The 144,179-nt window shown below is 44.3% G+C and overlaps 1 protein-coding gene across 3 annotated transcripts; it reads right to left on the reverse strand.

Annotated features, from left to right (window-relative positions):
* Positions 1-5,109: 5,109 nt before the first annotated feature.
* LOC137374457 (V-set and transmembrane domain-containing protein 5-like) lies at positions 5,110-120,001 on the reverse strand. Of its 3 annotated transcripts, XM_068040593.1 has the most exons (6): positions 119,882-120,001; positions 110,228-110,572; positions 49,551-49,631; positions 48,075-48,164; positions 35,937-36,012; positions 5,110-6,085 (listed from the first exon to the last, which is right to left on the reverse strand). In XM_068040593.1, coding segments are annotated over exons 1-6 (642 nt in total). In that variant the 5' UTR covers positions 119,931-120,001; the 3' UTR covers positions 5,110-6,084. The 3 variants fall into 3 exon arrangements, with proteins under 3 accessions (XP_067896694.1, XP_067896695.1, XP_067896696.1); XM_068040594.1 differs by lacking the exon at positions 49,551-49,631; XM_068040595.1 differs by lacking the exons at positions 5,110-6,085; positions 35,937-36,012 and having other exon boundaries at positions 48,075-48,103.
* Between the last annotated feature and the right edge of the window lie 24,178 nt (positions 120,002-144,179).

Raw genomic sequence — 144,179 nt, forward strand, 5'->3', positions numbered from 1 at the left:
GCATGTAATCTGGATTAACGTACAAACGGAAGTACTGACAAATGAAATGGCAGGACCAATCGAAACAGTGATATGTATGAACCAACCAATCAGTGCACAGGAGGAACCACAGGCTTTGAAGAATAAAAGGACAGACCTGGAGAGGTTCAGCGCATAGATTTGAAGATGACAAAGGCGATTCTGGGTACTGCCTGTGCGGAGTTTTCAAGTTCTCCCTGTGACCGCGTGGGTTTTCGCCGGGTGCTCCAGTTTCCTCCCACAGCCAAAGACTTGCAGGTTGATAGGTAAATTGGCCATTATAAATTGCCCCTAGTATAGTTAGGTGATAGGGAAATATAGGGACAGGTGGGGATGTGAGAGGGTAATGGGATTAATGTAGGATTAGTATAAATGGGTGGTTGATGGTCGGTACAGACTTGGTGGGCTGAAGGGCCTGTTTCAGTGCTGTATCTCTAAATAGATAAATAAAATAAGAGAAGAGAAGAGGAGTCTTGTGCCTTCTGTGCCACTAGAGCCAGTGGAGAGTAAAGGCCATCTGGACTAGGGTATTGACTGCCTTGGATTTGTTGAAGTATTGCTTTTAGCCATAATAAATCATCCTGATACCACTACATCAGGTGTCTTCTTGTCTGAATTTTTATTGTCTGGTTCAAATTATAAGTAAGGTTCTAAATTTTACAATCCTTCCCGCCGCACCATCAATTGAGGCCCTTAAGGGGCAATCATTGCACAATTAAGGGCCTCTTCACACCACCGCTGGGTTCTGCCATCCCAGGAGCACAACTTACAGACCCGTACAGGGGTTGCTTGTATTCTCCTGGGCGGGGGCATTGCTCGTTCAAAGGCACTCAGTGCCTGATCGAGAGACCCGGCATTGGGAAGTTCTAAGAACCACCTCCTGCCCTTGCTGCCGACCCCCTACACCCCCATCCCGCGAAACCCCTTCAACCATCACTTATCTCCGGCCTGGGTTGCTTTGTGATCCTCGACCTCTGGTGGGTGTCATACCAGCAGCAGCCACCTCCCTGGTGAGCTGCTGAGCAGAAGAGCTGCAGACCTCTGATTGGCTGGCTACTCTCAGTGAGTCGGATTTCTTGCCCCCAGGATTCTGATCCCGGGAAAGGCCTGCTGATGGCCTGTTAATTGCCTGATTGGCTCAACAAATGGCAGGCCTTCCCCAAATGAGGCAACATGAGTCTCTTGCTGGCTGTTCAGCCAACGGCCAAGACCTTCGTTGTCCCCATAATGAGCTTTAGAATTTTTAAGTCTAAAGTGTGATTGTTTCTAACTTATGGGAACCAGAGGAGATAATAATCTGCAAGGATTTAGTGTGGGTGTGTAGGGGATCTGCAAGGATTTAGTGTGAGTGTGGAGGTGTTGTAAAGGGTTGCCATACAGCTGTGTGTCTTGGTTGTTCGGTCACACTGCTGGAACAGATGGTGGGCTATCAGCAAGTTTAGGTTCTGAGGTCCATCAGGGACACTCCCAAGAGAATTGTCAAAAGCTCAGTTGCCAAGGCAGGGTTGTCCCTTCATCGTCAGCTATCTGCAGGCCCACTGGTAACATTGTATGGGTCTCATATACCTCCAACCCTTCCCACTAACCTTTCGATGTCACCGCTGATCCCTGACTAATAAACAGTGTCTCGTGCCTGTCGTCGTGTTCGCTCTATGCCCATATGGCCTTGGTGAAGTTGTGACTAGATGTCCTGTCGGAGAGCTTTGGCCACAATCACTTGATTTCCTTTGAAGGTGATGCCTCTCAAGATACCGAGTTCATCTCTATAAGGCCAAAAGCATCTGAAGTTTCAGGCACTTCTTTTAAAATATCGGGCCAACCTTCTATGACGACTCTCCACAGTGCCGTCAGTTGTGGGTCATTGGATGTTTCTGATTGTAGTTGGTCACATTTGTGTTGACCAAAATGCTATAAATTAATTTTGAGCACATCTTCCACCTCAATGTCCATGCTGTCCACTTGTAGATCCAGTGGGACTTCTTCATTCTTGCTCAGGTTTGGCAATCTGCTCAGCGTATCCAAGGTGACCATTTTGGTACCCAATTTGTAGCAGACGTCGAAGTCGTACCCTGTACTTTCACTAAGAGTTACTGTAGTCAAGGTAGTGTGCTTGTCAATGGTTTGCGCCAGATCATCTCCAGTGGTTTGTGGCTGGTTTCCACAGTGAACTGCTTACCGAACAGGTAGGTGTGGAATCTTGTGATCCCAGACACCAGAGCAAGTGTTTCACACTCTATATTTGAGGTACTGGATTGTGATGAGGATGAACATTTGGACCCGAATGCAATTGGTTTGCCATCCTGCAGGATGCACGCTCCTAGCCTTTTCTGTGAGATGTTGACTTCCTTGGATCGTAGTACTGCAGGGTACAGGTTTCTGCTGGCAATGCTTGTTTGAGAGACTCAAACATATGCTGATGGTCCTCCTGCTGAACAAATGGTACATCTTTCTGTAAGAGCTCTGTGAGTGATGATGCTTTATCAGAAAAATTTGGAATGTATAGTGCCAAGAAGTTGAAAAATCCAAGAAACCTCTGTATATTTTCCTTGTCTTGTGGACTAGGCATATGCCTTACATCTTCAACTTTGCCTGGGTCAGTACAGATTCTGCAACCTGAATAGATGGAGCCAAAGGAATTGATCTGACTTACATTCACCCGACACTTCTTGCTGTTGAAAATGAGCCCTTCGCGACGAGCTACCGCCATCGGTGTTTGAAAATTTTGATCATGTTCTTCTTTGGTTTTGCCCATTACCACAATATTATCGGCAATGCATATACAATCAGGCACGTTTTCTATAATTCTGTCCATATGCTGCTGAAACAGATAAGTCGAAGGATAGTCTCTGGAAGCAATATCTTCCAAATGGTGTCTTAAAGGTGATGACCTCTGAGATTTCTTAGCTAGGTGTACCGACCAATATCCATGTTTAGCATCCAACTTGGAGAAGAATTTGGCGCCTGTGAACTTGGGAAACGATTTCTCTAATGTCAGAGTCCTGTGGGGGCATCTCTTTAGGGAGAGGTTTAGATGCCTCGGATCTAGACATACCCTGATTGCTCCATCCTTCTTCACTATGCATGTAATTGAGCTGCACCAGTCTGTGTGATGATGCACATTATGGATGATGCCATTGCATTCCATGTCACCTAACTCACGCTTAAGCTTTTCTTGCATGTGCACGCTGCACTTTCTGGGAAGCTCAATTGACGGAATTGCATCCTCACTGAGATGCAGTATGGCATCGCCTTTGAAATCTCCTATGGCGCCGAACCTGTCCGGGTATATTTGTTGCCAGTCATGGACTGACTTAATGAGTTTTGTATGTTGTCTGATGCAACATAAATGAGATGTGCAGTCTAATTTGTTGAAGATCTCTAATAGGTTTATTATAGCTAAACTATTATATACAGTACAGTTGCAAACTATTTACAGAACCTTCATTTGGACATTACAGTTGCAGAGTGACTTGGGCTTGTAGTCACATGACTGCATCCTGGTACTTAGCTCTTGAGCATAATGCGATCTTAAGGGGACATCACTCTGAAAGGCAATCTTACGACAACCCCTTTCTTTCCAAAGATAAGACTCGTATGCTGCAAATAAAAACACAGAAAATTAGATATCAAAATCAGTTATAAGGGATATAGGTTATAAACTTTACAGGTACAAGGATAGGCATTGTGAAATGTACAAGTGCAGAGGCTTAAAAGTCCATATATCGTTTTGGTGGTTTGACAACTCTTGCTCGGGCATTTGTGTCTCACCTGTTGCTGTTCTTTCTGAAGTTTCTCCCTCTCTGCATTCAGTTTCCATTGCTCTGCCTTCAGCCTGCTAATATACTCTGTTGTTTTTCTCAAGACGACCACTTTTGAGGCCTTGTCATTCTTTGTGGGATCTTTCTGCTCCTCTTCAGATAAGCCAGAGGTATTGATTCTGTATAACCCCTCATTTCCAACTGCTGTTAGTATTTTTACAGCCTGCTTCTCTGGTTCTGCAATCGCTTGGCCTATGAAGAATAACTGCATTCTTTGTTAGAAAAGTTGGAACTCAGATAGGATATCAATGGCCTTCCAGTTCATGGTGATAATATGCTTCACAATGTATCAACACAATAACCCGGTCAAAAATCCATGATCCAGTTATGCCAGAATTGGGACTGCTTATGCCCTCCAGTGCTGATCCACCAGAATTTGCAGGATCAGTGGATAACACCTCACTTACCTAGGGCTTTGGACATGCACACCAGTAAACACATACAACCCAGGAGCATGTCTACCCAATGCTGCCAGAAATTCCAGTGCCCAACTATCAGGGAGGGGGGTTGGGGCAAGACAAGGGTTGTGCATCCCCTCGAAGACCCCATTGTGTCTACCCTTGTCCCATGTATAAGGTAGGTGAAAAAGGTCATGAAAATGATTTCTACCTCAGGAGTGTGCCAAGTAATTTGGGGAGAAACTGAGTTGTGCTGGGATTCTCTGCTTTTCACAGTGCCCCTTGGGTGATCTTCTGCTCAAAATTACGGGCATGTCTGGGGGAATTCTTGAACCCAGGAAATTTCACTGATTGTGCCTATCTAAGGCCTCAGGAGAACTTATTTGTGAGAGGCCATGTGAGTTCCCTTCAGGAACTTATGAAGGCCCCAAATGTTTAGAAGGCCAAGTAATAATTTCTAGAGGGAATTAACTGCTTTATCACAGAGGGGTTTGCTTCAACATTCCAGCTGACAGCTCAAGGTAGATGCTTATGAAACACCCTTGCAAGTACAATGTACATGCTCTCTCAATGCAAATGACATGTCACTATAATTTGGAATGAGGTTTGGGCCTTGGGGTTCTCCTTTGCTGCAGTGCACCTGCAGAACAAGAGCCCAAGAATATTGGAACCATTGTGCATTTTATGATGGCTTGGCAATCTTACCTAATTTGGGAGTATGAGAAAAACTTTGCAGAACGTTCTCAAGGAAAACCAAAGGGTTGGAACTGCTCCCTGAAGGAATTGTGATGAGCACACCTCTGTGAATTTTCCTGAGGACTCTTTTAATGGATTTGGTAACCCACATAAGGTAAATAGATTAATGAATGCTTGAAAATAGTACACAATTTTATTAAACATAATTACTTGTTACAAATAACACTGACATCAATTTTAAATCATTAAGTGAATAAAGTCCAAGAGAGGACAGATTTTGTAATTTTGGAAGCACAAAGGGGCTGGTGAGTTAAAAGTCCTTTTCTTACTCCACGCTTTTTTCCATTCATTGAGCGAATATGCATGAATTGTCAGATGTTACGTATGAAACATACTGCACATTATCATTAAGGCCCAGCACAATTTACAGTCAAATCTTTGGCCTGCATCTCATGATCTCTGCTGCTGTCACCATCACTCTTTTCGTGCCCAGCTCACTTGAATACCCACAAATTTTGACTCCCTCCTGCCGGCAATGACATCATTCCCATTAGCTTTGGGCAGGAGTGTCAGTGTTAACAAGTATAAGGCATATAATCCACCCTCCCATCTCCCGCCAGATGTTTAACGGTTACATAAGGTTACTAGAAAACATAATGCAGATAAACAGACACCAGAAGACTGCCATTAAATCAGGGCTAAACCAACCCAAGAAATAAAACTGCCTTGCTTTGGTTCCAGCAAAAGACACGAACAGCTAACACTGTGGTGGTGTGATATAAAGAGGTGGTGTACATATAACAAGACATATTATACAGAATACAAAATGGTCTGGACTGGATAAAATGCAGACGTCAATCAGATTATTCAGTCATGAATTCAATTTTCTGATTATTTTTAATTATCACTTTAAAACATTTCAAATTCAATAAATGATTTCTCAATTTCAGTTGTCTCAACACATTCCTTAATTTGGGTTTAGCAATGAGGTAAACTACCAGCTAAGGGAGATTACAAACATAATTACTGACTGAGTCTGTTCAGAATGTTTCATCAGACAGTAAGTTTAGTCTGCAGAATTTCCTGTCATTTGCGGCATTTTGATAAGTTGCATCATCAGATACATTATCAGGGCATCTTCTTGATTCTTCCTTTCTGTGGAAATATAAAGTTACAACAATTTTTTTTGTGCACCTAATATAATGATGTCTGCTTTTCACAGCACACTCAGTACCACTTTATTCTCAATGTATTTCTGCACTTCATAAATAAAACACAAACTAAAACACTAGTGGAGTGAAATCACACTGCTTCCTTTATCTACTCCATTTATTGTAAATGGGTTACCATCGTTGTTAAAATATTGGATAACACAATTTCAGATGAACCTCCTATCATATTCAGAGCAATTTTTATCGCAAATGTATCAAAGGACTGGCTCTATCTAGTTCTGTTACTAACAGGGCATGTAGCTGATCTATTTTACCGCAACTGTATCAGGTTGTTAGTCAGTAGATTATGCCAATGTCAGAGATAATATTGTAGACTTTAATGTGCGAACATGTAAATTTTCAACTTGCCTTTCTGCCACAAAGCTAACATAGTTATAGTCACCTCCTGAGCTTCACCTCCATGAAGAATGTAAATTTGTACACAATTATTATTTTATTTTCTCAAATGAGAATTCCTAGGTAAAATTGTACAGTACAGAAATTTGACTTCTTCCATGTAAACATTAATTGTGTGGTATTAACTTTCCTGTACTACACTGGGATGTTTCAGTTTGCACATAAATGAAATAAAATTTCTTAAGTAATTTATTGTTTGACCTCATAATCTCCATTCCAGCCTGTGATTAAAATTCAACTTTGACAGGACACAAAATGGGTGGTGGTGGATGGGCCACCCATTACATACCCTGCCTAGTGTTCCTTTTCATTGTAGTCAATGTGTTTATAATGGGCGGCTGATCCATCACCATTCAGTTTGCATTCCTCTCAAAGTCTAATTCACCCCCCTTTAAATTGCTGTTAATCTTCTCTTCGTAGATAGTCTGTGGTTTGCTGAAATTTTCTGGAAAAACTTACTCCTATTGATTGATCCACAATATTATTGTTTTCAGTCCGTGGGCTAAAATGGGAACAACTTCTTGCAGACAGTTGGGCGGCTAATGAAAGGGGAGCAGCCCTTTGTAAATAATTTATGTGCCTGGTGCACCAGGAACAGAAGAAGTCTTTTTAAAGCAGCCAACACCAATCAGCACTGCAATGGCAAACATGACTCAGATATGAAGCCCTCGCTATGCACAACCCAGAGAAGTTTCCAGTCACCAGAACCCCAATAGGCCATCACTTAACCCCAGATCACCAACTCACTTACTTCTTCCACAAGGGAATCACTTAGAGGAACATGTAAGTTGCGTGCCAGCATAAAATCCACCAGCATAAAGTAGTGAAGCACACTGACATCATTCACACATTACTCAATTTCTTCAATACATTTGAGATACTTGATTTGTGAATTCTGTTGAAAACATCTCTGTAATTGTGCAGAGTAACACCTTTAGAGGAACAAGTACTACTGAAATGCAAGAAAATGTTTTAGTCCAGTTTCTTTGGAAAGGAGGTTTTTTTAAAAGGATAGCTAAATGCATTATTGCCTTCTTCCAGGCTGCAGTAGTGTTTCAAGAGCTACCTCTTTTCCTCTGCTCCCATGTTTCAGGGTTGCCTCCTTCTTTTTCCATGGTTAGGTTTCTTTGTCGTACAATGCTATGGAGTATACAGCACATTATACTGATCTTGGGATGAAGGGGGTTGTACTGTAAAACACTTCCTGACTGTCCAGACAGCTGAAGTTCCAATTCAACAACAACTTATATTTATAAAGCGCCTTTAACGTAACAAAACGTCGCAAGGCAATTCACAGGAGCAATCTAAAACAAAACATGGCACCTCAGGAAGCTTGATTACAAGCAAAGATTGTTGTCTAAGCCGGATTGTCTACATTATTGCAACGCACTACAATGTCTAGGGAGGAGTATTGAGGATCCCTCTACCTGGAACTGCACATTATTGGAAGAATGAACACAGTGGTCTGCCATGGAACAAATGACAACACCTGTGGCATTGATAGCAGAGCCCTCAGTGGCGCAGGCCAGAGGCACAATGTGAGCATCTCTTGTGAATTCTCATACTGCTGTTACAGAGACCTTGGACTCACATCTTAAAGGTGTTCTTCTGGTAAGTTTCAACAGGCTGAGAAATTGAAAGAGATAACCTTGAGGAGGGGGGAGCGGGGGGAGGTCAAAAAAACCTCAGTTGCCCAAAATTCTGCTCACAGCCAGATAAATGGATACGTTGAGAGACTTCTCAGCAATGTGTCATGTCTAAAGTGAATGGGTGTTCAGCATATCCAGCCCATCAAGCAACTGTGCAAGTGACGTTAATCATAACATTACCAAATATGGCTAACTTAGATCTAGAGCCATTGCAATGCAGACAAATGGGAAAAGGTCACCAGAGTCCCAGCAGGTTGCTAGTGAAACCCTGCAGCCCTAAGGAAGCATACTTAACTGTACCACATGAGAATCAATTAGGAGGACTGCAAGATTGCATGATACATGTCACACACATTCCACCATCACAAAAGTAATGAGCAAAAGTCACAACGCAGCACACAGGTGGTTTCATAAATATATTGCACTTGATTTGAACATTCTTCTGGATATTTATGTGGCATTGGGTAGAATAAGGCTGGAAACGGGTGCCCTTTGAAGAACTACACATGCAAGTGTGCATGGAGGTGATTTTGCGAAGCTGAGTTTGCAGATTTGGATTGTAGATTTAAAAAGTAGGTCACCCTGTCACTCATATGAAAGTATCGTTCTTAATGCTTGATGTATAATTCTTCCCTTTCTTGGCCCTGAAGCAAAGACCATTTGGCTCACTACATCTCCAACAGCTCTCTGGAAGAGTTATCCATTAAGTGCCATTCCCCTGCTCTTTCTCTGCAGCTTGAAGAATTTTCTTTTTGTGTATTTATCCACTTCTTTTTAAAAGTTATTAGAGATTTTGCTTCATCCATTGCTTCTGGTAGGGCATTCCTGCCCAATCAAACCAAGTTACTTGAGGGAAATTTTAACTCTCCCCTATCAAAGGGAACGAAGTTGAAGAGCGGCTCCATTTCCTGCTCTGTTCCCACAGAATCTCCATTTTAATGCTGTTGGTTTTTGTAGTGAATGAGGCTGGATGAGGCTCGCCGTGGACTCTAATGGAAGTATCACTAAGGAATGCATATTGGTGTTCCATGAGGTGCAAGGAACCCCAATGAAATTACAACCCTTTCCTGAACAGGTTGCCAACTGCAGCTAGCCAGCCAAATAAAGCTATCAGGAAGCTGTCTGGTGGCCCTCAAGCATCTACCTTTGGCTCCCTCCTATTTCTCATCTACACACTGCCACTCGACGACATCATATGAAAACGCAACATTAGTTTTCACATATACGGTGACAACATCAAACTCCACCTCACCATTACCTCTCTCGACTCCTCCACTGTTGCTAAATTATCAGACAGTTTATCCAATATCTAGTACTGGATGAGCAGAAGTTTCCTCCAATTAACTATTGGGAAGACTGAAGCCATTGCTTTCACTCCCTGTTACAAACTCCATTCCCTGGTCACCAACTCCATCCTTCTCCCTGGCATTTGTCTGAGACTAAACCAGACAGTTCATAAACTTGGTGTCATTTTTGATCCCGAGCTGAGCTCCTGACCACATATTCACGACAGCACTAAGACTGCTTATTTCTATATCTAACATTGCTCGGCTTCACCTCGACTCAGCTCATGTGCTGCTAAAACCCTGGGCTGAATTTTGCCGATTACCGGCAAGTCCCGCTGCCGGGGCCGAAAGTGGGAGGCAAGCATACTTCAGCGAGCTGTGGGACTGGGCCCGTCCCCAAGAGCTGCCAACCCAATCAGAGGGTCAGCAGCTCAGCAGCGTCAGTAGTGCCACCACTAACAGCGGCCATTGCTGAGGCTGCAGCTCCAGGGAGAGGGCACCTCAATGGCTGGCACTTTCAAAGAGAGTTCAGGTAGTTTGCGGGAAGTAGGGCCTGGCAGCCAGACCCCATCGATCGGGGTTTGGCGGGGGGGGCTGTCCTGAGGAACCAGCAGGAGGGCACCCCACCAGGAGCTTGCTGTGAGGCCACCAAGTTTCACTGGCTGCTCTTCCGACACAGTAGCAGGCCCTCCCAACATGGGCAAAATGCCTGCGGAGACAAGAAGTGGCTTTTAATTGGCGACTTAAGTGGATCAGCGGGAGGCAGAGCTGCCAACTTTCCCATCACCGGCAATATAGTATGGCAGTGGGATGACATCGGGCTCCCTTCCCAACGCCTCCCCCAACCATTTTTCCAGCCCTTCGCCATTGGGCTGGGAAAATTCTGGCAGCTCATTCATGCTTTTGTTCCCTTTAGACTTGCTTTTTCCAACGCACTCCTGGCCAGCCTCCCACATTCTACCCTCTGTAAACTTGAGGTCATCTAAAACTCTGTTGATCATGTCCTTACTTGCACCCTGCCCCGATGACTATTACCCCTGTACTCACTGACCTACATCGGCTCCCAGTCAAGCATTGATTTTAAAATTCTCATCCTTTCCTTCATATCGCTCCATGCCCTCACCCGCCCCTATTTGTAATCTCTTTCTCCTGCCCCACAACAATCCGAGATATTTGGGCTCATCTAATTCTGGCCTCTTGAGCATCCCCAATTTTAATCACTGCATCATTGTGGCTGTGCCGTCAGCTCTAGGCCCTAAGCTCTGGAATTCCCTCCCTAAACCTCTCTGACTCTCTACCTCTCTTTCTTACTTCAAATCACTCCTTAAAACCTACCTCTTTGAATAAATTTCTGACCATCTGAACTAATAACATTTTATGTGGCTCAGTGTTTAACTTTGCTTTATAACTTATTTGTGATGAGCCTTGGGATGTTTTATTGCATTAAAGGTGCTATATCAATATACATTGTTGCTGTTGGAAGCTAATGAGACCATCTAAGGTTTGTTAAAAAGTTACTTTTTGTGGCCAGGAGCAGCATGGATGTTCTTCTGGGCCCTACAAAGAAAGCGTGAGCCTCTGCTGCCTCGGGCGTTCCTCCCTCCTCAGTCGTAAGACTCTTGCAATGCCTCCCTCCAACCCCCTCCCAGATTCACCTTTCTGCCTCACCTTCTCTTGGTGCTAGCAGGCAGTCTCCAGGTCACGCAATCGTTTCCACCTCCACCAACTTCACAGACCAACTGCCACTTTTCGCTAACAGCTGAACAGTCCAGCAGTTCAAATCTGCCAGCTCTCTGATGAAAACTCCCAAGGGGGATTGTCATCTGATCCTGCCAGCTCTGTGGGACACAACAGGTAAAAAAAGATCCAGCATACTCTAGGAAATGTGTTTGGGGCAATTACAGGGGGAGCTGGTTGTTAATGTGGCAAAAGTGTTTTTGAATTACAGAGCCACAGCAACATAAGGATTGGCATGATGCACAGCAAAGAAACTCTGTGGAAAGAAGGCTATGGAAGCTCAATCATTGAGCATGTTCAAGACAGAAATCGATAGATACCTATATACTAATGACATCAAGGGATATGGGGATAGTGTGGGAAAGTGCTGTTGAGGTAGATGATCAGCCATGATCTAACTGAATGGCAGAGCAGGCTCGACAGGCTAAATGGCCTACCCCTGCTGAACTGTTGACTAATCATAGCAATCAGCCTCTGTGAATTAGTCTACAATACACCCAGACATGATGCAAGAAAAGCCCCAGTGGTGGAAAGCTTCAAGAACTGCAGTTCAAACCAGCTCTGCAAAGCTGCCTATGCACTTAGGCTCATGTAGGTAAAATTCTGGAAGACTAGGATCCATCAGCTGGCTTCCCATGTTTACACTACTAAACTAGGCTCTGTTATCTTGGTGGCTAGAAAATTAGACCAAGTTTTTCATCAGTTTATGTTCCTGTTGCTGGGGCAAGGAAGTCAGATTTTGTCATCCAAATACACGGAGCTGCCTCATGGATGCCAGTCTCCTGAAATCTAAACAAATCAGGCAGCAATGCAAAAGCAGCTAAAGAGAAACTACAGCATATAAGAACTAGCTTGAGACTAATTTATGATACTTATCAAGGTAGTATAAAGGCACTGGAACTGAGCCCTTCCTGAATGTTCAAAGGAACAATGCACATAGCTCATTCAGTCTTGCCATAGATTCAATGAATCCCCAACAGACTAAGCAAACATCTTAACAAGCGTAACACTGGAATTTGTTGTTTTTCCTGTGGCTTCAGATTTCAGAATGTTCTTAGCTACTCAAAGGACCCGTTCCACAGGAGAACAAAGCAGTATTTACATCACCTCTTTTGAAAGTGGCACATTATATTGGCAAAGCTAAAAGACCCCTCAAGGTACAAACCAAGGGATACATCTGTTATGTTAAACATGAAAAGAGAGAATGTCTGCCTTTGACATGTTTCACATTCAAAGCACAATCTTTCACAGGAACAGCTAAACTAACAACATTGTGATATAGCAACAAACAAGAAGTGATAATTCAAATATAAAGAACTGATTTAGGCTTAAACAGAAAGGATAATCACAAATTTAAAACCATTTTAAACCCTATTTTGAATCAATAAAAAGTGCCTCTTCAGACAAATCCTCCACCACGTACATCGGGGTACAAAGCATACTCCACACAAAATGATGAACTGAATAATTTGGCTTTTATCGTTCTGACTTTCAGCTCACATCAAAATGTGAGTCACTTGCATTTTGGTAATATCCTATGTTGACAATCTTGACATCCTCTCTTTGCTCTAGTTCTAATGACAGGGTGAGCTAGATATTACCAAAGTCCTATTATTATTTACAGTAGAAGTTTTCTCCACTGTTGACATACCCTCAGCTTTTTATAGTTTTCTCAAAAGCTACTCGTCAACTAAAGCAAAATACTGCAGATGCTGGAAATCTGAAATGAAAACAGAAAATGCTGGAAATACTCAGCAGGTCTGGCAGCATCTGTGCAGAGAAATAGAGGTAATGTTTCAGGTCTGTGACCTTTCACCAGATATGGGAAAATTTAGAAATGTAATTGGTTTTGAACAAGTGAAGGAGGGGAGGGTGGGAAGAAGAACAAAAGGGAAAGTCTGGGATAGGGGAGAGGGCAGGAAAGATTAAATGACAAAAGATTTCATGGTGCAAGGCCAAAGGGAATGGTAATGAGACAAGTAAAGAAACAAATGATGTGTCTAGAAGACGTGTGAATGGCATGATCCTGAATGGCTACCATCCGAAAGCAAAGGAAATAAGAGGGAAACAAGAGAAAAAACAAACAGGCAAAGAAAAATGAAACAAAATGGGGGCAGAAGTTATGATCTAAAACAGTTAAACTCAATGTTGAGTTCAGGTAGTTATAAAATGCCCAGTCGAAAGATGAAGGGAATGGGTGAGAGCAGAAGTGCATGAAATAGAACAGACATGGTCAAGGGCCCCATCAACCACGAGGGGGGAATCATCAATTGAGGAAAAAGGTAGACATATTGGAAGCGCTAGTATGGAAGACTGCATTATTGGAACAGATGTGATGGAGACAGAAAAACTAGAAGAATGAAATAGAGTCTTCACAGGAAGTGAGGTCTGAGGAAGTGTAGTGAAGGTAGCTGTGGGAGTCTGTGGGCTGATAGTGAATATTGGTTGATAGCCTATCACTGGAAATGGAGGCAGAGAAGTCAAGAAAAGGAAGGGAAGAGTCCAAAATGGACCATGTGAAGGTGAGAGAAGTGTGGAAACTAAACTCAATGAAATTTTCCAGTTTAGGGCAAGAGCAGGAAGCAGCACCGATACAGTCATCAATATACCAGAAAAAGAGGTGAGGGAGGGGACCTGAGTAGGATTGGAACAAGGAATATTCCACATATTTCACAAAAGGCAGGCATAGCTAGGACCCATGCGGGTACCCGTAGCAACAACTTTTATTTGGAGGAAGGGAATGGAGTTGAAGGTGAAGTTGTTCAACATGAGAAGAGGTACAGTCAGGCGGAGGAGGGTGGTGGTGGATGGGAAGTAGTTGGGCTCCTGTTCAAGGAAGAAGCAGACAGCTCTCAGACCATCCTGGTGTCATTGGAGGTGTAGAGGGATTGGACGTCCATGGTGAAGAGGAGACAATTAGGGCCAGGAAACTAGAAACTGTTGAAGTGCTGAAGGGCATCGGAAGAGTCACGGATGTAGGTTGGAAGAGATTCGATGAGAGGAGAAAAAATAGAGTGAAGATAGGAAGAAATCAGTTCAGTAGGGCAGGAACAGGCTGAAATGATGGGTCTACCCAGGGCAGTCCTGTTTATGGATTTTGGGAAGGAGGTAGAAGCAGGCTGTTCGGGGTTGGGGTACTGTGAGGTTGGAGGCTGTGCAGTGAAGATCTCCAGAGGAGATGAGGTCATTGACAGTCCTGGAAACAATGGCTTGATGTTTGGTAGTGGCGCATGATCCACAGGAAGGTAGGAGGAAATGTCAGAGAGTTGGCATTTGGCCTCAGCTAGGGAGAAGTCAGTACACCAGACAACAACAGCACCACCCTTGTCAGCAGGTTTAATGACAATGTTAGGTTTGGACCTGGGAAAATGGAATCCTGTAGGTTCAGAGCGAGATAAGTTAGAGCAAGTTCAGAGGGGAGCAGAGAAATTGAGATGGCCAATGGCTGGTCTACTCATAGACACTGATTTAATGCCATGGATAGATTTCTGGTGTATTATTAACTGCAGGGATGTATACCAGGTGAAACTTGGAGAACAATAGCTACCTGGAGGAGACTGAGGGCTGATGTTAACCTAACCTGCCCAATGGGCCATTACTGCTTTCCACCATTAGGCTAAACTTAAAATTGCTGTTGAGATCCAATGACAGCATCAGATGCAGTTTCGTATTTGTGAATTAGGACCCCATCAGTTTTTGGCTGACTGTTCAGTAGAGTCTATTAAAATTGGAAATGACAGGGTGGGTAAGTAAACTGGGCGATTATCAGGCCACCCAAGTGGTTGTCACTGGACGGGTAGGGCTAAACTCCCCCAGTAGTTTCTTCTACTTCACCTTGCTGTCTCCAATTTAAAATTCAAGAATAGAAACAGGGTTTTAAACTCGATTGTTTTGAACCCTCCAAACACTTGCTTTCTCCTATGAAAACCAAAAGTTAAAGCATTGGTTAAAATTTCCAAAACCCAATCTCAAGAGCTCAAATAATTCTCATGTTCCGCATTCCACCCTGAGATGTGCATCAGCAACTGATATAAACAAATAATGGCGCTGGCTGTAGCTGGGAGTTCCAATCCACTAGTAGAACGATGCAACAAGAGAACCAGGATGGAAAGGAGAGGGGAAGAGAGGACAAGGATAGGGAAGGAGAGAAGGGAATGAAGGAGGTTATGTGCACAAGGGTCCTGGAGTTGGGCTTGAATCCATAACATTTGGACTCAGACCCAAGAATGCTACGAACTGAGCCAAGCTTAGTTGGGAAATGTTTAGCAGTCCCTGCCTGCATTTACAACATGGGATTCTGTTGGGTAAAGCTCTCCAACTAAAGCACAAAGTCAGAACATTATCTCTTATGTGTAAGTTTGTAACAGTTCTAGCAATGGTTTATGACCAGTAGTTTATGAGCATCACATATCACTCCTGGGTATTCATGTACTCAATCCATGCCAGATCCCTCCTTGTCTGTATCTTTCCTTTTGGCTGATTTTCTCTTTCTCCTCTTTGTCTCTGTCTATCCTTATGAATGTTTTGTCACCCCTCTCTGTCTTGTTATTCTCTTCAAATATCTCTAGCATTCTGTCGTCCTATCTGCAGCTTTATTTTTATACTTGTCTTTGTTCCATCCTGTCTTTCTGATATGTTGTGAAATAATAACAATAATAAGAACAAGGAGGTCACCAATGCCCTGTTCAGAAGGGCCGGTGACTATGTGTGCTTCCACACCGATCCAAACAGTCAAGCTGAGTGAGCTTTAGAATTTGTGGCCATCACTGGATTCCCAGGGCATCATCGATTGCATACATGTGGCCATCAAGGCCCTCATAGATCAGCCAGCAGCCTTCATCAACAGGAAGGGCTTCCACTCTCTCAATGTACAACTGGCCTGCGACCACTGCAGAAGGATCCTGCAGGTCTGTGCAAGGTTCCCAGGAAGCTGCCACAGTGCCTACATCCTTCACCAGTCCCAGGAGCCAGAACTTTTGCGTCCCCCTGCACACATTCGGCATCAGATGCTAGGAGATAAGGGCTACCCACTGAGGACATGGCTACTGACACCTGTGAGGAACTCACGCATGAATGGAAAGTTACAACACCTGCCATGGATCAACCCGAGTGACCATCAAGCAGGCCATTGGTCGGCTCAAGGTGAGATTCCGCTGCCAGGATCACTGTAGTGGAGCCGTTCAGTATCCCCCAGCAAGGGTCTCACACATCATGGTGGTCTGTTGTGCACTGCACAACATGGCACCACAGAGGGGGGAGGCACTGACCACTGAGGATATCATGGAGCATGACATCTCCTCCGGTGACGAGGATGCGGAGGAGGATGCTACCCAGACATTACAAGATGAAGGACCCAAGGGACAGAAGGAAAGGCGCCTTGAGATATGCACAAGGGAGACTCAAGATGCCCTTATACATTCACATTTCCTATGACCCTTACCACCTACTGGAACTGCACCAATAAAGCCTTGTCTTTAAGCAGCCCTGTTGTCTCCTCCTTCCTTCTGAGCTCCAGCGCCCTGCACCCAGGTGCACATTGCACAGTAGCAAGGCCAAAGCATGGAGAACTCATGCCTTGGGCACTCACTTCCAACCTCTTGAGAGGCAGGGTCAACTGGATATCAACAATAGGAAGGAGATGTAGTGAAAACAACTCATATCTTCATTCCATGCAACACCAAATGCAGTCTGTTTCTTCTGGAATGTACCTACACCCATGAATCCCAAGGGCATCTAGGTGCTCTTTTTAAATCTTCTCCTGGTGCCCCTACAGGATTCTCCCTCTGTGCTGTCAGCTGATGTGGAGGCAGGCTGCTGACCTTGCTGTCCATGGCATGAGATGACCTTGGTGGCTGTCCTCTGGCTGCCTGAGGCCTGGAGGGCCCTGGCATATTGAGATGCTGGACTCTCCTCTGTCATTGGGGAAGATGGTGGTGCTGTCATCACTGGCAGAGGGTCTGAGGAGCTGCTGGCCACACCAGGAGCCCCCTGAGAGGAGCCCCCAGATGCAGGAGGCAGTCACTCCACCTCCCTTGCAAGGTACATTTGTACCTCACTGCTGACCTGAGAGGGACAAGGAGCTGGTGGAGACTCCAGGTGCCTCGTCCCCCTTTCACCTTTTTACTGCTGCATTGAGCTCATGGACAATGTGATGGTGTGCAGGTCTGCACGCATTTCCGGCAGCCACTTATTGGTCTGCTGGATCTGGCTCTCCATGAGAGTCACCAATCTCTCAATGGAGAAAGCCAGATATGCACCCATCAGAGACAGTGCAGCACCGAAGGCCTGGATGGACTCCTCCATCATCCACGTGTGGGTACCTATAGCCTCTGGCATCTCTGCCAGCTGTTGCCTTACCTATTTTTGCAGTTGCAGCATCTCCCACGTTGCTGACAACTCCAGAGGCATGTCATCAGCCTGGGGCTCAGCATGGGCCTGGCCTCCCACAGTCCTCCGACTGCCTATGGCCTCGGCTACAACAGCCTCCGTCTGCTGCTCACCTGCGTCTGCGTTGTGCTCACCAGGTTGCGTGCTGAATCTAGCCACGACCGGATAACCACCGATGTGACGGTATCTGTTCTGGTGGAGGGTGCAGGTGAATGATGTGACAGTGCAGCCTCTGAGGACGCCTCCTCCTCCTCAGAAGTGCCCAGGTGTCCCCCAGTCTCTCCAACTCTTTGTTGCTGTCCGTGGGCATGGACTGCATGAGAGAACAGATAGATTGAAAGGTTATGGGTTTCCCATCGGGACATTCCAACCACCCCTACTGTGGAGCTCCATGTATCTAGTGGTGGACACATGAGCATCATGGCTCATTTGTGCCACATACATCCTTGTGCCCCAGGACATCCTTACTCACGCTCTTGGGCAGGTGCCCCCGTCTCACCATGTTATTGCTGCTCTCCCAGTTCCATTGCCTCCTCTTCCATTGGGTTCAGAATGTGCAGATAAGGCACACCAGCACCAGTCCTGACCCGCTCCTTTCTGTTGTGTGCTGTCTTCTCCTGCCAACTCAAAGAGATACAATGTTATTCCACCAGCGGGGACAGGTGCAGCATCTATGATGATGGTAGTACAGCGACCTAGGATGAGGGCACGTGAATGCCTCCTGCATGCAGCCACTCTCAAGGGACTGTGCAGGGAAATGCACTGAGACGGGCACCTCTCACTGAACCATGCCTCAGAGGCAACATTTCCGACACTGTAACCCTATTGCCCCTCTCCACAAAATGCACCCTCTCTCTCTGACACAAGCTAGGCCCAAAGGTTGGGAGGTGTATGCAGCACTCACCTTGGAAGACCGGATCAGGTCATTGACCTTTTTACGGCACTGGATCAAGGTCCTGGGGGTGACCGCATGGTTGCTGACCTCCTCCACGATCTCTGTCCAGGCTTGCTTGGTCAGGCGAGCTGGTCTCCTCCCATTCCTGATAAAGAGGACCTCCCTCCTTTCCCTTGCAGCCTGGAGGGGAGTCTGGAGGGAGGTATCGCTGAACCATGGAGCCACCCAGGGTCTTCCTTCTGCCATTATGCCTGCAGGCTCCTGATCTGATCCTTGGCAGCACTGAATACAGAGGCCCTGGAACACCAGGCAGTGGTCAGGCAGTGGCACTGGAATAGCTGCAACAGTCAGGCAGGGGATCTGGTACACCAGGTAGCGGTCAGGCAGGGGATCTGGTACACCAGGTAGCGGTCAGGCAGGGGATCTGGTACACCAGGCAGTGGTCAGGCAGGGATCTGGTACACCAGGTAGCGGTCAGGCAGGGGATCTGGTACACCAGGCAGTGGTCAGGCAGGGATCTGGTACACCAGGTAGCAGTCAGGCAGGGGATCTGGTACACCAGGTAGCAGTCAGGCAGGGGATCTGTTACAGCAGGTAGCAGTCAGGCAGGGGATCTGGTACACCAGGTAGCAGTCAGGCAGGGGATATGGTACACCAGGTAGCAGTCAGGCAGGGGATCTGGTACACCAGGCAGAAGTCCGGTAGGGGATATGGTACACCAAGCAGCAGTCAGGCAGGGGATTTTGTACACCAAACAGCGGTCAGGCAGGGGATCCGGTACACCAGACAGCGGTCAGGCAGGGGATCCGGTACACCAGGCAGTGGTCAGGCAGGGGATCTGGTACACCAGGTAGCAGTCAGGCAGGGGATCTGGTACACCAGGCAGTGGTCAGGCAGGGGATCTGGTACACCAGGTAGCAGTCAGGCAGGGGATCTGGTACACCAGGCAGAAGTCCGGCAGGGGCTATGGTACACCAGGTAGCGGTCAGGCAGGGGATTTTGTACACCAAACACCGGTCAGGCAGGTGCTCTGGTACACCAAACAGCGGTCAGGCAGGGGATCCGGTACACCAGGCAGCGGTCAGGCAGGGGCACTGGTACACCAGGCAGTGGTCAGGCAGGGGCACTGGTACACCAGGCAGCAGTCCGGCAGGGGATCTGGTACACCAGGCAGTGGTCAGGCAGGGGATCTGATACTGCAGGCAGAAGTCCGGCAGGGGATCTGGTACACCAGGCAGCAGTCAGGTACGGGATCTGGTACACCAGGCAGAAGTCCAGCAGGGGATCTGGTACACCAGACAGCAGTCAGGCAGGAGCTCTGGAACACCAGGCAGTACTGAATGCAGGGCTGGCAACGCTTTAAATATGGCGACAGGAGCTTCTGCACGTCACCTGACACCGTCTTCACTGCCTCCGCTGCTGCCTCTGTCCTCTCATTGGACAGCCATCGCACCTCCCGACTCTTAATTGGCTAGCCGCCACTTTATTGCTTGCGGCCAGCTGCTCATTGCCCCAAACGAAACCACACCCGAGTCTCATCCCCACATCGGGACCTGCAGCCTACAAGTTAAATTCAGCCGAGTATGTACCACAGAAATGTCACTTTTATCTGAATTTATATATTTTCTTTGTTAAGTGCAAGGCTGAGATGATATGGGAATAAAATTGCTTTATAATGTCTGGCACTTTATCCCATAGTTTAACCTGAGATTATTGCAATTGCCTAATGTGGTTGATTGAAGTGATTGACACTGAAAGGGTGAATTCTTGTAACACATGTGTCATTCAGATTAGTTATTGATAAATTGAAGAGGTTTATTTGATAATCAAGAATTTATAGAGTTGTTTTTTACATTAAAAAGGTAATGGTAGTATTAAATATTCAGTTAGTTAAAGTTAAAATTTAGAATTGAATTCTTGGATGAAGTATAATAGTATGGAAGTTCTCTGTCTAGTGTATGAATAAATGTCTGTGCAGGAGGGTGGAAGTGTGGGGGATATTTTAGCTTGAAACAGTGAATGGATTAGGAGTGGGAAGCTGGTTAAAAGTGCTAAAACTGATGGTGCAGCCCGCTGACTTCCTGTTTAACTTCAACGTGATCATCTGTGTGTGGGAAACCCCTGTGGAAGAGGCGGGTTGGCAACTATAATATGCCAAGAGCTCATTAACAGCTGTTTTAACTGTGGATTTCAACTTTAACTGTGGGTGCACAGGTTTCCAGGGCTTCATGAAACTCACCAGGGAAATCAAAGATAGAGGACAGTGGCATTTCAAGGGGCTGAACAAGTTACAGGCAAAAAAAATACTTGAAATACTGAGACTTTATTCCTGCTTCCTTGCCTAGGTGAAAGGCTTTTGCACAAAGGACTTATTCTAATAGCATGCTTTCACTGCTTTGGAGTTGATTTCCTCAGGAGGTTCAGAGTTTCCACTTAGGCGGTTGCTAACATTTGCCACCTGCTGGAAGATGGCTTCCAGCCAAGTGGATCAGGTGGCATGCATTGTCAACCACTGCCCTTCATGTCTTCACCTCAGGCTCCTTCCAGAGATCTGAAGAAGATATTTGCAGAAACTTGCAATCTGCTGCCCACAACTGCATCTTACTGGTGACCAATGCCATGTTTATCAGGGCCAGGACTTACATACACTTTTTGACTGATGATGTCAGTCAGAATGCCTTTGCCTCTCTGACTGGATTGCCACAGGTCCAGGGAATCATCAACTGTACATATGTGGCAATCAAGGAGCCCTCGGATCACCACAGAGCCGTTGTCAACTGCATGGGCTTCCACTCCATTAATGTTCAGCTTGTCTGCAACCTCCAAAAGATCATCGTCCATGTATATGCAAGATTCCCAGGGAGTTGCAATGATACTTATAGTATAAGGGTATGAAAGGGTTAATCTTGAGTGAATGTAAAGATTACTGCCCACCATGATCATGTAAGAGATCATGTAGGAGAGGCTCGAGAACAGATACTGCGTGGCTTTTGAAGGAGACGCACAGGTTAGTGTGGAGTGTATATAGTTATGAAATAAATATTAATGTTTAAATACTGTTGTATTAATGTTTAAATAATGCTTAAATTGGGCAGCACAGTGGTGTAGTGGTTAGCACTGCAGCCTCACAGCTCCAGCGACCCGGGTTCAGTTCTGGGTACTGCCTGTGCAGAGTTTGCAAGTTCTCCCTGTGGCTGCATGGGTTTCTGCTGGGTGCCCCAGTTTCCTCCCAAAGACTTGCAGGTTGATAGGTAAATTGGCCATTGTAATTTTCCCCTAGTGTAGGTAGGTGGTAGAAGAATGGTGGGGATATGGTAGGGAATATGGGATTAATGTAGGATTAGTATAAATGGGTAGTTGTTGGTCAGCACAGACTCGGTGGGTCGAAGGGCCTGTTTCAGTGCTGTATCTCTCTATGATTCTACTACATCTAAAACCTCTCTGGTAGACTCAATACAGTAGCAGCATACAGGACCCAAACATATAACAATACTTTCTTCTTGCATCAGTCAAGCCTCCCTGAGATATTCACACCTCAGAGCAGAGTTAGCAGATGGCTCCTTGGTGACAAGGGCTACCCTCTGAAGACATGGTTACTGAGATCTGTTAGGAGCTCAGACAATAATGCCCTTGAGAGATATAATCGAAGCCACCTGACCACCAGAGCTGCCTTTGAGCAAGCAATCAGGATGCTGAAGATGTGCTTGAGGTGCCTGGACAAATTTGGAGGCACCCTTCAGTATGCACTAGTCTGGGTATCCAGAGTGATAGTGGTCTTCAGTGCCTTGCACAACATATCGCAGCAGCCAGGACTGGAGCTCCAGGAGAAAGAAGATGCTGAGCGCACTGCCTTTTCAAAGAAGGAGGAGAAGCAACAGGAGGAGCAGGAGGAAGAGGAATGTGATGTTGCAAGGCCACTAGCAGTCGCACACAGAGCTGCCCAGGACTGCCTGATACTGGCACGGTTCAGGTAGACTGAAGGAGCGTACCCATTAGGCAACCAAACTCTGAACCCACTTGCCCCCCTGCCCACCCAACCACCATCATAAAGCAGTTCCCCATTCAACAATTCATCCCTTTCACAGCCTCCATTTAACTCTTTATTACCATTTTTCACAAGGGCAAAGGCCACTTGTCAGGCAGCAGGCAAAAATGGGCAATATAGGGAGAATGGAGCAAACAAATAATTGTAATCATACAGAAAAATTAAACAGAAAAATAATAATCTAACACAGTGTTAAACACCCATGCGCATACCTTTGTGTAACTACAATTTCTTACTCTTCCTTTTTCTATTACTCTTACTTGGTGCAACCTCTGTGGCTTCAGCAGAGATTGAGGCATGCTGCTCAGATCCCTGCTGTGACTGCATTGATGCTCTTGGCTAATGGCCTTTGCATTTTGAAACCTGTGAGGGCCACACCAAAGACTGCTCCACCTGCACCTGTGCAGGGGCAGAAACTTGGCCATCAGGACATGAGGCAGTATGTGGGGCTCTGACTGAGGTGGGGATTGTGTGGGGTGGGGGCACAACTGGAAGTGGAAGCACTTTGAGCAGAGCCCCCTTTTGCATGTCCCCTTTCTCCATCTTCCTTCTGATGGACCAGCCACAGTACCCTGATAGCAATGAGCTGCAGAGCACTTTACTGCTCATCAGTGAAGTTCTGAAGGGCCAAGGTGAGGTTTTTCATCAATCCTCTTTAAGGTGGCATTCTGAGTATGCAAGCCATTGGTGAGGGCCATCATGTACTCGTTTGACTGCCACGTTTGATGCTCCATGCAGATGATCGCTTGTTTCATGGACATAGATTTCATCACAAAGTACTGTGACATCATGCCATTCATGTTTGAGATGGGCTCCTCCAATCTCTCTCCAATCATGCTGCTGTCGAAAGCTGACAAGGCCTCACTCATTTTCCACTGCTGCTCCAGAATTACCTCGTCATTGACAGGTTGCAAGGCTCAGCATCTGCATTCAGCGGAACAGAGCTTAGAGGGTCCTGCACCCTCCGATGGGGACTCTCCCCTGCTGCCCCAGTCTCCAGCACCTACTGTTGCTCCCTTGTGATTCATGAGACATCATGTGAGAATCCAACTCATTGTCTTCCCAGTCCCACCAAAATGTGTGGACGGTCTGCATGAATCCTGTGGCAGTGCATTCACACAGTGACTGACCTCCTCTGAGGAGCCTTCATCCTCTTCCCACACTACGTTCTGTGGATGCTTGAAGGGCCTTTGGGAGGTGAAAGGCATGAATTAGAATTGTCAAGATAAGAATATTCTGAGTTATCATTGTGCACATGAGCTAATTTCACTGGCTGCTGATATCAAAGTCAACATGAGTGAGTGTTGTACGCCATTTATATATTTAATTCTGTCACCAGGTAGCTGGGAGACCCCATCTCTCTATCTCCGATGGCCAAACATGTCAAGACTTGGCTTATTGCCAGCGCTTCCTCCGCTGCAGCTGTCAGTATGGAGGTGAGGGCCACCTCCATTTCTCTGCCTCTCCCTAGTCTTCTGTGCTCTCTTCCCCTGCAAGGAGGGAGAGCAGAGACCTATGAGTTAGTGTAATGGAAGGCATTGAGTGAATGGATGGACAATATTTGTGAAAGATCACTGTGAGGGGCAGGTGTGACATTGAATTAGGATGTGGGTTAGTGTTAGTGGTGGATGGTCAGATGGGGATGTGATGAGGTGCCTAGGGAGGGATGGGTGCACTTGGAAGGTAAGTTGTTATGAGCAGTGATGTGCAGAAGTAGGCTTGGGAAGGCAGAGTCATATCAGGATATACATGTGTTATGGTCAAGTGAGGAGGGGCCAAAGGGCTTCCCTCTTTTCCCTCTCCTTGTTTGACCACAACAGGTTTAATTCTTTCTTAAAGTGGATGTACTGACCAATTCAGTAGGCATTTAATTACTTACTTGCTGTGATCATAACAAGAACCAAATGGACGGGTTTTCTTGAGTTAACAAAGAAAGAAGTTAACTTTATTGTACCTAAACCGAACTAATAAAATAATAAACAACGCACCAACGTTCACTCAGACACTCACACTAGAGGTTTACAGGCACACAAATAGGTTACAGAGTGGGGAAAGGTAGATTGGTTGAGTTAGAGTCCATAAAAAAGGTATACAGTCTGTGGAGATTAGTGATTCGACTGGGTACTAGCTGAATTCAGTGGTCCTGAGGTTTTTGGTTAGAAAAGGTAGAGGACTAATTTAGTGAGTCTCTTGGAGATAGCGATGTGGATGATTTCCTCCAATGGGGTTTCTGATTGTAGGCAGAGTATGCAATGGTGGCCAGGCAACAAGCAGGATTTGAAAGCTTTCAAGCTGGAATGGAGAGAGAGAGAAAGAGAGACCCCTACTTAGGGTCTGCTCATGTCAGAGTCCAGTTGCTTCCCTTCTGCTGCAGAGAAAACACCAGCTTAAAATCACAGATGGGGAGGGGCTTGTCACATGACAGTCACTCAGGCATTCAAACATAGCAGTTAGCAGTATTTCTCTGCTTGCTGAGAGCACAGGTGGTTCCTTTAAACTTCCTGGGTCTTGGTTCTTGCTGGGGACTGAGCAGAGATTTCTTCTCTCTCCTCACAGTCCTTTGCAATCCAGTCAGTAGTTGAAAGAAAATTATGATTCAACAATGTATATTGGTTTAACACCTCCCCACCATGCAAAATGGAATGTGACAACAGGAACATTTCATTATGAGGCCACAAATTAAAAAGAAACTATACACACACATTCATCAGTCTCACTGTCGAAGCCACACCCTTTTTTTTATCCGGGGCTCGTTCCGTGCTGAGCTAAACCCTAGAATAATCGTCATCTGTTACATTGTTTTCCCCTGCAATGTTGATAATCTTTAGGAGGTGAGGTTGCAGAAGCTGGCCAATGAAAAAGCCTCACATTATGTGTTTTGAATTTTTCTATAAAAGTAAAAGGATTGTGGTCAGTATAAGCTACGGTCTCTCTATATCCATTTTGAACATATACTTCAAAAGTTTTGAGAGCCAGCAACAGTCCCAGGGCTTCCTTTTCCACAGTGGAGTATCTCCTTTGATGTCTGTTTAATTTTGTGGAGAAGTACCCAACTTGTCTCTCAATGCCTAACTCATCATCTTGGAGCAGGATGGCACCTACCCCTCGGTCACTAGAATCCACTGTCACTTTAAATGTTTTTTTAACGTTTGGAGCTGCCAGCATAGGTTTGTTGGTTAAGATGGCTTTCAGCCTCTTGAAAGCTGTTTGGGACCTCCCTGACCACACTACCATTGCTTCTTTCTGTAGTAGGTCTGTCAGTGGGGCAGCTATAGTGCTGAAGTTTGGGACAAACTTGCAGTGAAACCCATACGTCTCCAAAAATTGCATTATTTCCTGTTTTGTCATGGGGATGGGAAAATCTATCAGTGCCTGTACCTTTGCTTCTCTGGGCAACACTCTCCCTTGACCTACAATATGCCCTAGGTAGGCTATTGAGCTTTAGCGAATTCTCTCTTTGCAAAATTTACCACAAGGTCAGCCAACTGTAACCTTCAGAAGAGGGCTTCTAACTGATCTAGGTGGTCCCCCCAAGTGTCACTGTACACTGAGAGATCATCCAGGTACACTACACAGTTGGGAAGGCCAGCCACCACCTGGTTCATCAGCCTTTGGAAAGTGGCTGGGGCATTTCTTAATCACAAGGGCATCACCTGGCACTGGAAAAAGCTATCTGCGGTGACAAAAAACCCTAAGGCTTTCTATAGGTATATCAGGAATAAAAGAATGACTAGAGTTAGATTAGGGCCAATCAAGGATAGTAGTGGGAAGTTGTGTGTGGAATCAGAGGAGGTAGGGGAAGTGTTAAATGAATATTTTGCGTCAATATTTACAGTAGAGAAAGAAAATGGTGTCGAGGAGAATACTGAGATTCAGACTACTAGGCTAGATGGGATTGAGGTTCACAAGGAGGAGATGTTATCAATTTTGGAAAGTGTGAAAATAGATAAGTCCCCTGGGCCAGATGGGATTTATCCTAGGATTCTCTGGGAAGCTAGGGAGGAGATTGCAGAGCCTTTGTCCTTGATCTTTATGTCGTCATTGTCGACAGGAATAGTGCCAGAAGACTGGAGGATAGCAAATGTTGTCCCCTTGTTCAAGAAGGGGAGTAGAGACAGCCCTGGTAATGATAGACCTGTGAGCCTTACTTCGGTTGTGGATAAAATGTTGGAAAAGGTTATAAGAGACAGGATTTATAATCATCTTGAAAAGAATAATTCATTAGCGATAGCACGGTTTTGTGACGGGTAGGTCGTGCCTCACAAACTTTATTGAGTTTTTCGAGAAGGTGACCAAACAGGTGGATGAGGGTAAAGCAGTGGATGTGGTGTATATGGATTTCAGTAAGGCGTTTGATAAGGTTCCCCACGGTAGGCTATTGCAGAAAATACGGAAGTATGGGGTTGAAGGTGATTTAGAGCTTTGGATCAGAAATTGGCTAGCTGAAAGAAGACAGAGGGTAGTAGTGGTTGATGGCAAATGTTCATCCTGGAGTTTGGTTACTAGTGGTGTACCGCAAGGATCTGTTTTGGGGCCACTGCTGTTTGTCATTTTTATAAATGACCTGGAAGAGGGTGTAGAAGGGTGGGTTAGTAAATTTGCAGATGACACGAAGGTCGGTGGAGTTGTGGATAGTGCCGAAGGATGTTGTAGGGTACAGAGGGACATAGATAGGCTGCAGAGCTGGGCTGAGAGATGGCAAATGGAGTTTAATGCGGAAAAGTGCGAGGTGATTCACTTTGGAAGGAGTAACAGGAATGCAGAGTACTGGGCTAATGGGAAGATTCTTGGTAGTGTAGATGAACAGAGAGATCTTGGTGTCTAGGTGCATAAATCCCTGAAGGTTGCTACCCAGGTTAATAGGGCTGTTAAGAAGGCATATGGTGTGTTAGCTTTTATTAGTAGGGGGATCGAGTTTCGGAGCCACGAGGTCATGCTGCAGCTGTACAAAACTCTGGTGAGACCGCACCTGGAGTATTGCGTGCAGTTCTGGTCACCGCATTATAGGAAGGATGTGGAAGCTATGGAAAGGGTGCAGAGGAGATTTACTAGGATGTTGCCTGGTATGGAGGGAAGGTCTTACGAGGAAAGGCTGAGGGACTTGAGGTTGTTTTCGTTGGAGAGAAGGAGGAGGAGAGGTGACTTAATAGAGACATATAAGATAATCAGAGGGTTAGATAGGGTGGATAGTGAGAGTCTTTTTCCTCGGATGGTGATGGCAAACACGAGGGGACATAGCTTTAAGTTGAGGGGTGATAGATATAGGACAGATGTGAGAGGTAGTTTCTTTACTCAGAGAGTAGTAGGGGCGTGGAACGCCCTGCCTGCAACAGTAGTAGACTCGCCAACTTTAAGGGCATTTAAGTGGTCATTGGATAGACATATGGATGAAAATGGAATAGTGTAGGTCAGATGGTTTCACAGGTCGGCGCAACATCGAGGGCCGAAGGGCCTGTACTGCGCTGTAATGTTCTAATTCTAATTCTAAAAGCCAAGGTCGCTTTAGCTCGGGGGTTTAAGGGAACCTGCTAGTATCCTTTTAACAAGTCTATTTTGGTTATGTATGTGGCGTTTCATACTCTATCTATACAGTCTTCCAGGCAGGGAATTGGGTATGAATCAGCTCTGGTCACTGCATTAATATTTCTGTAATCAATGCAGAGCCTTGTTGAGCCATCGGCTTTGGGCGTCAGAACAACTGGGGAACTCGAACTGCTCTGATTGGGATCAATCAGCTTGTGTTCCAGCGCATACAGAATTTCCACCCGAACTTGGGTCAGTTTTCTGGGACCTAGGTGATAGGGATTTTGTTTCATGGGACGGGTCTCTCCTACATCCACATCGTGTACAGGTAGGGTTGTGTACCCTGGTTTGTCCCTGCAGATCCCTTTAAACACTGTGAGCAGCCTTGTTAGGTATCCTCTCTGTTTGGCTTTTAAAGAGGAGAGTACGGTGTCTAATTTCCCTAACATTTCAGTGTTAGCTAACCGGACGGTAGGGAGTTCGATTTGGGAGTCCTTCAGGCCTTCCTCTAACATGCCCTCACTGTCCCTTTCCCCCCCCTCTTTCCTGACTGCCTGACAGACTTATGCTTGTTTGTCCTCTTCACGGCTGTGATACTGTTTTAACATCGTGATTTGGCGCAGCCTTTGTTTTTTCTTATGATTTGGGGTATCAATTATATAATTCACCTGGCTAATTCTCTTTACTACTCTGTACAGGCCACTGAACCGGCTTTCAGTGGTTCTCCCTGTATTGGTAATCGCACTAACACATCGTCTCTGGGCTGAAATGTTCTGGCCTTGGCATGTTTATCTGCCTGCCTTTTTATAGTTGTCTGGGAGGTTTTTAGGTGTTCCTGAGCCACCATACAGGCTCTCGTGAGCTGTTCTCGGATTATCAAGACGTAGTATAACAGGGAAGATTCATTCCTATGTACCAAAAACCTCTCCTTGATTAGTTTTAGAGGACCTGTCACCTCATGTCCATATACTAATTCAAAGGGACTAAAACCAGTGGATTCATTAGATGAGTCTCTGGTAGCAAACAGAAGAAATCACAGCCCTTTGTCCCAGTCATGGGGCTACTCATAGCAGAATGCCCTGGTCATTGTATTTAGGGTCTGGTGTTACTGCTCCAAAGCCCCTTGTGACTGTAGGTGGTAGGCTAAGGACTTTAGCTGGGTTACACCCAGATTACCCATGACCTTTTGAAAAATACTGGATGTACAATTTGTGCCCTGCTCCAACTGGATCTCAGCAGGCAGCCCATATCGGGTGAAGAATTGGGTTAGCCCCTCCACCACTAACTTGTCAGATGTAGTTCTTAGAGGAATAGCCTCTGGAAATCGAGTAGTCACATCCATAATGGTGAGAAGATACTGGTAGCTTCCTTTTATTTTTGGCAGGGGTCCTACACAATATACCAGCAGTCTGCTGCACTGTTCCCCAAAAGCTGGTATGGGAATTAAGGGAACAGATTTTATTGCAGGTTGAGGCTTCCCCACAATCTGGCACGTGTGGCAAGTCTTACAGAACTCCACCACAGATTTGTGAAGTTGTGGCTAGTACAAATGCTGTCTGATGCGGGCTTGGGTTTTTCTGATACCAACATGTCCAGCCATTGGAATCTCGTGAGCTATCCTCAATATTTCCCTACGGCACATCGGCGGCACCACTATCTGGTGAACCACTGTCCACTCTTCATCTGCAGATCTGTGAGGAGGTCACTACTTCCTCATCAGCACCTCATCCTTTAAATAGTAGCACTCTGGAACTCCCTCTGCTTCAGCTTCAGTTTGGGCAGTCCGTGCTAACTTTTTAAAACTGGGTCAGCTTGCTGAGCCTTGACCAAGGAAGACCTGTTTAACCCATCCTTTGGGTCTTCTAACTTCCCAAAGAAGATTTCAGATAGCCAGACAGTAGGGTCATCTGTCTGCAGTGACAGTTCAGCCTCTTCTGATGGAGCTTGTTTGGCCATAGACCGGATGACCACACAGTCAGGAAAAATGTCAGGGACCTTTTCCTGTGAGTGCTCTGTCTCCCTGACCTCTTTTGGTCTTTCTAAAACCACTGGGGAAGCTACCACCTTCGCCCCTGCCAGATCAATACCGAGGAGTAGGTCGAACCCGTCCACAGGTAAACGAGGGACAATCCTCATGGTTACCAGTTCTGAAACAAGGTCCACTCCAGGTGCACCCAGTATAAAGGTATGGGTATATATTTTCCTCCGATACCATTTACTAGCACTCTAGCATTCAATGCACTCTCTGGGGGAAAGGTCATGCCTTTTCCAGCAGAAGGGATTGGGTAGCTTACTCAGCTCACTCGAGGTGTACAGGGTCACTTTTCTTCTGGACACAAAATCCTGGTAATTCTCAGGGATTTTGTTAAGTTTTCCCACAATCTCAGCTGTAGGTTTACTGGGTTTTACTGCTGCAGTTAAAGCCACAGCCCAGTCTGCTATGCTTTCCATCAGAGTCCCTTTCCCTGTACGGGTCTGGTGTACCCTGTCTAAACCTATGAGTTTTCCCCTTAACTTCCAGCACTCAGCTCAAAGGTGACTTGCCTTTGTTACAATGGAAACATACAGGCTTCCAGGCATCACTCCTGTTCTCAGCACCTTCCTTTTTGGCCTGAGGAGGGGCTCCTGTGTTTCCAGCTCTCCTTTCTTGCGCATAGCTGTTCATCCTCTGTCACTCTCCCACCTTCTATCCTTTTCAAGTTTTTGGAGATGACTAGGGAAGTGCTTCCCTTGGGGCAAAGGATTGTGATTAAGTGTATAATCATTATCCAGGATTGCTGCCTGCCTGACTCTTGGAATCTCTTGTTCTTCCACATGGTTTCTTATGGAAAGGGGAAGAGAGTTTTTGAACTCCTCTAGGAGGATCACCTCTCTGAGGTTTTCGTAGGTGGACTCTATCTTAAGTGCCCTTATCCATTGGTCGAAAGCGAGTTGCTTAACCTTTTCAAACTCGATATAAGTTTGTTCCGGCTGCTTTTGGAGAGTTCAGAACATTTGGTGGTACGCCTCTGGTACTGGCTCGTATGCACTCAGGATAGCATTTTTAGTCATCTCATAATCTGAAGAACTCTCATCAGGCAACAGTGAATAAACCTCATGAGCTTTTCCTGTTAGTTTGCTTTGCAAGAACAGTGTCCTGCGGTCTAATGGCCACTTCAACTATTTTGCAAACTTTTCAAAACAGACGGAAAATGCTTCCACATCCCCCTCATTGAACTTTGGTATCAACTGGGAGAACTTTAAGAACTCAACACCCAGTTCTGAGCTAGGGGTTACTTTCTCACTGGCGGTGCCTTCACTGGGTACATTGGTCTTCCTCTATTCAGTTCGAGCTGCTTTAACTCCCTTTGGAAAGCTCTTTCTTTTTCTCTGTCCCCCCTTTCTTTTTCTCTTTCCTGGAATTCTCTCTTCTCTTTCTCTCTCTGGAAAGCTCTTTCTTTTTCTTGGAATTATAATTCTAATCTCCTCTGTTCTAGCTGTACCTTATCTAATGTTACTTTGTTTCAGATTCTATGCCTGTCTCCAGTTCTTCAGTGTCATTTTAAAATGGTTGGCCACAAGTTTTAGGATTTCAGGCTTCCTAGCTTTTGGACAGATAGTAATCTCTAACTTCCTGCTATATTCCTCAACTCTTCAACAGATAGGGCTGTTAACCTGGCCCTCGTTACTTCACTCTGTTCGAGGAAGGAAGGTACTGGCCTTAAATGTGGACATTTTAGTACTCTAACACTGAAAACCACAAGAAAACGTGTATTGAAGTTTTAAAATTATTACTGGAGATCAATTTGGTTTCCGGCTTCCAATTGCCCATTTGTCTTTGGCTTTGATCCTGGACAAGCCCCCAAATTTCTGTTACAATCAAGTGGGGGGGGGGGGGGGGGGGGGGGGGGTAGGGGATTGAAGTGCTTCCCTTTTTTTCCTCCCCTTGTTTGACCTAAGACCGATCTGATAAAATAGTAAACAATGCACCAACATACACTGGAGGTTTACATACACACACAAATCTGTTACAGAGTGGGGAAAGGTAGATTGGTTGATTTAGAGTCTATAAAAAAGCTATATAGTCTGTGGAGATTGGTGATTTGGCTGGCTTCTAGCTGAATTCAGTGGTCCTGAGGCTTTTAGTTTGAAGAGGTAGATGACTGGTTCGGTGAGTCTCTTAGAGATAACGATGTGGATGATTTCTTCCAACTGAGATTTTGTAGCCGGAGTATACAAAGGTGGTCAGTCAAAAAGCAGGATTTGAAAGTTTTCAAGTTGGAATAGAGAGAGAGAGAGAGGAACCCTTACAAGCAACCCATACAACTCTTACACCCTCCACTTGCTTCTCCCCTGCTGCAGAGAAAAAACACCAGCTTAAAAACAACAGATGTGGAGGGGCTTGTCACATGACAGTCACTCAGTCATTCAAACATAGCAGTTAGCAGTATTGCTCTGCTTGCTGAGAGAACAGGTAGTTCCTTTAAACTTCCTGGGTCTTGGCTCTTGCTGGGGACTGAGCAGACATTTTGTCTCTCTTCTCACAGTCCTTTGCAATGTAGGATACAGTGTAGCAAACTAGGTGATCATCTTAAACTGAAAGGATGACTTTGCTGGCAGCTTGTCTTATTTAAAAATGTATTTTCAAAAAATATAAATTCAGATTTCTAATCAGTGGATTAAAGAAAATTGTTATTCAACTAAGAATATTGGTGTAATATATGCCACTCACCTTTCCTGCCCTATACAGAAGCATGGCACCACACTCCTCCTGCTCACCTCAGTGATTTCCAAACAGACCTTCTTGCTCTTTGTGGCAGGATTCTTCCTCCTGTTGGCAGGGAACAGAATCTCCCTGTGGCTCCTTACAGCCTGCAGCATCATTTCTAGAGAGGCATCAGTGAAGTGAAATATTGCCTCGCAATGTTGTGCGGCAGGTTCTTTCTCTGTTTAAACACCTGGACAATCCTTTAAGTTTTATCCTAGCAGGGTCCCTTTAAATAATTAAGCTGAAATAAACCGAGGTGGGTTGTCATCATGCCCACTCTTGCTAATTGGTTGGGAAACCCGGAAGTCAGATGCGTTAACAAGCCACTGATAAACGTCCTTCTGAATCTTCTGAATTCCTCACGCTACTGAGGTACCCTGCTACCAATGTGCTGGACTGTTAAAATTCAAGCCCATATCTCTGGAAAAACTAGCTCTCAATTTCAAAGAGGGTAGGGGAGGGGGAGAATGACAGAGGGAGAGAAAGAGAGTGAGAGAGATACTACAAGTTAAAAGATTTATGGCTATACAAACAAAATACAGACATTAAGCATATCACTCAGATCTGCAAGAAGTTCCTCTTAGATTAAAGGATGTTAGATTCGAACCAAGCAGTCCAAATATAATTATCAACATGTCAGGTGGATCAGTTGGGAAAAAAGAATACAGGAGGTATCAAAGATCACATCCATGGACAAGGATTATCACTTTCATGTCCCAGGAGGCTAACACCACTATCCCAGAGGAAGAAGAGGCTAACTCCTTTTGCAAAGTCAAAAGGATCAGATTGAATGAATTCCTGGAATCATTGCTAAAGGAATGAGCATGTCATTAATATGCTGAACTTGTTGGACCTTTAGGATGTCCAATAGACTTCCTATATAAACATTTAATTTATCAGCAATGTAAGGAGTCCAATGATAAACTAATCTCGGCTTTATATTACTCTTGCATACTGAGTACAGTATCAGCTTATAATCAGCAAGCTGGTTAATGCTGAATTGTTAAGATGAAGCTGACTGCCTTTCTAATCTCCATTTTTTATTCTGTCAGTTAACTATATCTGACAAATAATTTGCATATTTTAATTTTGAAGATTAAAATATTGCTTATTGTGATTATGAGGTGCCAGTAAGGAAATGTTAGTTCATGACTTTAGGGTCTGACTTCGTTTTTGATTTAGCAGGAGAAGGTTCATTTATTAACTTAATAACTTGTGTATATCCTAATGGAAGGTTGGTAATGTAAATGTTAATATATTTCAAACTTATTGATATGAGATAATTCAGTAAGCGACATTTAGCCATCATTCTCTCCTCAGCATAAACTGGATGGTGTTACGACCGAGGCAGGAGGAGTGCACTGTTTATTCTAGTCCCACTTCTTCACAGATCACAACATATATTTAAATTTTCCCACTTACCGATATGGTCAATCATAGACTCTATTTTTCCCAGAATAAAACATACCAACCAGGTTTCTTTAATAAACAACAAAATTATCAGTTTATTATAAAACAAGTCTTAACCAGTAATGAAGTAAAGCATAAAAGCACAGATTGAAATATTAAAGTTCCCTATTTACCTTAGCGACTCACACCCACACACACATACATCAGTCAACCGGAAAAATAAAGGGCTTTTTTTGTTTTTAGAGCTCCACTACAGTCAAAAAAAACACTTGGGCTGAATACTTGTTCATTCTTGAAGAAACAACAGATGAGATATGTTATGTTCCAAAACAGGCATACAGTCTGGCCTCCGACTACACATAGACAGGTCACTGGGATCTTTTAGAACAGTTCTCTTCAGGTGATGTTGAGAATTAATTTAGCAGGCTTTTCTTCAAAGACAGAGATGAGATGAGTTGACATAATGGATGTCTCAGGGTCTTTTAGAGAGGTACTGGAAAGTGGTCTTCTCTCCTTCCTTGGGAATTCTCTTCTCTCCATGGAAGTTCTCTTCTTTCCTTGGAAGTTCTCCCCCTTTTTATACAGTTCAACCACAACTCAAAACAATTCAAAAGCGAAACTGACAACAGGAGGTTAACCTTTTGACCACCATCAATCTTGATCTGTCACTTTTTTGTAAACAACTTCTCCAGGTGTCCAAAGTTCTCTGTTGTTTATTGAGCTGGAAGTCAGGTGGTTTCCCGAAAAGGCTTGATGTTGTTGCTGGAAGTCAGGTGGTTTCCCGGAAAGACTTGTTTTCTTCACAAGACCTCTCAGGGACGTTTTTAAAAAACATTTCCAGGGACTGTTTTTTCAAAGTCAAGTGGCCATTACATGACCCCCTTTGAAAACCCCAAAGTTTAACATTTCTTCAAACTTTCAAAAATGAATCCTCAAAAAATATACTTAACAAAACAGAGGCATTTTCGTAACAATGGTAAATCCCAGATGGTCCTTTGATGAAGAGTTAAGAAGAAAAGATTAAAGATGTCCATTTATAAATATTCCATTCTAATTTCATTAGGGTACCAATCCCATTATTTTTACAGTTGACAAGTTTACATATATGAAAAAGAAACTTACATAAATAATTAAATAAGTTAATGATTTTAGTTCAGGTGCATCAGCTTATTATTGGTATTTTGAATATTTGTATGAAAATGCAGACTTGCAGAAATACTATCAAAATTTTCCTTATAGCCTCAAATGCTATTTTTTATTCTGGGAAAAGTGCAGAGTAGAATAAATATCAATCAAAACATTCCACATAAATGGCTTTCTGTAATAAAAGTACAAGTAGGCAAGAGTAGGATACTGAATAAATTTCATTTAGGAGTAAGACATTCATCCTGTTGTAAAATCCTCCTGAATCACAATAACTGCACATCCAGTACTTTAATTATGTCTCTTTTATTTCGATGTGAAATTTAAGTTGGATTCATTGGGGCATTGTAACAAGAACTGCAAATTTGCAAGCATACATATATTATTGATTTGTACACACTGGATGTTCTTTAGACATGTACTTTGCTTCTATTGATGCCCAAATCATTGTATCCATTGTTACCAACTAATTTGCAATGCCCTTCTGACTTTTGGTTTACAGTAATCTCACTCTAACATCCAGTTATAAAATCATGTTAGAAGACAAAATACGTACCAGATACCTCTTCGGCTTTTCCAATTACCATAAATTGGATACGTCGTAATCTCGGTTGGCAGTGAACGTCTATTTTCTTGAAGAAAATACAAAACTAGTATAATTACCAGCACACTGTAAAAGAACACGTCATAACTAAACAAAATGTAAAGCTCTAGTTTAATATGATTTTCCCCTCACCTGCAGTACAATGCACATTTTATAGATAGTCAGCATATCATTGCATTTAATGGAAAAGAAAATTGAGGGAGGCATGTAAGATGTGCTGCTTCTTCACTTGAATCCATTTTGCACTACCAACCAAGTGCAATTCATCGCCGGATGCTCAGAACATTTAAGAACAGAAGAACATTTATAAGAGGTAAAGACTATTCAACTCAATCTTAGGGCTGGACTTTAAGAGCTCGCCGCCGATCAATGACGGCCCACCTGCTCAGGCCGCATGTCGACGAGCCGCCGCTATCTCACGCTTGGCAGCTCATTTAAATAGCTGGGGCGGCCCGGCCCATCCAATCACATGGAGGGGGCGGGCTGTCCATCCCCGGCAGTGGCGTCAACTGCCTGTGTGCAGGCACTGGCACCATTTCTAAAGGGCAGCCAGCCCTGCTGTCAGATATAAATTTTTTAAGAAGTATCCCTCAAAATTTATCTAATAAATTTTAAACACCCCTTTCCCATCCCCCAATAACAATTACATTAATTATTTGCCCTTTCACCTCAAAACACTTACCTTTTAAGTGTGACCTTCCATCCCCCAGACTGCACAAAATTTAGAGTTCACTCCTTCCCACCATCCCCTGCACCCATTACATTTATTTGACCCCGTACCTGCCCCCACTACCCCCAGAAAATATTTACTCCTTCCCCTTCCCCACCAGTGTCACGCCGCCTTTCCCCAGATGGGGAATTGAAGGCACGGGAGTGCCAGCCACTGCACCGAAGATCACGGTGGGCCCTCAAGATTGCAGGTGAGTGTATTTTAATTTATTCATTCCCTTCATTTACATATGATAAGTAGGGTCCTGTCGGCCAGCGACGGGGAGCTGCCACGGAGCCTCACCACCGCCGGGAGGATTGGGCCGGGCCCTGCCAGCGTCTAGGTCCATGGCGGGCCTCTTCCAGACTCATGTTCAGGCCCCACTGCTGAGCAGCCCGACGTGGAGGGCTTGGTAAAATCCAGTCCTTAATTTATTTAAATGTGCTAAAAAGGTGACTAAAAAAATGCAGAATTTCCAAGAAGCCAAAGCTGTGAATTTTCTCCAGATAATATTATGTCTTTTTAGTGTTTTATATATAATCATCTCTGTCGAAATTGATTCTGATAACTTCCATCCCTTTTGCTAGCCAGATAATTAGCTTAGAACTTTGAAACAGGTTATATGATTTGGCACTAACTAACTTTGATGAAACTTTATTCCACACATCAGCACACAACCACGGGGGAAACAACAGCTGAATCTCTAATGTTATGACCGACCGCTCAAGACAAAGCCCCCCATTCAAAATATATCATTCTGATTGCGGTGGGAGCAACGCACTGTCAATTCAGTCCCGCCACTCCACAGATTGCCTAACATATCACTTTAAACTTTCCAAATTAAAGAAATCCACAGTCAAATTGAACCATCTATTAACCCCCGAATAAGGCGAAGCAAACCAGGTATCTTTAGATCAACAAATTAACTGTTTCTTAGAAAAACTAAACTTGTAAACACTACTAAGATATAAACATTTATCAAAAAAAAGTCCTTGCAGATTTATGCTCCTGCTGAAGTGGAATCTTCCAATGTGGAACAGTCTTCAAGCCATTGCAACTGTCCGATGGGGGAACAAAAAGGTTCTTCAACAGTAGGACAGTCAGCAATTTAGTTCAGCAGTTGAAGTGATGCTCTTCTTCTTCCAGCAATGAACATAGCAATTACAGTTCAGTTTTTAAAGTAATTGGTTATTTTCTTTTAAGAAATTAATCTGGATTGACTTTTCAGAATTCTGTGAGTATAATAAATAGGGTTTAAACAGACAGAGGGAGAGCTCGCTCTTATTTCCTTCAATATATGCTGGCAGACAGTCTGTGTGTCTGTCTTAGAACAGTCTGTCTCCACTAAAGGCCAGTTCAAAAGACAATTGCAACATTGTATCTCGATCCTCAGTCTCTGAGTGGCTGTATCCAAGGCAACCAGGATGCATTTTTTGAAGCTGGTTGGTTCTCTCTCCGTATGGTTGTATCCACCGGCAACCAAAATGCATCTTCCAGGTAATTCCTGAGGCTTGCTTGTTCTTAAAACAATACTGATCCTTTTTCAGCCTTAAAGATACACCGCATACTTCCCCCCAAAAAACACCAGGATCATAACACTAACCTCATGTGAGAGTTGACCAATTTGTATGTATTTCTGTAGTTTTATCACAGTTAAACTTAAACAAATTAGATCAATTTTATGCATTGCTTTCATAATTGTATGACTTTCTCAAGTTCCACAAAAATAATTTTAGTTATGTCAATTATTCAATATAATTTTGAATATGAGCCCTGAAAACATTTTTTATCATTCTTCACTGAATCCTTTTGAATACATCTAAGTTCTCTTGAAACACATTTTCCCATTTTGAGCCTGGGTGTTAAATATTGTCCGGGAGAAGCACAAGGAGAAAGATCAGGTTCCCTCCATAACGGGTGTATAGTCCTTCCTACTTGATTTTCTTCCACGTGCTCCATTCTTCATCTTCATTCGTCCTTCATAGTTGAAGATGACCATGACATTAACTAGAAGTTATTGAGTTAGGTTTCAGGTGCAATGTGTTTGAAGGTAACTAATGAGACCAATATAAGCAGGAAAAGATCTGTTGCATGTTGGACACAGATGTACTATTGGTGTGAAAGAGGTGCTTGTGGCTTTGGACTTGCGAAGCTCACATTTCCTGTTGGCCAGAGTGACTCCATTCTGTTCACAGGAGGTGGCACCTTTGTTGATGAATCTGCACCATATAGATCGATCCTGTGCGAGGTTCTGTCATGTCTCAAGGGAAATGTCAAAACACTTCAGTGAAACCTTCAGGGTGTCCTTGAAGCACTTTTTCTGGCCTCCATGTGAACATTTCCCTTCAATTAGCTCACCGTAGAAGAGTTTTTTTGGCAAACGCTCATGAGGCATTCTGTCAACATGTCCTGCCCATCTTATCTAAAGAACAAAGAACAAAGAACAGTACAGCACAGGAATGGGCCATTAGGCCCTCCAAGCCTGCGCCGATCTCGATGCCTGCCTAAACTAAAACCTTCTGCACTTCCGGGGACCGTATCCCTCTATTCCCATCCTATTCATGTATTTGAGCTCTCTTCAGCAGAGTGTGGATGCTAGGCATATCAGTCACGGAGAGAATCTCAGTATTAGGAACCTTGTTTTGCAATTGGATCTTGAGTAGTCTCCACAAGCAGGTCATGTGAAAGTGGTGTAGCTTGTTTATGTGCCTGGAGTAAAGTGTCCACAGCTCACAAGCATACAAGAGAGTGGGAAGGACGACCGCTCTGTATACATTCACTTTTTTTGGGAAACTAATCCCTCCTCTTTGCTCCCCGACAGTTTTTCATAGTTTGTCAAAGGCAACATCAGCTATTCTGGTGTTGACTTTGTTGTCAATGTGAACTGCTCTGGAGTGGGTGCTGCCGAGGTCAGTAAATTTGTCAATTGCTTCAAGCCTTTGACCATTGACTGTAATAATTGGTTTCACATACTGCTTTTGTGGGGCAGGTTTGTACATGACTTCAGTCTTTTTGGTGCTGATGTGAGTCTGAAATTATCACATGCAGATGGGAAGCGGTCCATGCTATGTTGCATTTCTTGTTCTGAACAGGCATTTAGGGCGCAGTCATCAACTGAAAGGAAGTCACAAATCTCAGCTTCATGCACTTTGGTTTTGGCTTGTAGTCTCCTCAAACTGAAGGCTTTGCTGTCTGTGTGATATCTAATGTGGATGCCACTTTCGTTAACACAGAATGCTTCAGAAAGCATGCCAGAGAACATCATGCTGAACAGGGTAGGAGCCAACACACAGCCCTGCTTTACTCCATGTGTGACTGGAAGGCATCAGAACTCTCTGCACTGTCCAGGACAAAAGAAAGCATGGCGTCGTGGAATTGCCGTACCATAATATTAAATTTTTGCCATGATTTTCCATAGGCCCTCATGATTGTGTCGAAAGTTTTAATCAGATCCACAAATGTTGAGTACAACTTACAGTTCTGCACTTAGCATTCCTCCTGGAGCAAACACCATGGCCGGAATTTTAACCCAGTGACGGGGTCCTGGCAATCAGCCCTCTTTTGGACTCCTAATGAAATTTCACAGCAGGCAGTCAGTTAACTGCCTGCTGTCTGGGATGCTGTCACTTTAAGGGACAAGTTCCTACTTACAGAGCTGCCGGCCAATCGGAGGGGCCTGCAGCTCAGCAGTACTAGCACCGCCATCGGGGTCACCGGGGCCAGTTAGGCAGGCCCCAATGAAGGGATGGGGGGGGGGGTAGGGTTTGGTGACGGTGAAGGGGGGTTCTTGTCACAGGGGCAGCAATTGCTGCTGTGGGGATCTCCTTGGGCCATGGATTGCCCTCAGAGGAGGGACTCCACCCCAAGTCCAAAGGGAAGCTGTTAAGTCTCACCTGGCAGTGACTCCACGTGGTGGCGGGCCCTTCTGACGTTCATGAAATGGAAGTGGAGGTGGAAAGCTTCCCTTAAGTAACCCTTAATCAGCCAATTAAATGACTCAATTGGCCTTGGGTGGGAGGGCCATTCTCCAGCTTCTCCGCCATGGACAAAATGGCATGGGGACAGAACAATATCGGGCACACGACCCAAAACCACCCCATGCCATTTTGTGCTGTCCACCTTGCCTCCGTTCCAGTCTCATGTCAATTGTGCCATGACTTTTTCTGAAGCCATATTGACTGTCTCGTAGAAGGTCCTGTTTGAGATGCAGTGTCAAGCAGTTTAGCAGGACACTTGACAGTATTTTCCCAGCAATGCACAGTAGGGAGATTGTTCGATGGTTGTCACAAAATTGACAATTTCCCTTCTTTTTGTAAAGGTGAACAATTGATGCATCTTTGAATTCCTGAGGAATGTCTTCCTGGTTCTACATTATCTCGAGCAGTTTGCTCAGTATGTCAGTGAGTATTGTGCCTCCTGTCTTGTATATTTCACTTGGTATTTCATCTGATCCTGGTGCCTCGCCGTTCAACAGGAGATTGATTGCTCTCATGATCTCAGCTTTGTTGGGACGTCAGCAAGTGACATGTTGACTTCAATTTGCTCCATTCTGAAAATTATTTAATACCCAAATGCAAAAGAGGAAAGTCTGCTCCAAAGTGATCATTACTACACCTATTCATAATGTAGCTTTGGTAATGTTATAAAGAGTTAAAATAATCAGCTTAGATTTATATCCAATGCTCCTTAGATGATTCTGGGGGTCCATTTCACTTTGCGAACAATAACATGATATTTTCTGGATATTTTTTAGTTGATTTGATACTGTTGCTGTTTTAGTTCAGATTCCAGAAACCAGTATCCATGAACCAGATCCTTATTCTGGGAGGTAGACAATTAGACCAAGGCCAGAATTTATCATTGGGAGGGAGGCCCCGCTCACTGGCCAAAAAGTCAGTGACGAGCCCGCCTCTGCCGGGCTTGGGGAGCCACACCGGGATTTTCTGCTCCCCAGACCCTTAATTGGACTTGGGTGGGACTTCCACCATGTTGAGGCAGGAAGTCCTGCCTAATGGTGCTGCCGACCAATCAGCAGACCTGCAGCTCTTAGACTCAGCAGAGTCACCAGGAACGGTGGCCACCATTGGGACTTCACCCAGCTTCAGGAGGAAGAGGAAGGACGGCCCGGGAAAGGAGGTAGGTTTTTAGGGACTTGCCGGGGCCTCCATGGGGCAGAGGGTGGCCAATCAGGAGGATCCCCCCACCCCGGCAGCCTGCAAGGAGGTCACCAGGTTTTACCTGCTGTTGTACTTGGGGCGTTTGCTGTCTGGCTGCCACAGGTAGAATAGCAGCAGCAGCATGAAGAGGTTCTTAAGTGGCAGTTAATCCATTTCTGGATCCCCCCAGGTGCAGAGCATCATTGATTGTGCCCATGTGGCCATCAAGGCACCCAGTGACTGCCCAGTCAGATTCAGCAACAGGAAGGGCTTCCACATCCTTAATGTTCAACTGGACTGCGACCACAAGACCACAACAAGAGCTTCCCCCATGTTTGCGTTTGCTTTCTGGGCAGCTGCCATGACTCCTTCATCCTCCACAGTCCATACTGCCTCAGCTCTTCACTCCAACCCCCAGAATGCTTAACTGAATCCTAAGGGACAAGGGAAATCCCTTGAAGAGATGGCTATTCACTTCTTTGAGGGAGCCCTAGACAGAGGCACAGAGGCAATACAACCAATGCCACCTGCCCAGCAGGACAACCATTGAGCACACCATTGGGCTTCTGAAGATGCAATTCTGGTGCCTGGACTGGTCAGGTGATGCCCTCCGATACTCTCCTGCAAGGGTCTCAATTATTGTGTGGTCCGCTGTGCTCTCCATAACATGGCCCTTTGGAGAGTGTGGACCTTGATGAAAATGAGGCCCGAGAAGGAGACAGCACATCGGAGGAGGAGCAGGAGATAACAGAGGAGGAGGAAAAGGAGGTGGAGGGTGATGACGCTGAACAAAGAGGTGCCCCTGCTGCATGGCAATGTGGACTCCTCCTGCTACTCTCTGGGAATAGGACCTCCCTCCTCTCCCTCATGGCTTCCAGCATTAGATCCATGTTGGCATCGATGATGCGAGGAGCAGCCTTGATCCATGTGCCAGACCTTCGGCTCACCGAGACATCTAGTTTCCCTTGGGTGAAGTGGAAGGCTTTGGCACAATCTGCAGATCTCTCCCTCAGAACATCCAGCGGCCTCAGTGATGGCTGCTGTGGGTTGTCTAAATCAGTTCCACACTTCATCTGACCCACCGCCATTCCTACCCCCATTTGCTCTAAGTGGACAGGAAACCCGTCTCCATATCAATCAATGGTTCACCCCTGTGAAAATCTTAACTTTAATAAGTTTCACATCAGAGACAGATTTCTGACCCAAAAACAGACCCAGCTTCTGTTTCCCGCCTCTGTGGTGAAAATTCAGCCCTATGACTCAGCCAAAGGGATAAACCAGATTTAGCAGTGTAAATGTTGGGAGCTGGCACATAGATAAAGAGCTCCTGGAATCTGAAATAAACAGCGCCAGTATAAAGTGGTTTTGTGTCGGATGCACAGTCACACACATTCTTTTTTCCTTTTCATTACTGTCAATGGAAATTCATCCATTGTAAAAATATGAATCTTGTTTCTTAACAATATGCATTATCTTTTCTTAACTGATGCTTAAAAATACTATCTCTTATTGTCATTTTACTAAGTAATATTAATGGAGGACATTTATTCGTTCTATGAAATGGCAAATCGTAGGAGAAAGCTGGTCCATCTCCATTATAAGTGTGCAATCCTCCACATCTGATTTTTTTCATGGGAGAAAATTGAGAGGCAACATGGCTTTGAGGCCCCTGTTGAGGAGGACAAGCCTAGATTTTCTCATCAATGTTGTTTTATTGGCAGGTATTTACCCATTTATTTTAAATCGGTGGATAACAGCATCACGATTGCACCAACTGGAAAATCTGTGCTTTCATGTTTTATATATGAAGAAAATCTTTTTGGGGGAATTGGATGGCAAAATAGGGTAGATCAACAACTTTCACCTGCAGCTCCAAATGATAGAACATAATGGGCAGAATTTGAAGGGACTGTTGGAGATAGGAACAGAGGAGAGGGGTGGCAAGGGTAGTGCATAAAATAGGGGCGGAAGATGTTGCTCCCGAAGTCCGCCGTCTTAATGTTCATTCCGGAATTTACTGTTGGCAACCGACCTGAAGGGTGGACTTCGCACAAACATGTGGCAGGAAGGCAATTAAGGTATTTAAGAGCCCAATAGACAGCAATTTTATCCACTGGGACAGATTTAACAAATGGCGCACAGGAACCATGAGGCTTCAGAGCCTCGCCTGGTTAAAGGAGGCGACAAAGAGGAGGGAGGAGGAGGAAGCTCAATGTTGACCTCACTGGGAAGCCATCAGGTGGCATTGCTTGGCAGGGAGGGCGGAGGAGGGTGGGCATCAGGAATCACTGTCAAGAATGGGGGCCAAGGTGCCAGCTCTGCGGAGCAGCCACACCAGGGTGCCATTGCGGCAGTGCCACCACAGCAGAGCTAACAAGTGGGGGGAAGGGGGGAAGGACCTGTTTGTTGTGAAGGCCTAATCTGTCATGGGCCTCATATACCCTGGCTTTGAGGCCCCTGTTGAGGAAGAGGAGTAGCATAGAGAGAGAGAGGTGCAGGGACCAGCAGAGGCACCACAGCAGCTTGGGAGCCCACAGGAAGGTCAGCCTCAGGAATGGCAAGCCAGAGAGGAATGCAGAGGTGCTCACCAACAGCCTCTTGCATGCAGAAGAAACTACCCTCCAGAGAGGATCTACCGGCCCAGGCTCAACTACCTGAAGATGTCCAAGTGACAGCGTCTCCAAAGACTGTGCTTCTCCAGGGAGGCCATCACTGACCTGTGCACTATGATGCAGGATGAGCTGAGCCCCATGGGACTTAGTGGACACCCAATGCCAGTGTCGCTGAAGGTCACTGTGGCACTGAACTTCTATGCCACTGAATCATTCCAGGACTACATGGAGATATGGGTGGGATCTCGCAGTCTGTGGCACGTTGATGCATCAAGGAGGTCACCAATGCCCTGTTCAGGGGGACAGGTGACTACGTGCGCTTCCACACCAATCCAAACAGTCAAGCTGAGAGGGCTATAGGGTTCGAGGCTGTCACTGGATGCCTCCAGGTGCAGGGTGTCAGCGACTGCATGTATGTGGCCATCAAGGTTCCCACTGACCAGCCAGCAGCCTTCATCAACAGGAAGGGCTTCTACTCGCTCAGTTGCAACTGCTTTGTGACCACCGCAAATGGAGCCTGAAGGTTTGTGCACGATTCCTGGGAAGCAGCCATGACACCTGCATCCTTCGCCAGTCCCAGGTGCCAGAACTTTTCCATCCCCCACATGCCATCAGGGATGGATTCTTGGAGACAATGGCTAATCACTGAGGACATGGCTACTGATGCCAGTGAGGATCCTTTGCACGAATGCAGAGGAAAGGTACAACACCTGCCATGGGTCATGCCGTGCAACCAGCAAGCAGACCATTGTGCTCTTGAAGATGCGATTCAGGTCCCTCGATCGATCCAGTGGAGCCCTTCAGTATGCCCCAGCAAGGGGTTCACGTATTGTGGTGGTCTGCTATGCACTCACAACCTGGTGCTACAGAATGGGGAGACGTCGACCAGTGAGGATAAAATGGATCGCGCTGCCTCCTCTGATGAGGAGGATGTGGAGGAGGATGCTGCCCAGGTGTATGGACATCATATGATGGACCCCAGACACAGCAGGAACGGTGCCGTGAAATCTGCACAAGGAAGGCTCGAGATGCCCTTATACATTCACATTTCCCATGACCCCGACCGCCTTCTGGAACTGCATTAATAAAACCTTATCTTTAAGCAGCCCTGTTGTCACCTCCTTCCTTCTGCACTCCAGCGCCCAGCACCCAGGTGCACATCGCACAGTGGCAAAACTGAAGCTTTGAGTGTTCGGGGCTTGTCTCTCGCTTCCAGCCTCTTGGGAGGGAGGATTTAAATGAAGTTCCAAAGGGCATCGACAATAGGAAGAAGTAGTGAGATGACATCATTTTATTCTGTGTGACACCAAATGCATATCCTATCCATTTGGAATGTACATTCACCCATGAACCCCTAAGTGCATCTAGCTGCTCTTCTTATATCTTTTCCGTGTGCCTCCCCCCCCATCACCGCCCCGTCACACCGTGCTGTCAGCTGAGGTGGAGGTAGGCTATTGACCTTACTAACCCCTGGCTTAGGATGACCTTGGCAGCTGTCCTCTGGCTGCCTGAGGCCCGAAGATCCATGGCGTACTGTGGGGCTCCTGCATAGGTGCTGGACCCTCCTCTGTCATTGGGGAAGATGGTGGTGCTGGCGTCACTGGCTGAGGGGCTGAGGAGCTGCTGCCCACACCAGGAACACTCCGAGGGAAGCCCCAGATGAGGGAGGCAGCCGCTCCTCCTCCCTTGCAAGGCACACTTGTACCTCTCTACAGTCCTGAGAGGGATGTGGACCTGGGAGAGATTCCAGACACCTCGTCACCCTCTCACCTTGCCACTGCTGTATAGAGCTCATGGACAATGCGATAGTGTGCAGGTCTGCGCACATTCCCAGCGGCCACTGATTGGTCTGCTGGATCTGGCTCTCCACGAGAGTCGGCAATCTCTCGATGAAGGAAGCCAGATGCGCATCCGTCTGAGACAGTGCAGCATCGAAGGCCTGGATGGACCTATCCATTGTCCATGCTTGGGCACACATAGCCTCTGGTATCTCTACCAGATGTTGCCTTACCTGTTGCTGCAGCTGAAGTATTTCCCATGTTGCCGGCAATTTCACAGGCACATCAACAGCCTGGGCCTCAGCATGAGCCTGGCCTCCCACAGACCTCCGACTGCCAGTGGCCTTGGCTGTTACAGCCTCTGTCAGCTGCGAAGTGCTCACCAGATTGTGTGTCAAATCTAACCAGTTACCTGCCATGATCCTATTTCAAACAAGTTTGGGACAACTTCAACCCTATTCCTGGTGGGCACCGTTCACAGCGTAAAAATGCTTCGATTTCTTTATAAATGAACACTAAATATGCAAGTTTGTGAGTCACTGATGTTGCAGAATGGCTGCTGTATTTGCTAACATAACAGCCACTGCTTCAAAAGTAATCAGAAGCACTTTTTGATGTTGAAACTTGATAGGGTGCTATGTAAATGCAAGTAATATTATATTTAATATAGCCCTAAATTTCACAATATCGGAGAGCCAAAAATATGGTTTGTCTAGGAAATGAAGAAACAAAAATCACATGGGTATAATTTTTTCTTGCCTCACTTGCAAGGCCAGCATTTTTTGCCCTTGAGAAGGTGGTAGTAAGATGCCTTCTTGAACCACTGCAGTCCATGCAGTGAAGGTATAGCTACAGTGCTGCTCGATAGGGTGTTGCAGGATTTTGACCCAGCGACGATGAACAGGCAGCAATATATTTCTAACTCAGGGTGGTGAATGATTTGAAGCGGAGCTTGCAGGTGTTGGTGTTACCACATGCCTGCTGACCTTGATCTTCCAGGTGGCAGAGCTCGCGAGTTTAGGAAAGTGCTGTCAAGGAATCCTTGGTGAGTTGCTGCAGTATATTTTGGAGATGTTACATACTGCAGCTGCGGTGCACCAGTAGTGGCAGAAGTGAATGTTTAAGGTGGTAGATGGGATGTAATTAATTTGAAGTTAAATTTAAAGTCAATTGGGAGAAGATTTCCTATGTTCTCTTTCTGGTTGCAACATTAGAAACAAAGGGGGAAGATTTTCTATGTTTACTATTTTTTCACAAAATTCTAAAAGCATTAAAAAGAAATTGGTTCAAGATTTTGTTAGAGGAAGTCTTTCACTTTGTTTACAATATCGTTAATACATAGGAAATCATTCACTATGATTTCCTACATTAAAAACAGAGGAAATATTGACCTGGGAGTGCCTGGTTCTGATATTTCTGCTCTTCAGCATGGATAACAAAGTTGTATATATTGTTGTTTATATACATATGAGTCAGGATTTTTGCTTTAACAGAAAAACCTCTCCCTTGGTGTCCAAATGGGACCAATCCATTATGCTTATTTGAAATGCCTAGCCCCACCTAACACAAAGATTAACCACATTTTTCCCAAAAAGTACACTTGCAAGAAGACATTTTTGGATTTCTTCCTCATGGTGTCACTTTAAGGAGATTTCTAAGTGAAATGTATATTCTCTGAACACCTATGCCTATCATTTTGAGGCAAAACTCACAGGAAAAAGGAATGACTACAATATATTAGTGACTAAGGAATACAATCTCAAACTATTAAAATTTAGGAAAATTTGATCAAATAAATCAGTACATTTCACTTCTATAGAGTTTCACTTGCTTACCTGATGATGATGCTTTTCCAGTTAATTTCCTTACAATCCAAAGAATCAGAACAAGCATTATTACTCCAAATATGGCTCCAATGATTGATACTATTTATAAATAACATATATAATAATGAATAATATTGCTCATTTGTTAATTAACAAACAAAACTCATTTCAAGAAAAGGCACCTTATTCAACAAATCATATTCAAAAAGATGGCTTTAATAATTAGTTTATAATATATTCCCAACTTATAATTAAGAACATCTTCAAAATGTGTTCATAATGTAATAAACTGTATTGCTGGGAGCTGGGTAAAATGTTAATAGTGTCTCTAACATAAACTGATCTATTATTGAGCTCCTGAATATTATTATTGAAAGACCAAAGATTCAGGGTGAAGGCTCACAATACAGGAAACCATTAAAGTTCTGACTGTTTATGACAGAAGACAATAAAGTAAAGCTCCCTTGAGTATAATTGTTTATGTGATCCTTATGTCAATGCGTGTGAGTAAGTTTTGAATGTTCAATACCACAGACTATATAAAGCTTGGTGCAGTCAGGCTTGTGGGAAGGCTGACTAGCAGGGAAGCAGGAAGAATTGGTTAGGAAGTCTGGAGGTTGAAACCACTGTAGATACAACTTGACGATTAGACAATGTTTTATCCCTGCTTTTTTCAGCTCTATGTCTGGAGCTGGTTCATCTGTTGCAGAACTGAATAGATTTCCGTATACTTCTTCCATAAATTAATATATTCAAAATATATTTAAATATACAAATTTATATAAATATGTAGATGACTTACATTAGTTAGGAGTAGGGGAGAGTTTATTTTATAACTCATGGTTTAATTTATGAATGTGCGGTATTTGAGAATAACTTTTAAGATTAAAGAATTTTCATTAATGTAATTTTAAACCTCCAATTTGACCAATTAAATTAGGTAATGTGGCATTTGAACAGCCTCCTGTTTCAGCTGCCTTAGTAATACTGGATACCAGGAATGCAGACATTCCTGATTCCCTGAATGGCGAAGGTATTAATGACAGGAAATACATGGGATTACATATTTCCGTCATTAACCCATAATCTGCATGTACCCGCCCGAACGCAGGTGGACATATTCAATGTCTACCCGCCACTTTGGCAGAAACTCCCAGAGGCGGCCTTGGAGGTTGGGAGCTAGTGGAAGACTCTTTGCCACATATCTCACTCCCATCTACTCAAAAACTGTCTGAAAATTGGCAGTAAAACTGGTTAAAATCTGGGCTTCGACTCAGACTCAGAATTAGAATCAAATCCAGTACTGCTGGAGCTTCCAGACTAGCTGGATTTATTTTTCAGGACCATTTTGTCTGGCTGGTCCCAGAATTCAAAACTTTTATGGTGTACAAAAACAATAAATAAAACTAAGCATCAGCCCGAAGGTTCGTGAATCACACTGAAAGGAAACTAAACCTCAAACATATGTGCAGTTTGTAGTATTACCTGAAAGGTATGTTATTGTTCTTGAGCTATGGACGTCTGAATTCGACTGGTTTATCTCAAAGGTCTCTTGCATTTTGGATTCTAAAATATATCAAGAATGAACAAAAATCTCTTTAGTCATTATAAAGCAGGTGAAAGATAACTGAGAAGGGGAAAGGAAAGAAGAAACTGTCCAGTTATAATGAGTGAGCAAAAAAAAATCACTAATTTAACGGATAAGTGCAGACATTTACATTCTATTTTTTTTTGTTCAACCACAGACTGTGGCATTTTGTTTCATTAAAACTGTTTGCTGGTCATGTTGTGGTGCTGTGATCTAATAAACAAAAAATGCTCACTATGCTCCTTCCCTGACTAAGTTTCATTATTTCACCATCTGAAGCACAGTCAGTTCCATGGCACAGGGAATGTGGGCCACCTGGGAATTCACCACCACGGAATTCTGTGTTGTCTCTGTACAACAGTTGTTTTTTTCTCAACGCTGTACAATAAATATGGGCAGTTGTAGAACTGTACTCTGGCATAGGTCATTGCCTTCTGAAGAGGAGAAGAAGTTAAGGAAAAATTACAAGCTATGGCCTTGACGGTTCACCATCTGTATGTGTTGTATGCTCTTTAGCAACGGAAAATGTGGGCTACACATACTGACAATTCTAAATTGCTGAAGGAACTTGAAATTATGAGATATAAACTTGTTTATCACCCATAGGATTTATTGGAAAATCCTGTAAGAATCCCATAATTTTTAAGAGAAAATAATTACCCTTGGAAAAAATGCAATTTTCATATTGTTTGCAAGACAACATTGGGTTGAAATTACTATGAACAGACCATAATACACGAGCTTCATGTCAGAGAGGTAGATAGGGGAGAAATTGTCTAATCCCTAAAAACAGGTGTGAGGATCATGATAAGTGATTAATTCATGCCCGTTCATTGCATTGCAGGCAGCACATTACGTTGCTGCTGCCTGCTGTCTTAAACGATTGCCGTGTTAATCTGGTGCTCTCCACATTGTTCGTTAGCTGCATCAGCAACCGGGGGCTTATTATTGCGAATGGCTAGCACTACTCAAAGGGAACCTGCAGCTCATAAACAGGTGCTGCACTGACGCTGCAACAAGTGGTGGGAGTTTTTTCAAAAGTCAGACTGGGCTGTGATACATTGGGCAATGGCTGAAAATGCAAGAGAGTGAACACCAAAGTTTTCAAACAATACACTGGAGTCATTGTGGAAAAGCTGGAAAGGAGAGGTATCCTGTATCTGTAGGGGAGCTGGAGGCTCTCTGGACATATGCTCAGGATGCTGTGGGAACAAGTAACAGCAGAGCTTACTGGCAGGAGCATTACTTCAAGAAATTGGATGCAGTGCAGGAACAAGTTTAACGAAAGCACAGGTTGTCAAGGTTAGTGGGGCCAAGGAGTTATAGCAGCAGCAGAAGCAGCAGTGGTGCAGCTGGGTCCAGGAGTTATAACAGCGGCAGCAGCATTAGTGGAACGATGTCCAGGAGTTATAACAGCAGTGGTGTAGTGGGGTCCAGGAGTTATAACAGCAGCAGCAGCAGTGATGGAGTGGGGTCCAGGAGTTATAACAGCAACAGCAGCAGTGATGGAGTGAGGTCCAGGAGTTATTACAGCAACAGCAACAGTGATGGAGTGGGGTCAGGAGTTAAAACAGCAGCAGCAGCCGTGATGGAGTGGAGTCCAGGTGTTACAACAGCAGCAGTGATGGAGTGGGGTCCAGGAGTTACAACAGCAGCAGTGATGGAGTGGGGTCCAGGAGTTAAAACAGCAGCAGCAGCAGTGATGGAGTGGAGTTCAGGTGTTACAACAGCAGCAGTGATGGAGTGGGGTCCAGGAGTTACAACAGCAGCAGCAGCAGTGATGGAGTGGGGTCAGGAGTTATAACAGCAGCAGCAGCAGTGATGGAGTGGGGTCCAGGACTTACAACAGCTGCAGCAGTGGTGGAGTGGGGTCAGGAGTTATAACAGCAGCAGTAGCAGTGATGGAGTGGGGTCCAGGACTTATAACAGCTGCAGCAGTGGTGGAGTGGGGTCCAGGAATGATAACAGCTGCAGCAGTGGTGGAGCGGGATCCAGGAGTTATAACAGCAGCAGTAGCAGTGATGGAGTGGGGTCCAGGACTTACAACAGCTGCAGCAGTGGTGGAGTGGGGTCAGGAGTTATAACAGCAGCAGTAGCAGTGATGGAGTGGGGTCCAGGACTTATAACAGCTGCAGCAGTGGTGGAGTGGGGTCCAGGAATGATAACAGCTGCAGCAGCAGTGGTGGAGTGGGGTCCAGGAGTTATAGCAGCAGCAGCAGCAGTGATGGAGTGGGGTCCAGGTGTCATAACAGCAGCAGCAGCAGTGGTGAACTGGGGTCCAGGAGTTATTACAACAGTAGCAGTGGTGGAGTGAGGTCCAGGAGTTATAACAGCAGCAGCAGCAGTGGTGGAGTGGGGTCCAGGAGTTATAACAGCAGCAGCAGCAGTGGTGGAGTGGGGTCCAGGAGTTATAACAGCAGCAGCAGCAGTGGTGGAGTGGGGTCCAGGAGTTATAACAGCAACAGCAGCAGTGGTGGAGTGGGGTCCAGGAGTTATAACAGCAGCAGCAGCAGTGGTGAACTGGGGTCCAGGAGTTATTACAACAGTAGCAGTGGTGGAGTGAGGTCCAGGAGTTATAACAGCAGCAGCAGCAGTGGTGAACTGGGGTCCAGGAGTTATTACAACAGTAGCAGTGGTGGAGTGAGGTCCAGGAGTTATAACAGCAGCAGCAGCAGTGGTGGAGTGGGGTCCAGGAGTTATAACAGCAGCAGCAGCAGTGGTGGAGTGGGGTCCAGGAGTTATAACAGCAACAGCAGCAGTGGTGGAGTGGGGTCCAGGAGTTATAACAGCAGCAGCAGCAGTGGTGGAGTGGGGTCCAGGAGTTATAACAGCAGCAGCAGCAGTGGTGGAGTGGGGTCCAGGAGTTATAACAGCAGCAGCAGCAGTGGTGGAGTGAGGTCCAGGAGTTATAACAGCAGCAGCAGCAGTGGTGGAGTGGGGTCCAGGAGTTATAACAGCAGCAGCAGCAGTGGTGGAGTGGGGTCCAGGAGTTATAACAGCAGCAGCAGCAGTGGCGGAGTGGGGTCCAGGAGTTATAACAGCAGCAGCAGCAGTGGTGGAGTGGGGTCCAGGAGTTACAGGAGTTATAAACTAAAATGGCAGGGGGATGGGAAGCTTTGCAAGGAGTCAGAGGAGGGGGGATCAAAGACAAGAACAAAAGGCAGTAAGGGAATAAGAAAAGTCATAGGTAGAGAAATCAAGGGCCAGAATCAAACAGAACCACAGTTAAAAATAGTGGGAAGAGGACAAGTAATGTTAAAAAGACAAGCCTTAAGGCTTTGTGCCTTAACGCGCGGAGCATTCGCAATAAAGTGGATTAATTAATCGTGCAAATAGATGTAAACAGGTATGATATAGTCGGGATTACGGAGACATGGCTACAAGGTGACCAGCGATGGGAAATGAATATTCAGGGTTATTCAGTATTTAGGAAGGACAGGCAAAAGGCGGTGGAGTTGCATTGCTGGGTAAGGAGGAAATGAATGCAATCGTGAGGAAAGATATTAGCTCTGACGATGTGGAATCTGTATGGGTAGAGCTCAGAAACACGAAGGGCCAAAAAACTTTACTGGGGGTTGTATATAGACGCCCAAACTGTAGTGGTGATGTTGGGAATGGCATTAAACAGGAAATTAGGGATGCATGCGATGAAGGAACATCTGTAATTATGGGTGAATTTCATCTGCATATAGATTGGGCAAATCAAATTAGTCACAATACCGCAGAGGAGGAATTCTTGGAGTGTTTACGGGATGGTTTCTGGACCAATATGTTGAGGAACCAACTAGAGAACAGGCCATCCTAGACTGGGTATTGTGTAATGACAGAGGAATAATGGACAATCTAGTTGTGCGAGACCCCTTGGGGACGAGCGATCATAATATGATAGAGTTCTTCATCAAGTTGGATAGTGATGTAGTTGATTCTGTGACAAGGCTCCTTTTTTTTATTCGTTCATGGGATGTGGGCGTCGCTGGCTAGGCCAGCATTTATTGCCCATTCCTAATTGCCCTTGAGAAGGTGGTGGTGAGCTGCCTTCTTGAACCGCTGCAGTCCATTTGGGGTAGGTATACCCACAGTGCTGTTAGGAAGGGAGTTCCAGGATTTTGACCCAGCGACAGTGAAGGAATGGCGATATAGTTCCAAGTCAGGATGGTGTGTGACTTGGAGGGGAACTTGCAAGTGGTGGTGTTTCCAACCATTTGCTGCCCTTGTCCTTCTAGTTGGTAGAGGTCGCGGGTTTGGAAGATGCTGTCTAAGGAGCCTTGGTGCATTGCTGCAGTGCATCTTGTAGATGGTACATACTGCTGCCACTGTGCATCGGTGGTGGAGGGAGTGAATGTTTGTAAATGGGATGCCAATCAAGCGGGCTGCTTTGTCCTGGATGGTGTCGAGCTTCTTGAGTGTTGTTGGAGCTGCGTCCGTCCAGGCAAGTGGACAGTATTCCATAACACTCCTGACTTGTGCCTTGTAGATGGTGGACAGGCTTTGGGGAGTCAGGAGGTGAGTTACTCGCCTCAGGATTTCGAGCCTCTGACCTGCTCTTGTAGCCACGGTATTTATATGGCTACTCCGGTTCAGTTTCTGGTCAATGGTAGCCCCTAGGATGTTGATAGTGGGGGATTCAGCGATGGTAATACCATTGAATGACAAGGGAAGATGGTTAGATTCTCTCGTGTTGGAGATGGTCATTGCCGGGCACTTGTGTGGCGCAAATGATACTTGCCATTTATCAGCCCAAGCCTGTATATTGTCCAGGTCTTGCTGCATTTCTACGCAGACTGCTTCAGTATCTGAGGAGTCACAAATGGTGCTGAACATTGTGCAATCATCAGCGAACATCCCCACTTCTGACCTTATGATTGAAGGAAGGCCATTGATGAAGCAGCTGAAGATGGTTGGGCTTAGGACACTACCCTGAGAAACTCCTGCAGTGATGTCCTGGAGCTCAGATGATTGACCTCCAACAACCACAACCATCTTCTTTTGTGTTAGGTATGACTCCAGCCAGCGGAGGGTTTTCCTCCTGATTCCCATTGACCTCAGTTTTGCTGGGGCTCCTTGATGCCATACTCGGTCAAATACTGCCTTGATGTCAAGGGCAGTCACTCTCACCTCACCTCTTGAGTTCAGCTCTTTTGTCCATGTTTGAGCCAAGGCTATAATGAGGTCAGGAGCTGAGTGGCCCTGGCGGAACCCAAACCGAGCATCACTGAGCTGGTTATTGCTAAGCAAGTGCTGCTTGATGGCAGTGTTGATGACACCTTGCATCACTTTACTAATGATTGAGAGTAGGCTGATAGGGCAGTAATTGGCCAGGTTGGACTTGTCCTGCTTTTTGTGTACAGGACATAACTGGACAATTTTCCACATTGCAGGGTAGATGCCAGTGTTGTAGCTGTACTGGAACAGCTTGGCTGGGGGCACGGCAAGTTCTGGAGCACAGATCTTCAGTACTATTGCCAGAATATTGTCAGGGCCCATAGCTTTTGCAGTATCCAGTGCCTTCAGTCGTTTCTTGATATCACGCGGAGTGAATCGAATTGGCTGAAGTCCGGCATCTGTGCTGCTGGGGACTTCAGGAGGAGGCCGAGATGGATCATTAACCTGGCACTTCTGGCTGAAGATTGTTGCAAATGCTTCAGCCTTATCATTCGCACTGATGTGCTGTGCTCCCCCATCATTGAGGATGGGGATATTTGTGGAGCCACCTCCTCCAGTTAATTGTTTAATTGTCCACCACTGTTCACAACTGGATGGAGCAGGACTGCAGATCTAAGATCTGATCCGTTGGTTATGGGATCGCTTAGCTCTGTCTATCGCATACTGCTTGCGCAGTTTGGCACACAGCTAGTCCTGTGTTGTAGCTTCACCAGGTTGACACCTCATTTTGAGGTATGCCTGGTGCTGCTCCTGGCATGCCCTCCTGCACTCTTCATTGAACCAGGGTTGGTGTCCTGGCTTGATAGTAATGGTAGAGTGGGGGATATGCCAGGCCATGAGGTTACAAATTGTGGTTGCGTACAATTCTGCTGCTGCTGATGGCCCACAGTGCCTCATGGATGCCCAGTTTTGCATTACTAGATCTGTTCGAAATCTATCCCACTTAGCACGATGGTATTGCCACACAACAGGATGGAAGGCAGGACTTCGTCTCCACAACGACTGTGTGGTGGTCACTCCTACCAATACGATCATGGACAGATGTATCTGCGGCAGGCAGATTGGTGAGGGCGAGGTCAAGTATGTTTTCCCCTCTTGGTTCCCCCACCACTTGCCGCATACCCAGTCTAGCAGATATGTCCTTTAGCACTCGGCCAGCTCGGTCAGTAGTGGTGCTACCGAGCCACTCTTGGTGATGAACATTGAAGTCTCCCACCCAGAGTACATTTTGTGCCCTTGCCACCCTCAGTGCTTCCTCCAAGTGCTGTTCAACATGGAGGAGTACTAATTCATCAGCTGAGGGAGGGCGGTAGGTGGTAATCAGCAGGAGGTTTCCTTGTCCATGTTTGATCTGATGCCATGAGACTTCATGGGGTCCAGAGTCAATGTTGAGAACTCCCAGGGCAACTCCCTCCCTACTGTATACCACTGTGCCACCACCTCTGGTGGGTCTGTCCTGCCGGTGGGACAGGACATACCCGGGGATGGTGATGGCAGTGTCTGGGACATTATCTGTAAGGTATGATTCCGTGAGTATGACTATGTCAGGCTGTTGCTTCACTAGTCTGTGGAACAGCTCTCCCAACTTTGGCACAAGCCCCCAGATGTTAATAAGGAGGACTTTGCAGAGTCGACAGGGCTGGGTTTGCCGTTGTCGTTTCCGGTGCCTAGGTCGATGCCAGGTGGTCCGTCTTGATTCTTAGTAAAGGAAACTACGAAGGTTTGAGGCACGAGTTGGCCATGATGGATTGGGAAACGTTACTTAGAGGGATAACAGTGGATAGGCAATGGTAAACTTTTAAAGAGCACATGGATGAACTGCAACAATTGTTTATCCTTGTCTGGCGCAAAAGTAAAATGGGAAAGGTAGCCAAACCGTGGCTTACAAGGGAAATTAGAGATAGCATTAGATCAAAGGAAGATGCATATAAATTTGCCAGGAGAAACAACAGACCTGAGGATTGGGAGCAGTTTAGAATTCAGCAAAGGAGGACCAAGAGATTGATTAAGAAGGGGAAAATAGAGTACGAGAGCAAGCTTGCGAGGAACATAAAAACTGACTGTAAAAGTTTCTCTAGGTATGTGAAGAGAAAAAGATTGGTGAAGACAAATGTAGGTCCCTTACAGTCAGAAATGGGGGAATTTATTATGGGGAATAAAGAAATGGCTGACCAACTAAATGCATACTTTGGTTCTGTCTTCACAAAGGAGAACATAAATATCATACCAGAAATGTTGGGGAGGACAGGGCTTACTGAGAGAGAGGAACTGAAGGAAATCAGTATTAGTAGTGAAATGGTGTTGGGGAAATTGATGGGATTGAAGGCCGATAAATCCTCAGGGCCTGATGGTATGCATCCCAGAGTACTTAAGGAAGTGGCCCTAGAAATAGTGGATGCATTGGTGGTCATCTTCCAAGATTCTATAGACTCTGGAACAGTTCCTACAGATTGGAGGGTAGCTAATGTAACCCCACTATTTAAAAAGGGAGGTAGAGAGAAAGCAGGGAATTACAGACCAGTCAGCCTGACGTCAGTAGTGGGGAAAATTCTAGAGTCCATTTTCAAAGATTTTATAGCAGAGCACTTAGAGAACAGTGGTAGAATCGGGCAGAGTCAGCATGGATTTATGAGAGGGAAATCATGCTTGACAAATCTACTTGAATTCTTTGAGGATGTAACTAGTAAAGTTGATGAGGGGGAGTCAATGGATGTGGTTTATTTGGACTTTCAGAAGGCTTTCGACAAAGTCCCACATAAGAGATTAGCATGTAAAATTAAAGCGCATGGGATTGGGGATAGTGTATTGCGATGGACCGAAAATTGGTTGACAGACAGGAAACAAAGAGCTGGGATAAATGGGTCTTTTTCTGAATGGCAGGCAGTGACTAGTGGGGTACCGCAGGGATCGGTCCCAGCTATTCACAATATACCTTAATGATTTAGATGAGGGAACTAAATGTATAATCTCCAAATTTGCAGATGACACAAAACTGGGTGGGAGGGTGAGTTGTGAGGTGGATGCGGAGGGGCTTCAGGGTGATTTGGACAAGTTGAGTGAGTGGGCTAATGTATGGCAGATGCAGTATAATGTGGATAAATGTGAAGTTATCCACTTTGGTAGCAAAAACAAGAAGGCAGATTATTATCTGAATGGCTATAAACTGAGAGAGGGGAATATGCAGCGAGACCTGGGTGTTCTCATACACCAGTCGCTGAAGGTAAGCAAGCAGGTGCAACAGGTGGTAAAAAAGGCAAATGGTATGTTGGCCTTCATAGCGAGAGGATTTGAGTACAGAAGCAGGGATGTCTTGCTGCAATTATACAGGGCCTTGGTGAGGCCACACCTGGAATATTGTGTGCAGTTTTGGTCACCTTATCTGACGAAGGATGTTCTTGCTGTAGAGGGAGTGCAGCGAAGGTTTACCAGACTGATTTCTGGGATGGCAGGACTGACGTATGAGGAGAGATTGAGTCGGTTAGGATTATATTCGCTGGAGTTCAGAAGAGTGAGGGGGGATCTCATAGAAGCCTATAAAATTCTAACAGGACTTGACAGGGTAGATGCAGGAAGGAAGTTCCCAATGGTGGGGGAGTCCAGAACCAGGGGTCATAGTCTGAGGATATGGGGTAAACCTTTCAGGACTGAGATTAGGAGAAATTACCTCACCCAGAGAGTGGTGAGCCTGTGGAATTTGCTCCCACAGAAAGCAGTTGAGGCCAAAATATTGTATGTTTTCAAGAAGGAGTTAGATATAGCTCTTGGGTCTAAAGGGATCAAAGGGTATGGGGCGAAAGCGGGAACAGGCTACTGAGTTGGATGATCAGCCATGATCATAATGAATGGCGAAGCAGGCTCGAAGGGCCGAATGGCCTACTCCTGCTCCAAATATCTACTTTTCTATGCTTCTATAGCAGCAGCAGCGGTGGAGTGAGGTGTAAAAGTATAACAGCAGCAGCAGTGGTGGAGTGGGGTCCAGGAGTTATAACAGCTGCAGCAGCAATTGTGGAGTGGGGTCCAGGAGTTATAACAGAGGCAGCAGCAATGATGGAGTAGGGTCCAGGCGTTATTGCAGCAGCAGCGGTGGTGGAGCGGGGTCCAGGATTTATAACAGCAGCAACAGCAGTGGTGGAGCGGGGTCCAGGAGTTATAACAGCATCTACAGCAGTGGTGGAGCGGGGTCCAGGAGTTATAACAGCATCTACAGCAGTGGTGGAGCGGGGTCCAGGAGTTATAACAACAGCAGAGGGGTCCAGCAGCACTCCAGGTTCAGCGAATGGCAATAATACAAGCAGAACTGGTAGTGCTTTAAAGATGGCGCCAGTGCCTGCTTTCTGGTCATCTAATGCCACGATCACCACCTCAGAGCCGGCCCATGTCCTGCAACAGGACGGGCCCCACACCTTGGTTAAGTTACTTGGCCGGCTGCCGCGTGATCACCATCGGCTGGCCACACACGTAACATGCGTTGATGGCACCTGCTTCCAGTGCCACTACTGACAAAACTCCGCCCAATGCGTATTTTAAGGCTAGGATAGTGGAGCGATCTGCACATGGTGAGACACCAGGCACAAGGGTGCAAGAGTCAGGGCTGGAAGAAAGGATAGCACATGTACCAGCTTGCTAGAGAGTGAGATTGCACACTAGGTCTGGTACTGAGGAGTCAGACGAGCACTTTGATGGGCCAGACTTCAGAAGAAGGGTATACATAACCAAATGCTTGGTGCACTGCCAGAAAGCTTGCACACGTTGTCAAGGTGATGGAGGAATTCAGGACCAACTTGGCACAGGGCTTTGCACATGGCTTGGAGCCCATCCTTTCCAATGTGGAATGGTTGATCACCTCCATGAGCACACCTGTGGAACCCAACATGATGGAGTGGGTGACGGCCAATGACACAGTTTCCATAGCAGCACAAACAACTTCCATTAAAGGAATGGAAGTACAGATTACTACCATCAGGCTCTGGAGATTACCATTCAAAGGGGCTCCCAGGGCATCACAGGAGTCCCTCACTCTAGGATTGCTGAGATGCTGCTGCTGGGGAGTGCAGTGGTTCCATGGTTCTCAAACTCCTATTGTCTCTCAAGGTGTCAGCATTCCTGCTCCCTCCCTTGCCATTTACCAGTATCCTTGCTGTTGCTGTCAGCCATCCAGCTTAGACTGCTGTAGCTCAGGCCCAGAGCTGCATGAGGCCATGATCCAAGGTCACCTGCAGTTTTCTCAATTGAAAGGCACTTGTTACATATTTTTATATTATCTGTAAATAGCTAGGAACTAATTAGTTAGGAACTAATTGTAAGTGTAAGTGTTCCAGGGAGCCATATTCATGGCTGCATTGGAGAGTCATGTGACATGTAACACTACACCAGTCTACAAGCAGTCCTTACCAGGCAGCATGGAAGCTGAATGAAGTAAACAAAGAGCTCCAGTTCTTTTAAGTTTAAAGTGCGATTATTTCTAACTCACAGGAATCAGAAGACAACCAGAAGTCATAATATGGCAGCCACAGGTGTCTTGAATAAGCCTAAAACATTTTAAACAAATTTACCGCTGGCTTAGATTGAACAAATCGACCCAACTTAGTGCCAGAGAGCGAGAACAAGAAACTGAGTGAATTGTACAAAAATAAAATGAGCTCCGGCACAACAATGAATGCACAGCTATAGCCCATAATGAATTCGGAAGCTGATAGAGACTTTTGAGAAATTTAAACAAATGTGCAGATTGACATTCAGTAATTTTCTAAAAGGCATTATCAAAGACGAGAGGGTCAGCTATATCCTCCTGTAGGCAGGAGATAAAGGATTACATTTATTAAAAAGCTGGGAGCTGAGTGAAGAGGACCGCAGAAGTCCAGACATATTTTTGAAAAATTCAGCACCCATCTCCAGTCAAAATCAAATCATCAGATCTACCGATATGAGTTTCAAGGCCTCAGACAGGAATTAGGTGAACTCATTGCCAATTCTGTGACAAGATTGAAAAATGCAGCCAAAAAATGTAAATTTAAAGATACAGATGAAAGGCTGATAGATCAGCTAGTTTGGTGTTCTGTACACCCTGAAGTACAAAAAGCTCTAATTGGAATGGACAAGCTCACAGTATTGCAGACTACAGACACTGCCAGAGCACATGAAGCCATAAGCAGACAGATGGAGATATTGACTACCCAAAAGCTAGCCTTCAGCTAAGCCATGAGAAAGGCAGCAGGGTTGAAGCAGTGGAACTGCAACAAAGGAATGCACACCAGACAGAGAGAAAGACGTACAGGAGCTGTGGGCGACCACATGAATTGACACACAGAAGAAAATGTCCTGCAAATGAATCAACCTACAGAGCTTGTGGAAAGGCCAATTACTGGGAAAAGATATGCAGAACAAAGGAAGAAGGTGGTAGATGCGTTACCAGAGACAGAGCGAATGAGTAGGAAAAGAAATCAAAACATCCGTACCCTGGAAGATGACGATGAGTTTGAGAACACAATAAACATAAGAACCATACAACTGCATGAAATGTCTGGATGTGACAGTTCCAGAGAAAATAATTTCACATGACCATTCAGATCAGGAAGAGGGTGAAAAATAAGCCCACAATGATAAATCTGAAGGTGAAGATTGATACTGGAGCACAGAGTAACATCATCCCGCTCTGACTATACCAGAAGATCTTTTTTGAAAATTTGGAAGAAAATGGTTACCCAAAGAAATGTGCTCTGAAACCAAACAACATCATGCTAACAGCATACAGGGGACCTGAGATTCGACAGCGAGGAACAACCCAAATCAGAGGAACACACAAAGGAAAAGATGTTAACTGTCTGTTCTACGTCACTGAAACAGATGGTCCTGCTATCCTGGGGTTGAGTAGTTGCAAAGAGCTGCAGATTATCTCAGTAAACCATGAGGTGAAGGAGGTGACACTAAGGGTTGAAAACAGTACACCCACTGAAAAGTGCCCTCTGATCAGAAGCAAAGAAGATCTGGTACAAATGTACCCAGAGTGTTTTGATGAGACAGTTGGATGCTTTGAAGATTTTGAGTATCACATCACTATTGACCCAGCAATGAAACCAGTGATTCATCGCCCATGTAAAGTACCAGTAGAACTAAAGGGAAAGCTTGAAAGAGAGCTCCAAGAAATGGAATAAAAGAAGATGATCGCCAGAGTCACAGAGCCTACAGATTGGGTAAATTCCATCATGATGAGAGAGATGCCAAATGGACAGCTACGAATTTGCCTAGATCCCAAAGATCTTAATCAAGCAATAAAGGGGAATCACTACCCTGTTCCAACACTGGAAGAAATCACACCAGCACTGGCAGGGGCAAAAGTTTTCAGCAAGCTTGATGCCAGATACGGTTACTGGAACGTGAAGCTTGACAAGGCATCTTAGCTGTTGCTGACATTCCACACATCCTTTAGACGGTACAAATTTCTTTATCTACCTTTTGGCCTTAAAATGAGGTAGGGTGTGTTCCAGCAAAGTAGACATGACATACCTAGGATGTAAAGGAGCAGTCGGCATAGCTGATGATATCTAGATATATGGTGTACACGGAAAAGATCATGACTACCACCTGCATGAAGCCATGGAGAGAACCAGAAAAGCTGATGTCACAAAAACACGCTTTATGTCAAATTATGATTTTTAATTCACCGGCTGGAAACCTGAATTGTATTTTTAAAGAAGAGACTAAAGGTGATATGATGCTCATAACTAAAGATGGTTACCCAAGTACATCACTGTACCTTCCACATTTCAATCCACTGCGATAGAGACACCATGTCTACAAAGACCCATCAATGACAATGGCCTGGGGAATCTGAGTGAACTTCATCTCCTGTTCCGATTAGCAAGGCATCAAGGCAATCACCTGAGGTATTCAACTCATGGAGACAAACCACTCAACATATAATCACTTGAGCAATGGGGCCCTAGCTGTGAGAAGGGAAATCCTAGACATGGATTAATTAAGTTGCAAGCAGGAATACATTAGTATCAACCATACTTGAATGATTGGGTGACAGTCATGTGACAGGCCTGCCCTTTGTGTGCTTAAGCTTCTGTTTTTTCTGCAGTAAGGATTCAAGCAGCTAGTCGCTGATGAGAGAAGACCCAAGTGGGGTTCCTCCTTCCTCGCTTTTTCTCCAGTCCACCTTGCAAATTTTGAACCCTGTTTGCTAACCGTGACCACCTGGGGACACTCCTGCTGCAGACAGAGTCTCCTCGAAGGAAATCAGCCATACGACTGTTTCCATGAGAACCACCAAATCAGCCATTTACATTTCAAATCAAAAGAATCGGGACCACCGAAGGAAAATCGCTTGAGCACCGAGTTCAGCCTGAAGCCAGTTGAATCACCAACCTCCACAGACTGTCTACCCTTTTTCTTTCTTTGGACTCTAACTTGATCAATCTATCCTTCCCTCACTCTGTAATCTATTTGTGTGCATGTGTGAACTTCGAGTGTGTGTGTATCTGTATGTGCGCGTGTGTGTGTGTGTCTGTGTGTGGGTGTATGAAAGTTGAAGTGAATTTTATTGTTTACTTAGATCGGTTTAAGTATAATGAAGCTAACCTCTTTCTTTGCTAAATTCAAGAAAACCTGTCCAACTGATCTCAGCGCATAAACAGTTAAACACTCATTGAATTGACAAGTATATCCTTTACAAAAAGGAAGTAAACCTGTTGTAGCCAAACAAGGAGAGGGAAAAGAGGGAAACCATTCGAACCCTCCTCACCTCATCATAACACTGGGATCAAGCTAAACACAGACAAATGCATTGTGAAAGTAACAGAATTCCCGTTCTTCGGAATGGTGTGCACAGCTGATGGAATCAAGCTGAGCCCTGAAAGAATCTCAGCTATCTCTCGGATGGAAGCCCAAGAGACAAGAGAGAGTTGCTTGGATTGATCCAATACATGGGGCTGAATTTTATGGAACCTTCACTGTTGGGAATGGTGGCGGGGGTGGGTATAAAGATTGTTCCAGATAAGGCTCGCCACCGACACCGACGCCGGCAGGGCCTGTCCTGATCTCAAAGGAGGTGGAGAAGCCTCGTGGTGGCCCCTTGCCGCTCAGCTACGGGACCAGGATTTACATTTTAAAATAAATTAACTTACCTGCATTAATGAAGTTCCCGTCGCATCCTGATTTGCGATTTTCATCCTGGTGGCCGGCACTGCCGTGCCTTCAAATCCCTGTCTGGTGAAATGAGGTGTGACACATGTGGGGAGAGGGGAGGAGGTAATTTTCTCAGTGTAGGATGGGGGAGCAGAGTCAAACTTACCTGATTGGCCAAGTGGGTGATGGGAAGGGGTAAAGGACAAAGGTTCTGAACTTTTGGGGGGGAGGGGAAGGTCAGGTACTGAAGGCAAGTACTTTTTGGGGGATAGAGGGCAGCAATGACATGTCAGGCCATTGGGGGTGGGACATGGACTGGAAAGATTTTTAAAATTATTTTTAATATTTATAAATGCACTGCCTCTTTAAAAATTCAAACTATCATTTAGGGCTCCAAGCCCTTTAAAAATGGTGCTGCGCCTGCGTAGTAGCACTGGCCGCCGTTGCCGGGGATGGCTCACCCGCCCCCTCCATGTCATCGGGAGGTGGGGAGGGTGGGGCGGTCCACTCCAGGTATGTTAATGAGCCGCTGCATTTTAGATTATGGCGGCGCCGCAAAGTGAATGCCGCAGGAGCGGGCCGCCATCTTTTACAGCATGGTGGCGGCCTCATAAAATCCAGCCCATGAGCTCCTTCATACTGCATATATTGAAACACACAGCGAACCTGTGGGAATTAATGAAAGAAGATGTAGAGTACCAGTGGTCAGAGTCACATGACAGGAGTTTCAACAAACTCAAAAAGGTAGCATGCAAGTGGATAAGTCTATCATACTAAAACGGAGAGAAACTTATCATTCTGCCAGTAGATGCTTCTACAAAAGGCCTGCTACAAAAGGGAAAGCATTTACATCCAAAGTTCTAACGTCAGCTGAGACCAGATACGCAAACATCGAAGAGAGCAGTCGTGTATGGATGTGAGAAGTTCCACACATATCTCTATGGGTGAAAGCTCACAGTGGAGAATGATCATTGTCCACTGGAGCAGATCTACAAGAAAAATCTATGTAGAGCACCAGCAAGACTGCAGAGGTTACTCTTGAGGCTTCAGAGTTATGACTTAACTCTGAAATATAAACCAGGAAGAGAAATGGTGCTGGCAGATACCCTATCTTGGTTGTCACCACAGGAGAAACATGAGATAGAGGATCGAGGTATAAAGATACATCACCTAGTGAATGTAACACCACCGAAACTGAGTCAAATTAGAGATGAGGCCAGGAAAGACAAGAAGTTACAGATGCTTTGTCAGCAAGTGATCCAGGGATGACCTGATAAGATACAGCATACACAGCCAACAATACGGTAGTACTGGTCTATCAGAGATGTCATCTCACTAGAAGATGGTGTTCTGCTGGCCGGATACAGAATAATCATGCCCAAAACAATGAAGTAAGAACTTCTCCAGAAGCTACATGAAGGCCACATGGGAATGGAGAAGTGTAAACTTATAGCCAGATCAGCTGTGTATCGGATAGGCAAAGACAAAGACATCGAAAATATTGGATGGGATTTTACGGATCTCCTGAGGCCTGGTTGGAGGCAGGGTGGGCACAGAGAATTGTGATGGGTGGCAGGGTGGAGGACCTGTTGTCTCCCTGTCACTCAGCGATATTCCCACCCAAAGGCCAATTGAGACTCTTAAGTCGCCTATTAAGGGCCTCTTCCCACTGCCTCTGGGATCTTATCAGTGGCAGGGAGAGCCTCCGATGCACAGGGAGGATGCCTTGTAAAATAAGGCACCCTCCCTGCGGGCTTGTGGGGGGGTGTCTCCTTCGTGGGCAATTTGAGGCCCAAGGAGGACCCCCACCAGGAACAACTTTACACCCCAGAAAACATGCTATAAAAGACTCTAAAAGGGTTCACTTTATTTCTAAAAGTTGATTGCTAATCTTTACTTCAGAAATAAATGTTAATGATTGGAACAGTTATATTGATATAGAGGTATTGGGCTGAATTTTATGAGCCCTCCGACGTCAGGGGTCGTAGTGGGGGGACCCGGAAAATTCTTCCGGGAGAGGCCCGCCACGACCGCCAATGCCGAGAAGGTCCGCCATATTTTACTGGCGGTGGCAAAGCCTCAGTGCGGACATCTCATCGCCTTCATTTTAATATGAAAATTAGATGCCGGCTCGAGCTCCCACACCTTTGGAACGTCGTACGGAGTTCTAAGGCATGACACTGGTGGGGAGGGCGGAGGAATGAAAATTTCAGGGTGGACGAGGCGGTGAGGGAGAGAGGAGCACTATTGCAATTGGTTGTGGGGATGATGGGAAGGGGTCAAGGGTCAAAGGTTCTGAACTTAGGGGGAAAGTTCACAAAATAAAAAGGTGCCTTTTTGGGGGGGGGATATGTCAGTGAAATACATGAGGACTCGCGCTGGGTGGGGTGGTGTGGAAGAGGGGAATCTAAGTTGAAATAAAAGTGTTCGGCAGGTTCTGGTGAAGGGACACCTTTAATTATTGAAATGACATTGAAGAGCCAGATGCCCTTTAAAAATGACGCCTGCGCGGTGGCGCCAGATGCCCTTGCCGGGGACGGAGCGGCTGCTGCATTACATCATCTGGGGCGGCCATTCCGCATTTAAATGAGCTCCTGTGCGAAATATCGCGGGAGCTCTGCGGTGTGTGCTTCGCAAGGGTGGGCTGCTGACTACAAAGGGTGCCGCTGCATTTTGCAGCGTGCTACTAAAATTCAGCCCATTGTTTCTTTTTTAAAAAGAGGGATGCTATATATTGTTATATTATTTGTAAAGAGCTAGGAACTAATTAGCTAAGAACTAATTGTTATGTGTAAGTGTTCTGGAGCCACATTCACAGCTGCACTGGAGAGTCATGTGACACAGTCTACAAGCAGTCCTTACTCGGCAGCATGGAAGCTGAATGAAACAAATTAACAGCTCCTGTATTTTTAAGCTCAAAGTGTGATCATTTCTAACTTATGGGAACCAAAAGACATAACAGCACCTTCCACCAGCCATATTGCAGCCACTGGGGAAACACCTCAAAAAAGCAACAGGATAGGCAAAGGCACATGGAAGACAGGCACTAAGGAAATACACAAGATTGATCAGTTTATTTTCATATGCAGTACGTCATCATTGAGTTCTTAAAATTGTATTGTAATGTACATTTTCTGGTGGTTTTTATTTTTGTGTTTATCAAATGCGAACAATGTGATGTTCAGTGATAGTGGAAAGGTAAGGAATGTGGGACAGTTGATGAATGGAGAGGTGTAGTTGAAGTTACTGGTATCCTTCATGAATTATTTGATCACATGGAGCCCAGGCAAAAAGGGACTGTCTATATTTTAGCTACCCTTCCTCTTCCAGTTCCTCCACTATTTGTCCATAGGAAACATAGAAAATAGGCCATTCGGCCCTTCGAGCCTGCTCCACCATTCATTATGATCATGGCTGATCATCCAACTCAGTAGCCTGTTCCCGCTTTCGCCCCATATCCTGTGATCCCTTTAGACCCAAGAGCTATATAGCTATATCTAACTCCTTCTTGAAAGCATACAATGTTTTGGCCTCAGCTGCTTTCTGTGGTAGCGAATTCCACAAGCTCACCACTCTCTGGGTAAAGAAATTTCTCCTCATCTCAGTCCTGAAAGGTTTACCCCATATCCTTAGACTATGACCCCTGGTTCTGGACTCCCCCACCATTGGGAACATCCTTCCTGCATCTACCCTGTCCACTTCCTCCTCCTTTTACTGTTCCTTTTCCTTCTCTTTTTCATGCTCTTTCTCCTCAGCTTTTCAGGCAGTGATAAGGGCTGTTCCCTCAAAATGGTGCAGCTGTGCAGCATTTTTTTTCATTCTTTTTGTGAGGTGTGGGCATCGCTGGCTAGGCCAGCATTTATTGCCCATCCCTAATTTGCCCTTAAACTGAGTGGCTTGCTAGGTCATTTCAGAGGGCATTTTTTTAAGAGTCAACCACATTGCTGTGGGTCTGGAGTCACATGTAGGCCAGATCAGGTAAGGAAGGCAGATTTCCTTCCCTAAAGGACATAGTGAACCAGATGGGTTTTTAGAACAATCGGCAATGGTTTCATGGTCTTCATTGGACTAGTTTTTTAATTCTAGATTTATTAATTGAATTCAAATTTCACCATCTGCCTTGCTGGGATTCGAACCCATGTCCCCAGAGCATTCGTTGGGCTCTGGATTACTAGTCCAGTGACATTACCACGACACCACACTATCAAAAATATTGATATCCACTCAACTGAGCAATGCAGGGCTCCTCCAGAGTGGTCCAGAGAGGGGAAGTGTTGCTTAAGGGTACTGATTGTATGCTTTATAATGTTCCTTGTGACTCTCATTGTAGGCCAGCGGTGCACATGTGCAAGGAGTCAGGACCAGAGTCATGAGCCATGTCATGAGTGGATAAACCTTGTTGCTCAGTAGCCAACTTGCCATGTTGGCTCAAATGCAGCTAGTACAGTGGACTGCCGCAGAATGAAGGAGTCATAACTACTGCCAGGATAATGGGCATCCATCAGCATGTGCTTTGGTTGTAGTGAACTGCACATTCATGGAGTGGAATCACTTACGGTTCATGAAAATGGCTCAGTTTATATAAGGTGCACACAAAGCAATTTGTGTGCAATTTTTGGTAGCCTGCACCATGGGAAAGCCTGCAATCCATGCAAAATCTCATGCTTGCTTTGCCTGCTTGTCTCAGTCTGGGGGGAATGAGATAAAGCTGTCACTCTGTAAATTGAAAGCGTCAGTGACCTCTTTCACTCTGAGATGCTGCTTTTATCTCCATCGGCAGCCTGGAAGGAGCCAGATGCATAAAAATTAAGAGCCATTGTCATTTTGATAGCTGCAGACAATGCGGTCCTTGCCCTCCTTTGAGTTGTGGCTGCAGCAGTTGGCAGATTTCAAGCACAACCTCTTTATTGAAGCCAAGACATCTCCTGCTGAAGTTAAGGTAACAGAATTGCTCCCTAAAGGTTCTCAGTGGATATAGCCTCCTGCTGAAAGCCCTTCTGCCTCTTCTCCTATTCCCTCTTCTAGCAGCTTGTCCTACTCTGCATGGCCTCGCTTCATACTCCCAGTCATGTTCTGTTCCCAGAGGAAGCCTTATCAGGCCACCCATGTCTGGAAGCAACTTTATTCAACACAGGCTTTTAAGTCAGAAAAAATGTACTTCAGCACCAGCCAAATCACGACCTATAGATTAATCAAACTTCAATCAAGTCTAGGAAAACTCCAAAAAAACCAATACCCAGAAGAAATAATCTAGTAACTAAACTGTGAGTAGTTCATGATCTCTTTAGGTAGTGCTGGTGGCGGTGGTTCTAGGGGTCCTTCATTTACCACATGTTCAGTTGTGCATGTTGAGACAGGACGTAGGCTGGAGCATGGCATTCAAAATCGGCTGTGCTGGCATCAAATCAGCATTTCACACTGATTGGCATCATAATTTGCCTGCTATGCATGTTGCCTGGGGTTGTTAGGTGCATACGGGCACAAACATCTCTACCAAAATAGTGTCCCGCACACTTCTTGTCAGAAGCATGCAGGCGCATCTTGGACCACTTTTCAAGCATTAGGACATTGCATATCGCCTAATAAAACGGGTGCTACACAGCCCAATTTCTCCTCTGATATAATTGCTCTTAGATTCCATGATTCTTTTATTTGTTTTAACTAGGTCTCATATATATAAAAATCCAGCGGAGACCTGAAGATGGGTCTGGTCTCAGGTTAAGTTCTAAAAGCTTAAACATTTACTGAAGGCAATCATGAATGGCCCTTCTGAAATTAATTCTGAGAAGTTTGTTCCAGGTGGATAGGATTTTACAGCACAATGGTACTGTTAATTAGGAATAGCACACTTCAGGAGAGCTGAGATTCAGTGCATATAAACATGAATGTTAATATTGCAGACTCTCTTTCTGTGGTTTTAACTGAATTGTGTGGCGAAAAGAAAAGGGCTTCTATAATAACAGAAAATGAATTACTGGAGCTTTTTCTAACAAGATAGCATTCATTTTAACCCATGAATGTTTTGATTGTTTCCACAAATAATCTTTTATTCCACATTTTGGGTCTTACAGGATAATATTACTTGTCATGTCAATCAAAATTCAAAACATTAGAAGGATGATTTTAACTGTGGCCAGGGGTTGCGTGAGTGGGGTCGAGGTGGATGGCAAACTGTTCGGGCCTCCATAGTGTGAGGCCTGAGAAATTTTAACTCCTGGGCTTCCTCTGCATATGCCCTGTCAAACTCCTACCAAACCTGGCAGAAAGCAGTCGGTGGTTGGTAGGCTGGAGTGGGATGTTGGACGGCATGAGGCCATGACCAGATACCCGACGGAGCGAATGCCAACTCTCAGGTAAGTCATGAGACTCTTGCTGTCAGCAGTGGTGGGGAGGGGCGGTGTGCAGGGGGGAGGGTGGAATGTAGTGCAGAGCCCAGGGCAGGAGGAGATCCAAAGATTCCTTATGGGGCATGGAGGCCTTTGGGCGGGTGTCCCTCTGGCTTGTTCAGCGGAGCAGGTTAAGACCATAACCCACAGGAAGGCAGCAGCTTTAGTGTGCGTAAGTGACAGGGATCATTTTAACTGCTCAGTGAAAGCTGGGCAGGCAGGGTGATCCTTAGAAACATAACATTCTTTAGCTAACAGCAGAAGAAAAGTTTTTCTTTCGTCAGTTTTAATAAAACACTATCCAAATTGTGGGAATGTGCAGCTTTTAAATGTGAGATTTATAGGATTAATTTTGAGAGTAAAGAACTTGAGTATTGATGAAAATACAGATATTTTGTCGAAGCTTTTCATCTTGCACTCATCAGGACAATTCATGAATATCAATGTAAGGGAAAGCAACACATTTACACTGGATGTCTCATTTGTTGCCCATCACTATCTGCCCCTGAGAAGGTGGTGAGTCGCCTTCTTGAACCATTGTAAGCCATCTGGTGTGGATACACCCACAGTTCTGAAAGAACTAGCCATTATAAGTGTCTGAAAATTCAATATTTTAGCTGTTGAATATGCAATTGTATGAGTATGAATGTCAATAGAGAAAATGTCAGTGTAACAATGAGGCCCTGCAAGTGCTGTAAACACAGTAATGGAATAACAAAGGCACTTTTTCAGTGGGATAAGGGAGAGACATTCAGAATATGTAGCAATGTGTAACAGACAAGGTCAACCGTGTCTTCAAATAATCTGGAAGAATGTGCACAACTTGTAGAAGAACATGGAGGTAAATGATGAATATTATATGCTGGCACAGGCACAATGGGCTGAATGGTCTCGTTCTATGCTGTTTCATTCTATAATACTATGAAGATTAAAGTAGCAGCACAGGATATATTTACATATCAAGGAATCTACTAATTGGTAAAAGATATTTACAAAAACATTGTACTGACAGAAAGAATTGTTAGTACGATGTAGCAAGTAAGTAGATGTGAAAATAAAAGGTTTATCCAAATGACATTAGAAATACAATGATGAGACAGAAAGATAGAAATTTGTCTGGGCTGGTTTTGGGCAGCACACAGCTGAACTGAGAGTCCCGAGGCCAGCTCTGTGCCAGCCTCGGGACTCATCTAAATACTCTGGGTGAGCTGCCAGTGCCTGCTGCGCCTCCACAGGCAGCCGTCATTTCAGAAGGATTGAATTTTGAGCTGCTTGCCTCACTGGTAGCAGCCTTAGGTAAGTCCTGGGAGTGGGGAAAACAACAGGTGGTTAGCCAATTGTTGCAGGCAGCAGCCGGCAGGTGTACTTTGGAGCCAGGAAGAACATTCCTGCTCCTCCTGATTCCACAGTTAAGTTAAAAAAACAATCTTTTACTTTCCATTTTGCTAGTGGCAGCACCCAGCAAAACCTGAGCGTGCCTGTTCTGCTCAAAGATTGTCCAATTTCCCAAAGCCGACTTAACATCGGCATTTTGCTCATCATTAGCATAGGCAAGAGGCCTAACACCAATTTTAGACAGTTGCCTAGATTCTTGAAAATTGTCCATGACCAATATGGGCCACCCTCAAAATATTTTCTGGCAAACACCATTTTAAGCTTCCAAAAAATGCTAAAAATACTTAGCAGGTCAGGCAGCAACTGTGGAGCTAGAAACAGAGCTAGTGTCAAAGGTCATGATGAAAGGTGATTGTCAAAATCTTCATCCTCATCCTCTGACCTCATGATGAAAGGTCATCAACGTGAAATGTTAACTCTGTTTCTCTCTCCGGAGATGCTACCAGACCTGCTCAGTATTTCCAGCATTTTCTCTTTTTATTTCAGTTTTCCAGCATTCGCAGTATTCTGCCACCAATTTAAACCAAGCTTTATTACTGATTATTCAATAGTTTGTCAATGTAGGAATGTTCTGCAGGAACACTGCTCATTTGTCTTTCTCGCAAAAGTAAACATTTCTATTCAACACACATAAGGAGTCAACTGGCAAGTACATCCAATGGCATTCTTCCCAATGCTTTTCACACCTGACTTCACTCCATCAGTGTTACAGCATATTTTTTAACCAATGAACAATTTCCTGTTTACATTTTAGCTTTCTTCAGTTAGTAAAATAAACTGTTTTCGTGCATTCTAATTACAATCAAATATCAAAAAATGGCATTTGCATTAACACTACAGCTGGTTGTTTTCTGACATTCCCACGACAACAGCTATTTGTTTTTTTATGCTGTTCCCTTGACAACACAACAGTAGCTAGGTGGTTAGTAGGCAGCAATTGAAAGAAGTATTTGGATTGGCTAGAAGCTGCTACGATAGCAAAAGGTTAGGAAGACCAAAGCAAATGTTCATAAACATTTAACCCAATTGAAAACCTCAAAGCAGTAGAAATAAATATTATTACTGTAACACTACTAAATATTGCAACAGTTCAAGTATCATGTGATTTAGATGCATATAGAGTATATTTAACATAGAAAAAATGTCCCAAGGCACGTCACAGAGGTGTAATCGAACAGATATGGATGCCAAGCTAAAAAAGGGCATATCAGGAGAGATGACTAAGAGCTTAGGTAAAGAGATTCGTTTTAAGGAGGAGCTTAAAGAAGGCGAGGAGGTGGAGAGACAGAGGGGTTCAGGGAGGAAATACCAGAGTGTGGTGCAAGAGCAGATTTCCTGGTGCCTTACGTGATGTTTTGAAGCTGATTTTTACTTTTCTCTTGCATTTTGTAAGGCCATATCACACAGTTCTAATTTCAGGAATTTCAAGCTGAAGCCAAACTAAAAACACAGGTAACGTAACACATACATATAAATTTAGCAGTGCTGAACTGTATGATGCAAAATGAAACTGCATTCAAACAGGCAATAGGAATTAGTTTGGATAAAGCTCTTTATAAGAAACTGTTTGCTAAGGTTGAAGCTCATGGAATTAAAGACAAATTATTGACCTAGTTAGGAAATTGACTGAGTGGCAGGATACAGACATTGGGAATAATGGGCAGATACTCTATGTGTCTAGTGGTGTCCCACAAGGATCTGTGTTAGAGCCTCAACAACTCTCCATATTTATTAACGATGAATGGATAGGAAGCCACTTAGCCAAGTTTGTTGATGGCATAAAATAAGCACCATTGTAAGCCATATACATGAATGCTTAAAATGAAGTGAATGGGAAAAGCTCTAGCAATTTCAACGGAGGCAAATGTGAGACCTTCCACTGTGGACCTAAAAAGTATAAAATGGTACTTTCTAGATGGTGAAAAACTAGAAGCTGTAGAGGTCTAAAGAGATTTGGGCAGATACATAGGTCATTAGAATGTCATGGACAGGTAACCAAAAAGGCTAATGGAATGCTGGCCTTTATATCTAGAGGACTAGAATACAAGAGAGCAGAATTCATGCTTCACCTATACAAAGCCCTGATTAGACCACATCTAGAATACTGCGAGCTGTTTTGGGTACCACAACTTAGGAAGGATATAGTGACCTTGGAGTGAGTGCAGCGTAGATTTAGCAGAATGATACCTGGACTTCAAGAGTTAACTTACATGGAGAGATTACTCAAACTAGGGTTGTATGCCCTGGAATTTGGAATGTCAAGGGTTGATTTGATCGAAGTTTTCAAGATATTAAGGGGAACAAGTAGGGTAGATAGAGAAATCTATTTCTGCTGGTTGGGGAGTCTAGGACTAGGGGGCATAGTCTAAAAATTAGAGCCAGACTTTTGAGGAGTGAAATTAGGAAATAATTCTACACACAAAGGATAGTAGAAGTTTGGAACTCTCTTCTAAAAATGGTAATTGATGCTATATCAATTATAAATTTTAAATGTGAGACTGATATTTTGTTTGTTAACCAAAGGTATTAAGGGATTTGGGGAAAAGGTGGGTAAATGGAATTCGGTCACAGATCAGCAATGATCTCCTTGAATGGTGGAACAGGTTCAAGGGGCTAAATGGCCTATTCCTGTTCCTAAGTTCCTAAATTACCAAGAGTAACCATGGAAGTACAATTTTGATCACTATGTCCAGTTTATAATAAATCCACATTTGAATCAAAATTTTTGGTCAAGAACTACTTAATCATACTTCAAAACAACATTGACCTTGTGCTAATCTGGGATGTGAAGCAGGAGATCAGAACTAAGCTGGAATAAGAGCCTAACGTTGGTCTGTACCATTTGAATTCATTTTAAAAAGGAAAACAGGTTTAGCTTCTGTCCTAGCACCTTTGACCTTAGGTTTGATCTTGTCCAGACTGATGGGTCAAAAAAATTCTTCTGTCTGCTAGATCTAAGGGTCTAAGCGGAATGGGTTTGAACAGTCTCAACATAATTGTTAGTATGCACATGCCCACATCATAAAACAACTTATCATTCAACACAAATAGGCACTAAATCATCAGTCTCACCAAGGATAGCCATTTTGGGAAGTAGAAAACAAAATAACACAGGCACAGGAAGGATGTCATCTTTTGAAATTGGGTTAAGGCAAATTACAGATGCAGCATAGAGAGACCATGAATTTGTATTGGGTCATGCTACACCTGAAAGGAGGTATTTCATATCTACAATAGAATTGATTTCTACCATTGACATCTCTCAGCTTGTTAATACAAAAGAATTAAACAAATAAAAGCAGTTAATACTGCTTGGTCAGGTGCTATAACCTAATATTCTGCCTGCAACAGCATGTTCTACAGGACAAACCAACTACTAATTGCTGTTACAAATGTCATATGTCTGTACTAGATATTCTCTCTGGTTCAGCAGCAATAGCCTCATCTTTAAGCAGAAATCCCACCAGCAGCACTATCCATGCTGCTTATTGGATGTCTGTTTGGAGGTGGGTGGGGGTGGAGTGAAAAATCAGGCTTCTCTGATGTCACTTAAAGGCAGCCTGCACCTCTTAAAGGGGAGGTGCACTCTGGCTGCAGACGGGAGGGAGCATTTGTGAAGTCGCAAATGTCTACGGGGCCTATAGATTGAGTTCCTAGGTTTGCCAATGCTGCTTTGGAGGCCCTGATCCAGGTGGTGTACAGGAAGAGGGAGATCCTTCCTACCCCCCTCCCCTTTGCAGGGGTGGTGGGTGGGTGCAGAAATCTCTTGAGGCAAAGCTTCTGTCACCAGTGAGAAGAGGTGGCTGAGAGGGTAATGCCAGTAAATCAGATGCCAGGACATGTCTGCAATGTTGAAAATTGGTTAACGATCTTACCAGAACCCTATGTCTCAGAGTAAACAATTTCCCCTCACAACAGCAGCCTCACTACTCACAAGACTCCCCTCCCCAATTCCCTTCACTCTCCCATAATCACTGCACCGCACTTAACCTCCTTCTTCTCCTACTCTCTCACTCTGTACCTCCTTTTCTCATCACTTTTGCAGCCCTCATTCCCCCCACACCTCACATTTTGCAGGCTATCTGCATTATTCGACCATGATAGACACATACTCAAAACCGATCACAAGGCTGTCACTAACACACTCTCTTCTTTCCTGCAGGAGAACATTGCAGGTGAACATGAGGCGACAGATGAATTTAAAATTGCAGTCAACTAGATTGGCATGTGATAAGAAGGTGTAAGTCCCCGCTCCATTTTAACTGCCCCTCTGCCTTATTTCTACCAGGTGGAGGGAATTAAAATTCACCCCAATATGATTTTATTTGCATCCATACTTTAAGAAGTCATTTACATTTAGTAATGGGGACGAGCCAGTTGCGTCATAGGGTAGTGTAGATTTCTGTCGGGGACCAAAATAGAGGGTTGTTGAATGCAGGAGTTGTTGGAAGCAAGAGGCATATTTCAGCTGACAAACTTGGCAGGACTATTGTTTATTTTTAATACTGTTGATTGGCAGATCTGCTGTTTCTGCTAGCAGTCTTTTTGTTAAGTGAGTTCTTTTCATTAAGAGCGCTCACCTCACTCATGTGTGGCTCTGTGCAGGGAGCAGGAAGGAAGGATGCATTGAAACTTGGCAAGCCAATGTCAAACCGCCTCACTGAATAGGGAATAGGGGCCAACACGTCTGCTGAAAATGCCAAAATGGAACCAAAATAAGAAAATTGTTATTTAAAGCACCTTTTCTAAATGACTTTCCGTGAAATATTTTCGTTAAAAGAAGTTAGAATAATGGAATCTATGACTCCTTTACAAATCTTGAGCTTTAATCTTCTCAATAAACCCCAATCGATGGCAACACGGAGCTAAGAACCAGTATCATCCAGTCTAACTAACAAAAAAAAGTGCAAATGACTGAGAGTTCAGCAAATACAGAGACAAACAATCAAATGGAGCGGCACAAGGTAAATACAGATAAACGGAGTTTAAACATTTCACAACCTTTCTGCATCTCAGAACCATCAAAACAAACATACTGCCACCTGGAGGAATATATCTTAATCACATGCAGTAACTTTAAACAGGATGGATATATGGAAAAACGATGCTAAGAACAGTTACACTGCCACCTGGAGTGATATAACACCAATGACAGTACTTACAGCTCCTAAGTGGTGAATATATAATAACCTCTTGGCATGGATTTGCTCTTTTATGACAATAGGACTGACAAAAGGAGAAAATATCAGGGCCACTTATGTAAAGTGATAGGTTTGGGTAAAGGGAAATTTAGATATCCAAAGAGAGAGTTCAGGGCATCGAGCAGGATGGTGATGTAACTCCCAATAGAATGGGTTAGGAAGGGACAGAGAGTTTAACAAAAATTGTACATTGGTAAATAAGGTCATAGCAGGGAATAGAGGTAAAAAAATAAAATTGAAGTTCCTTTATCTGAATGCACGAAGCATCTGTAATAAGATAGATGAACTAGTGGCGTGAATAGAAGTAAATGATCAAGATCTAATTGCCATTACCGAGACATGGTTACAAGGAGATCAAGGTTCAAGGATGAATATTCCAGGGTACACAATATTTCGGACAGACAGACAGAATGGCAAAGGAGGAGGGGTAGCCCTGATAGTAAAGGATGCATAAGGACATTAATAAGAAGGGATCTGACCTCAGACAATCATGAAGTAGAATCAGTTTGAGTGGAAATTAGAAATAGCAGGAGTCAGAAAACACCGGTGGGAGTAATTTAAAGGCCTCCTTACAGTAGTTATATTATAGGACAGAACATTAAATGGGAAATTACTGGAGCATGTAAAAAAGGAAATGTATTAATCATGGGGGACATTAATCTGCATATAGACTGGGACAATCAAATTGGCAACAGTGGTCCCGAAAATAAATCTGTAGAATACTTTTGTGACAGTTTCTTGGAGCAATACGTTGTAGAACCAATTATGGATAAAGCTATCTTAGATCTCGTATTGTGTAATGAAGCAGGGTTAATAAGCAATGTCATAGTAAAAGATCCACTGGGAAATAGTGATCATAATACCATTGAATTTCATGTTAAGTTGGAAAGTGACACATTTCAATCACAAACAAGAATCTTAAACTTAAGCAATGCCAATTATGAAGGTATGAGGAGAGAACTGGCCAAGGTTAATTGGGTAAATAGACTGGAAGGTATGGAGGTAAATGAACAGTGGGAAACATTTAAAGAAACAATTCTAAGGGTGCAACAAAAGTACATTCCATTCAAAAACAAAAACCAGAAATACCCCTCTGTGGCTCACTCAGGAAGTTAAGACTAAAAGAAGAGGCTTACAATGTGACAAAAAAAATAGTAGCAAGGCTGAGGTTTGGGAATGTCTTAGAAACCAGCAAAGGGCCACCAAAAAGTTGATAAAAAGGGAAAATAGAATGTGAGAATAAACTAGCCAGAAACATAAAAACAGATTGTAAGAGCTTTTAAAAGTACATAAAAAGGAAGAGAGTAGCTAAAGTATTCATTGGCCCCTTAGAGGCAGAGACAGGAGAAAGCATTATGGGGAATGACGACTGGCAGAGGCATTGAACAAATATTTTGTATCTGGTCTTCCCAGTCGAATACACAAGTTCCATACCAGAAAGGTAGTAACCTCGAGGCTAAAAAGAGTGAGGAAATTAAGGATGTTGATATCAGTCGAGAAAAAGTATTGGAGAAACTTGAGGGACTAAAATCTGACAAATCCCCGGGACCAGATGGCCTACATCGTAGGGTTCTTAAAGAGATAGCTGCAGAGATAGTGGATGCACTGGCTATGATTTTCCAGAATTCCTTAGATTCAGGAATGATCCCATCAGTTTGGAAGTTGGCAAACATTACACCACTTTTCAAGAAAGGAGATAGAGAGAAAACAGGGAACTACAGGCCAATTAGCCTAACATCAGTTGTTGGGAAGATACTGGAAACTATTACGAAGGAAGTATTAGCATTACACTTGGAAAAGCAGAGTATAATTAGAACAAGTCAGTATTGTTTTACTAAAGGGAGATCCTGTTTGACAAATTTATTAGAGTTTTTTGAGGATGTAACTTGTAGGGTAGTTAAAGGAGAACCAGTAGATGTAGTATACCTGGATTTCAGAAAGCATTCGATAAGGTGCCACATAAAAGATTAATAGGCAAGATAAGGGCTTATGGTGTTGTGGTAATATATTAGCATGGATAGAGGTTTGGTTAACAGACAGGAAGCAGAGAGTGAGCAGAAATGGGGCATTTTCAAGTTGGCAGGCAGTGAATAGTGGGGACCCACAAGGATCTGTGCTGGGGCCTCAGCTATTTACACTCTATATTAACGACTGCTTCCAAGATGGCTCCTGGGCTGCAAGCTCCCTAGAAAGCTCCCTTGCTGTGCAACTCTATCCATGGCCATCTGCTCCCATTCTTAGTGCTTTCTCCCCCAATCTACCCTCTTAAACTGTTTAAATTCCCCTGGCTCTTTAATCAGTACATTTTAGCCCTAACTACAAGTTAACAGCTAGTTTAATGTTACCTGGGCCCACTGCCCTCTCCCAGCCATACCTGCTCTTTGCTTTCTTCACTGAGCACTGAATTTTGCTGAAATTGACATCCAGTTTTCTGGACGCCTAGGCTACACTTCTCTAACGGACAAAATTGCAAAGTACAGCTGGTAATACTCTGATCTTCTATCCTGTTGTCTTCATCGTCCAGAGCGTCCGCGGCCTCGGCGTGCGGTAAGTCCAGTGCAGAGAGGCAGAGAGGAAGGAGCAGCGGAACCCTAGGGTCATAAGACCTAGTACAGAGGGGAAGCATTGAGAAAAAGTTGCCCCCGAACACGTAAAAAGCCACCACCCGGCCCCTGTTAACTCCATCGCGGAACGGCTCCTCGGCCACAACTTCAAAGTGCCCGCGGGAGATGTGCGGCTCGTAGCGCATCTGCAGCGCAATGTCGATGTATTTCTGCTGATACTGGAGCCCGAGGCTGTCACCCACCTCCCAGAGGACGCGGATAAGCTGTGAATCCTAGCTGCAAAGTTTTTATGAAGATATGAAACAGGTTGCAAAGCAAACCCCTGTGGGACTCCACTGGTAACATTCTCCCAGGCTGATGACAATTGATGTGCGGCTGTGGTTTTGTGCTGGGTTATGAACATTCCCCTTTGTCATCTCCATTAGTAATCCTTATGAGGAATCCTGTTTAAACACAGCAGCAACCAACACACCAGGCACAGCGAAGTCTTCTGGGATGGTGGGAACTGATGAAATGTTTTATTACCTGCACCCCTTCCCCGCTCCCCCCTCCCAGCTCCCCCCTCGCACCCTCTTCCCCCACCCCCTCCTCCGCTCGCAACCCTTTCCCAGCTCCCCCTCGCACCATCTCCCCCCCGCAACCCCTTCCCCTGCACCCCCCCTACCACCCTGTAGGCCCCTTCCCAGCTCCCCCTCGCACCCCCTTCCCTCCACCCCTCCCCCTCGCACCCCCTCCTCCCACTGGCATCCACCTATGCCTGAGCAGGGGTAATAACCTAACAACCCCACTGCCTTGTGGGCATCTCGGGAGAGTCCAAGGCTAAGGGAGTAAACCCTAACAGAAAATCCGGAGTGGAACCCTGTAGGCGGTCATGTGTCACCTTTGGCACGTTTCCGGCAGTTCCTGCAGCCATTCCGGTGCCAAACGTCATGCTCTGCACTCCTTTGGACCCCACCAGAAAGGCCGAGAGGGGGGTTTTGACGCTTGGGCAACTCACAACCCCCAGGCATGCGCCATGGAGAGGTCGCTCCATAGTCGCCTCACAGCGACCGAAACAACACAGAAGGCAGCAGTTATGGGTTATAAGTCCAGCTCAATTGGCGTAGAGATTGGGCGCCACGGGTTGCTTTTGTCGGTGGGAGAGGTCATCGCACCTCACTGGACAGCTACCGCCCGCCTCAAACCGGGCAGCCCCCGGTCAGTAAGGTTCTGTCCCGCCACAGTCCACCTGCTTCAATGGGTGCTTGGCGCTCAGGGTCGTTGCCCGAAAAGTGGACTGTAACACCGCACCAAACAGCACGATAAAAAAAGGAAAGAAGGTACCAGCCCTTCGTTTTGCAAGCTGGAACGTCAGAACTATGTGTCCTGGCCTGTCGGAAGACCTTACACAAATCAACGATTCTCGGAAGACTGCCATCATTAACAACGAGCTCAGTAGACTCAATGTGGACATTGCAGCACTTCAGGAGATACGCCTCCCTGCGAGCGGATCTCTAAGAGAGCAAGACTACACCTTCTACTGGCAGGGTAGGGATCCTGAAGAACCAAGACAGCATGGAGTGGGCTTCGCCATCAGAAACTCTTTGCTCAGCATGATAGAGCCACCTTCAAATGGCTCAGAACGCATACTGTCCATCCGAATGCTCACCGCCTCTGGTCCAGTACACCTACTCAGCATCTATGCTCCAACACTCTGCTCCCCACTAGAAGCTGAAGACCAGTTCTACGAGGAACTCCATAAAATCATTAGTAGCATCCCCAATACCGAACATCTGTTCCTGCTGGGGGACTTTAATGCCAGGGTTGGGGCCGACCATGACTCATGGCCGTCCTGCCTTGGGCGCTATGGCATTGGAAGGATAAATGAGAATGGACAGAGACTGCTTGAGTTGTGTACCTATCATAACCTCTGCATCACCAACTCGTTCTTTCACAATAAACCCTGCCACCAGGTTTCTTGGAGGCACCCAAGATCACGTCATTGGCAACAGCTGGACCTCATCGTCACAAGTCAAGCCTCTTTAAACAGCGTTCAAACCACACGCAGCTTCCACAGTGTGGACTGCGACACCGACCACTCCCTGGTGTGCAGCAAGGTCTACACGAGCAGAATTTCTTATCCACAGCTGTTACAAAAATTTCTAAATTCACTCGAAAAAGTCCTTCAAAACACTCCCATAGGGGATGCAGAGACCAAGTGGGCCCACATCAGAGACGCCATCTATGAGTCAGCTATGACCACCTATGCAAACACGTGAAGTGGAATGCAGACTGGTTTCAATCTCACTTTGAAGAGCTGGAACCTGTCATAGCCGCTAAGCCCATTGCACTGCTGAACTACAAGAAAGCCCCCAGCGAGTTAACATCTGTAGCACTTAAAACAGCCAGAAGCACTGCACAAAAAACAGCCTGGCCCTGCGCAAATGACTACTGGCAACACCTATGCAGTCATATTCAGCTGGCCTCAGACACCAGAAACATCAGAGGAATGTATGATGGCATGAAGAGAGCCAACCATCAAGAAGATCGCCCCTCTCAAATCTAAATCAGGGGACACAATCACTGACCAACACAAGCAAATGGACCGCTAGGTTGAGCACGACCTAGAACTGTACTTCAGGGAGAATATTGTCACTGAGACCGCCCTCAATGCAGCCCAGCCTCTGCCAGTCATTGATGAGCTGGACGTACAGCCAACAAAATCGGAACTCAGTAATGCCATTGATTCTCTAGCCAGCGGAAAAGCCGCTGGGAAGGACGGCATTACCCCTGAAATAACTAAGAGTGCCAAGCCTGCTATACTCTCAGCACTCTACGAACTGCTTTGCCTGTGCTGGGATGAGGGAGCAGTACCACAGGACGTGCGCGATGCCAATATCCTCTATAAAAACAAAGATGACCGCAGTGACTGCAACAACTACCGTGGAATCTGCCTGCTCAGCATAGTGGGGAAAGTCTTCACTCGAGTCGCTTTAAACAGGCTCCAGAAGCTGGCCGAGCATGTCTACCCTGAGGCACAGTGTGGCATTCGAGCAGAGAGATCGACCATTGACATGCTGTTCTCCCTTCGTCAGCTACAGGAGAAATGCCGCGAACAACAGATGCCCCTCCACGTTGCTTTCATTGATCTCACCAAAGCCTTTGACCTCGTCACCAGACGTGGTCTCTTCAGACTACTAGAAAAGATCGGATGTCCACCAAAGCTACTAAGTATCATCACCTCATTCCATGACAATATGAAAGGCACAATTCAGCATAGCGGCGCCTCATCAGACCCCTTTCCTATCCTGAGTGGCGTGAAACAGGGCTGTGTTCTCGCACCCACACTTTTTGGGATTTTTTTCTCCCTGCTGCTCTCACATGCGTTCAAGTCTTCAGAAGAAGGAATTTTCCTCCACGCAAGATCTGGTGGCAGGTTGTTCAACCTTGCCCGTCTAAGAGCGAAGACCAAAGTACGGAAAGTCCTCACCAGGGAACTCCTCTTTGCTGACGATGCTGCATTAACATCTCACACTGAAGATTGTCTGCAGAATCTCATCGACAGGTTTGCGGCTGCCTGCAACGAATTTGGCCTAACCATCAGCCTCAAGAAAACGAACATCATGGGACAGGACATCAGTAATGCTCCATCCATCAATATCGGCAACCACGCTCTGGAAGTGGTTCAAGAGTTCACCTACCTAGGCTCAACTATCACCAGTAACCTGTCTCTCGATGCAGAAATCAACAAGCGCATGAGAAAGGCTTCCACTGCTATGTCCAGACTGGCCAAGAGGGTGTGGGAAAATGGCGCACTGACACGGAACACAAAAGTTCGCGTGTATCAAGCCTGTGTCCTCAGTACCTTGCTCTACGGCAACGAGGCCTGGACCACATATGTCAGCCAAGAGCGACGTCTCAATTCATTCCATCTTCGCTGCCTCCGGAGAATCCTTGGCATCAGGTGGCAGGACCGTATCTCCAACACAGAAGTCCTCGAGGCGGCCAACATCCCCAGCTTATACACCCTACTGAGTCAGCGGCGCTTGAGATGGCTTGGCCATGTGAGCCGCATGGAAGATGGCAGGATCCCCAAAGACACATTGTACAGCGAGCTCGCCACTGGTATCAGACCCATTGGCCGTCCATGTCTCCGCTTTAAAGACGTCTGCAAACGCGACATGAAGTCTTCTGACATTGATCACAAGTCGTGGGAGTCAGTTGCCAGCGATCGCCAGAGCTGGCGGGCAGCCATAAAGGCGGGGCTAAAGTGTGGCGAGTCGAAGAGACTTAGCAGTTGGCAGGAAAAAAAACAGAAGCGCAAGGGGAGAGCCAACTGTGTAACAGCCCCGACAACCAATTTTATTTGCAGCACCTGTGGAAGAGTCTGTCACTCTAGTATTGGCCTCTATAGCCACTCCAGGTGCTGCTCCACAAACCACTGACCACCTGCAGGCGCTTACCCATTGTCTCCCTAGACAAGGAGGCCAAAGAAGAAGCAGAAGATTAATGACTTGGATGAAGAGACAGAGAGTAATGTATCTAAGTTTGCCGATGATCTAAAGCTCAGTGGAAAGGTAAGCTGCGAGGAGGATGTAGAGAACCTGCAAAGAGAGATAGACAGGTTAAGTGAGTGAGCAACAAGATGGCAAATGGAGTATAATGTAGGGAAGTGTGAAGTTGTTCACTTTGGTCATAAAACTAGAAAAGTAGATTATTTTTTAAAAGGTGTGAAACTGGTAAGTGTTGATGTTCAGAAAGACTTGGGGGTACTCATACAAGGAAAGCACAAAGTTAGCCTGCAGGTGCAGCAGGCTATTAGGAAGGCAAATGGCATGTTGGCCTTTATTGCAAGGGGATTGGAGTACAGGAATAAAGAAGTCTTACTAAAATTGTACAGGGCTTTGGTGAGACCGCACTTGGAATACTGTGTGCAGTTTTGGTCTCCATATTTAAGGAAGGATATACTTGCACTAGAGGTAATGCAGCGAAGATTTGTTAAATTGGTCCCTGGGATGAGGGGGTTGCCCTATGTTGAGAGGCTGAGTAAATTGGGCCTATATTCTCTAGAGTTTAGAAGAATGAGAGATGATCTAATTGAGACATACAAGATTCTGAACGGGCTTGATAGGATAGAAGCTGACAGATTGTTTCTGCTGCTCAGCAAATCTAGAACGCAGGGTCACAGTCTCAGGATAAGGGGTCAATCATTCAGGACTGAGATGAGGAGAAATTACTTCACTCAAAGGGTTGTGAATCTTTAGAATTCGTTACCGCAGAGGGTTGTGGATGCTCCATCACTGAATACATTTAAGGCTGGGATAGATAGATTCTTGGTCTTGCAGGGAATCAAGGGATATGGGGAGTGGGCAAGAAAGTGGAATTGAAGCCCAAGATCAGCCATGATTATATTGAATGGCGGAGCAGGCTCAATGCCCTATATGGTCTCCTCCTGCTCCTATTTCTTGTGTTCGAATTCCATTTTCAGTAAATGGTGTTTCGGGGTGGTGGGTGGGTGCAGGGTAAGCTACGGGGAGGCAGTCCTGCACTTTTGTAACACTGGGAATGGTCCATTCTCCAGTGCCACCAGAACCCAGGAAGTTCTGGCTCAGCAGCATAATGTCAATGCAAAATGACCCTTGACATTTTCGGGCCTATTCTTCCCTCTGCTCTCCTTTCAAAGCTCATTTTCCTTTATCAGGCATTCTCTTTCTTGCTGATTTCTTGCTCTATATCTTCTCAACATGCTCATGAGAGGAAACTTCAGAAATGTGTCTCACATCCCATGTGAAAGCAAATGGCAGTGCCACTGAGTACCACCTTTCTCACCCTTAAAACTAGAGACCAGTATGCTGCCAAATTTCAACATCCTGATGAGGGCAGGAAATGTAACAGACTCTCTCCTTTTTCTTCCTTGGGCAGCTTTAACATCAACACACTGTTTACCCTTTACAATTATTAGCTGTGTAAGTCACCCTCCACACTACAATGTCGTTAAGGGCTTCAACAACAACAACAACTTGTATTTATATAGGAGCTTTAACATAATAGTGAAATCAAACAAAATGTGATACCGAGCCACAAAAGGAAATAGTAGGGCAGATATCCAAATGTTTGGTCAAAGAGGTAGGTTTTAAAATGCATCTAAAAGAAGGAAAAAGTAGAGAAGCATCAACTCTGCTGCTCTCTCCACAGATGCTGCCAGAACCTGCTGAGTACTTCCAGAACTTTTAGTTTTTATTTCAGATTTCCACCATCTGCAGTATTTTCCTTTTATTTTAGAGAGGTTTAGGGAGGGATGTGGCTTAAGGGTTTGGCAGCTGAAGGCAAGGCCACAGATGGTGAAGCAATGAAAATTGGAGATACTTGTGCAGATTTCTCTGAGGAGTATAATGCTGGAGAAGATTACAGAGATAAGGAGGGGCAAGGTTATGGAGGGACTTGAAATCAATGATGAGAATTTTAAAATTGAGGTGTTACTTAACTAAGAGCCAATGTAGATCTGTGATCACAGGGGTGATGAGTGAGCAGGGCTTGGTGTGAATTAGGACATGGCAGCACTTTTGCATGGCCTTAAGTTTACACAGGACTGAACTTGGGAGGCCAAGTCTAGAGGTAACAAATATATGGATGAGGGTTTCAGCAGCAGATGAGCTGAAGTGGGATGGTGTCAGGCAATGTTACGAAGGTGGAAATAGGCAATCTTAGTGATGAAGTTTACCTTGAGATCAAATATAGCTTGGGCCCTACCCAATTCACGGCTGTGAAAAATGTCAGGCCGCCTGTGAAATCGACCATTTTGTGAATTTTGTGCATTTTATTCATTGACACAAGACCCACCTTGCTGATTGCTGGGCATGATGTGAACATTGCATGTTTCAGTGATTGACACAAGGCACAACTCGCTGATTGATAGATGAGGGAAGGATTCCGTGCAGTTTTGACAGAAGCAGTCTTAAGTATTAGCAGGCCAGTGAGAATACCAGAATGAGCAAATCAAAAATGGCCACAACCATTACTGCAGACATCAAGTGAAAGAACTTGAATGTCAAATTCTGCATGCGATGGTGGAATACTGTTTTGTACAAGCTGCAATGTTTCGTTGAGTCAGACATGGCGGTTCAGCGCCACTTAGAGTGCAAAAGCCATTGCAGCAGTAAGAGAGTATCCGACACCGCACTGCTGGAAAAAGAACACACTAAAAAACAAGCAACAATTTCATCTCTTTTTAAGAAGTCAACAGAGAGCTCAGAAAATCGCCAGTTGGTTACTATGGAACTTGTCGATGCTTTTGCAATTGCCAACATACCACTGGAAAAACGTGATCACCCAAAGCTGTGGGGAGTCATTCAATGTAATGTGTAAAATTATGGTTGCTTGCCAAGTGCAAATAAACTATGACAGGACTACCTACCAAAGGTTTTTGCTACACATTGTGAAGAGATGAAATCTCAAATTAACGCAAAGTGAGTCTTTTGCAATTATTTGTGATGAATCCACTGGTGAGCAAGACAACTATGTGCCACATGCTTTGTTTGATTTTATGTCTGGTAAGGCTGAAGATGTACAGTCAGGAAAGCTAACCACAAAGCTCACAGACTGTGTCCAAGTAGAAGCTGTTAATTACACCACAATTTGCCAAGTGATAATCAAAACCATTTCAAAATATGGTGCAGATTTCAACAAGTGTCTGCTTTCATTAGTGACAATGCAACTTAATGACAAAATCTTTCAAATCTGTACTCCAAGGTGCAATGACTAATGCTGTCTATATTGCATGTAATGCACATTGTTACGGACAGGTGGTAAGGGATGTAGGTGGTTCCCACTGTTCACCTCCCAACTGACCTCAACTGTGTTTTGTTTAAAATGATGAGTCAGCCCCTGAGTGTTTTTTTTAGGGTCAAATAAACACAAATGACAGGTTTTCATGTGGATTTAAAATAAAAGATTAACTATATATTGAACAATGTTCATTCCCCAAAATGTTCGCAGAACCACTCACATTTACTCTCATATGCACTCTCAAGAGAAGATAGATAGAAGGTAAAGGGTAAGAGTTCAAGGTGTGATAGGTGTTCGTGGTTTACAGTAAACCTGTTGAAACTTCCAAGTAGGACAGTCTCTTTTAAAGGTGCAGGCCTTTGTAATCTTAAACTTGTTGAGGTGTTGTAGATTTCTGGTGGTTAAGATTTCAGACTGGAAGCGGCAGTCACTTTCAGTTCTCTGCTGCAGCAAGTTGAAGTGTAGAATTAGTAGCAAGGCTTCTTCTTGTTTAGGCTGGATCTTTCCACAGCCCCTGAATGGACTGCCTTCTGTGACCTCCCTGCCTCCCTCTCTAGAGGGTTACCTTTTAAGGTCACAATTCATCATTTCTGTTATTTGACACATGGCCTTCTCCCCTGATGTAACAACACAATAGACCAGGATGTGGAATCCATGGTATCTATTCTTGTCTGGATGAGTATCATTCTGTTAAGATGTGGCTACTTCACACTTTCTTTGCCTCAGAAGAAAACCATTCAATTCAGGAATGTCTCTTGATGGTTTCAGGATGGGTATAGTTGATATGTCTTAGTCTGGAATATATCCTTTTGTCCTTTTGAGACAGTGAGGCAGTGTTTGAATACACAGGCCAGGCTATCTGACCTCCAGCAGCCATCTTTGCAGCGTTCACATTTTTTTAAAGGAAACATCAATTTCAAAGAGATCAAATTGAATAAAGTTCATATCTTAAAAGTAGGAATACGATGTGCCTTTACTGGGCATGACAGCATATAATTTCTCTTGTCAGTGAGCTGTGGAAAAGTGAGTTTGGTAAAGTTGACAAACTAGTCAGCTACATTAAAAAGATCTTCAAACACTGCAAAGCTTCGATACAGGCAACACATTGCAGATGTGGCTGAAATGGCTGAATTGGGGAACAAAACATCACCTTTCCTCCAGAGCCAGTAATTATACGTTGAAATTCTCGGTTTTGAGCTGTACAGTATCATGCAGCTCACCTGAAATACTACTCAAACTTCGTCTCAGAAGAGCTCACGCTGAAACCGAAAACACAGGTTTTTAACAGACATTTTAACCCTTGTAAATGATGCTCAGCTGAATGAGGAGGTTCAGTTTGTTGTCAAAAATGCTATGCGACTGATGAATTTAATCACTTGGTTTCAATCTTGACACATCACAATCCACAAAGCTTACAATAAAGTAATGGATGTATTGTTCTGGGCTGAAACACAGTCAAATAAACAACACTGAGGATGCTGAATTAAATTCCAGTGCTCAATAGGTGTTTTCTTGCATGGCAAAGAAGCTCAAATAATATTACTGCTACGGGGAAGAGACAAGCAGTGAAGAAAACGTGGTTCAGCAGTTTCAACATCCTTCTGTGGCATTCCTAAACGTTGTGCATATCTTTGACCCTGCACAAATGAACCTGTTTGATGGTGGATTTAAATTCATTTGATGCTCTTCTTGACTTTGACAAGAAATGCAAGCTGGAGATTCCTGCTTATAAAATCATTGCAAAAGAAGCAAATTGAACTTTTCCTGTGCTGCAGTTTTGGAACTCTGTAGAATGCAGAATCCCTGACCTTGCAAGGCTAGCACAGGGCTGTCTGACAATTCCAACAAACTCTGTGGACACAGACAGAGCTGTGTCTAAACAAGGACTGGTGTTCACAGCACAGGGACAGGTGTTACAAAAGTGCCTCTGTGTTTTGTGAAATATATTTTTTGAGGATCAACCCTGGTTCAATGAAGAGTGCAGGACGGCATGCCAGGAGCAGCACCAGGCATACCTCAAAATGAGGTGTCAACCTGGTGAAGCTACAATCCAGGACTACTTGCATGCCAATCAGCGTAAGCAGCATGCGATAGACAGAGCTAAGCGATCCCAACAACCAGCGTTTCAGATCTAAGCTTTGCAGTCCTGCCACATCCAGTCGTGAATGGTGGCGGACAATTAAACAAATAACTGGAGTGGGTGGCTCCACAAATATCCCCATCCTCAATGATGCGGGAGCACAGCACATCAGTGCAAAAGGTAAGGCTGAAACATTTGCAACAATCTTCAGCCAGAATTGCCGAGTGGATAATCCATCTCGCCCTCCTCCTGAAGTCCCCAGCATCACAGATGCCAGTCTTCAGCCAATTTGATTCACTCCACGTGTGATCAAGAAACAACTGAAGGAACTGGATACTGCAAAGGCTATGGGCCCTGACAATATTCTGGCAATAGTACTGAAGACCTGTGATCCAGAACTTGCCGCTCCCCTAGCCAAGCTGTTCCAGTACAGCTACAACACTGGCATCTACCGGCAATGTGGAAAATTGCCCAGATATGTCCTGTACACAAAAAGCACGAAAAATCCAACCCGGCCAATTATCGCTCCATCAGTCTACTCTCGATCATCACTAAAGTGTTGGAAGGTGTCATCGACAGTGCTATCAAGTGGCAATAACTTGCTCAGTGACGCTCAGTTTGGGTTCCGCCAGGGCCACTCACCTCCTGACCTTAGTTCAAATATAGACAAAAGAGGTGAACTCAAGTGTGAGGTGAGAGTGACTGCCCTTGACATCAATGCAGCATTTGACTGAGTATGGCATCAAGGAGCCCCAGCAAAACTGGAGTCAATGGGAATCAGAGGGAAAACTCTCCGTTGGTTGGAGTCATACATAGTGCAAAAGAAGATGGTTGTGGTCATTGGAGTTCAATCATCTGAGCTCCAGGACATCACTGCAGGAATTCCTCAGGATAGTGTCCAAGGCCCAACTATCTTCAGCTGTTTCATCAATGACCTTCCTTCCAACACAAGGTCAGAAGTGGGTATGTTCGCTGATGATTGCACAATGTTCAGCACCATTCGTGATTTCTCAGATACTGAAGTAGTCCATGTAGAAATGCAGCAAGACCTGGACAATATCCAGGCTTGGGCTGATAAGTGGTAAGTAACATTCACGCCACACAAGTGCCAGGCAATGACCATCTCAAACAAAAGAGAATCTAACCATCTCCCCTTTACATTCAACTGCATTACAATCGCTGAATCCCCAACTATCAACATCCTGGGGTTACTGTTGACCAGAAACTGAACTGGAGTAGCCATATAAATAGCGTGGCTACAAGAGCAGGTCAGAGGCTCAGAGTCCTGCGGCGAGTAACTCACCTCCTGACTCCCCAAAGCCTGTCCACTATCTACAAGGCACAAGTCAGGAGTGTGATGGAATACTCTCCACTTGCCAGGATGGGTGCAGCTCCAACAACACTCAAGAGGCTCGACATCAGGACAAAGCAGCCACTTGATTGTCATCCACAAACATTCACTCCTTCCACCCCTACACACAGTGACAGCAGTGTGTACCATCTACAAGATGCACTGCAGCAATGCACCAAGGCTCCTTAGTCAACATCTTCCAAAGCCGCGACCTCTACCAACTGGAAGGACAAGGGCAGCAGATGCATGGGAACACTATGAAGTTCCCCACCGAGCTACACACCAGCCTGACTTGGAACTATAACACCATTCCTTCACTGTTGCTGGGTCAAAATCCTGGAACTCTCTTCCAAACAGCACTGTGGGTGTACCTAGCCGAAATGGACTGCAGGGGTTCAAGAAGGCAGCTCACCACCACCTTCTCAAGGGCAATTAGGGATGAGCAATAAATGCTGGCCTAGCCAGCCACACCCACATCCCATGAACAAATACAAAAAAAGAACAAATTCACTTTTGAAAGTTTGAAGAAATGTTAAACTTTGGGGTTTTCAAAGGGGGTCATGTAGAGGCAACTTGGCTTTAAAAAACAGTACCAGGAAATGTTTTTTAAAAGGGGCACTGAGAGGTCTTGTGAAGAAAACAAGCCTTTCTGGGAAACCACCTGACTTCCAGCAACAACAACAAACCTTTTTGGGAAACCACCTGACTTGCAGCTCAATAAATAACAGAGATCTTTGGACACCTGGAGAAGCTGTTTACAAAGAAGATTGATGGAGGTCAAGAGATTGACCTCCTGTTGTCAGTTTCACTTTTGAATTGTTTTGAGTTGGAGTTGAACTGTATAAAAAGGGAGAGAGCTTCCAAAGAGACAAAAGAACTTCCAAGGAGAGAAGAGAATTCCCAAAGAAGGAAAGAAGACCACAACCCAGCTCAGCTTTCCAGCACCTCTCTAAAAGACCCTGAGAAGTACACTGTGTCAACTCACCTTGTCTCCTGTCTTTGAAGAAAATCCTGTTAAATTAATTCTCAACGCTGCCTGAAAAGAACTGTTCTAAAACATCCCAGTGACCCATCTACTTGTACTCAGAGGCCAGACTGTATGCCAGTTTTGGAACGCAATATATGTACATCCATGACTCTTTTGACACCTAATGTCAATTTGACAATTTCCAGTTTCCTGGCCCTAACCGTCTCCTCTTCACTATGAGCGTCCAATCTCTCTACACCTCCATCCCTCACCATGACGGTCTGAGGGCTCTCTGCTTCTTCCTTGAATAGAAGCCCAACCAGTCCACATCTACCACCACCCTCCTCCGCTTGGCTGAACCTGTTCTGAGATTGAACAACTTCTCCTTCAACTCCACTCACTTCCTTCAAATAAAAGGTGTTGCTATGGGTACCCGCATGGGTCCTAGTTATGCCTGTCTTTTTTCTGGGTATGTCGAACATTCCTTGTTCCAGTCCTACTCAGGCCCCTTCCCCCAACTCTTTTTCCGATATATTGATGACTATATCTGTGCAGCTTCCTGCTCTCATCCTGAACTAGAAAACTTCATCAACTTCCAATTTCCATCCTTCTCCCACCTTTACATGGTCTATCTCCAACACTTCCCTTCCCTTCCTCGACTTCTCTGTCTCCATCTCTGGGGATAGACTGTCCACTAATATTCATAATAAGCCCACCGACTCACATAGCTACCTCGACTACACTTCTTCACACCCTGCCTCCTGTAAGGACTCCATTCCATTCTCCCAATTTTTCTGTCTCCGACACATCTGTTCTGATGACGCAACCTTCCACGACAGCGCTTCTGATATATCTTCCTTTTTCCTCAACTGAGGATTCCCCCCCTCAATTTGGTTTATAGGGCCCTCAACCGTGCCCCACCCATTTCCCGCCCTTCTGCCCTCACCCCTTCCCCTCCCTCCCAGAATCGAAACAGGATTCCCTTTGTCCTCACTTTCCACCCCAAAGGCCTCCACAGCAAAAAGATGCCACCACCAAACATATCTTGCTCTCCCCTCCCCTGTCAGCATTCCAAGGAATTGTTCCCTCCGCCACATCCTGGTCCACTTCTCCATTACCCCTGACATCCCATCCCCTTCCCAAGGCACCTTCCCATGCAATCGCAGGAGGTGTAATACCTGCCCTTTTACCTCCTCTCTTCTGAACATCCAAAGCCCCAAATACCCCTTTCAGGTGAAGCAGCGATTTACTTGTACTTCTTGCAATTTAGTGTACTGTATTCGCTGCTCATATTGCAGTCTCCTCGACACTGGGGAGACCAAATCCAGGTTGGGTGACCACTTTGTGGAATACCTCCGCTCAGTCCAAAAGCATGACCCCAAGCTTCCAGTTGCTTGCTATTTCAACACACACTGCTACACTTATGCCCACATTTCTGTCTTTGGCCTGCTGCAGTGTTCCAGTGAACATCAACGCAAGCTCGAGGAACAGCACCTCATTTTTCGATTTGGCACTCACAGCTTTCCGGACTGCACATTGAGTTCAATAATTTCAGAGCATGACTGGCCCTATTTTATTATTATTTTATTTTATCCTGTTTTATCATTATTTTTACCATATGCCTGCCTTAAACTGGGATTTTCATGTTTGTGCTTTTGGCTAGGGCTGTTCATTATTCTGTCATTAACACTCTCTCTGCACTAATTCTTTGACTTTCACCACACCATTAGCACACTCTCTTTGCCTTTGCCCCATGATTTCCTTGTCAGTTAATCTCTCCGGCCCTCTGTCCTATCACACACCTTCCCTTTTGTTTTCTTCCGCCTCCCCCACCCCCGCTTTACTTTCTTAAAACCAATTACATTTCTAACCTTTGTCAGTTCTGAAAAAAGGTCACAGACCTGAAACGTTAACTCTGCTTCTTTCTCCAAAGATGCTGCCAGACCTACTGAGCATTTTCAGCACTTTCTGTTATAATAGTTCATCCGCTGTTACTTCAAGAATGAGCAAGGATTCAGCCCAAGTGTTTTTTGTCTGTAATAGAGCTCTAAAAACAAAAATTCCTTTATTTTTCCGATTAACTGGTGTATGTGTGTGTGAGTATGAGGGGCTAAGGTAAAAATGGAACTTTAATATTTAGTCTGTGTGTTTATGCTTTACTTCATTACTGGTTAAGACTTGTTTTATAATAAACTGATAATTTTGTTGTTTATTAAAGAAACCCAGTTGGTGTGTTTTATTCTGGGATAAATATAGAGTCTATGATTATCTGTATTGGTAAGTGGGAACAAATTTAAATATATGTTGTGACCCGTGGAGAAGTGGAACTAGAATAAACAGCGCACTCCTCCCACTTCAGTTGCAACACAGGGAATGAAGAGAAAGACAGTTGCAGGTTGCTCCATGCTCACATTCAACCACCGACTTCAGTAAGTAAAGAATGTGACCTGTTTATAGTCAGCTTTATACAATAGTTTTTTTGTATACAATAAATGCTATTTGAAATCAGAAACTTCCCTTGTCTTCTTTTCTTTTAAATAGATCATTTTCATGGTTTGTTTCGACACAGTGAAATTTATGATTTAAATACATGAAACCGTGAAATTCACAATTCTTAAAATGCTGTGACTGTGAAATTTGTAAAATTTGGTACTTCCCTAAATATGGCACTAAAGTAGTGAACAGTCTGATTCAGTCTCAGACAGTTGGTGATGGAATCAGTGGCTAGGGGGCAGATTTGTGGCAGGGAACAAGACTTTGGTCTTCCCAATATTTAGCTGGAGAAAGTTTCTGCTTATGCAGTGCTGGATGTCAGACAAACAGTCTGACAACTTAGAGACAATTGATGGGGTCGAGTGTTGTCAGCATATGTGTGGAAACTGATGCTGTAGTTTACGATGATGTTGCCGAATGGCAACAGGTAGATGAGAAATAGGAGGGGGCAAGGGATAAATCCATGGGAGACACCAGAGGTAACAGTGCAGCAGCTGAAATAGAAACCAAAGCAGCTGATTCCCTGGCTATGATTAGACAGATAAGAATGGAACCAGGCAAGTGCAGTCCCACCCAGCTGGATGATGTGGAGAGGTGTTGGAGGATGATAGTGTGGACAACTGTGCCAAAGGCTTCAGACAGATCGAGAGGGATGAGGAAGAATTGTTTACCTTTGTCTCAGTCACATAGGATGTCATTTCTGAATTTGATAGAACAATTTTGTACTATGGCAGGGTGGAAACCTGATTGGAGAAATTCAACATGGAGTTCTGGAAAGGAGGCCACAGATTCTGGAGAAGAGAACATCTTCAAGGGTGTTGGAATGGAAAAGGCAGTTGGAGATGGGTCAGTACATTGCAAAGACAGAGGGGGACGAGGTTATTTTTGAAAGGGGGTGATGAAAGAAGATTTGAAGGATATAGGGACTAACTCCACATTTTACAAATGTGCTTCCATCTCTCCAAATGGGAATTATTACAAGCAGAAGCTTTAAAGTCTTTCTTCCACTTCAAAAAGGGAATACCAGCTGATCTATTACATCTGCTGTCTGATATCCCTCCAATTTTCTGCAGAGGGACCTGAGGGTAAATGTGACAAATGATTGAAGGTGACAGGGCAGGTTGAGAAAGCAGTTAATAAAGCATACGGGATCCTGGGCTTTATAAATAGGGCAGACAGTACAAAAGCAAAGAAGTTATGATAAAACTGTGTTAAACATTAGTTCGGCCTGAACTGGAATATTGTGTCCAGTTCTGGGCACCACACTTTAGAAAGCATTAGAGAGGGTGCAGAAAAGATTCATAAGAATGGTTCCAGGGATGAGGAACTTCATTTATGTGAATAGATTGGAGAAGCTTCAGGCTGTTTTCCTTAGAGAAGAGAAAATTAAGAGGAGATTTGATAGAGGTGTTCAAAGTCATGAGTGGTCTGGACAGAGTAGACAGGGAGAAACTGTTCCCATTGGCGGAAGGATCCAGAGCCAGAGGACACCAATTTAAGGTGATTAATAAAAGAAGCAACGGCAACATGAGGAAAAACCTTTTTACGCAGTGAGTGGTCAAGATATGGAATGCACCACTGAGAGTGTGATGGAGGCAGAATCAATCATGGCTTTCAAAAGGGAATTGGATAAGCACCTGAAGAGAGTACTTTCAGGACTATGGGAAAAAGGCAGGGGAGTGGGACTAGATGAGTTGCCCTTACAGAGAGCCAGCATGGACATGGTGGGCCACACAACCTCTTCCTGTGCTGTAAGGATTCAATTATTCTAATTCTATCCTTCACCTAAAGCATTTATTCTTGTTATCATAAAAACTTGCATACAGTGTCCACATAATGCACCAACATATTTAAAACGTGCATTCCGCCATAATGTTCTTTAACAAATCTAGTATTAGCCAAAAATGAATTGTCTATAATAGATCCTTGTCTGTATCGTTAGTCTTAAAATGGGTCTTCTTATATTTAGTGTCAGCTGCGGCTCAGCTGGTAGTACTCTTGCCTCTTAGTCAAAAACTCCTGGTTTGAGCCCCACTCTGGAGACTTGAATTTATAATCTAGGCTGAAATTCCCAGTGCCATTTGAGAGAGTACTGCACTGTTGGAAGTGCTGTCTTTCAGATGAGACATGAAACTGAGGCCTTATCTGCCCTCTCAGGTGGACATAAGAGATCCCATGACATTATTTGAAGAAGAGCAGGGAGTCCTAGGCAATGGTTAACCCCCCAATCACATCACTAAGAAACAGATTATCTGGTTATTATCACAGCACTGTTTGTGGGAGCTTGCTGTGTGTAATATAGGTGCTGCTTTTCCTACATTACAAGAGTGTCTACACTTCAAAAGTACCTCATTGGCTATGAAGCACTTTGGGATGTCCTGAGGTCAGGAATGGCACTGTAGAAATGTACGTTCTTTCTTCATTTTTATTTTAATTAACTGAACAAACTTCCTGTCATGCAGGCCCACACCTGCCAAGAATGAGACACATTAATTTCGGCACATGGACATTAACCTTCAAATTGTTCCGGGAAAGAAGAGAAGGCCTGATACAAGGAATTGCCAGGCCCCTGGCCGGAAGGACATTTTTGCATAGTAACAAACACTGCTTGGAACAAAGGACCAGTCCCTGCTCCCAATACATAGAATAGACGTGGTCAGACCAGTTTAGTCACTTAACTAACTGGCTGTTGCAGAGTTTGAACTGAGAAGTTTTAAATTGGAGAAACAGTGTTTGAAGACAGAAAGCTCTTGGCTCCTGGACTGAAGCAGACCTCCTCTCCTCCTGTCTGCTCTCATCTCTTTCTCGCCAGTTTTGGCATCCATTGAAGACACATGAACCCCAAGAGAGAAAAGTCTCCTACAGTGAACAAGATTTAAGAAGAATACTGGGCCCCAACGAAAAGCAAGAATTACCTACAAGCTAGGATTCTACAGGAAGCTCGAAGAACTTTAACAACTCTTCAGATATTGCCTCAAACCTTTCCACTTTACTTTTTCTTCTAAAATAAAAGCAAAATACTGCGGATGCTGGAAATCTGAAACAAAAACAAGAAATGCTGGATTCACTCAACAGGTCTGGCAGCATCTGTGGAAAGAGAAGCAGAGTTAACGTTTCGGGTCAGTGACCCTTCTTCGGAACTCCGAAGAAGGGTCACTGACCCGAAACGTTAACTCTGCTTCTCTTTCCACAGATGCTGCCAGACCTGCTGAGTGAATCCAGCATTTCTTGTTTTTGTTACTTTTTCTTCTGCTCTTTTCATTCTCTATTTGCATGTGCATATCGCATATGCATGCTAGTGTGGGGCATGGCGTGTATCCATAGGCGTCAACTGAATTAGAGTTTAAGTTTTATTAAATTTCAATCTTTCTTCTTTAAACTTAAGAAAGCCTGTTTGTGCTCATTTCTTTACCTTCTAATTGGAAATCGGTGAACAAGGATTCACCAAGGGGGAGCTCAAAACATGGTGTGTTTAAAATTAAACCCTGTTACAGTAAGACGAGATGAAGGCTAAGAAGGACCCCTAGACACCTTTCTCACCTGGTCGTAACATTCCCTGAAATTAATAGGAAGAAAATGATGAAAAACTAAAGCAGTGCATGAAATAGATTAATCAATTGCACATTATTGCTCAACTTTTCTGAGCTGTTTCATCCCCTATAAAAACCCACTGCTGTAGTCCCTCATCCTTTCAAAATTAATGTTATACTTGCACAACTCCAAAGCAACTTGCATTTAAGGACATAAGAACATAAGAAACAGCAGCAGGAGTAGGCTTTGAGCCTGCTCCGCCATTCAGTATGATCATAGCTGATCTTCTACCTCAACTCCTGTTACCTGCCTGATCTCCGTATCCCTTGCACCTCCTCTCAGGCAAGTATATCCTTCCTTAGGTAAGGAGACCAAAACTGTACACAATACTCCAGGTGTGGTCTCACCAAAGCCCTATATAATTTCAGCAAGACTTCCTTACTCTTGTACTCCAACCCCCTTGCTGTAAAGGTTAACATACGATTTACCTTCCTAATTGCTTGCTGTACCTGCATGTTAACCTTCTGTCATCCTATTTAGACTTTACACGTGTGTTTTCAGGCACTGCAGGAGTGCTGTGGCTCAATCTAGCATCCCAGTTCAGGGAATATTAATATAATATAGTTAATAATATATTGATATATGAGTTCCGAAGAAGGGTCACTGACCCGAAACATTAACTCTGCTTCTCTCTCCACAGATGCTGCCAGACCTGCTGAGTATTTCCAGCATTTCTTGTTTTTATTTCAGGGAATATTAATCTCTTTTTCTGCTTGTTGGCTTTTCTCTCCCTAACTTTTTTTTCTTTGTCCTCTTCTATCTCTGTCTTGTTCTTTACTTCTTCCTTTAGGGTAGTAGTTGGTGGGTGAGTCAGTGTGGTGTGGCAGAGAAAAGAGCCACCAACAGATGTAATCTTATATTTAGGGTGGAGGCTGCAAGACAAATTAGGCTTGCCGCCGCACCATTTCCATCCTCTCCATCATCTTTCCCCTACCTCCGCATTTCCGTTTCGTCCTCTACTCATTCACCTTCCCACTATTCTCTCCCTTTCTTACCACCCTCTCACTACCATAACTGCCTCTTTCTTTGTCCCTTTAAGCTATCCACTCAACCTTGCATCGTTTACATATTCCACTGTCAACCACCTTGCCGCTAACCCTTCAGTAATTGCCCCCACTCCTCCAAGGGTGGGTGATAAGAGGCCAAAGAATACCTCACTTGCAATCACTTTCCCTCCTCTTCTCCACCTTCTAGCCTCACTTCTAATTTGCTTCCCCTCAAGAAGCTCTGTTTGCTTTGAAAACTCAACTTGTTTCTTAAAAAGTCAAATTAAAATAGGGAAATCTACTCTAGTCTAAATTTCTTGCATTTAAACTTGTGTCTATAGCCACAATTACTGGAAACAGTTTGTTTCTATCTATCCTGCCTCACTCCTTCTTAATATTAAACACTTCTATTATATCAGCCCAGAATATGTGTTGTTCTAATGTTCTATTTCTCAAATTTTCTTCTTATTTTTATTTCCTCATACCAGGCAGCATCCTAGTTGTACTATGTTGTACTCTCTCTAAAGCTTCAATACCCTTCCTAAGTTGTGCAGCCCAGTACTGCACACAGTAGTCTAACCGATTCTTATTAAAGTTTTATATATGCTTATCGTTACCTCTTGGCTTTTATATTCTCCAACTCTTCAGATATAACCTAGAATTTTGTTAATTGTTTTAGTCTTACCAACCTGAGGTGGCTGTCTTCTGTGAATTTATACGTATGCCTCTCTATTCACCACTGTGACCTACAGAGTATTTTTAACATATAATAGAGTCTTATTAAAATGAAGACAGTGTTAATGGAGAGATCATAGCAAAATCACTTTGTTTGAAGACTCTGAGAAACTTTTTTTGATCGAGAACAGCACTGAGCAACGGCCCAAATTTCTCAGTCAGTGGCCAAGTAATGGCTCTCGCTACTATCCCCAAACAAAGCTACCCACAAAGATTTAGTGATATTTATGGCATGGATTTTGCCTTTCTAGATGTCAGTTTGAATTTGGTGCCAAGTCAAGGGGATCTCCAGGCGTCCAGCAAGAGTGATGTCATCAAGCAGGGTAAGCAGCCCAATACATGGAAGTACTCTCACAGACAGCAAACCAGGAAGTAAAATGCACTGAATTGTTGACTTCTAATTAAAACTTTACTGAGAGCAAAATAAATCAGATGGGATTAAGGTAGATGCTGAAATACGATAAGCAAACTTTAAAATAATTATCATTTTGTAACTGTGGATTTTGACAAATATAAATTGGTTTTCCAGGGCCAGTGAAACTGTTCAGCTGTAATTATAAACTTAGTACACTGTTAAAACTGAGTTATACCTCATTCACCAGGGTGTAACTTTTTCAAGGGTTTTTGCAATGAGACTGATCGTGTGAAAGGGAAAATTCTCATCATTTCAGCAATTTCCACTTGTTTGCAGTCTAGGGGAGTCCTCAACAGCACACCCTATGGGGAAGCGTAGAATCACTGTCAACAATTTCTAGATTTCCGTGTTTAACTGTAATGTATGAACTCCAAAAGTTGTTGTCAGTTTCAGAGGAGTAACGACAGAGAACACTGACAATTTCACTGTCATTACTATCGCAAAATCTGGGACAATATGATTTTCACCAAGTCAATTAATCTGCGACTCTAAAGCAGTCTTCACTCCATAATAATGGATAAGTGGCTCTGATCGCTGGACAAATATCTCATTGTGGACTTCCAATGACATCATAAACCATAAGAGTGAAATTCAGGCAGTTCATGACAGCCCAGGATGAAATAATATGTGTCAGTAGATTATAGGAATCTCAAAAGGGTAGAATGGGTTATAATTTCCTCTTGGACAGCTGTAATGGGTGATAGCAGCCCATTTTGCACTGCACCCCATTTCCTTTCCCAATGAGAAAATGGGCTGCTGATTTGTTATTGCCTGTTTTGAGCTACTATTCAAGATGAATTTATACCCCATGGCTATTTTCATTTTCTCATCCTGATCAAGGAATGGCAATGGTGCCCCACCATTGTCCTGATAGAGATGAGATATCTCAGCTCAGACAGGAGACTGAATCTAGAGTTTTCCTAAGTTGTGTGATCCTTCCTCCCATTTTCTCAAGCTGGCCAGATTTTTTTTTAGGAAGCATTATATATTTGCCCCATGGATGAATTAGGAGTGGTACTTGAATGAGCAGTTCAATTTCATTTTTGTTTTGCTCTTGAGCACTGGTGAATTCGCTCTGTACAATTGATGTGTGATGATATCCTCACTGAAGAATGAAGAATGAATGATCATGAAATAATCACTACAGTTTATAGAGCGATAATTTGTTGTTGATTACTAGCAAATAACATCATATTATAAGGGAATTAAGCCTCCAGTGTGTATTAGATCAGATTATTTTCTTCTAACTGCCACAATTAGAATGCTGAAAACAAAGATCAACCTGTCTGACTAATGATGCAGATAGCAGAACATAGCAACATTCTCAGTGAGAGAGGCTGTTTACTTTATTCAATGTATGTGTATATATATATATGTCTCAAAATATGAATAACTGAGAAAAGCAATGAAAAGCAATATTATGCAGAAGAATTTGAGCTATTTCATAGTGATTTTGTTTTGTTTAAAGTGCATGCAGTTCAGGAGAAATTTTAAAACAAATAGAGGCATGGAGCTATAATGACACAGAAGGAGGCCATTTGGTGCATCGCACCAGCTGTACAGCAATCCATTACACAGCATTCTGTACAGCAATCCAGTTAGCCCCATTCCTCCAGTCTTTACCTGTAGCCCTACATATTTATTTCCCTCAAGCGTCCATCCAATTTTCTTTTGAAATTATTGATTGTCTCTGCTTCCACTACCCTTGTAGGCAGCGAGTTCCACGTCATTCAAATAAGATACAAAAATGCAAACAGGATAATTTCAACCCCCAAAAATGAGTGGATTGGGCTTGGGTGAGATGCTAAAATATTTAAAATCGCAAAAACAACCTCAATGTGCCTCCAACCCAACCACTTATAGGTTTAATGGAGGCAGGACAGGGGGCAGTCAGCCAACCTGCTCCCAAGAGGTAGATTGGCCATTTAAATATTATAAAGAAGCTGGGAGCCTCACATTTATCCTGTCTTACAAGTTTAACACTGGGATTCTAAAGGGAGATGAGGACAGCTTTGGGGAAAAGGGAAGTTTCCTGGCAGCATTGCTGTGGGCCAGATGGAGCAGAAGTGTTTCTGCCAAGCCTAACAAGCTGTACCTGGTAGGGATTTGCTGACCTGCCACACCCCTGTCTTTACTCTAGTCCCCGTGATCCTCCACCACTGCCATGCTCTCCTCCTGTGATCTCGCCCATCCTGACCATGATCCTTCTTCCCTAGGATTGCTCCTCCCTGCGCCCCCCCCTCTCCCCCACTACTTCTCAACTGCAGCTTGGACTGAAAATTCTCCCACCTAACAAGCAGGCAATTGTCAATCAGGCTGGCTATCGGGCTGGAAAAATGGTGGAAAATTTGAAACATGTTCGGTAGTTAATTTCTCCAGGATGTCTGGGAACTCCCCCCATCCCCACCAAGTCAACTCCCCACCCAGCACTCACTCCAGCTCCCGTAAATATCACAGGCTGTTACCCTGAAAATACATAAATATGTATCTTGTCAAGCATTAACAGTTTTTCTCTAAAAAAACATATTTAATTTGCAAATATGCAACATTGGGGACTCAAGTGCATGAATGAAAACTTTATTTTCATCTCTGAAGACGCAACACTAAATGTGGGGTACAATATTTTCAGGACATTTCCCACTCCACCCCTGTATTAGGGGAGGCGGTGGCATAGTGCTTTTGTCACTGGACTAGTAACCAAGAACAAAGAACAAAGAACAGTACAGCACAGGAACAGGCCATTCGGCCCTCCAAGCCTGCACCGATCTTGATGCCTGCCTAAACTAACACTTTCTGCACTTCCGGGGCCCATATCCCTCTATTCCCTTCCTATTCATATATTTGTCAAGATGTCTCTTAAACGTCGATATCGTATCTGCTTCCACCACCTCCCCTGGCAGCAAGTTCCAGGCACTCACCACACTCTGTGTAAAAAACTTGCCTCGCACATGCCCTCTAAACTTTGCCCCTCGCTCCTTAAACCTATGTCCCCTAGTAACTGACTCTTCCATCCTGGGAAAAAGCTTCTGACTATCCACTCTGTCCATGCCGCTCATAACTTTGTAAACCTCTATCATGTCGCCCCTCCGCCTCCGTCGTTTCAGTGAAAACAATCCGAGTTTTTCCAACCTCTCCTCATAGCTAATGCCCTCCACTCCACCCCTGTATTAGGGGAGGCGGTGGCATAGTGCTTTTGTCACTGGACTAGTAACCAAGAACAAAGAACAAAGAACAGTACAGCACAGGAACAGGCCATTCGGCCCTCCAAGCCTGCGCCGATCTTGATGCCTGCCTAAACTAACACCTTCTGCACTTCCGGGGCCCATATCCCTCTATTCCCTTCCTATTCATATATTTGTCAAGATGTCTCTTAAACGTCGATATCGTATCTGCTTCCACCACCTCCCCTGGCAGCAAGTTCCAGGCACTCACCACCCTCTGTGTAAAAAACTTGCCTCGCACATCCCCTCTAAACTTTGCCCCTCGCACCTTAAACCTATGTCCCCTAGTAACTGACTCTTCCACCCTGGGAAAAAGCTTCTGACTATCCACTCTGTCCATGCCGCTCATAACTTTGTAAACCTCTATCATGTCGCCCCTCCACCTCCGTCGTTTCAGTGAAAACAATCCGAGTTTTTCCAACCTCTCCTCATAGCTAATGCCCTCCAGACCAGGCAACATCCTGGTAAACCTCTTCTGTACCCTCTCCAAAGCCTCCACGTCCTTCTGGTAGTGTGGCGACCAGAATTGCACGCAATATTCTAAGTGTGGCCTAACTAAGGTTCTGTACAGCTGCAACATGACTTGCCAATTTTTATACTCTATGCCCCGACTGATGAAGGCAAGCATGCCGTATGCCTTCTTAACTACCTTATCCACCTGCGTTGCCACTTTCAGTGACCTGTGGACTTGTACGCCCAGATCTCTCTGCCTGTCAATACTCCTAAGGGTTCTGCCATTTACTGTATACCTCCCAGCTGCATTAGACCTTCCAAAATTCATTACCTCAGATTTGTCCGGATTAAACTCCATCTGCTATTTCTCCACCCAAGTCTCCAACCGATCTATATCCTGCTGTATCCTCTGACAATCCTCATCATTATCCGCAATTCCACCAACCTTTGTGTCGTCCGCAAACTTACCAATCAGACCAGCTACATTTTCCTCCAAATCATTTCTATATACTACAAACAGCAAAGGTCCCAGCACTGATCCCTGTGGAACACCACTAGTCACATTCCTCCATTCAGAAAAACACCCATCCACTGTTACCCTCTGTCTTCTGTGACTGAGCCAGTTCTGTATCCATCTTGCCAGCTCACCTCTGATCCCGTGTGACTTCACCTTTTGCACCAGTCTGCCATGCGGGACCTTGTCAAAGGCTTTACTAAAGTCCATATAGACAACATCCACCGCCCTTCCCTCATCAATCATCTTCGTCACTTCCTCAAAAAACTCAATCAAATTAGTAAGAAACAACCTCCCCTTCACAAAACCATGCTGTCTCTCGCTAATAAGTTCATTTGTTTCCAAATGGGAGTAAATCCTGTCCCGAAGAATCCTCTCTAATAGTTTCCAATCTAATAGCCTTACTGACGTAAGGCTCACCGGTCTATAATTTCCTGGATTATCCTCACCACCCTTCTTAAACAAAGGAACAACATTGGCTATTCTCCAGTCCTCTGGGACCTCACCTGTAGCCAATGAGGATACAAAGATTTCTGTCAAGGCCCCAGCAATTTCTTCCCTTGGCTCCCTCAGTATTCTAGGGTAGATCCCATCAGGCCCTGGGGACTTATCTACCTTAATGCTTTGCAAGACACCCAACACCTCCTCCTTTTTGAAAATGAGATGACTGAGACTATCTGCACTCCCTTCCCTCGGCTCATCATCCACCAAGTCCTTCTCCTTGGTGAATACAGATGCAAAGTACACATTTAGCACCACACCCATTTCCTCTGGCTCCACGCATAGATTCCCATCTCTGTCCTTGAGTGGGCCAACCCTTTCCCTGGTTACCCTCTTGCTCTTTATATATGTATAAAAAACTTTGGGATTTTCCTTAATCCTGTTTGCCAATGACGTTTCATGACCCCTTTTAGCCCTCCTAACTCCTTGCTTAAGTTCCTTCCTACTGTCTTTATATTCCTCAAGTGCTTCATCTGTTCCTAGCCTTCCAGCCCTTACAAATGCTTCCTTTTTCTTTTGACTAGGCTCACAATATCCCGTGTTATCCAAGCTTCCCGAAACTTGCCAAACTTGTCTTTCTTCCTCACAGGAACATGCTGGTCCTGGATTCTAATCAGCTGACGTTTGAAAGACTCCCACATGTCAGATGTTGAGAGACCCAGGGTATTTCTCTGGGGACATGGGTTCGAATCCCACCACAGCAGAAGGTGGATTTAAATTGCATTTAATAAACCTGGAATTAAAAGTTAGTCTAATGATGGCCATGAAACTATTGTCAATTGTTGTAAAAACCCATCTGGTTCACAAATGCCCTTTCGGGAAGGAAATCTGCTGTCCTTACCTGGTCTGGCCTACATGTGACCCCAGACCCACAGCAATGTGATTGACTCTGAAATGGCCTAGCAAGCCATTCAGTTGTACCTAACCGCTACGAAGTCAATAAAACAGAATCCGGCATCGACCTAGGCACTGGAAGCGGCAACAGCAAACCCAGCCCTGTCAACCCTGCGAAGTGCTCCTTACTAACATTTGGGGGCTTGTGCCAAAGTTGGGAGAGCTGTCCCACAGATCAGTCAAGCAACAGCCTGACATAGTCATACTCACGGAATCATACCTTCCAGACAATGTCCCAGACACTGCCATCACCATTCCCAGGTACATCCTGTCCCTCCGGCAGGACAGACCCAGCAGAAGTGGCGGCACAGTGGTATACAGTTGGGAGCGAGTTTCCCTTGGAGTCCTCAACATCAACTCCAGACCCCATGAAGTCTCATGGCATCAGGTCAAACATGGGCAAGGAAATCTCCGGCTGATTACCACCTACCGCCCTCCCTCAAATGATGAGTCAGTACTCCTCCGTGTTGAACGTCATTTGGAGGAAGCACTGTGGGTGGCAAGGGCACAGAATGCACTCTGGGTGGGGGACTTCAATGTCCATCACCAAGAGTGGCTCAGTAGCAGCACTACTGGCCGAGCTGGCCGAGTCCTAAAGGATGTAGCTTCTCGACTGGGTATGCGGCAGGTGGTGAGAGAATCAACAAGAGTGAAAAACATATTTGACCTGGTCCTCACCAATCTGCCTGCTGCAGATGCATCTGTCCATGACAGTATTGGTAGGAATGACCACCGCACAGTCCTTGTGGAGACGACGTCCCGCCTTCACATTGAGGATACCCTCCATCATGTTGTGTGTCACTACCACCGTGCTAAATGGGATAGATTTTGAACAGATCTAGCAATGAAAAACTGGGCATCCATGAGGCACTGTGGGCCATCAGCAGCAGCAGAATTGTACTCAACCATAATCTGTAACCTCATGGCCCGGCATATTCCCCACTCCACCATTACCATCAAGCCAGGAGACCAACCCTGGTTCAATCAAGAGTGCAGGAGGGCATGCCAAGAGCCGCACCAGGCATACCTCAAAATGAGGTGTCAACCTGGTGAAGCGACAACACAGGACTACTTGCCTGGCAAACTGCGTAAGCAGCAGGCGATAAACAGAGCTAAGTGATCCCATAACCAATGGATCAGATCTAAGCTCTGCAGTCGTGCCACATCCAGCCGTGAATGGTGGTGGACAATTAAACAACTAACTGGAGGAGGTGGCTCCACAAATAACCCCATCCTCAATGATGGCGGAGCCCAGCACATCAGTGCAAAAGATAAAGCTGAAGCATTTGCAACAATCTTCAGCCAGAAGTGCCAAGTTGATGATCCATCTCGGCCTCCTCCTGAAGTCTCCAGCATCACAGATGCCAGTCTTCAGCCAATTTGATTCACTCCGCATGATATCAAGAAACAACTGAAGGCGCTGGATACTGCAAAGGCTATGGGCCCTGACAATATTCCAGCAATAGTACTGAAGACCAGTGCTCCAGAACTTGTCACGCCCCTAGTCAAGCTGTTCTAGTACAGCTACAACACTGGCATCTACCCAGCAATGTGGAAAATTGTCCAGATATGTCCTGTCCACAAAAAGTCAGACAAGTCCAACCCGACCAGTTACCGCCCATTCAGTCTACTCTTAATCATTAGCAAAGTGATGGAAGGTGTCATCAACAGTGCTATCTAGCGGCACTTGCTTAGCAATAACCTGCTCAGTGACGCTCAGCTTGGGTTCCGCCAGGGCCACTCAGCTCCTGACCTCATTACAGCCTTAGTTCAAACATGGACAAAAGAGCTGAACTCAAGAGGTGAGGTGAGAGTGACTGCCCTTGACATCAAGGCAGCATTTGACTGAGTATGGCATCAAGGAGCCCCAGCAAAACTCGAGTCAATGGTAATCAGGGGCAAACTCTCCGCTGGTTGGAGTCATACCTAGTGCAAAGGAAGATGGTTGTGATTGTTGGAGGCCAATCATCTCAGCTCCAGGACATCACTGCAGGAATTCCTCAGGATAGTGCCCTCGGCCCAACCATCTTCAGCTACTTCATCAATGATCTTCCTTCAATCATAAGGTCAGAAGTGAGTATGTTTGCTGATGATTGCACAATGTTCAGCACCATTCGTGATTTCTCAGATACTGAAGTAGTCCATGTAGAAATGCAGCAAGACCTGGACAATATCTGGGCTTGGGCTGATAAGTGGCAGGTAACATTTGCGACACAAAAGTGCCAAGCAATGACCATCTCCAACAGGAGAGAATCTAACCATCTCCCCTTGACATTCAATGGCATTACCATCGCTGAATCCCCCACTATCAGCATTCTGGCGGTTACCATTGACCAGAAACTGAACTGGAGTAGCCATATAAATACTGTAGCTACAAGAGCAAGTCTGAGGCTAGGAATCCTATGGTGAGTAACTCACCTCCTGACTCCTCAGAGCCTGTCCGCCATCTACAAGGCACAAGTCAGGAGTGTGATGGAATACTCTCCACTTGCCTTGATGGGTGCAGCTCCGACACCATCCAGCACAAAGTAGCCCGCTTCATTGGCACCCTATCCACAAACATTCACTCCCCCCACCACTGACACACAGTGCAGTAGTGTGTACCATCTACAAGATGCACTGCAGCAACACACCAACACCTGCAACCTCTACCAACTAGAAGGACAAGGGCAGCAGTTGCATGGGAACACCACCATCTGCAAGTTCCCCTGCAAGTCACACAACATCCTGACTTGGAACTATATCACCATTCCTTCACTGTCGCTGAGTCAAAATCCTGGAACTCCCTTCCTAACAGCACTGTGGGTGTACCTACCTCACACAGACTGCAACGGTTCAAGAAGGCAGCTCACCACCACCTTCTCAAAGGCAATTAGGGATGGGCAATAAATGTTGGCCGAGCCAGTGATGCCCACATCCCATGAATGAGTAAAAAAAATGATCAAGCTGAAGTTGGAAATGCTTTTTCTTAACATATAGAAGGCATCGGCTGAACGTCCACCAAAGTTACTTCAGCTGAGCAGGAGAAGCCCTGGGGATATTTACCCCTTCAAATTCGTTTCAGATTTTTGTATGGTATTGTGTAAATTATTGCGTAATAGTGGAACAAAAGGAAAAATCACTGCACCGAACCTTTCAAAGTTACACAAACTCAGGAAATCAGGCAGACAGTACAAGGTTGATGGGGAGAGAGGAACAAGATTCTAAGGTCAGGATATTGTGAAGGTGGCGGGGCTCCCGGCCCCGGGCCGAAAAGGCCGGGGAAACTTCACCTCGGCCTTTTTGCTCCCCTCCCCTGGTGCAATCCTACGTTGTTCTGGAGGCAAAGTTTCTGGTGCCGGGATCTCTGTTCCTTTAAAGATGGGGATCCCACCTCCAACTGCTGCCAACCAATTGTAGGGCCGGCAGCTCAGTAGTATCGGCAGCACCACCAGGAGAGGTGACCACTGCCAGTTCTGCAGAGACCTTTCACCCAGGCCCAGCGCTGGAACCCAGACCTCAGGTAAGTGATTTGGATCGCCGGGGCCAGTCCGAAAGGCCCCCGTGAGGGGGGGGGGGTGGGGGAATGGGCATGAAGTCCGGGGGAGGGGGTGCTCCAGGGACTTGGGGTTTTTCCTGGGGGGTGTTCTCTGTGGCCACAGATAGCTCATAGAGTAGGCACTCCTCCCAAGCCCGCTGGAAGTACGCCTCATTTTACAAGGTTCCCTCCCTGCATGGCAGAGGCACCCCCCACCGCTGATTATGTCCCAACGGCAGCAGGAAGAGGTCCTCAAGTGCCCATTAATAGACCACTAGAGGGCCTCAATTGGCCTCTGGAGGTGGGGCGGGTTGGGAAGGCCATTGGCCTATTCCGCCCCTGGAAAAATGGTTTGATGAGGAGTCGGCTATGGCACTACCACCCCCCCCCCCCCACCCCCCGCCTCAGTCCCCGCCTCAGGGGGCCCATAAAATCTATCCCTAAGGGTGCAGAGAGAAATATAGTACTCAACATGCAGGGAGAGATGTGCAAAACTTGGGCATCTAGGAAGGGAAGTACAAGACTGTAACAATGGGGAGGGAAACACAGACTGGGCAGTCAGGAAGAGATAAGCAAGGCTTGGAGCAGCTGTGTAAAGATGTAGCCAACAAAGACTCAGGTACAACTGACTTGGGTAAAGCTGTTAATGGCCATATGCAGTACTAGATGATTCCAAACCATTTTAACCACTGTCAAAGTGTTAGTCTTTGTGATTTGTGGCAAACACTTACATCTAATGTGCTCATGCATTGTGACATAGATTTTCAATGTGGGGACTTCTCAATGTGTGCAGAAGGCAAAGAAATTTTGGAAGAAGAATAAACCTGCGCTGCTTTCACCCGCCTCCTGATAGATGATGGGGGAGTAGCATTGTGACAGGTCTGGGGCAGGTCAATTGACAACCTTCTGGGCCAGGATAAAGCATGTGGTTGACCTAAAGAAGAGTAAATAAGTTACAAAATGGAAAACAAATAAAAAACCTGGAGAAATGAGTTTCTTTCGGGTTTCTCCTGTTTCGCCACCATAACATTGATGGAAGCTTAGCGGAAACCTTTGTGCCCAAGTTACGGTGGCAGAGCACTAGAAGCCTTGAGGAAATTCACCCCTACGCAGGACAATCCTTTAGTTTCACAGTTACTTTCAATTGCCTCAATTTTTCAAACAAGTACTTATATAAATAATTGTTACTTTGTTAAAATATGTTCTTAAATATTACATTGATTCCATGTTTCCAACATATTACTCAGACCTTACCTGCATATATATGAATTACTATGCTTACACAGGTTTCAGTTCCATTCAATGCTGTGAAAATTCGGGTGTATTTTCCTGTATCATTAAATTGAACAGATGGAAGTCGTAAATAAAAGCCATCCCTTTCAATATTCACTCTGTGTTTAAATGCATTAAAGGTAGTTGCAAAAGTTGACTCGCTGCGTTTGCTATAAGAAGAAATGTGAAGGGTCACTGAGTTCGAAGAAAATATCCACTCAACTGAGCATCCTTCACAATCTGTGTAGTCTGGATTCAGTAGGACGCTTTCTCCAAGAGTTGCATTTCTGCTTGACTCGTTCACGCATGAAAGAACAGCAAGTAAACCTGGATCAAACATAACAGCAATAATTAGGCATCATTGGTTGCAAGGACCATATGCAAACTGAGTCATTTCCACTCCCTTCTTGGTGCTTGTGGATACACAGTGCAAAAATATCTGTAACTTGCAACAAATTGCCAATCTCAGGAAGGCCACAGGAAGTACATGAAATTGGAAACAATCATTCCGGTGCAGTGGTCGGTACTCTTCTGAGTTTGGCACAAACAGTGTGGGCAGGAAGATTTACTCTGTATTTAATCAATACAATATCTGACCTGAAACCAGTGATTATTTTGGAATTTTAACCATAAATAAAGCAGAGGTTTTGTTAATCACATGGTTCTGTATATCTCTCTGAGGTACAAACTTTCTGTCTGACCCTTCACAATAATCACAGAATCACAGATTTGTTACAGTGCAGAAGAAGGCCATTTGGCCCAGTGTGTCGGCACCAGCTCTCCGAAAGAGCAATTCACTCAGTTTCATTCCCCGACTTCTTTCAAAATTAATTTCATAACTCTGTTTCAAATGTTCTTGACAGGAAAGAAACCGAGATATCAGGGATGAAATTCAACTTTGGAGGGACACAAAATAGTTGGCAGCAGATTGACCACCTGTGATACACCCTACCCAATTATCATTGCTATTGTAGTTAAATGAAAGGAAAGTCAGAAATAACATGTGCAGTGGACAACAGGGAACTGGTGGATGTACTGTATTAGATTTCCAGAAGGCGTTTTATAAGGTGGCACATCAAAGGTTATTGTGGAAAATAAAAGCTCATGGCGTAGGGGGTAGCATATTGGCATGGATAGAAGATTAACTAGATAACAGGAAACAGAGAGTAGTCATAAGTGGGTCATTTTCTGGTTGGCAAGATGTAATGAGGGATCTGCAGGGATCAGTGCTGGGGCCTCAACTTTTTACAATTTATATAAATGACTTGGATGAAGGGACCAAAGGTATGGTTTCCAAATTTGCTGATGACACAAAGATAGGAAAGTAATTTGTGAAGATGACATAAGGAGGCTACAAAGGGATATAGATAGTATTGCTGAAAATAGAGCCATGTTGTTGAAGCTTTTTGTCTTACACTTATCAGGACAATCTGCAAAAATACCAATGTATGGGAAAACAACAACTTTATGCTGTATGAGAAGAGAGTGCTGATTGGTTGGCAAGTGAACTCTGACTGGTAGAGATGTTGCCATGGAAAATGCACCAGTTTACAGTGACTGACAGTAAACTGCCAAGCTTTGTTTGAAATTTAAACCAGGCAGCTTGACTCTGATTGGATAGGAATGAACCGGCAAATGGCTGTCACTTATTTTGTTTAGCTGAAGCAGGCGCAATGTTTGTACGTATTCTTTCTGTCTGCAAAGAACAGGGCCCTGCGTATTAATACATGTAGCTTCCAGTACGTGCAAATGTGCCACACTGTGAGCTTGATGACAATCTTGAATTGATTGTCAGCGTAATTCTTAGCACGCTGAGGATTATTTAGCAAATGTTGTCCAAACTTGAAATCATATGTAATGTTGGACACTGTGTTTTGAGTTTTGCAAGCATGGGCTGGTTGGGCATGGCCTGTACCTTGCCCGTTGCGAACAGCGAAAGGTACATGTTGTTTGATACGATCCGCCAGTCTTGACAGTTTTTGCGTGACAATGGCTACCCTGATCAGATCATTGCTCACTGTATATCACGCAAACATATGAACAGGCTTAAGGCCATCATTTACGGCCCTGAAAAGTGCCCAGACTACCTCAAATTATGCTGGAAGAGTAATGTATCCCAAAAATTTGAGCAACAGGTGAAGCTAGCTGTTTCATGCTGCTACTACGCAGCAGCAACACATGTGGTGTTCGCCACTAACAGGATGCTACTGTCAAGCCAAAGAGACATCCTGCCTATCACACAAATGAGTAATGTGATATATGAATTTCAGTGTCAGCGTGATACTAGATATATAGGCTGTATGTCCCAAAGACTGGCCCATGCTTGCAAAACTCAAAACACAGTGTCCAACATTAGATGTGATATCCTGATATATATTCTGATATACTGATATATATTAATCACCTAGACCTTTGTGTACAGGGCACAATTTCAAAGTTTGCACATGATATGAAACTTGAAAGCATCGTGAACTATGAGGAGGATAGTGTAGAACTTCAAAAGGACACAGACAAGCTTGTGGAATGGGCAGACAAGTGGCAGATGACGTTCAATGCGGAGGAATGTGAAGTGATTCATTTTGGTAGGAAGAACATGGAGAGACAATATAGAATAAAGGGTACAATTCTAAAGTGGGTGCAGGAGCAGAGGGACCTAGGTGTATATGTGCATAAGTCATTGAAGGTGGCAGGACAGGTTGAGAGAGTGGTTAATAAAGCATACAGTATCCTGGGCTTTATTAATAGGGGCATAGAGTACAAGAGCAAGGAAGTTATGCTGAAATTGTATCAGACACTAGTTCGGCCTCAGCTGGAGTACTGCGTCCAGTTCTGGGCATCACACTTTAGGGAAGACATGAGGGCATTGGAGAGAGTACAGAAAATATTCACAAGAATGGTTCCAGGGATGAGGAATTTCAGTTGTGAAGATAGATTGGAGAAGTTAGGACTGTTTTCCTTGGAGAAGAGAAAGCTGAGAGCTGATTTGATAGAGGTATTCAAAATCATGCGGGGTCTGGACAGAGTAGATAGAGAGAAACTATTCCCACTCGTGAAAGGATCAAGAACGGGAGGGCACAGATTTAAAGTATTTGGTAAGAGAAGCAAAAGTGACATGAGTAAAAACTCTTTCACGCAGCGAGTGGTTAAGGTCTGGAATGTGCTGCCTGAGAGCATGGTGGAGGCAGGTTCAATTGAAGCATTCAAAAGGGAATTAGATAGTTATATGAAAAGGAAGTAAAAACAAGAAATGCTGGAACCACTCAGCAGTTCTGGCAGCATCTGTGAAAAGAGAAGCAGAGTTAACGTTTCGGGTCAGTGACCCTTCTTTTATTTATATGAAAAGGAAGAATGTGCAAGGTTAGGGGGAGACATCAGGGGAATGGAACTGAGGGAATTGCACTTTCGGAGAGCCAGTGCGGACATGATGGGTCAAATGGCCTCTGTCTGTACTGTAACGATTCTGTGATTCCACGATTGGACAACATTTGCTAAATAATCCTCAACATGCTAAGAATTACACTGACAACCAATTTAAGATTGTCATCAGGCTCGCAGTGTGGCACATATATTAATACACAGGGCCCTGTTCTTTGCAGACAGAAAGAACATGTACAAACATTGTACCTGTTTCAGCTAAACAAAATAAGTGACAGCCATTTGCTGATTTATTCCTCAGGGCAATGCCTTGAACAATCAGAGTCAAGCTGCCTGGTTTAAATTTCAAACAAAGCTTGACAGTTAACTGTCTGTCACCGTAAACTGGTGCATTCTCCATGGCAACACCTCTAACAATCAGAGTTCACTTGCCAACCAATCAGTACTGTCCTCTCACACAGTATAAAGTGTTGTTTTCCCTTACATTGGTATTTTTGCAGATTGTCCTGATGAGTGCAAGACGAAAAGCTTCAACAACATGTCTCTATTTTCAGCAATACTCAAGTTCTGTACTACCAAATGACTATTTGCATATAAATAGGTTAAGTGAGTGGGAAAAGTTCAGACACATGTATTATAATGTGGGAAAATGTAAGGTTGTCCATTTTGGCAGGAAGAATATAAAAGAAGCATATTATCTAAATGATGAGAGATTGCAGAGCTTTGAGATGCAGAGGGATCTGGATGTCCTAGTGCATGAATCACAAAAGGTTAGTATGCAGGTTCAGCAAGTAATTAAGAAAGCTAATAGAATGTTATCTTTTATTGAGAGGGGAATTGAATACAAAGGTAGGGAGGTTGTGCTTCAGTTATACAGGGCATTGGTAAATCCACATCTGGAGTACTGTGTATAGTATTGGTCTCCTTATTTAAGGAAGGATGTAAATGTGTTGAAAGCAATTCAGAGAAGGTTTACTTGACTAATACCTGGAATGGGCGGGTTGTCTTATGAGGAAAGGTTGGACAGGCTAGGCTTGTATTCGCTGGAGTTTAGAAGAGTAAGAGGTGACTTGATTGAAACATATAAGATCCTGAGGGGTCTTGACAGGGTGAATATGGAAAGGATACTTCCTCTTGTCGGAGAATCTAGAACTGGGGGTCACTATTTAAAAATAAGGGGTCGTCCATTTAAGACCGAGATGGGAAGAAATCTTTTCTCTCAAAGGGTCTTGAGTCTTTGGAACTCTCTTTCTTAAAAGCTAGTGGAAGCAGAGTCTTTAAATATTTTTAAGGCAGAGGTAGATAGTTTCCTGATATGCTAGGGGGTTGAAAGGTTATTGGAGATAGGTGGGAATGTGGAGATGAGGTTACAATCAGATCAGCCATGATCTTATTGAATGGCAGAACAGGCTCAAGGGGCCGAGTGGCCTCGTCCTGCTCCTAATTCATATGTTTGTATGTTCATATGGTGGGTATAACAGGTGGCTGATCTGCTCCTGCCCAACTTGTGACCCACCACAGTTAAATTTTACCCCATCCATTTACAGCTCTGGCTCAGTGGCAGCACTTTTCCCTCTGCGTCAGAAGGTGCTGAGCACAATTCCAGGATGACACTCCAATACAGTACTGAGGGAGTGCTGCACTGTTGAAGGAGCAGTCTTCCAGATAAGAGATTAAATTGAGGCCCTGTCTGCTCTTTCAGGTGGAATTAAAAGATCCCATGGCACACTTTCAAAGAAGAGAAGGAAAGTCCTCACCATTTTCCTGGACAATATTTATCCTTCAATCAACATCATTAAAAACAGATTATCTGATCTTTTCATCATTGCTGATTATGGGAGCTATCTGTGTGCAAATTTGCACCTGTATTTCAACATTAATACAGTGATTATACTTCAAAAGTACTCAATTGGCTGTAAAGCACTTTGAGACATCTTGGAATCATGAAACACGCTATATAAATGCAAGTATTTCATTTAAACAATGAGGAAAGGTTTCTGCATGGAGAATACTTAGCCCTGAATTTTATTTGGGCCTGCAGAATCATTATTGGAGTACTAGGGCAGGACATTCTCACTGATTAAGTGCATCACTGGCTGCTATAATTTACATATCAGCTTACTAACATATTACAATAACAACAATTTGCATTTATATGGCACCTTCAATGTCAGAAGATGTCCTAATATATTTCACAGCAGCTTAATCAGACAAAAATTGATACCCAGCCAAGGGAGGAGACTATAGAAAGGGTGGGGTTAAAGCTTGGCTAAAGAGGTAGATTTTAAGGAGGGCCATAGAGGAAGGATGGAGTTGGAGTGGTTTAGGGAGGGAATTCCAGAGGCTGAAGGCATGGCTGCCATTTTTGGAGTGAAGGCAGTGGAGGATGCAGAAAAAGTCAAACTTGCCGGACAGTAGAGTTCTTGCAAGGTTATGGGGCTGGAGAATTTCAGTGGGTGGGCTGTGCATTTGGGAGTATGGTAGGAAGATCATATGTTCACAAACTGACATAAAGTCCTCTTTTGCCACTGGGTACAAGTAGGTTTTCTCTATCCCCATTTGTTTTTGGTAATGCTCTTTGAGGGGAAGTTTGTGCAAAATGAACAAGATTATAATCATCTTTGACACCTATGCGGGCTTGTGCTGCATGGCTTTTCTAATTATGCCTTTCTCCTCCAGAATCAATGGATAGAGAGGAAAGGCCAGCCAGTTACCTGCTCAGGACCTAGATAAGTCCTGTTTAGGACCTACAGATGGCAAATACGATACAGCATTATGAACTTGTGTTTAGCAATAATAGTGAAACACAAGGGCACAATGAAATAATTAATCATTAGATCAGCATGCAGTACTGCCAACAACGAAAGCAAGCTCCTCTTTCAATTACAGGAACCAACAAGGCTCAATGACATAACCTTCCAGCTCCCATTTTAATTTGGAGCTGAGCTCCTGCATTGTTGTTCAGGTGGTAAGAATATATTATGAAGTGAGGACCTCATTAAAAATTCTCAGAGGGTTTAATGAGCTTAGTGCATGCCAGGTGGACAGGCCCTCAGTTTTACCAAACCCAATCTATGAGGGAGACTTCAGGCCTCAGTATCTGGTAAAGCAGGTTGGCTGTGTCCAGTGCACAGCAATGCTATGGGCACCTAGCACTGCATTATTAAACTTCAGTGAGTTTCTCACACCACTGCAGCTGTAAACATATTGCCTGGGGAATGTTTTGCACTGTAAGCAAATCAAAATACACAGCTACATCATGTTTAGTCTACTAACACAGAAAATGATGGCCTGGAAGTTTAGCCATAACAAAAATATAACTAATTAAAATGAAATTAGAAGTCAGTTTAAGAAAGTTACATAATTCTATTTGTTAGTTTGCTAGTCATAAAATTTAATATTTCCTGAGACCTTTTTTAAAAATATGTATAATTAATAATTTAGCATGGAACTCATTTTAAAATAACAAAGGATTGAAATCTGGTCTAAATTATCTTTCCTAGGATTAGATATCGCTGCTGAGAGATCTTAATTGAACTCCTCTTAGGTTAAAGTAAAAGTAAAGCACAACTATATAGGATGATATAGGATGGGTGACTTCCTTAACTGATAAAATTATTTGGGCAGCTTTGTCTTTGACCTCTACACTACCATTGTTCCTTTGTACTGTATTTGACCACAAAGTGTAAAAATGCTTCAGTTGAGTTGACGATCATTACTCTTTACTCTGCCAGTACAGTTAATTAAAATCCAGGCTAGAACTAACACTGTATCAGCAGCCATTCAAAACCTTTTCAAATTCAACACCAACTGCAAACAAACATCTGTTATCCTATGGGGATTTTATGGGTTTTTTTTAAACCAACAAAGCTCAATCCCAGCAAAAATGAATTAATGCCCTTAATTGAACAGCTCTTAGTAATAACAAGATGATAAAAAGCCAATGTGCTCATATTCTTAAAGGCACAAGGTTTCACAGTCTGTTCAGATGTAAAACATTTGTTGCTGGAACAAGTGTGAGAAAATATGGTGGTAAAGCAGATCCTCATCTATTAGGTTCCATCTGCATAGGTGTAATCACAGAACATCAGGATCTGAGCTAAAGTGCTGCCAAGATCCCATTGTTTATGTCATTACATATGCCAGAACAATGGGTAGCTAGACTGAATGGACATCACCCATAAATAGTATTTAAATAAGATCTAAGTGCCACTGATTGGGATGAGAATCATGTGTGCATGTAGCACTTAAAGTTAAATCGAGTGCAGCCACTTAAAGAGAAATGGCTGCAGGGAGGCCAAAAAGTGGGTCAACCTTTTTAAAGTATCAGAAATTATTTTAAACATATCCAGCCTTTGAGGAAGCTGTATGGGGTGCATTTGGGGGACAGGAGAAGGCATGTGGAGAATAGATGGATGATACCGAAGAGGCAGAGTACCCAATGTGAAGGTATGAAACACAGGGAGAGAAATTCAACTTCCACTCGAAATATGAAGGAAGTTGCTGGTGTGACTTCTCCACCCACCCATTTGTGCCTGTGTGAGAATCAAACCAAATTTAGGGTCAGGCCTCATTGTCCTGCTGCCAGTGAGCAATATGCACCAAACAGGCATCCAACTACAGCTCACCAGCTCTGGGCAGTCGAAGGTTAACCTAGTCAGCAGGAAGGCAGGTCCTGGTGAGTGGGGGTGGGGGAGTACAATCATCAAGGAGGGAGAGCTCATATCATCTCACATTATTCTTGTAGAGCCCAGAGCAGCATGCGTGCTCCACTTGGCCCCACAAAATTAATATCTTACTTACCTTATTGGGGCCTCTTCCTCTTCACTGCATGGTACTGCAATCTTTCATGTTAGTTTTGCAAAAACTTGTTTTATAACCTCGCATTTTTCAGATTATTTAGACTGTCTCACAGTGGAATTTATCATTATTTATTTGACTGTAATGAATTTGTTTTTAGAATAGGTTTGTAGGTGATCATTTCATTCTACCACATATCATGATATGAAATTTCTTTATAATTGAAACTGTAAGGAGAATAATGGATACTAAGGTTGATTTCAAGAGGCGAATCTACCTGAGGGACTTAGATAATGTTATAAAGTTTGAGCAGATTACAGCTTTAAGCTGAACCTCAGAAAAGAGAACTGTAATTAAATAACTCCAGTGTATATAATCATTTTGTATTAAATGCTATAGAATTTGTGCAATACATTGATTCAGGTATATTTTCCTGTTAGGAGAGCATCATGTTACACCCCAAATAAAGGCATGCTCCATGTAAGGATTTATGTAGATTTAAGAGCTGTTCTGATTGATGAATGAGTAATGATACTCAGTATATTCTGTAATTTAGCAACTCTCTCACATGTCCAATCTTTTGCTATATATTCCAGATACTGGTATCCAACCAGGATCTGTAGAGTGTGATAATGATCTGGAAGATCCAATCTATGCTGCAGGTTGAACCTCACACTGTGCATGTGTGCTTGAAGGTATGTGTAGAGCTCCACTCTCTGGGCAGCTAGTTTTTAATATTAGGAGAGTAGAGGTGGCACTGCCAACCAGTTAACAGTAACATAAATACATAGCAGCACAATATAACAAATAGTGCAGTCCCCTGTCTGCACCCCAACATTTGGTGGCTGTGCCTTCTGTTATTTGGGTCCCAATCTTCTGAGTTCCCTCTCTTAACTCCTTTCTGTTACCAACTCTCTTCCTTTAAAACCCACCTCTCAGCCAAGCTTTTTGCCATCTGACCTGTAAAGCACTGTGAGATATTTTGCTATGTTAAAAGATGCTAAATAAATGTCAGTTGTTGTTGTCTTGATCAGAAGACCCTAGGTCTTCCTCGTCTATCTTTCCAAATGACCCCTCAGTTTATAAATGTCCCAGGTGGTCCAATGGGCTGCCTGGACACATTTAGAATATGGGTTTGCATTGTGCTGAAATTATATTAGTCTGACTTGAAGCCAAATTGGTGTGACATATCTATTGGAAGTGATCCCACAGCTCTCTGTAGTGCACTTGGGAGTCTGATTGGGACCTGTCATTTCCACCTCCGAGCATACCTAAAACCACTTTGCATCAATGCAAAAATAATAATGTAATTGTGCCTTTCCAATTTCTGTTCTATGTAGCCTTGACAAGTTTCGGTACTATTTCTAAATTATCACTTTACTTTTGCATCTTTCTCTACTTATTTTAATTTCTTCCTCTAATATAGGAAACACCATATAATCAATCGTATAAAACACTTACCATTCATGTATAATGCCAAAAGAGCAGCTACGTGATGAATAAAACCCATCTTGGCAATGTCTACTGGTTGTATTTCATAGCATTGTTTGTCCCTTTACTCTTTATGTAAATGTTACAAATGTAAGTGTTATTTTACAGAAAGATAGTATCAAACGGTAAAATGGGTGTTACTGTGCAACTTCCGGTGCCATCATTACATCTGTTGCTAATCACCAAACCACCCACACACATCCTAATTTACACCTTTTAAATGATATTGACTTCAAATTCAAGTACAACTTTCACAAAATTAACCATTTTGCATCTTAATTCTATCCATGTCTATTATCAGAGCTTCAGTTACTCATCTTTTAGAATATCCACCAAACTTTCAGGGGACAAAACCTTGCACAAGAGGTTGGTTCATTGCATAACCCACTAATATGAGCTGCCTCTTGACAAATCAACCTCACTGTTCAAGAATGATTAAATCGAACTGATGCTATTTTTATTTTACTCTTCTCCTCACCGTATTGCTGGTCAATTCACGTAACACTCAAATTCAGGGACTTTCAATTATTCACCAATTTCCATTATCCACTGATAGGAGTGAGTTTCATGGATAAGGCCAAAATGATAATTGGGACTTTCATTTAAAAAAAAAATCTGGTTTGCATTTAAACAAAAGAAACAAATGTATTTAAAGGAATTTATTTGAAAGTTTGTGTCCAACTGTTAAGACTGATTTTTGGTATAATCAAATCTGGCATATTCAGATTTACTGGCGATTTACTTGTACTTCTTTCAATGTAGTATACTGTATTCGCTGCTCACAATGTGGTCTCCTCTACATTGGGGAGACCAAGCGCAGACTGGGTGACCGCTTTGCGGAACATCTCCGCTCAGTCCGCAAGCAGAACCCTGCTTGCCATTTCAACACTTCCCCCTGCTCTCGTGCTCACATCTCTGTCCTGGGATTGCTGCAGTGTTCCAGTGAACATCAACGCAAGCTCGAGGAACAGCATCTCATCTACCGATTAGGCACACTACAGCCTGCCGGACTGAACATTGAGTTCAATAATTTCAGAGCATGACAGCCCCCCATTTTACTTTCATTTTTAGTTATTTTTTCTTCCTTTTTTTCACATTCTTTTTAACATTTTTTACTATTTTTTTTGCATTTATTTCATTTCATCTTAGTTTGTTCAGTTTGCTTACCCACTGTTTTTTTTCAGGTTTGCACTTGCTGCTGTTCAATATCCAATGTATTAACACCTAGTCTGTACTAATGCTTTGTCTTTCAACACACCATTAACATATTGTTTGCCTTTGCTCCGTGACCTTTTGGTCAGCTATGTGGCCTGGTCCAATCTAGACCTCCTTTGTTATCTCTTGCCCCACCCCCACCTCACTTGCTTATAACCTGTGACTTTTCTAATATTTGTCAGTTCCGAAGAAGGGTCACTGACCCGAAACGTTAACTCTGCTTCTCTTTTCACAGATGCTGCCAGACCTGCTGAGTATTTCCAGCATTTCTTGTTTTTATTTCTGGCATATTCATGGCTGGGTGAGCAAGAAATTCCAGAATATACATCAATAGAAGCTAACACATAGAACTTGAAAGGAAGAAATTCCAGCACAGGCTGATTGGCTGAATGGCCTCCTCCTGTGCTGTATTGTTCTGTGATTCTATGTTTTAAAAAGAGACATAGAGATAATGAGGGAAATAAAAAGACAGGTTTTAGTTGATCATTGTTTTGGTGACCATCATCAGCTTTTAAAAAAAAAAATTCTCAACTTATCTTGATTTAATTCTGATTTGTTATTATTACATAGATATAAGAAAAAAACTAGTTAGGCTGCACATTCTGTCGGTATTATCTTACTTAAAATTATAATAGTATTTCTACTCTATATGCTGTTGGATGAACATATAGGTTCTAATGACAAACCAATCCACTTCCTACCAATGATTAAGAAAGTGTTCACTTAGCAGCAAACTTGTAACCACAAGCATAGCTGAGATATTGTCAATCATTTTATTGGTGAAGAAATGAAGAAAGTACTTCACAGCTATTGCATTGTTTTATCATCAGGGAACTTCCTCAAATAATACCTGTAAATGAGCTTAGCTCAGTACCAAAGTTACTACTTTTCCAATCATTTGAAAATAATTACACCTTAAAGTTGAAGATTGAAAGTCCTGATAATGTTTGTTTTTGACATTTTTAATAATGTAATCATTTCTTATCTGATATGTTAATGTGTGAGACCGGTTACCTCAGTTGTTTCATCATTAATTTACCACTTGCAGACCTAGGGGATGATTTTCATGCTGATACTGTACCTTCTGCACATAAAAAGGCACAGTAGTGGCATCAATATTGCCAGTAGGTTTGGAGTGTTAACTTGCCGCTTATCTTCTCCTTACTGCTTATCTACTGCAAATCTTCTGTTCTGATTTGGGGTGGATCTCAATCTAGGTGATGGAAGCTTCTATCAGAAACAGTCAGAGGCCTCAACGATAAATACATAATGTTACAAGCCCCAACACCCAAAAGCTGTGGGCAGTATCTGTCGGGTGGCTGCAGTTGTCTGAGATACGTAAAGTGATTGCCAGTTGGTAAAAATGCCAAAAGATTTTGGGAAACTTTTTGCTGTGTTAAATATTGAGTTTTTGCTACTTGGATGATTTCAAAGTGCTTGTAGAACATTTATTGTGTTCCTTCTAGCTAAAAGAGGAGGAGGAGTGACAGCAAGAGGAAGGAGCAAGCAGAATAAGCAGATAGAGGGAGAGCAAATCGAAGGAGGTCTGCTCGCAGGAATCCTTACCCTTCCAACAGAATGTTTAGGCCCAGCAACACATACCTACAATCCTCTGACAGTGCATAATGAGGTTGTGCTTCTCCAGGGAGGCTGTCACAAAGTCGTGTCATCTCCTGCAACATACCCGCAACCAATAACAGACAATGCCAACTCATGCAAATTTATTGTGACTGAAGTAAGATTGAGCATTGCTCGTGATCTCGTGAGAGGGCTTTAACTTCATGGGATTTTTGTTATGATACAGAAGCTGTTTTCTGATGCTGTAAATAATGAAATTAATAATGGTGGCCTGTGAACCCAAAATGCTCTGCAGCCTAGAATTCCTAGAATCCATATGCTGTGGGGCTCAGTAAAAGTTTTTTGAAACGCATTACCTGATGCAGTAATAGAGCTTTTGTAAAGAACTCTGAACTGTTGGAGATTCACTAAGCTGCTCATGAGGTTTATAAATCAACTGCCAATCTATAATAGTTTACATTTGTGCAAAAAGCAACTGATGATTTTTCTACCAAATCTCTTGATTTTTATGAGTTTATCTCTTGATTTATGATTCAGGTGGGGTTGACATGTCTGCCACAGCTAGCATAGCATTGCCTGTTGCAGTCAAGGTTACTATAGCCCAGAACCTCTTTGCCTCTGGCTGTTTCCATGCTACCAATGGGGGATATCTATACAATATGTCAGGATGTGATGAGGTAAATAGAAGCAGACTGTTTCCAGTAGTTGTGAGCTAAACAATGAGTGTCTATAGATACAAGACTAAAGCAACACTTTTCCTTTGGAAATTCAGAAACAGCAGGGTAGGGATCTGGGGTTCGCACATAATGCAGGCTTCCCCTCAAGTTCAGGGCATCATTAACTACACCCATGTCTTCCTGTTGGCTCCTTGACATAATTTCACTGACTTCATTAATCAGAAGGGCTTCCACTCGACTAAAATACAACTAAAATACAATGCTAATTTCCAGCATTGCATTCTGCAAATTTGTGCCCACTTTCCTGGCAGCTAGCATGACATTTTCATATTGCAGCAATCCTTCAACTCCCCAACCTTTGCTCCTACATAGTAAGTAAGAGACTGGCTGCTTAGGGACAAGGGCTATCCTCTACACACTTAGTTCATTGGTCATATTGCCTTAATCTCTCGATGTTGTGTATATATGTTGTGTATCTAGTATCCTTTGTATAATATATGCTAGCAGTGATATTCCCTTGTTAAATGCAGTGAAATAAATCACTATTTAAGTTACATGATTTCAGAGTAGATGCCATCTGTCAGTCATTGATATGGTACAATCTGTCAGAAAAAAAGGTAAATAACAATGTCAAAAGTGACAACCATTAGCTATTCACGCTGGCTATCAGCATTTCTTTAGCTGTCTTGGCATGTCAGAAGCAACATTCATAATTGATGATTTTGGAACTTTTTACAAGTTACTCTAGTCTGCTTTGAAATGTTATTATGTGCATATGTAAATCAGTGAAATTGCATAAATCATCTGGGAGGTTGGGGGCACTTGGGTTCCCCGCTGGCTTGACGATATTTGGTGGCCAACAGGCAGGGAATTTATGTTCAGTTATCAGCTGAACCAAACTGACATCTGCCACTTATACAAAAATCATTTTGTATTCCTATTTCTGAGTTTCATATACCCGTTTATTTCATTATAAGGCATCAACTGAGAAAGGAAGAAGTAAGATGGCAGAAAGAAGAGAGATATGAAAGAAAACATGGACCTACTAGGAGAAGTAGAAAACATGCCCAGTAGGCACATAGAAAGAAGTGAGACCTATAGAAAGATTCTGAGACAACAGGACTGACAAGAGAAGGTCTGTGAGAGCCATACAGGGCTAGAGAGAGCGAAGATAACAGTAAGGGTATGAGGGTATAAGACAAATGGAAAGGCACAGGGAGGGAGGTTGAAAGGACCAGAAAGTGGAAGGGAAGCAAGCAGGAAGTTGAAGAAGATAGACATGCACGCATATTTTTTCCTTACATCTGCGAACAACCTCATAGGATATAATTTACTTTTCAAAAGAACATTCAAAATATGGCTTGAGCAACAGTGTTTACAGATAGTGACTAAATGGAAGTATTGGCAAACGTGTTCTCCAGAGAAACTGATGTATTGATGTTGAACAGTTATTGTTGCTGCCAACTTAAAAAATGTTGGCTAAGTTGGTTCATAAGGTAAATTGTTTTATTTAAGAAATGTGAAGATGGATTTTTCTGCTCTGCTAATGTTTAAATATTCTATAATATTGTTCTTTAAATAAATACATTTATTTCTTTTTGCAAATAATTAGTGCAAGGCAAAGCATAATCTTAACACCATCAATAAAGAATGTGGAATAAACAAGATTGTTGGCAAGTATAAGAAATTAGCTTACGCTTCTCTCTGCAGAAAGGAGTTTGTGGCCAGTTTGAACTAAATAAATATGGAACTAACACTTCTTTCCAATAGCGTTGTACAATTTTCACTGTCAGGAAATGCTGCTCATCTATTTAATTCATTGAGGAGGTGACTAACCACTCATAAAACTTCAGAGAAAATGATGTGAAATACAAGTAATTGAGCAAAAACACCAGGATATCAAACTAACATTACAGTTTGCATCTCTGGCCTTGACAGCCTGCATTTATCAGATGACAGTCCTACGGTACTAACAGGATTAGAGATTTTCTCTCCACACTGTAGTTCCAATTTTATAAGGTTCTGCCGGTGGTGTGGCACTTTGCTGGCAGTGGGGGTGGGTGGTGATTTTGGGGCAGGTGAGGTGGCCACGTGGTCAGCAAATGCAAGCCTCAATTAAATGGAAATTTTATGCAAATCAGATCTCATGCAGAATTTCATGGCAGTAGCAAGGTTCAGCCCCAGTGCACAAGTCAAGCATTAAAAAATGGGCAGGTGAGAGGGAGACAGGCCTGGTTTGTTTCATTGTTGTTCTTACAGCAGAGTTGTTGTTGCTGTTATATTGGATGTTGGACCTGGACATTTTTACTCCGGACATCAGGTGGTTTTAGGTTGAGCAAGAACCAGAATCCCCAACCTTATAAAACACTAAGGGGGGAATTTTAACTCTCTGTACGACAAATCAGCAAGATTCATAGGCCATCCACCTGGCAGTTTTCATGGAAAGTCCAGCTGATATAACTGTCTGGACCTCATTTACACGCCACTGGCTTCTGTAGCAGAATTACTTGCTGAATATGGAATCTGGATTTAAATCAGCATTTGGATGTGGTTGTGATCTGGTGTTGGAACCATTTAAATAGCTACACAGTCTCAATAGTAATTTTTCTTCTGGGCCTGATGTTTAACATGAAAGGGAATTGTAGCCAAGCCTGAAAATAAGACCGAGGTGCAGGGCTGAATTTTCAAAACGGGGCCAGGAATCCGATACCCAGATGATTTCTGGGTCCTGACCCAGTGCCTCAGGATTGCGAACGTGACACAATCTTTAAATGTTAATACCCTAATTGGGCAGAAGATGAGCTTGGCGCCTAATTAGTGGTGCCGAGCGTCTGCAGGAGGTAGGAGCTGCCTGCCGAGTGTGAGTGGCAAAGGCAGGCAGCAGCCATGATGAGGCCTGTCACTGTCTTGCTGAAGAGAGCAGGCAGCTCCTTGGAGGGCCAGAAGAATAAAGAGGTGAGGCAGCTCTTCCAAAATAAAATAAAATCCCGCACTTGGCCTGGCACAAGATCCCCATGGGCCCAAACATTTCATCTTCCAACAATAAAGTTTGCCTTCTGCCCCCTGTGAGCCCAACAGCTGTGCACTATCGTGCACAAGACTGGTCAGGCTCACTGGAATCCTAATTGAAAATTACAGTGCGGACCCCCCACCCCCTAATGAGCTCCTCCATGAGCTTAATGAGCCCTTAATTGGAGATGTGTAGTTTCCCTGTTCCCTTCCCCCTCCCTCACATCCTGGAGGTGTCAGGTTTCAGAAACGACATTCGGTACCGCGATTTTCAAATCGGGTCTGCACCTGGTCCCAACCCCACCAGCATTTGAAATTCTGGCCAAGAGTTGTCTCTTGCTATACTACTAATAAATCATTAAGATGTGGTGATTTAAAGAGCATTATATAGACCACTGAAATAGAACACACAGGAATGCAATTTGATGTCAGTAACTAACAATTTTTATCGCTTGGAACTGGCATTTATATATTAACTGGAAATGATTGTCCCCCAGATACTTCAGGCGCTAAAGAACCTCCAAGATGGCCAAATGGGGTCTTAAGCTGAAACAGTTTAGCCTGCCATCTTGTTCATGGAGTTGAAGCTTGCACTAGGAATAGCCGCTCAGAGGATCAGTAAGCAGCTGAATGGTAGAAGGTATTAAGGGATATGGGGAAAAGGTGGGTATATGGAGTTAGGTCACAGATCAGCCATGATCTCATTGTATGGTGAAACTGGCTCAAGGGCCTAAATGGCCTATTCCTGTTCCTATGTTCCTAGGATTGCCACTTAAATTGCCTGCTTTTGCTCACTAAGGAGGCAACCTGTGGAAATAAAGAGCAGGGCTCGAGGCCCTCACCTACCTTAGACCAGAGCAACAGAAGTCGGAGGTGGACCTGGGAGGAGGAGGATCCAGAGCAAGACCTGGAGAAATAAAGTCATAGATTAATCAGGGATAGTCAGCATGGATCTGTTAAGGGAAGGTCATGTCTTACTAACTTAATTGAGTTTTTGAGGAAGTAACAAGAAGGATTGATAAGGGTAGTGGAGTGGATGTCGTCTACAAGGACTTTAATAAGGCACATGGCACACTGGTCAGTAAAATGAAAGCCCATGGGATACAGGAGAATGTGGCAGGTTGGATCCAGAATTGGCTCAGGGACAGGAAACAAAGGGTAATGGTCGACGGATGTTGTTGTGAATGGAAAGCTGTTTCCAGTGGTGTTCCACAGGGCTCAATGTTCGGTCCGTTGCTTTTTTAATTCATTCATGGGATGTGGGTGTCGCTAGCCAGGCCAGCATTTATTGCCCATTCCTAATGGCCCTTGAGAAGGTGGTGGTGGGCTGCCTTCTTGAACCGCTGCTGTCCTAGTGGGGTAGGTACATCCACAGTGCTGTTAGGAAGGGAGTTCCAGGATTTTGACCCAGCGACAGTGAAGGAACGGCAATATAGTTCCAAGTCAGGGTGGTGTGTGACTTGGAGGGGAACTTGCAGGTGATGGTGTTCCCAACCATTTGCTGCCCTTGACCTTCTAGTTGGTAGAGGTCTTGGGTTTGGCAGGTGCTGTCTAAGGTGCCTTGGTGCATTGCTGCAGTGCATCTTGCAGATGGTACACACTGCTGCCACTGTGCATCTGTGGTGGAGGGAGTGAATGTTTGTAGATGGGGTGCCAATCAAGTGGGCTGCTTTGTCCTGGATAGTGTTGAGCTTCTTGAGTGTTGTTGGAGTTGCACCCATCCAAGCAAGTGGAGAGTATTCCATAATACTCCTGACTTGTGGATGGTGGACAGGCTTCGGGAGTCAGGAGGTGAGTTACTCACTGCAGCATTGCTAGCCTCTGACCTGCTCTTGTAGCCACAGTATTTATATGGCTACTCCAGTTCAGTTTCTGGTCAATGGTAGCCCCTAGGATGTTGATAGTGGGGTATTCAGCAATGGTAATGCCATTGAATGTCAAGGGGAGATGGTTAGATTCTCTCCTGTTGGAAATGGTCATTGCCTGGCACTTGTGTGGCGCGAATGTTACTTGCCACTTATCAGCCCAAGCCTGGATATTGTCCAGGTCTTGCTGCATTTCCACATGGACTGCTTCAGTATCTGAGGAGTCGCGAATGGTGCTGAACATTGTGCAATCATCAGCGAACATCCCCACTTCTGACCTTATGATTGAAGGAAGGTCATTGATGAAGCAGCTGAAGATGGTTGGGCCTAGGACACTACCCTGAGGAACTCTTGCAGTGATGTCCTGGAGCTCAGATGATTGACCTCCAACAACCACAACCATCTTCCTTTGTGCTAGGTGTGACTCCAGTGTTGGATCCCATTAGTTACACAAAGAGAGACGAAGTCCGACTGTAGCTTTAAGAAACTTTATTGTAGTACTTCTTTGGTTACATCATCAGCAAAGCAAGCAGCAACAACACCTGGGCTCTTCTCCACTCTCCTCCTGCCTGAGCAGGGAAATCAAGCCTTTCTTATAGCTCTTCATACACATCAGTGACACCCCCTTTATGTTCCCAATTGGTTTACAAACTTTGCAGTTTCTTGGTGTCATGGCCTGATTAGGGTACTGCCTTGTTACCTTCCCTTCTAGCAGTTTCTCATCCCCCCCATCGCCTTGGAATGTTAGGCTGATTGCTATACAATAGGCTACTATGAAGCGGCTTACAACTGTCCTGTTAGTTTTCTCTTGTTAGTCTACTCCTACTGATAAGCTGTCTGTGCAGCCCTGAAGCTATGAAGTCATTTCTGATAAGCTGTCCCTCCCTGCAGCTCCGAAGTTAGTTAGTACATGATTGATTAATTATTTCACCTTAAATGTCCCCATATTATTCTGTTCTCGAAAATTCTGTTCCCACATCCAGCAAGCAGAGGGTTTTCCCCCTGATTCCCATTGACCTTGGTTTTGCTAGGGCTCCTTGATGCCATACTCGGTCAAATGCTGCCTTGATGTCAAGGGCAGTCACTCTCACCTCCCCTCTGGAGTTCAGCTCTTTTGCCCATGTTTGAACTAAGGCTGTAATGAGATCAGGAGCTGAGTGGCCCTGGTGGAACCCAAACTGAGCGTCACTGAGCAGGTTATTACTAAGCAAGTGTCGCTTGATGGCACTGTTGATGACACCTTCCATCACTTTACTGATGATTGAGAGTAGGCTGATGGGGTGGTAATTGGTCGGGTTGGACTTGTGCTGCTTTTTGTGTACAGGACATACCTGGGCAATTTTCCACATTGCCGGGTAGATGCCAGTGTTGTAGCTATACTGGAACTGCTTGGCTAGGGGCGCGGCAAGTTCTGGAGCACAGGTCTTCAGTACTATTGCCAGAATATTGTCAGGACCCATTGCCTTTGCAGTATCCAGTGCCTTCAGTCATTTCTTGATATCCCGCAGAGTGAATCGAATTGGCTGAAGACTGGCATCTGTGATGCTCGGGACTTCAGGAGGAGGCCAAAATGGATCATCAACTTGCCACTTCTGGCTGAAGATTGTTTGTGGTATATATTAATGATCTGGACTTAAATGTGGGAAGCATGATTGGGAAATTTGCTGTTGACACAAAACTTGGCCATGTTGCTCATAGTGAAGCGGATAGCCATAGACTCCAGAAAGATATCAATGGTTTGGTTGAGTGGGCAGAAAAGTGGCAAATGGAATTCAATCCAGAAAAGTGTGGGGTAATGCATTTGGGGAGGGCAAATAAAGCGAGGGAATACACAATAAATGGGAAGATATTGAGAGGGGTAGAAGAAGTGAGACACCTTGGAGTGCATGTCCACATGTCCCTGAAGGTGGCAGGACAGGTATCTAGAGTGGTGAAGAAGGTATATGGAATGCTTTCCTTTATTAGCTGAGGTATAGAAATTAAAAGCAGGGATATAATGCTGGAACTGTGTAAAACGCTCGTTGGGCCACAGTTGGAGTATTGCGTACAGTTCTCGTCATCACATTACAGAAATTACATAATTGCACTGGAGAGAGTACCGAGGTGATTTACAAGAATGTTGCCAGGGCTCGAAATTTGCAGCTATGAGGAAAGATTGGATAGGCTAGGGTTGTTTTCCTTAGAACAGAGGAGGCGGAGGGGTGACTTAATAGAGGTGTACAAAATTATGAGGGGCCTAGATAGAGTGGACAGGAAGGACCTGTTTCCCCTAGTGGAGAGGTCAATTACCAGGGGGCTCAGATTTAAGGTGATTGGTAAAAAGGTTAGAGGGGACACGGTGAAAGTTTTTTGCATCCAGAGGGTGGTGGGTGTCTGGAATTCACTGCCAGGAATGGTGGTGGAGGCAGAAACCCTCAATTCTTTTAAAAGGTACTTGGACAGGCACCTGAAGTGCTATAACCGGCAAGGCTATGGACCAGAGCCTGGGGGTGGGATAAGATTGGGCGGCTAGTTTTTTTTTTGCAGGCACGGACATGACTGACTGGCCGCTTATGCCAAAATTTTTCTATGGTTCAATGGTACACAGCATTTTGGTGGCTAGTGTTTGACCTAATGTTCTTTACCAACAGCGACTGGCTGATGAGGAGTAAGCTAGTTGTTGCAGAGGAATTTTACAGAATCATAGAATCGTTACAGTGCAGAAGGAGGCCATTTGGCCCATCATGTCTGCACTGGCTCTCTGAAAGAGCAATTCCTTCAGTTCCATTCCCCTGCCTTCTCCCCATAACCTTGCACATTCTTCCTTTTCATATAACTGTCTAATTCCCTTTTGAATGCTTCAATTGAACCTGCCTCCACCACGTTCTCAGGCAGCACATTCCAGACTTTAACCACTCGCTGCATGAAAGAGTTTTTACTCATGTCACTTTTGCTTCTCTTACCAAATACTTTAAGTCTGTGTCCTTTCATTCTCGATCCTTTCATGAGTGGGAGTAGTTTCTCTCTATCTACACTCAGCCTTCTCTTCTCCAAGGAAAACAGTCCTAACTTCTCCTATCTATCTTCAGAACTGAAATTCCTCATCCCTGGAACCATTCTCATGAATCTTTTCTGTACTCTCTCCAATGCCCTCACATCTTTCCTAAAGTGTGGCGCCAAGAACTGGACGCAATACTCCAGCTGAGGCCGAACTAGTGTCTTATAAAAGTTCAGCATAACGTCCTTGCTTTTGTACTCTATGCACCTATTAATAAAGCCCAGGATACTGTTTGCTTTTTTAACTGCTCTCTCAAAGAAGCAAAAGTGACATGCATCCTGCCACCTTCCATGACTTATGCACATATACACCTAGGTCCCTCTGCTCCTGCACCCACTTTAGAACTGTACCTTTTATTCTATATTATCTCTCCATGTTCTTCCTACCAAAATGAATCACTTCACATTTCGCTGCATTGAACTTCATCTGCCACCTGTCTGCCCATTCCACAAACTTGTCTATGTCCTTTTTGAAGTTCTACACTATCCTCCTCATAGTTCACAGTGCTTCCAAGTTTCGTATCATGTACAAACTTTGAAATTGTGCCCTGTACACCAAGGTCTAGGTCATTAATATAAATCAGGAAATTAAGGGTCCCAACACTGATCCCTGGGGAACTCCACTACAAACCTTCCTCCAGCCTGAAAAAAGTCCATTAAACATGACTCTTTGTTTCCTGTCACTCAGCCAATTTCATATCCATTTTTCTACCATCCCTTTTATTCCATGAGCTACAAGTGTGGCACTGTATCAAATGCCCTTTGAAAGTCCATGTACACCACATTAACAGCATTGCCCTCATCAGCCCTCTCTGTTACCTCCTCAAAAAACTCCAGCAAGTTAGTTAACCATGATTATCCCTTAAAAATCCATGCTGGCTTTCCTTAATTAACTTGCATTTGTCCATGTGACTATTGGCTTTGTCCTGAATTATTTGTTCGAGAAGTTTTCCCACCACCGAAGTTAAACGAACTGGCCTGCAGTTGCTGGGCTTATCTTTACACCCTTTTTTGAACAAGGATGTAACATTTGCAATTCTCCAGTCCTCTGGCACCAACCCTGAAAAATTATGGCCAGTGCCTCTCCGATTTCCACCCTCATTTCCCTCGGTATCCTTGGTTGCATCTCATCTAGTCCTGGTATCTTATCCACTTTAAGTACAGACAGCCTATATAATACTTCTTCTTTATCAATTTTAAACACCTCTAGTGTCTGACTTACCTTCTCTTTCAACATTGCCTGGGTTGCATCTTCTCCCTTGGTAAAGACAGATGCAAAGTATTCATGAGTGCTACTTAAAGGTATATCACCTTTTACTGTTCACTTGCTGCTGGAGGTTTGAAGAGGACTTTTGAAACACATCAGGAGACTTTCTGGGACACTTTGCGAAGATTTCACCAACACTCAACATTTATTCTGGAAATTCTCTAAGGACTTCATCTAAATAAAGTAACTGCTGTGCTACTCTACCGTATTGGACACCTAATAGGAGTCACCAGGAGAAAGGGCATTTTAGTCCATCAGTGACTTGCGAGTGGTTCCCCTTAGTCAGAGGAATGGAAGGAGGACTTGAGGTCAAGCAGAGTAGCACAGCTGCTGTAGGAGACAGGGACAGGGGTGGTAGGAGAAAGAGGTGGATTCCTTCCCTTCTGAGGGTACAGGACATCCATCTTCCTCTGGATCTCCTACACCAGGACCTCTGTGTCATGTACAAGAACCTGTGCATCCTTTCATTTGCTCCCTGAAACGTAACACTGTGTCCCAGTGAGAGCACTCTACAACTTCAATGGAAGTGGGATGGTGGAGCCCACAGATACTGCTCCATGAACATTGCTTCTAATCAGCACTTGAATGCTAAACCTGCAGTTGTCTGGTTAGCACCTCCAGGCAAGTTCAGATTGTGGTAATCAGCAATTAGAACCAAAATTGCATGCTAAATCCAGACTTTCAAACAGTTGCGTCTTATTAGCACAGTACTCATTTAACATTAGAGACATTAACTCATTAGAGACGCCATCTATGAGTCAGCTTTGACCACCTACGGCAAAAGTGCGAAGAGGAATGCAGACTGGTTTCAATCTCATACTGAGGAGCTGGAACCTGTCATAACCGCTAAGCGCATTGCACTGTTGAACTACAAGAAAGCCCCCAGCGAGTTAACATCCGTAGCACTTAAAGCAGCCAGAAGCACTGCACAAAGAACAGCCAGGCGCTGCGCATATGACTACTGGCAACACCTATGCAGTCATATTCAGCTGGCCTCAGACACCGGAAACATCAGAGGAATGTATGATGGCATTAAGAGAGCTTTTGGGCCAACCATCAAGAAGATCGCCCCCCTCAAATCTAAATCAGGGGACATAATCACTGACCAACGCAAGTAAATGGACCGCTGGGTTGAGCACTACCTAGAACTGTACTCCAGGGAGAATATTGTCACTGAGACTGCCCTCAATGCAGCCCAGCCTCTGCCAGTCATGGATGAGCTGGACGTACAGCCAACAAAATCGGAACTCAGTGATGCCATTGATTCTCTAGCCAGCGGAAAAGCCCCTGGGAAGGACAGCATTACCCCTGAAATAATCAAGAGTGCCAAGCCTGCTATACTCTCAGCACTACATGAACTGCTTTGCCTGTGCTGGGACGAGGGAGCAGTACCTCAGGACATGCACGATGCCAATATCATCACCCTCTATAAAAACAAAGGTGACCGCGGTGACTGCAACAACTACCGTGGAATCTCCCTGCTCAGCATAGTGGGGAAAGTTTTTGCTCGAGTCGCTTTAAACAGGCTCCAGAAGCTGGCCGAGCGCGACTACCCTGAGGCACAGTGTGGCTTTCGAGCAGAGAGATCGACCATTGACATGCTGTTCTCCCTTCGTCAGATACAGGAGAAATGCCGCGAACAACAGATGCCCCTCTACATTGCTTTCATTGATCTCACCAAAGCCTTTGACCTCGTCAGCACACGTGATCTCTTCAGACTACTAGAAAAGATCAGATGTCCACCAAAGCTACTCAGTATCATCATCTCATTCCATGACAATATGAAAGGCACAATTCAGCATAGCGGCACCTCATCAGACCGCTTTCCTATCCTGAGTGGCGTGAAACAGGGCTGTGTTCTCGCACCCACACTGTTTGGGATTTTTTTCTCCCTGCTGCTCTCACATGCATTCAAGTCCTCAGAAGAAGGAATTTTCCTCCACACAAGATCAGGGGGCAGGTTGTTCAACCTTGCCCATCTAAGAGCGAAGTCCAAAGTACGGAAAGTCCTCATCAGGGAACTCCTCTTTGCTGACGATGCTGCTTTAACGTCTCACACTGAAGAGTGTCTGCAGAGTCTCATCGACAGGTTTGCGTCTGCTGCAACGAATTTGGCCTAACCATCAGCCTCAAGAAAATGAACATCATGGGACAGGACGTCAGAAATGCTCCATCCATCAATATTGGCGACCACGCTCTGGAAGTGGTTCAAGAGTTCACCTACCTAGGCTCAACTATCACCAGTAACCTGTCCCTAGATGCAGAAATCAACAAGCGCATGGGAAAGGCTTCCACTGCTATGTCCAGACTGGCCAAGAGAGTGTGGGAAAATGGCGCACTGACACGGAACACTAACGTCCGAGTGTATCAAGACTGTGTCCTCAGTACCTTGCTCTATGGCAACGAGACCTGGACAGCGTATGTCAGCCAAGAGCGACGTCTCAATTCATTCCATCTTTGCTGCCTCCGGAGAATACTTGGCATCAGGTGGCAGGACCGTATCTCCAACGCAGAAGTCCTCGAGATGGCCAACATTCCCAGCTTATACACACTACCGAGTCAGCGGCGCTTGAGATGGCTTGGCCATGTGAGCCGCACGGAAGATGGCAGGATCCCCAAAGACACATTGTACAGCGAGCTCGCCACTGATATCAGACCCACCGGCCGTCCATGTCTCCGCTTTAAAGATGTCTGCAAACGCGACATGAAGTCCTGTGACATTGATCACAAGTCGTGGGAGTCAGTTGCCAGCATTCGCCAGAGCTGGCGGGCAGCCATAAAGGCGGGGCTAAAGTGTGGCGAGTCGAAGAGACTTAGCAGTTGGCAGGAAAAAAGACAGAAGCGCAAGGGGAGAGCCAACTGTGTTACAGCCCCAACAAACAAATTTTTCTGCAGCACCTGTGGAAGAGTCTGTCACTCTAGAATTGGCCTTTATAGCCACTCCAGGCGCTGCTCCACAAACCACTGACCACCTCCAGGCACTTACCCATTGTCTTTCGAGATAAGGAGGCCAAAGAAGAAGGACTCATTTAACACCTGTTTTCACCCTTTCACCTAAATAACCTTCCCTGTGTCTCAACCATGTGTAGCTACTGCATTTCTTCAGTATTCAACAATGCCATAGTGCATTTTTCATTTTGTCCGTGCAGTGGCGAAGACAAAAATCAAACTGTTGGGGAATGTCTGGAAATGAAGTCATTTGTGTTAAAGAACTGATCATAATATTAGGACATATGCAAGCACCAGTTATAAGCTCATAAAATTAAGATTCTTTGCTCCCAGCATGGAATCTCACTCAAGCACAAGTCAGAAAATCAGGCTTCGAAATCAACACCCCCAATTCTGGCCATCCTGACCTCTGGACCCAATTTGCTGATCTGTGCTTAATAATAAGTATAAATACTAAATGGTACATCTTCTTTCCTGTGAGACATGGATTCAAACCTGGCCCAGCTCGGTAGAGGCGTTCTCTCTCTCTCTCAGATGTAAGGGTTGAATGTGAAATTAAATTGGCCAGTTTAAACTGTTACAATCGAGGTGGGCGTAGTGCACTGTCTTTTCTAGTCCCACTTCTCCACAGGTCGCAAGATATATTTTTAAATGTTTACCCAGTTACCGATATGATCAATCATATACTCTACTCTTTATCCCAGAATAAAATACACCAACTAGGTTTATAATAAACAACAAAATTATAAGTTTATTATAAAACAAGACTTATTCAATAAAGAAGCAAAACATTAACACACAGATTGAAATATGAAAGTTCCCTTTTAAAATACACCACACACAAACTCACACACTGAAAAAATACAGAAATTCTTTCTGTAGAGCTCTGTTACAAAAAAGAAAGAAAAAAAGAATACTTTGACCAAATACTTGCTAATTCTTGAAGTAAAAAGAGATGTGGAAGGATGTCAGTTGTCCCTTTTGGTCTGGCGTCTGAGTATACGGTGACAGGTCATTGGGATCTTTTCTGGAGCAGTTCTTTTCAAGCAGCATCGGGGATTAATCCAGCAGGCCTTCCAGGAGCATCTCACGAGAAATGCTGCTTCAGTTTATTTATTTTTTAAGAGATACAGCACTGAAACAGGCCCTTCGGCCCACTGAGTCTGTGCCGACCAACAGCCACCCATTTATACTAACCCTACAGTAATCCCATATTCCCAACCACCTACCTACACTAGGGGAAATTTACAATGGCCAATTTACCTATCACCTGCAAGTCTTTGGCTGTGGGAGGAAACCGGAGCGCCCGGCGAAAATCCACGCGGTCACAGGGAGAACTTGCAAACTCCACACAGGCAGTACCCAGAATCGAACCCGGGTCCCTGGAGCTGTGAGGCTGCAGTGCTAACCACTGCGCCACTGTGCCGCCCATTTCTTATTTAAAAGCAAAATACTGCAGATGCTGGAAATCTGAAATAAAAACAAGAAATGCTGGAAACACTAAGCAGACCTGGCAACATCTGTGGAGAGAGAAGCAGAGTTAATGTTTCAGGTCAGTGACCCTTCTTCAGAACTGGCAAATATTAGAAATGTAAAACGTTATAAGCAAGTAAAGTGGGGGTGGGGCAAGAGATAACAAAAGGAGAAGGTGTAGATAGGACAAGGTCACAGAATAGCTGACCAGACTGTCATGGAGCAAAGATATGTTAATGGTGTGTTGAAAGACAAAGCACTAGTACAGAAGGGTGTTAACGGACTGAAAATTGAACAGCCATTTCTTGTGCTTGATTCTCAGGGCTTCTCAAAGAGATGGAAAAGTATGAGCTGGTGGTGGCTGCTCTCTGGTAGGCTTATCTCCAACTGCTTTCAAACACAGTCCATACCCCAATTGAACCAAAACAGTATCTCAGAAGCAAACCCACAAGCAGCCAGTCAGAACCTCCTGACCCTCATAAATCTTGACATGCCACTTCTCCATAAACATCTTCCCCAGATCACCAAGGTTTCTGTTTATTGAGCTTAAGGTATGTGACTTCAGTAAAAGGCAGTTTTCAAACAAGACCTCTCCGTGACCTTTGTAAAAAACATGTCCATGGAGTCTTTACAACAAAAACAAAGTCCAGCATCTATGAAATCTTCTAACTTCCCAAAAAAAAATGAATCCATTTCCACAATTTAAATATGAATCCTCAAAAAATATTTAACAAAAAACAGAAGCACTTTCATAACAAAATAAAATCTACAATATAACCTACCCATAATCCAGCATTAATTGGTAGTCTCACTTGGAGTCACAAGGAAAAATGAGGTCTGCACATAATTACAATTATAAGGTAGTGGTAGCCAACCAAAATTTGGGGAAAATAACTTACTGCCAAGATTCTGCTGAGACCTTACCATTGCAATTTTCGAGCAAGCCTCCATTTAATTGGCCAGCGACCAGCTAGAAATAGGCATCCTGGGATATATTTAGGGCCACAATGTAAATTGAGCTTTTACTGCATGGAGTGTGTGCTGCACAAGTCCCATCCAGCGGAACTGAACTTAAAGTGATCAAACCAGTTGTTCGTAAAATGAATGATGTAGAGATCGCTTGGAAAATGTGACAGTTACCTTTTTTTAATATCGATTTTTGCTGAACCAGGCAGATTGTTCATGCTCCTCCTGGTTCTACAAGCAATTTCCATACATACTGCTGATCCCTCTACAGCTCACTGCCTGTCCTAGCCTGACTCCCTTTTAGATTTCTCTGCCAGCTTGGCTCAGCAGAGAGGTCATTGTATACTCCACCCCATCCACTCTCCCCAGTCAGTGAGCTGCCCATCACTGCTCACTTAGCGCTGATATCTTGCTGATTAAACCTAACTGAGGTCCGATAACCAAAATTGCACAGGCTAGCCATTGACCACATGAACCACCCACTCGAAATCTGCACTCAAAATAAATACCACCCCCTTTAAATTTTTGACACTTTAGAGCAAAGAAACCATATTGAACAGGAAGTGAGCAATGAATGATGGTGGTTTTAAGGTGTAGTTGCAGATGTCTGTATATATATAAATGTTTTGATGCAATACGTGAACACTTAACAAAAATGTACATATATTATAAGCTGTTCATTTTAGCTTCCAGTATTTTTTGAGTGTTTAGGACTGGTGTTACCCTTGCTCCAATTTGTTTTTTGTAATGACACTATGGAAGCTGAGCACCATTTTGCGCTGCCAGCAACATCTTGAGAAGGATGCTCAAGTGAGCGTCCTCTGCGTGTGCCAGAAGCAAATGATTCAGCGCTATTCTGACGTTACATAGTCCTACCGGCTGATGTGGCATCCATCTACCAAATTTGGACCATGCAGGTCCATTCAATGAATTCACACATCACTGCACTAAGATCAAATGTTCAGCTGTAAGATGCATTAGCGATACTTAAAGGGCCAGGCACCCAACTTGCAGAAGAACCTCTGTTATTGAAAGCTGTCTGAAAATACTCTGGAATGTTTTGGAGGAGTTGTAGTGAATTCCAAGATTTGGCAGTTTGTTGCATCCTCACGGGAGGGCAGAGGAGCAGGTGACCTGTCCACATGGTGGCTGCAGTTGCAGTGCCTCTGGATCTGCAGGACAACAGGGACAAGGAGCAGAGACTGCGGAGAGGGCAACCTCTGTGTCATGCCCTCTGCCAACTTGGAGCCAGACTCATGCATACTCCTTGACAGTGACAGGAGGCTATCTGACAGGCTAGCCAATGCACCCAGCATCTTAGTGTGCATGCCCATCAGTGCTTCCTGTGTGCTGCCCATCAAGGTCCTTTTCGGACTCCCTTGTAGCAGAACTTGTCTGTGGCCTGGGGCTCCAGTAAGCTGGCACACAAACCATCCTTTGCCTCTGTCCTGGCTGCAGCCCAGTCATGCCCAATGACCACATGCTGATCTTGACTCTATACTAACCTTTAAGATATGTGCAGTGCCAGTATCTGAGCTGGTGGTGTGAGTGTCAGATCGAGTGATAATGGTTCTTCATCAGTACTGTGCAGTTCCTCTCTCTTCCTCCTGGAGCTGCTGTGACTGAGCAGGCGGTAGTTCTTGGGTGCTTGAAAGCAAAAAATCAGAAGGGGAAGGAGAGGGTGAGGGAAGGGGAGTGGGGTGGGAAGCAAAAGATTCATGGTCACACCATCAGTAACTTGTTCATCATGCCAGATTGCAGGATGAGAGTAAGCTGAGAGTTGAGAAAGGGTATAAGGAAGGAACATACCATCATCTTCAAATGTTCTCAGCAATGTGGGATGCCACGGACTCTGATGCTGACCCCCATGATGCTGAGTGCCATCTCCTCTGTAGGGCTCGGGAGAGGCAGGTGTCCTTGACTCCCACTGGTTCTGCTCTGCTCCCTTCTATTGTTTACTACCTTGTCCTGCAGGAGAGAGGACAGAATGTCAGTGATTATATAAAACTGTTTGGGTGATGTGCTTGCCATAGCTGAATCGCTGGAGGTATGTGGAGGCAGTGAGAGGTGGGTGCGAGGTTGTCCGAATTGGCAGGCATGTGAGGGTGAATATCTGGATGCTTGTTATGAGTCCTGAGTACCAGGGGCTGTTGATGGGTAAGAGATTAGGCTCTGGTGCATTGAGTAGCATGAGAATGGTAGGTAGAAGGTGTGATGTGAAGATGCATTCACTGATCCTGACCAGCCCTGTGAGGTCATTAGCCTTCTTGCGGCATGGCTGCCAAGTCCTTGGGTTCAGACAATGGGAATTGATCTCCCTTGCCACCTGCTCCCAATCCTCTCTGAGGGTAGTCCTCGAGGGCCTCTGGATCACCTGCAGAACCATGGTGTCTCTCCTCCTGTCCAACTCCACCACTAATGCCTCAAGCACTGCATCTGTGACCCTGGAACTCTCTCTCTGGCCAGGTAGTTCCATTTTCCTTATTTACAATTGCAGCAATAGTATTCAACAGCAGCCTCCTGTAATTCAGTGCAACTCCCCTTTGAAAGGGACAGACTGCCTTTAAGAATGAAAGGCCAGCTGCACCACATGCTATCAGCACATGCTGTTCAGCTCCTTGCTGAGCAAGAGGCAGCCAGCAGCTCAGAAGCCACTCGGCCCAACCATACAATCATGTAAATGAAGTGGAAGCACCAAATTGCATGCTGCCCACCTCCACTGGAACCGGTGAGGGCAGATCAAGAATGGTGACCCCTAAGCACAAATAATGACGCAATCCAATTTTTAGCCTGCTGTCTTTTGGATGAGATGTTAACCTGAGATTCTGGCTGCCCTCCCAGGTGGATGTAAAAAATCCTATTCAAAGAACAGTTATCCTGTTGTCTTGGCCAATATTTACCTCTTGTCTTACATCACTTAAAGTCAGATTATATGGTCATTACCTCATTGCTGTTTGTGGAACCTTGCTGTACACAAATTGTCTGTTGTATTTGCTCACATTACAATAGTGATATTTCAAAGTACTTAATTGTCTGTAAAGTGCTTTGGGACATCGAGGTCATGAAAGGTGCTAGATAAATGCAAGTTCTTTATTTAGGACTTGCTTCATTCATACTGTGTCACTATTGAGCACACCTAATTTGCCCTACTAGTATGAAGCAATGATGTTGCTCACAGACTTTCTATTATATTCTGTCATTTCTGTTGCTATGGAAAATATTACTGACATAATGTTAGAAGACTGTAGTTATATTAATGGTTATTTATTTTATGGAAACAATTCCATTAATTTACAATTTAACCTTCCTTTTAAAAGAAATTAGTATAGATAAGACAGTCTTTGACTGCTTGTCTTCTGTAGTTGACAGTTTGCAGAATCTGTAATATGTAAAGTGAAGCAGTAGAATGCAAAACAATCCCATGCTCTTTAAACAAGATGAACAAACACACTCGTCAGTTGAATAAACTAACTGCTAATTGAAGCTTTTATTGAAACAGCTTGGACAAATAGTTGCTTCAGAGGAAATACCTTGTTGCTTGCCAATGTTAGCTTCATGAATACTTGTCCAAAATGCCTTACCTGCAGTTATGTATGCATTAACACGATTGTTTATTTTACATTTTCCAATTAAATCCTATTGTTCAAATGTGGCTTATAGTTGTAGTGCCATCTAGAGGATTATATGTGTAATTCAAAGCAGTATCCTGCATTAATATCATTTCAAATTGTCAGAGTCATAGAGTTTTACAGCACAGAAACAGGCCCTTCGGCCCAACGCGCCTGCGCCGACCATCAAGCACCCATACAATCTAATCCCATTTTCCAGCACTTGGCCCATATCCTTTTATGCTATGGCGTTTCAAGTGCTCATCTAAATACTTCTTAAATGTTGTGAGGGTTCCTGCCTCTACCACCCCTCCAGGCAGTGTGTTCCAGATTCCAACCACCCTCTGGGTTAAAAAAAATTTCCTCAACTCCCCTCTAAACCTCCTTCCCCTTACCTTAAATCTATGCCCCCTGGTTACTGACACCTCTGCTAAGGGGAAAAGTTCCTTCCTATCTATCCTATTAATGCCTCTCATAATTTTGTACACCTCAATCAGGTGCCCCCTCAGCCTTCTCCGCTCCAAAGAAAACAACCCTAGCCTATCCCGTCTCTCTTCATTACTGAAATGCTCCAGCCCAGGCAACATCCTGGTGAATCTCCTCTGCATCCTCCCCAGTGCAATCACATCCTTCCTATAGTGTGGTGACCAGAACTGTACACAGTACTCCAGCTGTGGCCTAACCAGCATTTTACAGCCAATTAAGTAATTTTTGAAATGTTTGTACATTTGTTGGTGTCATCTCCTTCCCAGAAGGTTGACTATCATGGATCTCCACCTTTGTCTGTCCTGTACTGTCCTTACACATTCTGCATAGGTCAACTGCATTATATCTCTTCTTACTTTGTTTTTGAAGTGGGAAATATTGAGTCCAATTCAGGTGATCACGGTATATAGAACTGCAACGTGTGTGATACTGCAGAAATAAGCAACATTTGAACTCTGGGCAAAAGCAAAATACTGCAGATGCTGGAAATCTGAAATAAAAACAGAAAATGCTGGAAATACTCAGCAGGTCAGAAATCATCTATGGAGAGAGAAACAGATCTAATGTTTCAGGTTGATGACCTTTCTCTCGTCTCCAATACTCCTATACATTTGCTCAGAATCTTAATTGAGAGTGCCCATCACAAAATTTTGTGTTTGACAGCACTGACCAGAGTAAACATGCCGCAACAAACACAAATCATGATGCAGATTTCATGCCGCATCTCCTTTATCACTATTCCATGTGTAGATTATACATTTACAAACCAGTCCAGTCATTGTTTCCAGGTTTCCATTGCTGTGCTAATTTTATCTTCACTCAATAAGCAGGTAAATGTTAAGAATAAATTGTATAGAAATTACCTGTGATGCCCCTGATCTGCACACATAGCTGTGATTTAAAAGAAAGTTGTGTCTATGCAGCTTTGTTATCAGTCAATCACAATTACTCATGGGCACAATTTTACGGTCAGTGAAGCAACGGCACTCACCAATGACCTCGAAGAAAGCTACCAACAATGTTCTAGCAATTTTTGTGGTGAAAATTTCCCCTTTTCTCAATGGTATCTTACTGATCTAATCACAGCCAGAGGGTCAATGGCTTCTCTTCCTGCTCCCGCACCACTACCTTTGATGTCCCCTATGGATCTATGCTTGGCCCCCTCCTATTTCTCACCTACATGCTGTCCCTCAGAAACATCATCCGAAAGCACAGTGTTAGTTTTCACATGTACACTGACAACAACCAACTGTACCTCACCACCACCACCTCTCTCGAACCCTCCACCTCTGATTTGTAGGACCATTTGTTCAACATCCAGCACTGGTTGAGCAGAAATGCCCTCAATTCAAATATTTGGAAGAGTGAAGCCAATGTCTTTAGCTCCCATTAAAACTCCATTCCCTCACTACCGATTCCATTGCTCTCCCTGGCAACTGCCTGAGGCTGAACTAAACTGTTCACAACATTGTTGTCATATTTGACCCCGAAATGAGCTTCTGATCCCATATCTGCACCAACACTAAGATTGCCTATTTCCACCTCCTTAACTCCTCGATTCCCCACCTCCCTCAGCTCATCTGCTGCTAAAACCTTCTACCATGTCTTTATTGCCTCTAGGCTTGACTATTTTCAATGCACTCCTGGCTGACTGCTCACATTCTATCTTCTGTGAACATGAGGGTATCCAAAACTCTATTACCTGTAGCCTTACTCGCACCAAGTCCATTTATACCTACCACCCCTGTACTCACTGACCTACATTGGCTCCCAGTTAAGTAAATCCTCGATTTTAAAATTGTCATCCTTGTTTTCAAATTCCTCTATGGCCTTGCCCCTCCCCATCTCTGTAATCTCCTTCCGCTGCACAACTGCCTGAGATAGCTGGCACTTCTCCAGTTCTGGCCGTTTGTGCATCCCCGATTTTAGTCGTTCCACCATTGGTGGCCATGTCTTTATCTTCCTATGTCTGGAATTCCCTCCCTAAACCTCTCCACCTCTCTAACACTCTTTCTTCCTTTGAGGCGCTCCTTAAAACCTACCTGTTTAACCAAGCTTTTTGTCATCTGCGCGAATATCTTCTTATGTAGCTTGGTAACTTTATAATGCTCCTGTGAAGTGTGTTAAAGGCACTATATA

Source organism: Heterodontus francisci, chromosome 10, assembly GCF_036365525.1.
Source record: "Heterodontus francisci isolate sHetFra1 chromosome 10, sHetFra1.hap1, whole genome shotgun sequence".
Taxonomy (NCBI): Eukaryota; Metazoa; Chordata; class Chondrichthyes; order Heterodontiformes; family Heterodontidae; genus Heterodontus; species Heterodontus francisci.

Excerpts from the sequence above, each read along its gene's own strand:
- LOC137374457 (XM_068040593.1), bottom strand. The coding sequence starts at position 119,930 with ATGGGTTTTATTCATCACGTAGCTGCTCTTTTGGCATTATACATGAAT. Across the intron at positions 110,573-119,881 it reads TTTGGCATTATACATGAATG|GTTTACTTGCTGTTCTTTCA; the intron begins GTAAGTGTTTTA and ends TGTTTGATCCAG. Across the intron at positions 48,165-49,550 it reads AACAATAACATACCTTTCAG|TATCAATCATTGGAGCCATA; the intron begins GTAATACTACAA and ends ATTTATAAATAG.